Source organism: Aegilops tauschii, chromosome 6 (genome assembly GCF_002575655.3).
Source record: "Aegilops tauschii subsp. strangulata cultivar AL8/78 chromosome 6, Aet v6.0, whole genome shotgun sequence".
Classification (NCBI taxonomy): Eukaryota; Viridiplantae; Streptophyta; class Magnoliopsida; order Poales; family Poaceae; genus Aegilops; species Aegilops tauschii.
In genome coordinates, this window is record NC_053040.3 from 73383837 (window position 1) to 73523179 (window position 139343).

Consider the following 139343-nt stretch of genomic DNA (forward strand, 5'->3'; position numbering starts at 1 on the left):
GACAGTGATAGTTTGCAGCATTCTGTATTGAAAATCCTGTGATAACTGCATACTCATTATAGAATCTGTGTGCATGATCATCAGTTTCAAATGTCATGTCCAGTCTTGGCATATGGTTGCTCTCATCTTCTTGGCTTAGTATAAATGCCTTTTCAATGCTTTCATTCTTTAGGAAAAATTCTATATCCTCCTGAGATAACTTGGGTTGTAATTTATCATTGCTATCATTTTCATCTCTGCTCTCTTTGTTGTTATTGTCTGACCCATCTTCACTTTCATCCTCTTGGTCAGAGTCTGCCAACACTATAGTAGCAACGACTTCACCATTATTTTCTTCTGTTTCTCTATTTTCTTGTCCCTCATTTTGAAAGTCTGATTCATCACTGCCGGTTGAGTCATCATTTTATGTCGTTTCTGCATAATCCAGACCTTGCAATGCTTGCTGGTGGTTTTGTGCATTTTCTTCTTCTTGAGTTGTCAACAACACCTTTTCTTGCTCACTTACTGAATCAAAAAATTTCCAACTTTGCTCTATTTAGCGCAATTCTGAATCAGCATAATCTGCAGACAACTTATCACAACTTATTGTGTTTTGTTGTAGGTAATCCTGCTTTTCATCAGTTTCATTTTGATCACTCTCACAAAAATAAGTATACTCATCTGTTTCACCTTCATGTTCATCTTTTAGTTCTTCATCTTGAGGTATTGAATATTGCTCCAACTGGCCATTTCTCTTGCGTGCTTCTTCATTGTCATTCATATTTTGCTGATAATGGTTGCTTGTTGGTTGTTGTGGCATGAGATGCTGATACTGGAAGTTTTTCATTTACTTATTGATATTGTAATGTTTTGCAAAAACAAATACTCCCTCTGTTCCTAAATATTTGTCTTTCTAGAGATTTCAACAAGTGACTACATACGAAGCAAAATGAGTGAATCTACACTCTAAAATATGTCTATATACATCCGTGTTTGGTAGTCCATTTGAAATATCTAAAAAGACAAATATTTAGGAACGGAGGGAGTAATAGACTGCATTTAAATTCTGAATTTGAGCCTCATTTGTAACTCATACATAAGAAATTATGCTTCCTTGTAAGAGCGAAGTGAAACTTGTTATATGGATTGTCATGTTGTCACTTTGAAGGTGACTCATGACAGTCATTTGTTGCATGAGTTCTGTGTAAACGTGTTTGGCTCCTTGTGCTGCTAGCTCATTAATCAGTTGGAAACTTTCTTTTTCAAATTGAACTTCATTCAATTCCCACAAAATACGCATTACAAAATCAGGATCATAACAAATGCGTAAATACTTTTTGCTGTTTTTATATACTATGATATATTGTTTATGTATGCATATCTTTCCTTACTTCTTTTTCATTTTCTATGTACTCTTGACCTTCTTGTTCCCCATAGTTGTGTGCAAACACTCCATACTGTTGGAAATATGCCCTAGAGGCAATAATAAATGGTTATTATTATATTTCTTTGTTCATGGTAATTGTCTATTATTCATGCTATAATTGTGTTATCCGGAAATCGTAATGCATGTGTGAATACATAGACCACAATGTGTCCCTAGTAAGCCTCTAGTTGACTAGCTCGTTGATCAACAGATAGTCATGGTTTCCTGACTATGGACATTGGATGTCATTGATAACGGGATCACATCATTAGGAGAATGATGTGATGGACAAGACCCAATCCTAAGCATAGCATAAAAGATCGTGTAGTTTCGTTTGCTAGAGCTTTTCCAATGTCAAGTATCTTTTCCTTAGACCATGAGATCGTGCAACTCCCGGATACCGTAGGAGTGCTTTGGGTGTGCCAAACGTCACAATGTAACTGGTTGACTATAAAGGTGCACTACGGGTATCTCCGAAAGTGTCTGTTGGGTTGGCACGGATCGAGACTGGGATTTGTCACTCCGTATGACGGAGAGGTATCTCTGGGCCCACTCGGTAATGCATCATCATAATGAGCTCAATGTGACTAAGGCGTTAGTCATGGGATCATGCATTGCGGTACGAGTAAAGAGACTTGCCGGTAACGAGATTGAACAAGGTATTGGGATACCGATGATCGAATCTCGGGCAAGTAATATACCGATTGACAAAGGGAATTGCATACGGGATTGATTGAATCCTCGACATCGTGGTTCATCCGATGAGATCATCATGGAACATGTGGGAGCCAACATGGGTATCCAGATCCCGCTGTTGGTTATTGACCGGAGAGGCGTCTCGGTCATGTCTGCATGTCTCCCGAACCCGTAGGGTCTACACACTTAAGGTTCGGTGACGCTAGGGTTGTAGAGATATGTGTATGCGGAAACCCGAAAGTTGTTCGGAGTCCCGGATGAGATCCCGGATGTCACGAGGAGTTCCGGAATGGTCCGGAGGTAAAGAATTATATATAGGAAGTCAAGTTTCGGCCACCGGGAAAGTTTCGGGGGTTACCGGTATTGTACCGGGACCACCGGAAGGGTCCCGGGGGTCCACCGGGTGGGACCACCAATCCCGGAGGGCCCCGTGGGCTGAAGTGGGAAGAGAACCAGCCCCTAGTGGGCTGGGCGCCCCCCATGGGCCTCCCCCCAGCGCCTAGGGTTGGAAACCCTAGGGTGGGGGGGCGCCCCACTTGCCTTGGGGGGCAAGGCACCCCCCTTGGCCGCCGCCCCCCCCCCCCTCTAGATGGGTTGTGGCCGGCGCCCCCCCCCCCCCTCCCAGGGGGCCTATATAAAGGGGGGGAGGGAGGGCAGCAATATCTCAGCCTTGGGCGCCTCCCTCCTCCCCTGCTACACCTCTCTCTCTCGTAGAAGCTCGGCGAAGCCCTGCCGACATCCCGCTACATCCACCATCACGCCGTCGTGCTGCTGGATCTCCATCAACCTCTCCTTCCCCCTTGCTGGATCAAGAAGGAGGAGACGTTGCTGCACCGTACGTGTGTTGAACGCGGAGGTGCCGTCCGTTCGGCACTCGGTCATCGGTGATTTGAATCACGGCGAGTACGACTCCGTCATCCACGCTCATTGGAACGCTTCCGCTCGCGGTCTACAAGGGTATGTAGATGCACTCCTTTCCCCTCGTTGCTAGTATACTCCATAGATGCATCTTGGTGAGCGTAGGAAAATTTTAAATTATGCTACGATTCCCAACAGTGGCATCATGAGCCAGGCCTATGCGTAGTTACTATGCACGAGTAGAACACAAAGAAGTTGTGGGCGTTGATGTTGCCAATTCTTCTTGCCGCTACTAGTCATTTCTTGTTTCGGCGGCATTGTAGGATGAAGCGGCCCGGACCGACCTTACACGTACGCTTACGTGAGACAGGTTCCACCGACTGACATGCACTAGATGCATAAGGTGGCTAGCGGGTGTCTGTCTCTCCTACTTTAGTCGGAACGGATTCGATGAAAAGGGTCCTTATGAAGGGTAAATAGAAATTGGCAAATCACGTTGTGGTCATACGTAGGTAAGAAACGTTCTCGCTAGAAACCTACAAACCACGTAAATACTTGCAACAACAATTAGAGGACGTCTAACTTGTTTTTGCAGCATGTGTTATGTGATGTGATATGGCCAGAAGATGTGATGAATGATATATGTGATGTATGAGATTGATCATATTCTTGTAATAGGAATCACGACTTGCATGTCGATGAGTATGACAACCGGCAGGAGCCATAGGAGTTGTCTTTATTATTTTGTATGACCTGCGTGTCATTGAATAACGCCATGTAAATTACTTTACTTTGTTGCTAAACGCGTTAGCCATAGAAGTAGAAGTAATCGTTGGCGTGACGACTTCATGAAGACACAATGATGGAGATCATGATGATGGAGATCATGGTGTCATGCCGGTGACGAAGATGATCATGGTGCCCCAAAGATGGAGATCAAAGGAGCATAATGATATTGGCCATATCATGTCACTATTTGATTGCATGTGATGTTTATCATGTTTTGCATCTTATTTGCTTAGAACGACGGTAGTAAGTAAGATGATCCCTTATGATAATTTCAAGAAAGTGTTCACCCTAACTGTGCACCGTTGCGAAGGTTCGTTGTTTCGAAGCACCACGTGATGATCGGGTGTGATAGATTCTAACGTTCGAATACAACGGGTGTTGACGAGCCTAGCATGTACAGACATGGCCTCGGAACACACGCAATACACTTAGGTTGACTTGACGAGCCTAGCATGTACAGACATGGCCTCGGAACACGGAGGACCGAAAGGTCGAGCATGAGTCGTATAGAAGATACGATCAACATGGAGATGTTCACCGATCTTGACTAGTCCGTCTCACGTGATGATCGGACACGGCCTAGTTAACTCGGATCATGTTTCACTTAGATGACTAGAGGGATGTCTATCTGAGTGGGAGTTCATTGTGTAATTTGATTAGATGAACTTAATTATCATGAACTTAGTCTAAAATCTTTACACTATGTCTTGTAGATCTAATGGCCAACGTTGTCCTCAATTTCAACGCGTTCCTAGAGAAAACCAAGCTGAAAGATGATGGCAGCAACTATTCGGACTGGGTCCGGAACCTGAGGATCATCCTCATAGTAGCCAAGAAAGATTATGTCTTAGAAGCACCGCTAGGTGATGCACCAATCCCAGAGAACCAAGACGTTATGAACGCTTGGCAGCAGCGTGCTGATGATTACTCCCTCGTTCAGTGTGGCATGCTTTACAGCTTAGAACCGGGTCTCCAAAAGCGTTTTGAGAAACATGGAGCATATGAGATGTTCGAGGAGCTAAAATTGGTTTTCCAAGCTCATGCCCGGGCCGAGAGATATGAAGTCTCCGACAAGTTCTTCAGCTGTAAAATGGAGGAAAATGGTTCTGTAAGTGAGCACATACTCAGAATGTCTGGGTTGCACAACCGCTTAACTCAGCTGGGAGTTAATCTCCCGGATGACGCGGTCATTGACAGAATCCTCCAGTCGCTTCCACCAAGCTACAAGAGCTTTGTGATGAACTTCAATATGCAGGGGATGGAAAAGACCATTCCTGAGATATATTCAATGCTGAAATCAGCGGAGGTGGAAATCAGAAAAGAACATCAAGTGTTGATGGTGAATAAAACCACTAAGTTCAAGAAGGGCAAGGGTAAGAAGAACTTCAAGAAGGACGGCAAGGGAGTTGCTGCGCCCGGTAAGCCAGTTGCCGGGAAGAAGCCAAGGAATGGACCCAAGCCCGAGACTGAGTGCTTTTATTGCAAGGGAAGTGGTCACTGGAAGCGGAACTGCCCCAAATACTTAGCGGACAAGAAGGCCGGCAACACCAAAGGTATATGTGATATACATGTAATTGATGTGTACCTTACCAGTACTCGTAGTAGCTCCTGGGTATTTGATACCGGTGCGGTTGCTCATATTTGTAACTCAAAACAGGAACTACGGAATAAACGGAGACTGGCGAAGGACGAGGTGACGATGCGCGTCGGGAATGGTTCCAAGGTCGATGTGATCGCCGTCGGCACGCTACCTCTGCATCTACCTACGGGATTAGTTTTAAACCTCAATAATTGTTATTTAGTGCCAGCTTTGAGCATGAACATTGTATCTGGATCTCGTTTAATTCGAGATGGCTACTCATTTAAATCCGAGAATAATGGTTGTTCTATTTATTTGAGAGATATGTTTTATGGTCATGCCCCGCTGGTCAATGGTTTATTCTTGATGAATCTCGAACGTGATGTTACACATATTCATAGTGTGAATACCAAAAGATGTAAAGTTGATAACGATAGTCCCACATACTTGTGGCACTGCCGCCTTGGTCACATTGGTGTCAAGCGCATGAAGAAGCTCCATGCAGATGGACTTTTGGAGTCTCTTGATTACGAATCATTTGACACGTGCGAACCATGCCTCATGGGTAAGATGACCAAGACTCCGTTCTCCGGAACAATGGAGCGAGCAACCAACTTGTTGGAAATCATACATACCAATGTGTGCGGTCCAATGAGTGTTGAGGCTCGCGGAGGATATCGTTATGTTCTCACTCTCACTGATGATTTAAGTAGATATGGGTATGTCTACCTAATGAAACACAAGTCTGAAACCTTTGAAAAGTTCAAGGAATTTCAGAGTGAGGTTGAGAATCAACGTGACAGGAAAATAAAATTCTTACGATCAGATCGTGGTGGAGAATATTTAAGTCACGAGTTTGGTACACACTTAAGGAAATGTGGGATAGTTTCACAACTCACGCCGCCTGGAACACCTCAGAGAAATGGTGTGTCCGAACGTCGTAATCGCACTCTATTGGATATGGTGCGATCTATGATGTCTCTTACCGATTTACCGCTCTCATTTTGGGGCTATGCTTTAGAGACTGCTGCATTCACTTTAAATAGGGCTCCGTCGAAATCCGTTGAGACGACACCGTATGAATTATGGTTTGGGAAGAAACCTAAGCTGTCGTTTCTAAAAGTTTGGGGATGCGATGCTTATGTCAAGAAACTTCAACCTGAAAAGCTCGAACCCAAGTCGGAGAAATGCGTCTTCATAGGATACCCTAAGGAAACCATTGGGTATACCTTCTACCTCAGATCCGAAGGCAAGATCTTCGTTGCCAAGAACGGGTCCTTTCTGGAGAAGGAGTTTCTCTCGAAAGAATTGAGTGGGAGGAAAGTGAACTTGATGAGGTGATAGTCACCCCTTCCGAACCGGAAAGTAGCGCAGCGCAGGAAGATGTTCCTGTGGTGCCTACACCGACTGGGGAGGAAGTTAATGATGATGATCATGAAGCTTCGGATCAAGTTACTACTAAACTTCGTAGGTCCACAAGGACACGTTCCGCACCAGAGTGGTACGGCAACCCTGTCCTGGAAATCATGTTGTTAGACAACGGTGAACCTTCGAACTATGAAGAAGCGATGGCGGGCCCGGATTCCGACAAATGGCTAGAAGCCATGAAATCCGAGATAGGATCCATGTATGAAAACGAAGTATGGACTTTGACTGACTTGCCCGATGATCGGCGAGCCATAGAAAACAAATGGATCTTTAAGAAGAAGACAGACGCGGATGGTAATGTGACCATCTACAAAGCTCGACTTGTCGCTAAGGGTTATCGACAAGTTCAAGGGGTTGACTACGATGAGACTTTCTCACCCGTAGCGAAGCTGAAGTCCGTCCGAATCATGTTAGCAATTGCCGCATACTATGATTATGAGATATGGCAGATGGACGTCAAAACGGCATTCCTTAATGGCTTCCTTAAGGAAGAGTTGTATATGATGCAGCCGGAAGGTTTTGTCGATCCTAAGAATGCTAACAAAGTATGCAAGCTCCAGCGCTCAATCTATGGGCTGGTGCAAGCATCTCGGAGTTGGAACATTCGCTTTGATGAGATGATCAAAGCGTTTGGGTTTACACAGACTTATGGAGAAGCCTGTGTTTACAAGAAAGTGAGTGGGAGCTCTGTAGCATTTCTCATATTATATGTGGATGACATATTATTGATGGGAAATGATATAGAATTCTTGGAAAGTATAAAGGCCTATTTGAATAAGTGTTTTTTAATGAAGGACCTTGGAGAAGCTGCTTATATATTAGGCATCAAGATCTATAGAGATAGATCAAGACGCCTCATTGGTCTTTCACAGAGTACATACCTTGACAAGATATTGAAGAAGTTCAATATGGATCAGTCCAAGAAGGGGTTCTTGCCTGTATTGCAAGGTGTGCCGTTGAGTACGGCTCAATGCCCGACCACGGCAGAAGATATAGAAAAGATGAGTGTCATCCCCTATGCCTCGGCCATAGGGTCTATTATGTATGCCAAGCTGTGTACCAGACCTGATGTAAACCTTGCCGTAAGTTTGGTAGGAAGGTACCAAAGTAATCCCGGCATGGAACACTGGACAGCGGTCAAGAATATCCTGAAATACCTAAAGAGGACTAAGGGTATGTTTCTCGTTTATGGAGGTGACGAAGAGCTCGTCGTAAAGGGTTACGTCGACGCTAGCTTCGACACAGATCTGGATGACTCGAAGTCACAAACCGGATACGTGTATATTTTGAATGGAGGAGCAGTAAGCTGGTGCAGTTGCAAGCAAAGCGTCGTGGCGGGATCTACATGTGAAGCGGAGTACATGGCAGCCTCGGAGGCAGCACAGGAAGCAGTCTGGATGAAGGATTTCATTACCGACCTAGGGGCGATTCCCAATGCGTCGGGCCCGATGACTCTCTTCTGTGACAACACTGGAGCTATTGCCCTTGCAAAGGAGCCCAGGTTTCACAGGAAGACCAGGCATATCAAGCGTCGCTTCAACTCCATTCGTGAAAGTGTTCAAAATGGAGACATAGATATTTGTAAAGTACATACGGATCTGAATGTAGCAGATCCGTTGACTAAACCTCTCCCTAGGGCAAAACATGATCAACACCAGGACGCAATGGGTGTTCGATTCATCACAATGTAACTAGATTATTGACTCTAGTGCAAGTGGGAGACTGTTGGAAATATGCCCTAGAGGCAATAATAAATGGTTATTATTATATTTCTTTGTTCATGGTAATTGTCTATTATTCATGCTATAATTGTGTTATCCGGAAATCGTAATGCATGTGTGAATACATAGACCACAATGTGTCCCTAGTAAGCCTCTAGTTGACTAGCTCGTTGATCAACAGATAGTCATGGTTTCCTGACTATGGACATTGGATGTCATTGATAACGGGATCACATCATTAGGAGAATGATGTGATGGACAAGACCCAATCCTAAGCATAGCATAAAAGATCGTGTAGTTTCGTTTGCTAGAGCTTTTCCAATGTCAAGTATCTTTTCCTTAGACCATGAGATCGTGCAACTCCCGGATACCGTAGGAGTGCTTTGGGTGTGCCAAACGTCACAACGTAACTGGGTGACTATAAAGGTGCACTACGGGTATCTCCGAAAGTGTCTGTTGGGTTGGCACGGATCGAGACTGGGATTTGTCACTCCGTATGACGGAGAGGTATCTCTGGGCCCACTCGGTAATGCATCATCATAATGAGCTCAATGTGACTAAGGCGTTAGTCACGGGATCATGCATTGCGGTACGAGTAAAGAGACTTGCCGGTAACGAGATTGAACAAGGTATTGGGATACCGACGATCGAATCTCGGGCAAGTAATATACCGATTGACAAAGGGAATTGCATACGGGACTGATTGAATCCTCGACATCGTGGTTCATCCGATGAGATCATCGTGGAACATGTGGGAGCCAACATGGGTATCCAGATCCCGCTGTTGGTTATTGACCGGAGAGGCGTCTCGGTCATGTCTGCATGTCTCCCGAACCCGTAGGGTCTACACACTTAAGGTTCGGTGACGCTAGGGTTGTAGAGATATGTGTATGCGGAAACCCGAAAGTTGTTCGGAGTCCCGGATGAGATCCCGGACGTCACGAGGAGTTCCGGAATGGTCCGGAGGTAAAGAATTATATATAGGAAGTCAAGTTTCGGCCACCGGGAAAGTTTCGGAGGTTACCGGTATTGTACCGGGACCACCGGAAGGGTCCCGGGGGTCCACCGGGTGGGGCCACCTATCCCGAGGGCCCCGTGGGCTGAAGTGGGAAGGGAACCAGCCCCTAGTGGGCTGGGCGCCCCCCCATGGGCCTCCCCCTGCGCCTAGGGTTGGAAACCCTAGGGTGGGGGGGGGCGCACCACTTGCCTTGGGGGGCAAGGCACCCCCCTTTGCCGCCGCCCCCCCCCCCCCTCTAGATGGTTGTGGCCGGCGTCCCCCCCCCCTCCCAGGGGGCCTATATAAAGGGGGGAGGGAGGGCAGCAATATCTCAGCCTTGGGCGCCTCCCTCCTCCCCTGCTACACCTCTCTCTCTCATAGAAGCTCGGCGAAGCCCTGCCGACATCCCGCTACATCCACCATCACGCCGTCGTGCTGCTGGATCTCCATCAACCTCTCCTTCCCCCTTGCTGGATCAAGAAGGAGGAGACGTTGCTGCACCGTACGTGTGTTGAACGCGGAGGTGCCGTCCGTTCGGCACTCGGTCATCGGTGATTTGAATCACGGCGAGTACGACTCCGTCATCCACGTTCATTGGAACGCTTCCGCTCGCGGTCTACAAGGGTATGTAGATGCACTCCTTTCCCCTCGTTGCTAGTATACTCCATAGATGCATCTTGGTGAGCGTAGGAAAATTTTAAATTATTCTACGATTCCCAACACATACTGCTAATGCAAGTTTGAACAACAGTTATACATCTCGCTTGTTCTGATGTTATGAAAACTTTAGAAGAATATAACTTACTCACAGCTTTTATTAATTGCATTTTTCCCCATTGTGTGTGTTCATTTGCTTTATCTGAATTTTTCGGCACCTGCAAATAATGAGTCAATGTTTAAATGTTTTGATCTCTGTGATCACAGTATACTTGCTCTTGAATAATGAATCAATGAAAATATATCCTTAGCTTGTTGTCGACTTGTTTTTGTCCACGATCATAATATACTTGCCCTTGAACAACGACCGCAAGTTTAGTTGCCTGAACATGCAAATTTGTAGTTATAGTCATGAGTAATATGAAATTCTGCATTTAGGGAGGTTTTTTGTGCTATTTATAGCCTGTGTTTGTTGTTGATATCAATCTGTCTGTCCACGATGAATGTTATACAATATTATGTCTCTTATGAAATTATGAAATTGTGCCATTTAGCATGCTTTTCTGTTAATGTTGTATTGTAATCTCCATGGAAATTTTGAATTTATGGTGTTGTTATGTAGAGTAAAGAATGACTTGTTTTTCTCCATGATCGCAGTCTACTTGCTCTTGAACAATTTCTGCAAGTTTAGTTGCCCGAACATGCAATTTTTAGTTGCAATCATGAATTTATGAATTTCTGCATTTAGGGAGGTTTTATGTATTACTTGTAGCTTGACTTCTTTTGCACATATCAATCTATCAATTCAAAATGAATGTTATACAACATTCACTCATGGTGTTCTATAATGTTGAACGGTAATTTCCATGTAAATTCCGAATATATGGTGGTGTTCCGTATATCTTGTACTTTAATCTCCTTGGAAATTCTAGCAAATTTCTTAATATGTCTTTTTGAATTTCTGTTTTGCAGGTCCCCAAATGGCAAAGCAAAACTAATTTAGAGTGGGAGAAGATCATGGTTTACATTGGACTGACCACAGTGATCTTGTTTTGCAGGTTTCTTATTTCTCTTCTTAGATATGTTCATTGATTGATCCCTTTTTTGGGTTGGATTTGAATCATCATCCATGATTGTGCTTTGGTTGATTTTGGTGCAATCGAAGGAGGAGACATGATGGAAGAAATGGAACCAAGAAACCCTACGGGAACCTCTAGGACATCATGCGAATCTGACCTTGTGCTACATCCATGATGGCGGCTGTGGGGTTTCTGCTCGAACGAGGAAGAAAGAGGAGGAATAAGATGATATGTGCGCTCAAATTTTTTTAGGGGTTAAACCAAGCTGTATTGATCAAAATCCACATGTAGTGGAATACAAAAAGGATCATAAGGTTCAATCAACCAGGTGTATCGACCTCAATCTAGCCAATGTGAAAACTTGGCTAACCTATCGGCATCGCAATTAGTTGTGCCTTAGAAAGTAAAGGAAACATTAAAAGCTAATGATCTTTGTTTAACTTGGCTAATGATCGCATTGTGTCCTCCACGGTTAGCTTTTTTTTAGGAAACAACGTGCTTTATTAGAACGTAACATTTACAGGTATACAGATATTTTCAGGGGGATGTAAAAACCAAACTTGACGCCCAGCTACCAGCGACGTCGCCATCCTTGCTAATCGATGTTCTTCCCCATTCGCCTCCCGTTGTTCGTGTCCAACAATGGACTCTTGGAAAGCCAGCCTTCTAGCCTTAAACTCCTTGATCAGTATACTGTAACGTCCCATGGCTCCACCCTTGTTAATTTCTTCAACAACACTCTTGCTATCTGAAGCTAGCTAGACTCTTTTTATCATCAGGTCTTCGGCCAGAATCAATGCATCCCTGCATGCAAGGGCCTCAAGAGTGGTTGGGTTAGATATCTCATCAAAAGTAAAAGCTGAAGCCCCTTGGAAAATTCCATTCTCATCTCTGCAAACTGCACCGACGGCTCCTTTCTGTTCAGACTTTGCAACTGCCCCATCACAATTAATCATCTGAACCCCTGACGAGGAGCGATCCACTTCGGAGCAGGCGGCCTAATCACTTGATCCATTTTCTTCTTCTCCGTCAGATGTCCCTTGATCTCTTCAAGGTACCTAGAAATGAAAAGGTGTGTTGACAACGGACTTTGAAACTGCTCTTCATAGATTGCTTTTCTGCGTGCCCACCAAATCGTCCATAGGGTCACAAGCACTTCAATGAACTGGTCCTGCCGCATCGATTGACCGAGTGAGAAGAGCCACAACTTTGCATCCGTTGTGTCGTCCCCATATACCGGCAAGACCGAGTCATCATCCTTCAGAGCCCAAGTGCATTTGGCCATACGACAATTGAGGAGAGAATGCCTCCAAGAGTCGATCGCAGCGCTGCATATCGGACACACAGCCGAGAGAGCCATGTGCCGCCTGTGTCGTTCTTGACCTGTGGGTATGGAGGAGCAAGCTAAACGCCATTAAAAAATGCGCAACTTAGATGGAACCCTGATCTTCCGAAGCCGCTTCCATCCGTCAGCTTGAGCTTTCTCATTTGATTCTCCTGCTCTCCCTTCTAACCAACTTTCACGACGCCACTTTTGTCTCGCAAATCATGTTATACGTGGATCGAACACTAAATACTCCAGTTCTAGTATAGTGCCACGACCAGAAATCATTTTGGGAAACATGACTCATCGATATTTGCATAATCACTTCGACGTCCATAGGCGGGAATTGAGCTTCCAGAACTGATCTATTCCATGTCTTGGAAGTAAAGCACAAGAGCTCAGAAACATTGCGCGCGCCAATCTCATCCGTCCATCCTTTGAACGGGCGGAGGGAGCTGCCCTGCAACGCGTGTAGTGCTTTAGGCCTTTCTAGAACATTCCAAGCGATTTAAAAATTGTTACTCAAAGCATTTAAAAAATGCTAATATTTTTTAAAAACAAATAAACAAGCATTTGAAAATATTAGATGTGTATAAAAAATATTAAACATCTATTAAAAATGTTAATCTGGTATTAAAAAATGTTAAATGTGTATTGAGAAATGTTAATCTTGTACTTGAAAAAATTTAATCAAGCATTTGAAAAATATTAAGTGTGTATAAAAAATGTTGAAAATGTATTAAAAAACATTACCTTATATTAAAAAAAATATTAGATATATACCCAAAATGTACTATGTGTATGAAAAAAATATACGTCCTCAAAACAATATTAATGATGTACTTCAGAAAATTTAAACGTGTACATAAATTGTTTTACATATTTATAAAAAAAATGTTGAATGTATAATGAAAAAAGTTAACATGTGTTGAAGGAAAAAGAAACAGATGAAAAAGACAAAAAGACAAAGAAAATGGAAGAAACCCAACAACAACCCAAAAAATACAAAAACAAAGAAAATGAAAAGGCCAAAGAAACCAATTCAAAAAGATGGAAGCACAGAAAAGAAAAAGAGGAAAACAAAGAAAACCGACAAAACTCAAGAAAGAAAGAAAAAAAAAGAACAATGCAACCAAGAAAGAACGAAGAAAGAAACAAGAAGATGAAAACTGAGAAAAATAAAAGTAAAACAATAAAAACAGCAAAGAAAACAAAAGGCAAAAAAAACATGCGAAGAAACAAAGGAAAAAAGAAAGAAAACGAAAAAACCAGCCAAAAACCGGACTAAACCATTCAGCAACCAACCCACCGAGCCAGGCGAATGAACCATCGAACTCGATCGATTGAAACCTAGCGAAAACTAAACAAATGAAAATGCCCGGGCTGCAGCGCCGGCGCAAAAGCTTCAGCGAGATGTAAGGAGCACTCGCATTAAACGAGATATAGTCGTCGCACGGTCGAATTGTCCACAGTTTGCACAGGGACGACTGCATCCAGCGATAATGGGCCAACCCATTTTACTGATACGATGTGGGTTGCCATTCCGGCTTTGGGAACTTTCGGAAGGTGTGTGAACTAGTTTTTTTGCTGTTTTTTTTACCCTTTTCGTTTTAGTTTCCATTTTTTCATATTACTCTTCAGGTTTATTAAAAAAATTAAGGAATTTAAAATCTTTGTTTGAAACTTTCAAAATGTATTGGGTTTATTTAAAAAATGAGGTTTTAATGTTTTCCAAAAAATATAAATATAATAATTTTCATGTTTTAAAATACTGTTCACGGATTCAAAAAATGTCCATAAATTTCAAAAAAAATCTTTTTTTTGGAATTTTGTTCACAAATTCAAAAAATGATTGTGTTGTCTTTCGAGAATTAGAAAAATGTTCGAAATAGAAAAGGAAGAACAAAAAAATCGATCACTACAGTAGCTAGATCGCGAACTGAGTGTGGCTCAGTGCTTAGGTTCCTTGTGGTGGAAACAGCCGACCAGCTTAGGTCCTATGCTTGATACTGGTGAACGTTATCCTAAGATTTATTTTGATGTTCGTTCAATGAAAGGAGACATTTGAATCGACTACGAGTCACCTGTAATGACTTCGTTGATCTCAAGATGTTGTGTCGGCCCTTAAAGGAGCTGATAGGGGGAGTGTGTGCGTGCGTTCATAGGTATTATTGTACGTGCTTCGCACTGTAACCCAAGCCTGCTACAGTAACGGACTGCTATAGTGCCAACAGCCGTGTTACATTGAAAACTTTGCTACAGTCCCGCGTGCTGTGGACATTTTTCCCAAATAGATGAACTTTTTTAAATTTTGATGAACTTTTATCAAATTTGATGAACTTCTTTTCAAATTCGTGAACATTCTCTTCATATTGATGAACTTTTTTCAAATTCAATGAACCTTTTTCAAATCCGATGAACTTTTTTTCAAATCCGATGAACCTTTTCCAATCTGATGAACTTTTTTCAAATCCGATGAACTTTTTTCAAATCTGATGATCTTTTTTTCAAATCCGATGAACTTTTTTCAAATTCAATGAACCTTTTTGAAATCCGATGAACTTTTTTGAAAATTGATGCTTTTTTCTTTAAATTTGTGAACTTCTTCAAAATCGGTGAACTAATTTTCAAACTCGATGAACCTTTTTCAATATTGATGAACTTTTTTCACTTTTGCATAAACTTTTTTCAGAATCGATGAACTTTCTTTTAGTTTGTGAACTTTTCTTAAAAAGTGATGAAGTTTTTTAAAGTTTGTGAGCCTTTTTCTTCTAAAATGATGAACTTTTGCTGCGAAGTCGATGAACTTTTTAATTTTCACGTTTAAACAAATCTGAGTTATTAGTAACTAGCGCGGTCACACTTGTTCTTAGAGTGAACGTTGCAACAAATCACAACTCTTCGGTAGTTCTAGTGGTTAGCCCAGCTTGAATAAAGATGAGGCGCTCCGAGTTCGAATCCTGGCGACAAAGCTTTTGCGACTTTTCTGGTCTTTTGTTCGCTGCGCTTTTCTTTTGCGGGCCGGCCCAACAAAGAGGTGTAGTGGGCGCCAGCTACCTGTTCGGGCGCTTAAGGCGCCGAACAGGAGCTCCCAGGTCCCAAACCGGGGGAGAAAAACTATATGGGCTGCTTGGAGAAGGAGGAAACTATGAAGTGGTCTTCAAAGAAATCTTCTCTCTGTAATTTTGACTACGAAAATAGAGGCTCAAACTATGAAGTCCATAATCTAGTTAGGTTTGCATCTTGATAAGGGTAGACACACTTGACTTGGTCTACCTCATGATGCAGTTTATATTCCTATGATCATCAATCAATTTAAAATTCTAAAGAGTTGTGCTAAAAAATGGTTAAGCCGCTAAGTTCAACTCTAGCAGATCCCTTGTATTGCGGTACTGTAAAATTAGTTTATGGCCCTATAAACTGTTTTTGCGATATTAAACTGGCGCCGCTAGAATAGATACCTAAAAATTTACTATAAACAAAAAAAGGTCCCCTCTCTTCTCTTCCCCGCGTCCGCCGCTAGCTAGTCGTGGTCGAAAAATAGCGCCGGCGTCTGCGTCGGGGCCGGTGAGGACGATCAGCGTCGGCGCAGGACCGGCCCAGGGGAACGCCGTGTTTCAGAGGGCGGCGATGTCGGGCTGCGCCGCCGCTGCCTGGGCCTGGCGCGCCTCCTCTTCGGCCTCGCGCTCGAGCAACTGCAGGCACTCGCCCTCCCGGCGAGTAGTGCGCGAGTGGGTCAGCGCTCCGCCGATCTGGCTCGGGGCGACGAAGAATCAGGAGGTGGCCTACCTCGACCACTGGCGCCGCGTTCGGCTGGCCGAGGAGCGCCGGGAGGGCGAGTGCCTGCAGTTGCTCGAGCGCGAGGCCGAAGAGGAGGCGCGCCAGGCCCAGGCAGCGGCGGCGCAGCCCGACATCGCCGCCCTCTGAAACACGGCGTTCCCCTGGGCCGGTCCTGCGCCGACGCTGATCGTCCTCACCGGCCCCGACGCAGACGCCGGCGCTATTTTTCGACCACGACTAGCTAGCGGCGGACGCGGGGAAGAGAAGAGAGGGGACCTTTTTTTGTTTATAGTAAATTTTTAGGTATCTATTCTAGCGGCGCCAGTTTAATATCGCAAAAACAGTTTATAGGGCCATAAACTAATTTTACAGTACCGCAATACAAGGGATCTGCTAGAGTTGAACTTAGCGGCTTAACCATTTTTTAGCACAACTCTTTAGAATTTTAAATTGATTGATGATCATAGGAATATAAACTGCATCATGAGGTAGACCAAGTCAAGTGTGTCTACCCTTATCAAGATGCAAACCTAACTAGATTATGGACTTCATAGTTTGAGCCTCTATTTTCGTAGTCAAAATTACAGAGAGAAGATTTCTTTGAAGACCACTTCATAGTTTCCTCCTTCTCCAAGCAGCCCATATAGTTTTTCTCCCCCGGTTTGGGACCTGGGAGCCGGCTCCTCCGGCTCGGTTTTGGGCGGGGACGGCGGGGTCACCGGCGGCACGACGCACTCGCCCGCCGCGGAGAGGGCCATGGCCTCCGCCATGGCAGCCTGGAAAGCCGCCTCCTCCGCCTCCCTCCACCGCTCCTCCTTCTCGCTCTCCTTAATGGCCGCCTGGTAGGCGGCCTCGGCCTCCTGGTTCTCGTCGCGGTCGACGCCGCGGACGCCGCGTCGCCTCGCCTCCTCGTGCTCGAAGGCGAACCATCGAGCCCAGTTGGGCGAGTCGATGACGTAGTGCGGTTCGGCGCGCTGCTCTGACGTCAGCAACGCCCGCCGGCGCCGCACCTCCTCCGCATGGGCCCTCGCCGTCCGCGGCGCCGCCGGCATTGGGATCCTTTTCAGATCCAAATGTCAGTCATGCGACAGCGTCGCGTCGGGGTACGGCAGAGGCACGCGGTGCTGCCAGTGGCACTTGGCCTGGTGCACCGGCACATTGATGCGCTGCCTCTGCCAGGGAGCGCGCGGCGGCGCGGGGAGGGCGGGGAGGGAGGGGGAATGGCGGGCGGGGGCCTTGCCCTTGCCGCTGCTGCCGATGCCGGAGAAGAAGCCCATGCTGGCGGTGGTTAGGGTTGTTGCCGGCGTGGGGACAGGGGTGGCCAGATGGGGACGGAGGCGAGTGGCAGTGGATGAGGACGGCCCCGCCGCACGCTCGGCTTAAAAAAGGACGACCGCCGTCGCTGACGCGTGAGCCCAAGGTGGGCGGTCGTCACAAATAATGTTGACCGTCGTAGTTGGACGGCCGCCAGGTTGGGACGCGGCGGACGGCGAGGAGTGACAAATTTGTGCCACTGTTTACTTTTTTTTAATTTCCTCTTCAATTTTTTTACCTCCTTTAATTTGTTTGCCACTCCTTTTATACTCCCCTAAATTGTGGTGGATCATAGCAACATACTCTGCTTCGGTTACACTTCTATGCAGAAACGGACAACGATCCACTCCATCACTCCTGCTCTCTGTCCGTAACTGACAACAACTTTCAGATGTATGTAAAGATGAAATCCAAAGCGAGCAGCTAGATCCCATTAAGCTCTATGTCCGCGGAGAAAAGCATACACAAATCGAATGACTCCACTTCCTTTCGCTCTCTTGATCGCAGCTACGCCGCTGCATGCAGCTGGGCACCCCTATTTCTCGCATTAAGCACCAGCCACTTTTCTATTTCGTTTTTTCATATTTTTTTCTTTTTTTACTTTTGTTTATACTTCAAAATATTATAAATATGTATAGTACGAAAACACTCTTCAAAAAATATTTGAGAAAATACTGAACAAGTATTTGAAAAATGTTGAACAAGTATTTAAAAAAATGTGATCATGTATATAAAAATGTTGAACAAGTATTTGAAAACTGTTGAATGAGTATTTGAAAAATTGTTGAATAAGTATTTCAAAAAATGTTAAACACGTATTTGAAAAATGTTGAACGAGTATTTAGAAAATGTTGATCAAGCATTTAAAAAATATTGAATAAGCATTCCGACAATGACGTGTATACACAAAATGTTGATCACTTATAAAAAAAGTTTTTGACATATACAAAAATGTAGAGTGAAAACGAAAACAACATAAGAAAAAGAAAAAATGGAGAAACAAAATGCAAAAAAGAATGAAAAGACGGAGAAGAAAAATGAAATGAAAGAAAAAAAAACGAAAACGAAAAAAAAAACCACTCAAATGGCCACAAGCAGGCCGCGCACCCTAGTATTTACGACGAAAAGGACTTGGCGAAAAGTACTTGCATTTCGTTATACCTTTTTTATTTTAATGCGCGAACGAATGGGCCGGCCCAAATACATAGAACCTTCAGCGACACTTCTCTACCGCCACGCTGAAAGCGAGAAATAGTCACTGCGCATGCAGCAGCTAGCCAATAGCAAACCAGGTTTGTCGGCCCAGCACGTACATGACAGTCCCTTGTGTGCAAGAGACGCTTATCTGGAAACGGCGCTTGCTATTGCTAGTTAAACAGATTTCTCTTTTGGTGTGGGTTGGTTAAAGACCTCTTCCAGTATGCATTCCAATGGAAACGGCATAGCTAAAAAGAAGAACACTTCCTTGTGTCCAGGGAATGCTTATCTAGAAATAGCACTAGCAGTTGCACTTGCTATTGCTAGATAGACAGAATTGTCTTTTGGTGTGCGTCAGAGTATCTCTAACCGACCCTTATAATTTAGGCCTCTATAGCCTTTTATCCTTTAACTTCTTGCATTTGCTCATCTAAAAAATTGTGGTTCCTAACCGAACTTGTAAAATTTAATTCCTTAAAAAAGAATTAACACAAATTCATTTATTTTTGGGTCATCGAGTTAAACTTCACTGCTCAATTACTCCATCAAACGACATGTTGGTCACATACTTTATCAGTTTTTTTTTCAATCAAAAGAAAAAAAAATACACACTTTAATAGAATTATAGAAACACCAGTTCCTTGACTGCTCTTACTAGTCTTATCGGTTTATAAGGGATCGGTGAAAGATGCTGTTAGATAATAGACCACTCTCGTGCTCCCGCATGCATCGGCATAGTTTAAAAGAAGAGCACTTGCTTGTGTCCAAGAATGCTTATCTAGAAATTACACTGGCACGGCGGAATGCCATTCCACGATGAAACTTTGAAACCACTCAAAAATTCAACAATATTTGCCAAAGAACAGATTTTTTTGAATTTTTTTCTATTATTTCAATTTATTACTGCTTATGGCAGAGGCATCTGTTCTCGCGAGCAGCTACAGCGCCCAGACCCCAGATAGAACCCAGCAGGGATTATCCGAGAGAACATGACTGACCTAGATAATCAAGGCACGCCAACGTACCAGGCAAACTCCCGTGATTGCATTTGCATGCCGTCGACAAATGATAATCGTGCTGGCTGCCGGTTGACATTTGTCAATGCCATCGGATGGAGACATGGAGGCACCCCAGCTCAGATTGAAGTTCGGCGTCCTCAGCCTATAAATGCCCAATTTTTCGGAGGCAACCCTCACTGCAACCCAGCTGACCATCGATCCATCTCTCCAGAGTTCAGAGACTCCACTGCAACGTGCAACCCAGCTCGATCCCCATTGATCCACCTCTCCACAGACTCCACGACGCGCGAATGGCACTGCCATCCGAGGAGGTGGTGGCCATACTCGCGCCGATCATCGTGTACTGGGTCGCCGCCGGTGTGTACACGGTGCTCGGCCGTGTACTGGCTGACCACAGGCTCCACTCGAGGGAGGAGGAGGAGGTCAGGAACCTCGTCCCCAAGCGTGTCGTGGTCCGCACCGTCCTCCTCCAGCACGTTCTCCAGGCGGCGATAGCCTTCGCAGTCTTCAACGTAAGCGCAGCGGTACCACATTCATCGATGCTAGCTACTCAGGTGTCCGTGCAACTCAACTCAAGGAAGTTAAACTGAACGCAGGTGAAGCGAGAAGATCGCCGGGTCGCCGACGCCGGCACCGGCGCCGCACCCGCCATGGCCGTCATCTGCTGCCAGTTCGTGGCTGCCATGGTGGTCCTCGACACGTGGCAGTACGGGTGGCACCGCCTGATGCACAGCAGCGGCCTGCTGTACCGCCACGTCCACTCGTGGCACCACAGGCTGGTGGCGCCGTACGCCTACGCCGCCCAGTACAACCACCCGCTGGAGGGCCTCGTACTGGACACGGCCGGCGGCGCGCTGGCGCTGGCCGTGACGGGGATGGCGCCCCTGACGGCTGCCGCCTTCTTCTCGTTCGCGACTCTCAAGGCCGTCGACGACCACTCCGGCGTGCTTGTCCCGGGCAACCCGCTGCATCTCCTGTTCCGCAACAACACGGCCTACCACGACGTCCACCACCAGGTCCGTGGTGGCCGCTGCAACTACGCGCAGCTGTTCTTTGTGGCGTGGGACAAGCTGATGGGCACGTACGTCCCTTACGAGGTCGTCAGAGCTCGGCACGGCGGACTGGAGGCCGTGCCGTTGAAGAAGAAGAAGAAGGCCTGACGGACGGTGCCAGGACATGATCTTCGTCAGGTCGCTGGAGCGTGAGTCAACCACAACACTAGGCAGGCACCTTTTCAGTTGCAAGGATCATGTCATTATGTCAAGTCCGTCAACGTCCGTGTGATAGTAGTAGTAAGTGCTCGTGAATCGTGACCCGGACCGGTTTGTAACAACGATTACTTTTGTCTGTCTCTCAGGAGTACTCCAGTTGTGATGTGGTGCCTGGCGTCGATCCCGACCGTGTGTAGTACTAAATTATGGCAGCCAATTAGTGTTTATTATTGTCTAAAAATATTTGCAAATGATAAATCCCGAACGACCGGATTTGCCATGACAAATCGAACGTTTTTTATGACAACTTTAGTTGACATGAGGATGACAAATTTAGTTGACAAGCACGGCAATTCCCTGGCAAAAAATAAACAGGACGAAATTGTCATGCTTACCAACTAAACTTGTCATCCCTCACATATATAAATTGCCACAAAAATCGTTCGATTTGCCGTGGGAAAATCCCGAGCATTCGTGGCTTATCGGCGTCCAAATTTCTCTAGTGTTAATTATGCATATGTTTTGGCTGCCGTATTTTTTGACGGAGTTCTCATTGTTATTTGGCTATTTTTTGTGGTCAAATGACAATCGAGGAGCTCTAGCAAAAAAATAGCTACCTTTTGTCAACCAACATTTGCTTTTTTCACGAGCCTTGCACACCAGATCATCCTGAGTGCCAAAAAATTCAGAGTTTTTTGGATTTTTTTTGTTATTTGTTTCGAATTTACTGTTCATCTAGAGCATATTTACAATTTTTTCCCAAAAGCTCCTCGAGTGTCCAAACATCACAAAATTTTACATGGATCTGTGTATTTTGGATGCCAAAAAAATCATTTTTTGTGTTATTATTTTCAAATTTATTTTTCATCAAACACAATTTACGTGGGGGTCAAACCCGGTCAACGTGTTTAGAATCTGGTTTTGGGCCAAACTTACCCGGTTTTAACACTTGAAGGACCAAATGTCTACCACAAAATCTTGAAGGGCCAAGTCTATACTTTTGGAGAACTTGAAGATCAAAAACATACTTTTCTCTATTTATTACTACTCCCTCCGTACCGGTGCATAAGCCATCTTACATTATGCACCACGACCAATGAGGAGGGAAAAATGAGAGAACTTAATGTTTATTTGCTAATTAATATCATTGTATGCGATGAACTGACCACTGCATGTCATGCTAGGTAGTCTCAAGTCATTAAAAACATACACGCCCCACGTTTCTTGTTGGTTGATTCCTTCATTCATGTCAAGAAACAAGAAACGAGGTGAGAGTTAATGCACCGCGCCTAAATGTTTTGGGATTATTTGGTTTTCATAAGATGACTTATGCACCAGTACAGAGGGAGTACTGATTTTCAAATAGTAAGCCTGAAGATTCTAGTTATCTCTCGGGACCACTTATATAATACATTTTTCAGAAATCCAGGCCATAGATAATACCTTTTCCACCGTCGCGTCCAAAAGATGGCGCACAAGTTATTGGAAAATTGATATGAGCCTCCAAGCCTGTCTAACCAAAATTTCTCAGTTAAACAGTCCAAGATCTCGAAAACCAATTCCTCGATGACCTTTTAGTTTAGCAATCTTGACTCAAGACATCCAATGAACTTCATGAGGTCTTTCTCATCTCCCAACAAAGAAATATTATTTGTGTCAAATCAGCACGAAACCCCGTGCGAAATTTTAAAAACCCACAATATAAATACAAAATAGCGAACCTATTTGATGATAATTCCATTACCTCCACACTAGAAAAAATTTCTCAATACAATCAACGTGGTGTTTAAGAAACTTATCTTCAATGCTTTAGAAATTCCCCTGCTTTCATGAGCCCCTTCGAAACTGGGAGCCCCAATTACTTATCCTCAAACCATTCCACAGAACATTTGTATGCATACAAAATTAAGCTTTGTTTGGGCTTAGGAATCGGCTGATACCCATCTCACATTTCTTCGAAGTGTGGTTAACTTCAAGTCTTGATCTAAACTGGCACGAAAGAAAATGTATTATTATGTGCTTACAAGAGATGAGATACCCCAGGCTTTGTGTACATATCCTGAACTCCGGCAAGACAAGAGACAATTTGTTACAAAAAGGAACAAATGAGGCGAGAGAAGGTCACCTTGGCGTATCCCTTGCTTAGGTCCAAAAGACTTGCACAACTGCTCACTAATCACACATTATATTTTACGGGCATAACATATTGGATGATCTAGTTTATCTAAATGGCTAAAAATTCGGAGGCATTAAGCATCATTCCAAAAGCACCAATCCACATGGTCATAGACCTTTTTTATCTCCATTAAGCGTCCCTTTTTCATCTCCCTACCAAAAGAATGATTTGCGTCAAACCATGACAAAGACCCAGACAAAATTTAGATAACCCATAATATAAGTATGAAGAGCGTAGGTGAACTATTGGATGATAATTTTGAAGTAAATATGCCCTAGAGGCAATAATAAAGTTATTATTTATTTCCTTATATCATGATAAATGTTTATTATTCATGCTAAAATTGTATTAACTGGAAACATAATACTTGTGTGAGTACATAGACAAACAGAGTGTCACTAGTATGCCTCTACTTGACTAGCTCGTTGATCAAAGATGGTTATGTTTCCTAGCCATTGACATGAGTTGTCATTTGATTAACGGGATCACATCATTAGGAGAATGATGTGATTGACTTGACCCATTGCGTTAGCTTAGCACACGATCGTTTTGTTGGGAATAGTAGCATAATTTTAAATTTTTCCTACGCTCACCAAGATCCATCTATGGAGTATACTAGCAACGGGGGGAAAGGAGTGCATCTACATACCCTTGTAGATCGCGAGCGGAAGCGTTCCAATGAACGTGGATGACGGAGTCGTACTCGCCGTGATTCAAATCACCGATGACCGAGTGCCGAACGGACGGCACCTCCGCGTTCAACACACGTACGGTGCAGCGACGTCTCCTCCTTCTTGATCCAGCAAGGGGAAGGAGAGGTTGATGGAGATCCAGCAGCACGACGGCGTGGTGGTGGATGTAGCGGGTCTCGGCAGGGCTTCGCCGAGCTTCTGCGAGAGAGAGAGGTGTAGCAGGGGAGGAGGGAGGCGCCCAAGGCTGTAATTTTGCTGCCCTCCCTCCCCCCCCCCCTTTATATAGGCCCCCTGGGAGGGGGGGCGCCGGCCAAGATCCCATCAAGGGAGGGGGCGGCGGCCAAGGGGGGAGACTTGCCCCCCAAGGCAAGTGGGGCGCCCCCCACCCTAGGGTTTCCAACCCTAGGCGCAGGGGGGAGGCCCATGGGGGCGCCCCAGCCCACTAGGGGCTGGTTCCCTTCCCACTTCAGCCCATGGGGCCCTCCGGGATAGGTGGCCCCACCCGGTGGACCCCCGGGACCCTTCCGGTGGTCCCGGTACAATACCGATAACCCCCGAAACTTTCCCGGTGGCCGAAACTTGACTTCCTATATATAATTCTTCACCTCCGGACCATTCCGGAACTCCTCGTGACGTCCGGGATCTCATCCGGGACTCCGAACAACTTTCGGGTTTCCGCATACTCATATCTCTACAACCCTAGCGTCACCGAACCTTAAGTGTGTAGACCCTACGGGTTCGGAGACATGCAGACATGACCGAGACGCCTCTCCGGTCAATAACCAACAGCGGGATCTGGATACCCACGTTGGCTCCCACATGTTCCACGATGATCTCATCGGATGAACCACGATGTCGAGGATTCAATCAATCCCGTATACAATTCCCTTTGTCAATCGGTATGTTACCCCCCCCCCCCCCCCCCGAGATTCGATCGTCGGTATCCCAATACCTTGTTCAATCTCGTTACCGGCAAGTCTCTTTACTCGTACCGCAATGCATGATCCCGTGACTAACGCCTTAGTCACATAGAGCTCAATATGATGATGCATTACCGAGTGGGCCCAGAGATACCTCTCCGTCATACGGAGTGACAAATCCCAGTCTCGATCCGTGCCAACCCAACAGATACTTTCGGAGATACCCGTAGTGCACCTTTATAGTCACCCAGTTACGTTGTGACGTTTGGCACACCCAAAGAACTCCTACGGTATCCGGGAGTTGCACGATCTCATGGTCTAAGGAAAAGATACTTGACATTGGAAAAGCTTCTAGCAAACGAAACTACACGATCTTTTATGCTATGCTTAGGATTGGGTCTTGTCCATCACATCATTCTCCTAATGATGTGATCCCGTTATTAATGACATCCAATGTCCATAGTCAGGAAACCATGACTATCCGTTGATCAACGAGCTAGTCAACTAGAGGCTTACTAGGGACACGTTGTGGTCTATGTATTCACACATGTATTACGATTTCCGGACAATACAATTATAGGATGAACAATAGACAATTACCATGAACAAAGAAATATAATAATAACCATTTATTATTGCCTCTAGGGCATATTTCCAACAGTCTCCCACTTGCACTAGAGTCAATAATCTAGTTACATTGTGATGAATCGAACACCCATTGCGTCCTGGTGTTGATCATGTTTTGCCCTAGGGAGAGGTTTAGTCAACGGATCTGCTACATTCAGGTCCGTATGTACTTTACAAATATCTATGTCTCCATTTTGAACAGTTTCACGAATGGAGTTGAAGCGACGGTTGATATGCCTGGTCTTCCTGTGAAACCTGGGCTCCTTCGCAAGTGCAATAGCTCCAGTGTTGTCACAGAAGAGAGTCATCGGGCCCGATGCATTGGGAATCACCCCTAGGTCGGTAATGAACTCCTACATCCAGACTGCTTCCTGTGCTGCCTCCGAGGCTGCCATGTACTCCGCTTCACATGTAGATCCCACCACGACGCTTTGCTTGCAACTGCACCAGCTTACTGCTCCTCCATTAAAAATATACACGTATCCGGTTTGTGACTTCGAGTCATCCAGATCTGTGTCGAAGCTAGCGTCGACGTAACCCTTTACGACGAGCTCTTCGTCACCTCCATAAACGAGAAACATATCCTTAGTCCTCTTCAGGTACTTCAGGATATTCTTGACCGCTGTCCAGTGTTCCATGTCGGGATTACTTTGGTACCTTCCTACCAAACTCACGGCAAGGTTTACATCAGGTCTGGTACACAGCATGGCATACATAATAGACCCTATGGCCGAGGCATAGGGGATGACACTCATCTTTTCTCTATCTTCTGCCGTGGTCGGGCATTGAGCCGTGCTCAATTGCACACCTTGCAATACAGGCAAGAACCCCTTCTTGGACTGATCCATATTGAACTTCTTCAATATCTTGTCAAGGTATGTACTCTGTGAAAGACCAATGAGGCGTCTTGATCTATCTCTATAGATCTTGATGCCTAATATATAAGCAGCTTCTCCAAGGTCCTTCATTGAAAAACACTTATTCAAATAGGCCTTTATACTTTCCAAGAATTCTATATCATTTCCCATCAATAGTATGTCATCCACATATAATATGAGAAATGCTACAGAGCTCCCACTCACTTTCTTGTACACACAGCCTTCTCCATAAGTCTGTGTAAACCCAAACGCTTTGATCATCTCATCAAAGCGAATGTTCCAACTCCGAGATGCTTGCACCAGCCCATAGATTGAGCGCTGGAGCTTGCATACTTTGTTAGCATTCTTAGGATCGACAAAACCTTCCGGCTGCATCATATACAACTCTTCCTTGAGGAAGCCGTTAAGGAATGCCGTTTTGACGTCCATCTGCCATATCTCATAATCATAGTATGCGGCAATTGCTAACATGATTCGGATGGACTTCAGCTTCGCTACGGGTGAGAAAGTCTCATCGTAGTCAACCCCTTGAACTTGTCGATAACCCTTAGCGACAAGTCGAGCCTTATAGATGGTCACATTACCATCCGCGTCTGTCTTCTTCTTAAAGATCCATTTGTTTTCTATGGCTCGCCGATCATCGGGCAAGTCAGTCAAAGTCCATACTTCGTTTTCATACATGGATCCTATCTCGGATTTCATGGCTTCTAGCCATTTGTCGGAATCCGGGCCCGCCATCGCTTCTTCATAGTTCGAAGGTTCACCGTTGTCTAACAACATGATTTCCAGGACAGGGTTGCCGTACCACTCTGGTGCGGAACGTGTCCTTGTGGACCTACGAAGTTCAGTAGTAACTTGATCCGAAGCTTCATGATCATCATCATTAACTTCCTCCCCAGTCGGTGTAGGCACCACAGGAACATTTTCCCGCGCTGCGCTACTTTCCAGTTCGGAAGGGGTGACTATCACCTCATCAAGTTCCACTTTCCTCCCACTCAATTCTTTCGAGAGAAACTCCTTCTCCAGAAAGGACCCGTTCTTGGCAACGAAGATCTTGCCTTCGGATCTGAGGTAGAAGGTATACCCAATAGTTTCCTTAGGGTATCCTATGAAGACGCATTTCTCTGACTTGGGTTCGAGCTTTTCAGGTTGAAGTTTCTTGACACAAGCATCGCATCCCCAAACTTTTAGAAACGACAGCTTAGGTTTCTTCCCAAACCATAATTCATACGGTGTCGTCTCAATGGATTTCGACGGAGCCCTATTTAAAGTGAATGCGGCAGTTTTTAAAGCATAGCCCCAAAATGAGAGCGGTAAATTGGTAAGAGACATCATAGATCGCACCATATCCAATAGAGTGCGATTACGACGTTCGGACACACCGTTTCTCTGAGGTGTTCCAGGCGGCGTGAGTTGTGAAACTATCCCACATTTCCTTAAGTGTGTACCAAACTCGTGACTTAAATATTCTCCACCACGATCTGATCGTAAGAATTTTATTTTCCTGTCACGTTGATTCTCAACCTCACTCTGAAATTCCTTGAACTTTTCAAAGGTTTCAGACTTGTGTTTCATTAGGTAGACATACCCATATCTACTTAAGTCATCAGTGAGAGTGAGAACATAACGATATCCTCCGCGAGCCTCAACACTCATTGGACCGCACACATCGGTATGTATGATTTCCAATAAGTTGGTTGCTCGCTCCATTGTTCCGGAGAACGGAGTCTTGGTCATCTTACCCATGAGGCATGGTTCGCACGTGTCAAATGATTCGTAATCAAGAGACTCCAAAAGTCCATCTGCATGGAGCTTCTTCATGCGCTTGACACCAATGTGACCAAGGCGGCAGTGCCACAAGTATGTGGGACTATCGTTATCAACTTTACATCTTTTGGTATTCACACTATGAATATGTGTAACATCACGTTCGAGATTCATCAAGAATAAACCATTGACCAGCGGGGCATGACCATAAAACATATCTCTCATATAAATAGAACAACCATTATTCTCGGATTTAAATGAGTAGCCATCTCGAATTAAACGAGATCCAGATACAATGTTCATGCTCAAAGCTGGCACTAAATAACAATTATTGAGGTTCAAAACTAATCCCGTAGGTAGATGCAGAGGTAGCGTGCCGACAGCGATCACATCGACCTTGGAACCATTCCCGGCGCGCATCGTCACCTCGTCCTTCGCCAGTCTCCGTTTATTCTGTAGTTCCTGTTTTGAGTTACAAATATGAGCAACCGCACCGGTATCAAATACCCAGGAGCTACTACGAGTACTGGTAAGGTACACATCAATTACATGTATATCACATATACCTTTGGTCTTGCTGGCCTTCTTGTCCGCTAAGTATTTGGGGCAGTTCCGCTTCCAGTGACCACTTCCCTTGCAATAAAAGCACTCAGTCTCAGGCTTGGGTCCATTCTTCGACTTCTTCCCAGTAACTGGCTTACCGGGCGCGGCAACTCCCTTGCCGTCCTTCTTGAAGTTCTTCTTACCCTTGCCCTTCTTGAACTTAGTGGTTTTATTCACCATCAACACTTGATGTTCTTTTCTGATCTCCACCTCCGCTGATTTCAGCATTGAATATACCTCAAGAATGGTCTTTTCCATCCCCTGCATATTGAAGTTCATCACAAAGCTCTTGTAGCTTGGTGGAAGCGACTGAAGGATTCTGTCAATGACCGCATCATCCGGGAGATTAACTCCCAGCTGAGACAAGCGGTTGTGCAACCCAGACATTCTGAGTATGTGCTCACTAACAGAACTATTCTCCTCCATTTTACAGCTGAAGAACTTGTCGGAGACTTCATATCTCTCGACCCGGGCATGAGCTTGGAAAACCATTTTCGGCTCCTCGAACATCTCATATGCTCCATGTTTCTCAAAACGCTTTTGGAGACCCGGTTCTAAGCTGTAAAGCATGCCGCACTGAACGAGGGAGTAATCATCAGCACGCTGCTGCCAAGCGTTCATAACGTCTTGGTTCTCTGGGATTGGTGCTTCACCTAGCGGTGCTTCTAGGACATAATCTTTCTTGGCTGCTATGAGGATGATCCTCAGGTTCCGGACCCAGTCCGTATAGTTGCTGCCATCATCTTTCAGCTTGGTTTTCTCTAGGAACGCGTTGAAATTGAGGACAACGTGGGCCATTTGATCTACAAGACATAGTGTAAAGATTTTAGACTAAGTTCATGATAATTAAGTTCATCTAATCAAATTACTCAATGAACTCCCACTCAGATAGACATCCCTCTAGTCATCTAAGTGAAACATGATCCGAGGTAACTAGGCCGTGTCCGATCATCACGTGAGACGGACTAGTCAAGATCGGTGAACATCTCCATGTTGATCGTATCTTCTATACGACTCATGCTCGACCTTTCGGTCCTCCGTGTTCCGAGGCCATGTCTGTACATGCTAGGCTCGTCAAGTCAACCTAAGTGTATTGCGTGTGTTCCGAGGCCATGTCTGTACATGCTAGGCTCGTCAACACCCGTTGTATTCGAACGTTAGAATCTATCACACCCGATCATCACGTGGTGCTTCGAAACAACGAACCTTCGCAACGGTGCACAGTTAGGGGGAACACTTTTCTTGAAATTATCATAAGGGATCATCTTACTTACTACCGTCGTTCTAAGCAAATAAGATGCAAAACATGATAAACATCACATGCAATCAAATAGTGACATGATATGGCCAATATCATTATGCTCCTTTGATCTCCATCTTCGGGACACCATGATCATCTTCGTCACCGGCATGACACCATGATCTCCATCATTGTGTCTTCATGAAGTCGTCACGCCAACGATTACTTCTACTTCTATGGCTAACGCGTTTAGCAACAAAGTAAAGTAATTTACATGGCGTTATTCAATGACACGCAGGTCATCCAAAATAATAAAGACAACTCCTATGGCTCCTGCCGGTTGTCATACTCATCGACATGCAAGTCGTGATTCCTATTACAAGAATATGATCAATCTCATACATCACATATATCATTCATCACATCTTCTGGCCATATCACATCACATAGCACTTGCTGCAAAAACAAGTTAGACGTCCTCTAATTGTTGTTGCAAGTTTTTACATGGCTTGTATAGGTTTCTAGCAAGAACGTTTCTTACCTACGTAAAACCACAACGTGATTTGCCAATTTCTATTTACCCTTCATAAGGACCCTTTTCATCGAATCCGTTCCGACTAAAGTAGGAGAGACAGACACCCGCTAGCCACCTTATGCAACTAGTGCATGTCAGTCGGTGGAACCTGTCTCACGTAAGCGTACGTGTAAGGTCGGTCCGGGCCGCTTCATCCTACAATACCGCCGAAACAAGATACGACTAGTAGCGGCAAGAAGAATTGGCAACATCAACGCCCACAACTGCTTTGTGTTCTACTCGTGCATAGTAACTACGCATAGGCCTGGCTCATGATGCCACTGTTGGGAATCGTAGCATAATTTTAAAATTTTCCTACGCTCACCAAGATCCATCTATGGAGTATACTAGCAACGAGGGGAAAGGAGTGCATCTACATACACTTGTAGATCGCGAGCGGAAGCGTTCCAATGAACGTGGATGACGGAGTCGTACTCGCCGTGATTCAAATCACCGATGACCGAGTGCCGAACGGACGGCACCTCCGCGTTCAACACACGTACGGTGCAGCGACATCTCCTCCTTCTTGATCCAGCAAGGGGAAGGAGAGGTTGATGGAGATCCAGCAGCACGACGGCGTGGTGGTGGATGTAGCGGGTCTCGGCAGGGCTTCGCCGAGCTTCTGCGAGAGAGAGAGGTGTAGCAGGGGAGGAGGGAGACGCCCAAGGCTGTAATTTTGCTGCCCTCCCTCCCCCCTTTATATAGGCCCCCTGGGAGGGGGGGCGCCGGCCAAGATCCCATCAAGGGAGGGGGCGGCGGCCAAGGGGGGAGACTTGCCCCCCAAGGCAAGTGGGGCGCCCCCCACCCTAGGGTTTCCAACCCTAGGCGCAGGGGGGAGGCCCATGGGGGGCGCCCCAGCCCACTAGGGGCTGGTTCCCTTCCCACTTCAGCCCATGGGGCCCTCCGGGATAGGTGGACCCCCGGGACCCTTCCGGTGGTCCCGGTACAATACCGATAACCCCCGAAACTTTCCCGGTGGCCGAAACTTGACTTCCTATATATAATTCTTCACCTCCGGACCATTCCGGAACTCCTCGTGATGTCCGGGATCTCATCCGGGACTCCGAACAACTTTCGGGTTTCCGCATACTCATATCTCTACAACCCTAGCGTCACCGAACCTTAAGTGTGTAGACCCTACGGGTTCGGGAGACATGCAGACATGACCAAGACGCCTCTCCGGTCAATAACAAACAGCGGGATCTGGATACCCATGTTGGCTCCCACATGTTCCACGATGATCTCATCGGATGAACCACAATGTCGAGGATTCAATCAATCCCGTTTACAATTCCCTTTGTCAATTGGTATGTTACTTGCCCGAGATTCGATCGTCGGTATCCCAATACCTTGTTCAATCTCGTTGCCGGCAAGTCTCTTTACTCGTACCGCAGTGCATGATCCCGTGACTAACGCCTTAGTCACATTGAGCTCATTATGATGATGCATTACCGAGTGGGCCCAGAGATACCTCTCCGTCACACGGAGTGACAAATCCCAGTCTCGATCCGTGCCAACCCAACAGATACTTTCGGAGATACCCGTAATGCACCTTTATAGTCACCCAGTTACGTTGTGACGTTTGGCACACCCAAAGTACTCCTACGGTATCCGGGAGTTGCACGATCTCATGGTCTAAGGAAAAGATACTTGACATTGGAAAAGCTCTAGCAAACGAAACTACACGATCTTTTATGCTATGCTTAGGATTGGGTCTTGTCCATCACATCATTCTCCTAATGATGTGATCCCGTTATCAACGACATCCAATGTCCATAATCAGGAAACCATGACTATCTATTGATCAACGAGCTAGTCAACTAGAGGCATACTAGGGACACGTTGTGGTCTATGTATTCACACATGTATTACGATTTCCGGATAACACAATTATAGCATGAACAATAGACAATTATCATGAACAAAGAAATATAATAATAACCATTTATTATTGCCTCTAGGGCATATTTCCAACACGTTTAGTATTCTGCTATTGCTTTCTTCATGACTTATACATGTTCCTATGACTATGAGATTATGCAACTCCCGTTTACCGGAGGAACACTTTGTGTGCTACCAAACGTCACAACATAACTGGGTGATTATAAAGGTGCTCTACAGGTGTCTCCGAAGGTACTTGTTGGGTTGGCGTATTTCGAGATTAGGATTTGTCACTCCGATTGTCAGAGAGGTATCTTTGGGCCCACTCGGTAATGCACATCACTTAAGCCTTGCAAGCATTGCAACTAATGAGTTAGTTGCGGGATGATGTATTACAGAACGAGTAAAGAGACTTGCCGGTAACGAGATTGAACTAGGTATTGAGATACCGACGATCGAATCTCGGGCAAGTAACATACCGATGACAAAGGGAACAGCGTATGTTGTTATGCGGTCTGACCGATAAAGATCTTCGTAGAATATGTAGGAGCCAATATGAGCATCCAGGTTCCGCTATTGGTTATTGACCGGAAACGTGTCTCGGTCATGTCTACATAGTTCTCGAACCCGTAGGGTCCGCACGCTTAAAGTTTCGATGACAGTTATATTATGAGTTTATATGTTTTGATGTACCGAAGGTTGTTCGGAGTCCCGAATGTGATCACGGACATGACGAGGAGTCTCGAAATGGTCGAGACATGAAGATTGATATATTGGACGACTATATTCGGACACCGGAATGGTTCCGGGGTTATTGGATATATACCGGAGTACCGGGAGGTTACCGAAACCCCCCCCCCCCGGGGGGGATTAATGGGCCTACATGGGCCTTAGTGGAGAAGAGGAGGGGCGGCCAGGGCAGGCCGCGTGCCCCCTCCCCCTCTAGTCCGAATTGGACAAGGAGGGGGGGCGGCGCCCCCCTTTCCTTCTTCTCCTCCTCCTCTTTCCCCCTTCTCCTAATCCAACAAGGAAGGGAGGGAGTCCTACTCCCGGTGGGAGTAGGACTCCTCCTGGCGCGCCCCTCTCCTGGCCGGCCGCCTCTCCCCCCCCCCCCTTGCTCCTTTATATACGGGGGCAGGGGGCACCCCAAAGACACAACAATTGATCATTGATCTTTTAGCCGTGTGCGGTGCCCCCCTCCACCATAGTCCACCTCGATAATACTGTAGCAGTGCTTAGGCGAAGCCCTGCGTCGGTAGAACATCATCATCGTCACCACGCCGTCGTGCTGACGAAACTCTCCCTCAACACTCGGCTGGATCGGAGTTCGAGGGACGTCATCGGGCTGAACGTGTGCTGAACTCGGAGGTGCCGTGCGTTCGGTACTTGATTGGTCAGATCGTGAAGACGTACGACTACATCAACCGCGTTGTGCTAACAAATTTCTTACTTCCAGTGGATAAATATTTCTCGGTTCACTCAGGAAGGTGTTTAAGAACCTTATCTTTTATGCTTTAGAATTTCCCCGCTTGCAAACGCCCCTCTTGAATTGGGAGCCGCCAGTTACTTATCCTCAAAGCATTCAGCTAGAATTTGGAGGGAAACATCACTTGGTATTCCATAAAACATTTGTTTCCAAACAGAATCGAGCATTCATTTGAGCTTCAGAGTTGGCAAGTATCCATATCATCTTTCTTCGGAATGTCCTTAACTTGTAAGGCTTGATCAAAATTGGCACAAAAGAAAAAGAGAATGCCATATGTGAATAAGAGATGAGATACCCCGGGACTTTGCCTACATATCCTGAACTCCTGCAATACAAGAGACAAATCATGAACTGCAAAAAGGAATACATAAGGCGAGAGAAGGCCACCTTGGTGTTTCCCTCGAGTAGGCTCAAAAGACCCCCGCAACTTCCCATTCAAGCACATCGAATATATCACGGGCATGACACATCACATGATCTAGTTTATCCAAATGGCAAAAATCCACTAGGCATTAAGTATCCCTTCCAAAGCACCAATCCACATGGTCATAGAGGTTGGGCAAATCGCACAAAGGTTGGCCATGTCTAGTTCATAGGAGAGCATGGAAACATTAAAAAAGCAAGGATGGTGTTGTAGATAATCATTATACCAGAAATGAAAGAACTTTGAGTAGGAAAGATAAACCATCCAAAAGAAACCGCACGGTCACCAAGCACTTTGAGATAATCTTGTGTATGTCGTTGCATAGATTGATTGGTCTTAAATATTTAATCTCGTCTTATTTTTCTTCTTTGGGATAAGAAAAATTGAAGTGTCGATGACCAGCACACAAGAAGTTCCAATTACTCTAAAGAAAATCTCACCAGGGGGATGCTAAACCGCGCAAATAATACTCATGAACCACTTGCGTATTTTTACAAGTGTTCATATGTTTGTTAAAGAAAGGCAAATTTTAACATGGCCCATCTTACCTCCCCTCTCACAGGGGAAGTAAGAAGGTAAGAGTTACTTAGACCCAGTACTTAATAAAATTAATGGCCCAGATCTATTATATACTCTTACCACTTATGTGAAAAGAGAAGGTAAGAGGGACCATGTTAAACCTTAAAAAACAGGCTTTCATAGTGAGAGATGATAAGACTACCTATGTTCACAATTTTCTTTTCACATTTTCAAAACTTCACAGTGCCTCGGCTCACTATTAGTTTCAATTTTAAAATTCACGACGCACCGTAATGAGAGCAATTTTAATATGGTCCCTCCACCTCCTCTTTTCACATGAGAGATAAGAAGGTAAGAGTTACTCAAACCCACTACATACTGAAATCAATGGCTCAGGGCTATTATATACTCTTAAATCTTATGTGAAAAGGAGATAAGAGGGACCACGAGAAAGTTGCTCCCGTAATGAACTCTATATGATTTGTAACTCATATTATTTTTATGGGACCTCATCAAGAGGGTAGGGTGGTCCTACGATTTCATAAAGAAGAATGGAGTTGGACTGATTTATACAGAAAACTAACTCGAAAACCACACAACTTGATTGATTAAGGAACAACCAGCAAAAACATAAAAGAAAAACAACAAAAGCCACCGCCGCTCAGTCAGTACCACCACCATCAACATGCTCTCAACCCGGAGAGAATTGAGCAGGTTGTTCAACGACTCCTCCAAGAAGAGAAAACGATGTCCGTGGACGCTGTCGTCGCCAGCATAAGCCTCCATCTACCAGTAAAGTTTTCGCCAGAAACCGCTCATTGCTTGTTCTTCCACTTGGAAGCTCAATCCCCTCGCCTTTTCTTTCACGTCTACACTTGTGCTTTCAGCAAGTTCGTACCAGTCGTCAGTCAAGGAGGGAGCTCCAACCTTTGCCCCCCGTTGCAACCTAAACGCTGATTCTATCCCGGCCAAGCAAGCAAGGGGAACCCCGGCAGGAAGAAGGAAAGAAAGACAGCTTATTTCTGTCAAATCAAGATTGTGTGGGTGTGAAGTAATGGCGAGCCTTCAACCAATAAAAAATACCTGAAAGAAGATGTGTGGGCCTTCAATCATTGGTGCAATGAGTATCGTAGATAGAGTGATGGAAGAAATTCGATCTCATATAGCTAGCTTTCCTTTCAAAGTGAAACGATTTTCCTTTTACGTTGAGATATTTGAATTGGATTTTCCTTGACCACTACTATCGTAAAGTCATCCTAACAACTCAAGAACCGACAACCACGGTCTAGTAAAGAGGAGAAACCCTTCGACAACTACTCCAGAGGAGAAGGGGCCACCGCACCATCATCGCCAGTATACATGATGGTGCGGACGAGGAAGCTCTGGTGCCCTGCTGAGCAGAACAGCAGCTCTCAGCCGCCGCCTAGTCCCCCCTCCTTCGCTGCCGGTGGTCAGTGCGGCAAAACCCGTGCGTGTGATGGCGGCGATGGAGGGCCTCTCCTCCTTACCCCGGATCTGCGAACGGCGCGAGCATCCAGATCCGTGGGGTGCGGCCCTCCCCACGGCGGCTAGCTTGTGGCAGTGCACGGGCGCCCAAATCCATGGGGTGTGGGTCTTCCAGCAGCGTGGCGGCTCCCAGTGGCGGCGGGCTCGGGCGATGGTGTGGGCCGTGCGACGGCGGATCTCGTCGCTCCGGTCATTGCGGAATCTGTACCTGGGGCGGCGGCCCCGGTAGGCATGGCGACCAAGGCCCTGCCCTCCACCTCGACCCCATGCCCGGGTGAAGACCAAAAATCTCCTTAGATTGGGCGGTGACGGCACTGCGTCTGTCGTGCCCTTCTTGTAGGCGCCGCCTGAGGCGTTCGGGTGCTCGGTTAGAGGAACTACGAGCGAAGGGGATGGGACCAGTGGCAGTAGGTGGTGTTCGGGAAGGAGGAGGAGCGTGGCATCTGGCACGTCGACAACGGCGAGCCTCAGCGGCAGGAGCAGCGGGGTCTCGGCGGTGGGCGCGTGATGATGGATGTGCACATGATTGTGGCGTTGTCTGATGTCGACGTCAGCTAGGCCTGGCAAGGTCGATGCGTCAGTATAACTCTGAAGATGGATAGGTGGAAGACGTATGCGGCGGCCTCTGAGAGTGCACCCGATCAGTGTGTGCCCCAGACCTGGCAATGTGGCTTGGTTGGGGCCTCCGGTTTTAGATGTTAGGCTATGGTGCGAGGTCTGTTAGGTATTCGCCTCGGACTATCGGCACTCCTTCATCAAGTGGATAGGAGTAGCAACGGATGTTGCCAAGATGGTGACTTCAGACGTATTGGTGTACTACATTGTAAGGACTTTGTGAATAATTAATAAAGTGGTTGCATGCATCATCTAGATGCAGAGGCTGAGGGTCTTCCTCCTTTTCTAAAAAAAAGAAGAGATAACTTTGGCCAAACACAAAATACGATTGGAAATTTTGCACTCTCCAAAATTGCTCAAAACATTGATATGAGATCTTTGCTGTTTAGAACCATCAATGGTACGTAAACATATACTCTCCAAAATAAGCTGTGTATTTTGCGCAAGGGAGTCTAAACTTGATGATAGTACTGTTGTTGAAGGCAGAGAGAATCATATATGAAGCTTGACTGTACATTTTGCGAAAGTCTACGTAAATTCATGGTTATTCACATTGTTCAAGATTTAAGTCCACTGAATTATGTCATTGGACAGTGTTCAGTACTGATTACTATTCGTGAACTAATGACTAAACATTTTGCAACATCAAGCACATCTTATCAATACGCGGAAACAAAAATGATGTTGTTAAACATTGGACATTTTTCAGTCTACCGGCAGGAACTAGCATCATCATTCAGCACATGAAACACTGGACAATTTTATCTTTGCACAAATGATTACTATAAGCGATGCTACTTCAGTTGTCAATTTATTATTGAACTTAATTTGCAAGATTCATTTGCCAACTACTATATACTCTATAAATTTCTAGAGATATACTCCCTTCGTTCCTAAATATAAGCCTTTTTAGAGATTTCAATGTGGACTATATACGGAGAAAAATGAGTGAATCTACACTCTAAAATACGTCTATATACATTTGTATGTAGCCTGTATTAAAATCCCTAAAAGCCTAAAAGGTCGTATATTTAGAAACAGGGGGAGTACTTACCTAATCATATAGTAGAGACCACTTTTAAGTTTTTTTGTTAGACAATATGCTTTAGGAAGCTCTATCATGATATTTGACGATATTAAAATAAACATGGACGCACAAACCCACACATGTGCTAAATTATATATATGAATTATGTTAAGATATCATCAAAATATGAATTATGTTAAGATAAATAACTTAAATTTGGCATAATTGTTTTGTTGATGTACGTCACAACCGTATGACAAAGAATACAGTAACTAATATTTAGCAATGTTGTTGTGTGATTAACTATGCCAACTAAGTGCAACACATCATACTTGTTTAGGTTATAGTCTAATGAAATAATATGTTTAGACAAATATAGAAGTTTAGTATGAAAATATAAGTATTTTTTATTTCGCCATAGGGCCAAACTACAAACTGTATATAACTTGCTTCCCACATGGGAATCATTTCTGTCAACGGTTTATTCAGATCCCACACCATAAGTTGGTTGTTAGCAGAGGCAGACTCGAGCAAATTTGGTGAATTGAGGCTGAACGATGGACCATGCACCTGCCAGACCAAACAATTGGACATCCGCTACGTGTCGGTTATTGATCAAAGTGCGCAGCCTGTGACCATAACTACAAATAAGATTAGAATTTACTGATGCATACCGAGCCAACGCGTGTCGCAAACCGGGCAACCGGTGTGTCCCTGTCAAGGCCGTCCAGTTCTGCTGCCGCGAGATTGCCAACCATCTTGTCAAACAATGTTCGGCTCGCCGGTGACTCCTGCGATGGGGCACTCTCCCATGAGAGTCAGGGCTTGCATCTGTATTCATCCGGGTGAAGAATATCCATATCCCTGCCAAATAGGGAAAATTGGAGAAAGTATAAAAAAGAACCAAAACAGAAGAGATAGCTTTGGCCAAACTCAAAATACGATTGGAAATTTTGCACTCTCGAAAAGTGCTCAAAACCTTGATATGAGATCTTTGCTGTTCAGAACCGGCAATGCTAGGTAAACATATACCAGCAATGCTAGGTAAACATATACCCTCCATCCCATAATGTAAGGCGTTTCTTGACACTGTCGGGACGGAGGGAGTAGTTGCTTATTTGGCACAAGGGAGTCTAAACTTGACGATATATTGTTGTGGAAGGCAGAGAGAATCATATATGAAGCTGGACTGTACATTTTGCAAAAGTCTATGTATATTCATGGTTATTCACATTGTTCAAGATTTAAGTCGACTGAATTATGTCACCGGACAGTGTTCAGTACTGATTACTATTTGTGAACTAATGACTAAACATTTTGCAGCATCAAGCACATCTTATCAATACGCGGAAACAAAAATGATGTTGTTAAACATTGGATATTTTTCAGTCTACCGGCAGGAACTAGCATCATCATTCAGCACAAGAAAACATTGGACATTTTTATCTTTGCACAAGTGATTACTAAAAGCGATGCTACTTCACTATCAACTACCACGTAAAGAGCAAGCACATATTGTCAATTTATATTGAACTTAATTTGCAAGATTCAGTTACCAACTACTATATACTCTATAAATTTCTAGAGATATACTCCCTCCGTTCCTTAATATAAGCCTTTTTAGAGATTCCAATGTGGACTATATACGGAGCAAAATGAGTGAATCTACACTCTAAAATATGTCTATATACATCCGTATGTAACCCGTATTGAAATCTCTAAAAGCCTAAAAGGTCATATATTTAGAAACAGAGGGAGTACTTACCAATAATACACTAGAAACCACTTTTAAGTTTGTTGTTAGACAATATGCTTTAGGAAGCTCTATCATGAAATCTGATGATATTAAAATAAACATGAACGCACCACCTACACATGTGCTATATATAATTGATGCAAATCGTCAACATATGAATTTTGTTAAGATAAATAACTAAATTTAGCATAATTGTTTTGTTGATGTACGTCACAACCGTATGACAAAGAATACAATAATTAATATTTAGCAATATTGTTGTGTGATTAACTATGCCAACTAACTGCAAAACATCATACTCGTTTAGGTTATAGTCTAATGAAATAATATGTTTAGACGGATATAAAAGTTTAGCATAAAAATACAGGTATTTTTGTTTCGCCACAGGGCCCAAAATATGTTTGGACAGGCCCTGAACTCACCTGATATGTTTCTATGGGTCCCGTACGAGGAGTTCGCCGCTTTACAGGCCATCGGTTATCAGCCCTGAGAGAGAGCCCGCCTGCAGAGAATTGGACCAACTCACCCGACTGAAAGCCTCCATAGAATTGAACGACACCACAGGTTCTACGAGGATGTATAATTTTCTATGCCAACCCTGGGGTGGACCGCAGAATGTGTATCGAAGGGTCCCTGATGGTGCCGAGCACTGAGCCAGCAGTCAGGAGCGAGTCGTCGGTGGAGAAGGCGATCACGCTCGGGATGCCCTCCGCCGACTTCACCTCCTCGACGCAATCCTTCGCGCCCTCCTTGTGGTCTGGTTGGCCCGACAGCAATCCAAGAGAAAATAGCAACCAACCGAATCGAAGAGGGGAACACCACCAATGATCACGACGAGCAAAACATAGGCGTGCAACAGTGAGACGAAGAAGTGGAAAATCTCGCATCAGGGAATCGGGATTTGGAGGGGAGGGAGGGGCACCTTTGCTCCGCTTGGGGGAAGCACCTTGTTCGCCTTTTCTCCATTGCTCTGCTTGTGCTTGGCGGAGAAGGAGATGTTTTTGTTGAAACAAAGAAGACCGAGAAGTTGCGACAGAGTTAAGGCAGTGGGAAGGGTGCGGCGCACGTCGACGATATATATCTGGCAAAAGGAAGGAGGGTCCGGTTGACATGGCGGATCCGGCCACCCCTTCGTGCTCCAGGATTTCAGAAACCGTCCGATACTATCTGCGTAGGTGGACTCCGCTTGTGACTGACCGAGTCAAACCCGACGCATGTCCGATACTATCTGCGTAGGTGGACTCCGCTTGTGAATGATCGAGTCAAACCTGACGCATGACGAAAGGGGTTGGAGGTTACGCAGACACAACTCTGTGCGTGTGTGTTTTTACGGGAAAATGCTGCTTTATTTTTTCAACTGCCAACTAGACTAGTCATCCTCCTCCTCGGATATGTTGATAAAGTTTGTGCCGGAGCCGCATGCCTCTTGGTCATTTGCAGTCGGGCGCACCTCCGACTCCTCTTCGGAGTCAATCTCGGTGAAGATCTCGTCAATCTCCGTGTTCAGCTGGCGGAGGAAGGAGCGTTTGGCCTCCACCTCTGCCTCCGACTGGATGGAGTCAAGGATGTCCTGCTACTTTATCGCCTCCTCCGCCTGGGCCACCTCGGAACTTGAAGAGCGCATTGGTCATGTCGAAGCTTGTAGGTGCCGGATCTGCCTCCTCTGGCTTCTTATTCTCCATGGTTGCGTCCTCCTCCTCCTCCATGGTCGCTCCCTGCTCCTCCGGCTGCAGCGAATCTGCAGGAAGCTCGGCTGTGATCCGAGCTTCAGGCCTGGCCCCGATCTCCTCCAGCAGCTACAGCCTCCACTCTGGAGTGAGCATGGCGTAAGTAGTGATCCAACGCCTCGACATGGCTAGTGGCGGACGAATTGGAATATGGCATCGGTGGAGGAGGGAGGGGAAAGAAATTGGCGCGTGCTAGGGTTGGGATGCCGCCATCCAGGTTAAATAGCCAGACTTGGTTCCTCGGGCAGCATATGCCGGAGCGGTGCCACACGGCAGCACGAATACAAAAAGGCGGTCGTCGGACCGCTGCCCTTGAAGTCAGTCCTACATGGCGAGCGCGTCTGGGCATCCTTATATCTACCTCAGATATAGACCGGGTATAAGGAGTGTCGGTCACTTCAGACTTTTGGGTCGAATTTACCAGGTCCGGTTAGGTGGCAATTTTACGCCCGGACAGCCAGTGGGGACGTTTGGGGTGAATTTAACGGCTTCTGTTGTAGATGCGCTTAGAACCCACTTGATTCGATACTGATCAAAATTTTCCCAAGAGCGTCTCGATCTCCTCAACGAGAGGCCCATGCATGGATCAATCCAGATAGGTGTCTGAAAGCGCCTAAACTACTCCTTAAATTCGACCCCTCAAACACCCGCGGACACGGTGAAGCCTCAAATTTGTTAATCTGCATCCAGATACCTCATACTAGAAACCTTAAATTCATAAAAGCATGCAAAAGATGAAATACACGTTCTACGCAGATCAATAACCTATCTACGTGCCCGGCTCGAGGTACATGGGCGGCAGCCACAACTCCAACTCCTCCGCTCCTTTATTAACCTACTAAACTCAAAAGCCTCTAAGAAAACTTTTAAAGCGCCCTAACGGTTTTAAAAGGCATCCTTTTTAGAGAATTTAATCTGCTCTAAAACAGAGTATACACCTGTGCCTGTGAGCCCAGTTGAGCTTTTCTTGACTGAACGATGAAACCTTCACCTGGGCTAGGAGTACAAGGGGCATTAGAGAACGGAGGGCACCTAGATTGATCTGAAAGACTAGTTTGAAGCTGCTAATTAGTCTCTTCTCACAAAACTGTTCATGACAATTCAATGTGAAATATCTTCAGAGTCCAGGTCCAGGCAATCAATGTGTTTGTTTAGCAACCAATACATTGCATCACCGGCCAAGATCTTCTATACACTACAAAAAGGTACTACTGCCAGGAAAAGAACAGTGCACTGAGACAAACCACATAGACACAAATCATCCACATACATACTAATCACCGGCCAGGTCCAACGGAAGTAATCTGTGTCAGATTCGAAGTATTCTCAGCACCCTTCAAAGGAAGTAAGACAGGGATAACTGTATTTTTACTTGTGATCTCATCATCCACATACACTAATCAGTTTTAGTTGAAAAAAAAAAGTAAAATTTGTGGAAAAAACAAGAAAGAACTACCATGGTCGCCAAGAAATAGATCTATAAAACAGAAAGAAAAAATAACATGAGGCGTTTCCAAGATATAAGCTGGCACAGAGAACGCCACTAAACAGGATTTACCACACATCAGAGAATAGCGTGTAGTGTCCGAGACTAATTACTGCAAGGAACACTAGTCATCCTCAGGAATCGGTAACGAACGCGCATCAAACCAAGAAACAAACAGTAAGAAACATACAGACTACTCCACAGATAAATCATCAATTTGGGGGAGCTCGGCTAGCCAAGGGTTTGTCTTCAAAAATACTACTGAAGAGGTAGCATCAGAAACTCTAGTCCACATAGATGTCATCACCGCTCGAACTCCCTAACCAGCAAACATAAAAAAAACAAGATGGAACCAAAGAACATATTGATTGATGGAATGAGATCTAGGAGCTCAGACAGCCAAGAGGTCATCTGCAGATGCCACTGAAGAGGTGGCATCAGAAACTCTAGTCCACAAATTTGTCATCACCACTACAACATCATGGACCATCAAAACGAAAAATAAGAAACAAACCAAATCGAGATTCATCAAGAATCAAAAGAGTTATGTGTAGGGGGGGGTGGCCGGATGAGCTATTGTTGTTTGGAAAAATTAATGACATCACATTGCTGTTTGGAAATTTGTAGGCGGCATTGGTGGGGATTTATATAAAAAAAATAGGAGGTGGGGATTTGTCTAGGGTTTTCCTCTCTTCTTTGCAGGTGCAGATGGGGCAGGCGGACAAGTAGACGCACGGAATTTCCTATTTGCCACCTTTAGCGGCACGCATCCGTAGGGTGGATCCTATATGACGCTCGCAGGCAGCAAATAGGAGCTATATCTCGCTTATAGTGAGATTTTTTTTTAGCAAAGGTAGCTAGGCCTTATTGAACATCAAGAATGTTTACAGGTATTATGAGCGTATCATGAGTATTGCCTAACCAAATATGCCTTCCCTGAGACCCAAAAAGATGAAGGAGAGTTCTGTTAAAAGCTATGCAATGATTAGCAGAATTTCTGCTGCAACATCTACACCGGCGCCAATGCTCTGAATCTAAAAGTTCTGTTTAATGCTTGCTTTCATCCACCAAATGAATGTAGGAGTAAGCAACAAAATCAGAAGCAAAACCAAAACCTCGAGAAAGAAAAACAAGCCTAGGGGAAGATATGAACATTTTGTTACATTAATAAATGTGCCAGAAGACAGATAACACGATACAGTTTGGTAATGCGTCATGCTGTTTAATACTGGCCAGTGTTTCCGATTAATCTATGCTTCCCTCTACAGGATGACCAAACTGTTAACAACAGGCCATTCTTCCAGTTGTGAAGCAACAAACACATAACATTTTCCATTGAAGCATTGTTTTTGGGCAGGAATAAGATATAACTAAGTATTTCCTCAGTTCAGGTCTCCAAATTGCTTCCACACCACGCCATGAGATAGCGCATCAGAAGAACGAAAGTATATACTTTGATCATCATCGGACAGTTTTAAAATCAGAAAACATGAGATAAACAACAAAAACCATTGTTTGGGGCGCGAAGGAGATAAAATGAAGTATTTCCTCAGTTCAGGTCTGAAAATTGCTTCCGCACCGTACCATGAGATAGCACATCAGAAGAACGAAAGTATTTGGTTTCATCATCATCAGACAGTTTTCAACATCAGAAAACACAAGATGAACAACAAAAAAACCATTTATTTGGGGCAGGAAGAATTTAAATTTAAGTATTCCCTCAGTTGAGGTCTCCAAATTGCTTCTGCACTGCGTCATGAGATAGCGCATCAGAAGAACGGAAGTATTTAGTTTGATCATCACCAGACAGTTTTCAACATCAGATAAACAACAAAAACCATTGTTTTGGGGCGGGAAGATGATAGAATGAAGTGTTTCCTCAGTTCATATCTCCAAATTGCTTCCACACTGTGCCATGATAATAATAAGAAGTAACTTTCTGAGGGCACCCTCAGAACATTTGCATAATTGTATCACAGTATTTTTCTTAGAATATTTGTCCAGCCATCAGTCTGTTTCAGAATTACGGAATGACAGCATGGACGCATAGCAACAAATCAGTCCCGAAAGATGGTATAATTAACAGGTTTTTCATCATGGACAAGACTGAAGAATGAAGACAAAAATTTAAAATTCTAGAGGAAATCTGGTAGGTGGACACCAGAATTGCCGATTTTTACAGCATGGCACACAAAGCGCACCAATCAGTCCCAAAAGATGGTTTGTTTTGTTTGTTATTTTCACCATTGTCCAGCCAAATTCTCAAACAGACTAAACAACAGTATCAAGGACAAAAAGAAAGACGGAAGAGATATCAAAGGATTATGGAAGTATCTACAAAAATTATGACAATCAAAAAAAGTTTAGTTTGTCCTCAGAATTGCAGAATGACAGCATGGACGCATAGCGACCAATCAGTCCCGAAAGATGGTATGATTAACAGGTTTTTCGTCACAGGACAAACATAAACACAAACACAAAACAGCCAGGTCTACAAAGGTCAGAATTGCAGATTTGACAGCATGGCACACAGAGCGCACCAATCAGTCTCGAAAAGGTAACTATAATCAATATCAAGGAAAAACATAGTGAAAAAGCTTCAAGACCAAAAAGAGAAGACGCACAATAACCAAAGAGGATGAGAAAAGAGACTAACCAGTGAGCTCATATATGCCCTCAGACATCCGAGGAAGGATCTGATAGCATTAGCTCTCAAGCCTGGCTGGGCGAAAGCTCTTAGGCCGTAACTGCAAATGTTTTGAGAAAAAAGCCTTAATTTAATCATCCCTACTAAAGCAAGTATTGCATCAGACATCCAATTTCCAGCACTGCATCAGACATCCAAGGCGACAACTGCAAATGTTTTGAGAAACAAACCTTGCTTTTAACATCATTTGCAATGCAGGGCAATATTGAACATACTATGTTTAGATTGCTGAAGGTCATTGAGAAACATAATATTGACCAGGAGAAATAAAAAGGCTCAGACATCCAAGGAAGGAATCAGGAGCATCAGCTCTCAAGCCTGGCAAGGCGAAAGCTCTTAGGCGGCAACTGCGAATGTTTTGAGAAACAAGCCTTAAATTTATCATCATTGCCTTAAATTTCCTAGTAGCAAAACTTTTACAAATATATCAGACAGTCATGACGTACCAAGTACCTATCAATGCATGAAAACTAATTCTTGGCCCAATTATAGATACCATGGTCAATGCTTGTAGCTACCAGAGAAGGACCATTAGGCCCAAGTTAGATTAATTTAGAAACAACTAATAAATAACAAGCTTAGTCAGAGAGAATAACTACTGGCATGGAATAGCACACACTGTAGGTAGGCACTAAGGACACTTGTAGCTAAGAGAACACTGCTTTCATCTGTTAAAACCTCAGAAAAACGCATAAATTTTTGGAACCAACTACACTGCAAAGCCTCTAAGAAAACTTTTAAAGGGCACTAATGATTTTAAAAGGGGAAAAACTTATCATAACCCGGCGGATCACAGCGGCAGCGTCCGCCACCTCCAATGCATGACACGTGTTCAGTGAGGGCTCGTATACCATCCTTCATCGAACGCGCTTTTGCAACAGAGGCTATGTTTCTAAAACATATGTGGTGTTGCAGTAGTTTACGACGGGTCTATGTTCTAAAACAAAACCTCGGTCGTGAAAATTTTCTGCAACCAGACCTCAGTTGCAAAAAAAATTGTAACAAGATCTCAGTTGCAAAAAAAATTGCAACAAAACATCTGCTGCAAAAAAATTCTGGAACAAGAGCTATGTTTCAGAAATAATTCTGCAACAAGGCCTGTGTTGCGATTGTGAAAGCGCGCTCGGCTCAGCTTGATGCGGCAAATCGGACGGCTCGCGACCAAAAAGATCAGCCGGCGGATGCGTAGCACGCCCCTTTTAAAAGGCATCCTTTTAAGGAAGTTGGCTCTGAAACAGAGTGCACACCTGTGCCTGTGAGCCCAGTTGGGCTTTTCTTGGCTGAAGGCTGAAATCTTCACTTGGGCTAGGAGTACCAAAGGCATTGGAGAGAAGGCATCTAGACTGATCCGAAAGACTAGGTCGAAGCTGCTCATCAGTCCCTCTCACAAAACTGTTCGTGACAACTCAATGTGTTTGTTCAGCAAACAATGCATTGCATCACCGGCCAAAATCTTCTACACAGGTACTACTAGAAAAAGAACAGGGCACAGAGATGAACCACATACATACTAATCATCCACATATGTCCATACTATCGATTACTGACAGGGTCATCAAGAATTAGATCCAAAAAGCAGAAAAAATAACAGAGGACTGCTTGTGAATATATGCAGGGCAACTACTCTCGTACGCATCATGTCGCTGTAGCAGAAGCTGTCATCTACTCCCTCCGTCCCAAATGTAAGGGAAAAATATCTTAAATTTTAATAGGGAGGGAGTAACTAACAAAGCTCGTCGTCATTTGACCTCGTATCCTCGCACTGATGCAAGGACCAAGCTGCCTGCAACTGACGACGTGAAACTGTAGCATTGCAGCATGCGACGCCACCGAGGGCTGCGGCGATGGGAATTGGCCAGATACCTTACAAGCCGCTAAGGTAGGTGTGGTGAGTGCAAGAATAATTGTAATTTATAACTTCTTTTATGTGACAGATTTTGCATGACTAGTGGGAATTGGAACCAGCTTCTTAAGAATGTAAGATTAATTTGTACCTTTTGTCCTTCTTTTGTACAGTTCTCTTTATCAATACCAGATATTCCGATATCAGTTTTTGAGTGTTTTTTCTCAAAATAAAAAAATAACAAGTCTTAATGTGGTAAAAGTACAGGAATTAGTTCAGGCACTTTGTAGTTAACCTTCTACAACATTGCTTCTGTTAGACTGAAAACTGTAAAATAACTACTGCCTTAAACTGATACCATCTGTCCAAATCGTATCTCACTAATTTGGCTTTTCTTTGCCTTCTTATTTCCTCCACACATAATGTTGTTTTATTGTCAAAGCGAAGCTGTTAAGAACCCAAGCAAGTTGCACTGAAATCAAAACCATTCTCGTATTTCTTCAACCGAACCTGAAGCACAAACAGTGATATTGTCCCACAACATGTCTGGCATGGGGAAGGTCAATCCAAGGCAAGCTCCAACCATTGCATGGGGCAGCAAGAGTTAGCATCGTTTAGGGGCAGCACGCCTACCACTTGACTCTTGTTCAGAGTTGGTGCGCATATAAAGACTTCTCATGCGGATCTAACCATTCAAAAGTAAAAAAGATGATTTCAGGGCCTCAGAGATCATGGTGGTTGTGATCATCAAATAGGAGTTGCCCCATCAAGAGTAGCAAATATTTTGATAACATCACTGGTTCCAAGGAGAACACGAACAAACACAACTAAAACAAATAAGAAAAGATTGTACGCCGAGTCAGAAGTAGCTGGATAAAGATGTCATGTTTATTACAAATCAATGGGAATCTGAATGATTTTCTTCTTCATTCTCGCAATCCAAGCCAAATCAAAACAAAGACAATACAGTTTCGAATATCAAAACAAACATACTGCACAAGATGGTGGAAGTAATCGTGTCAGATTGAAAGTATTCTCAGCACCCTTCCGAGAAAGTAAGACAGGGATAACTGTATTTTACTTGTGATCTCATCATCCACATACATACTAATCAGTTACAAAAATTTGAAAAAAAAATGCTCGTACAGTCTATCACGGTCGGCAAGAAACGAAAATAACAAAGAGGACTACATGTGAATGTATGTGGCGTTTCCAGGATAAGCTGGCAGGGAGGACGCCACCAATCAGGATATACCACATAAGAGAATCGCTTGTAGCGTCCAAGACTAACTACCGCGAGGAACACAAATCATCCTCAGGAATTGGTAATGAGCACGCATCAATCAAAAGAAAGAACTACAAGAACAGATGGATTCTGGGAGCTCAGACAGTTTAAACATCAAATAGGTACTTCTGACTCAGAAGGGTGCCATGACATCAGAAGAACGAAAGTATTTAGTTTGATCATCAGACAGTTTAAACATCAGATAGGTACAAGTAAATAAAAAACAAATAGCCAAAAATAAACACAATCAGACAATATCAGGTCAGTTTATTATCTCCCTCTAGGAGATAATATATTTCTCATCAACACATGAATCAGGTCAGTTTATTTTACTGACACAGATGATCACCAGGATGCATGAACAACATTCAGTGATCCAAAAACAGACTAGGAATGAAAATTCAAACTGCAGTATACTCAGTTCTTCCATACTCTAGATTTTCATTACGTAAGTACCATGGTGATTGATTGTTGAGCTCTAAGAAAATGTGTTCAGGCAAATGCAACTCCATCAAGCAAAAGATATTTCATTACTATTCAATAAAAAGTTGCCTTCCACATTTGGGACATGCTTATAGAGGTCATGAAATCATACAAGAACATTATTCAATGACAACATCAGCATTTCCATTGCCAAGGAGGTGTGAGTTCCTCTCCTGGTGGAGCTAAAGGTCCCTCTGTCCCTCACACTATTTAATGCTTGCTTTCATCCACCTAATGAATGTGCGAATAAGCACCAAAATCCAAAGCAAAACTAAACCCTCATAAATAAAAACATACACATGGGGAAAATATGGACATTTTCTTATGTTAATAACACAATACAATTTTATTAAGAGTCATGCTGTTTAATGCCAACCAGTGTTTCCCGCCACCTGACCAAACACCACGACATTTTTCATTACAGAAGTAATATTTTTCATTCCCATCTACAAGAGGAAAAAAAGAGGTGAACATCGAAAAAGGTTGTTTTGGGAGGAAGATATAACGAAGTATTTCCTCAGTTCAGGTCTCCAAATTGCTTCCACACCGCACCATAAAATAGCGCATCAGAAGAACGAAAGTATTTAGATTGATCATCATTGGGACAGTTTTCAACATCAAAAAAATAAGATAAACAACAGAATAAATTGTTTCAGCGCAGGAACAAGATAAAATGAAGTACTCAGTTAAGGTCTCCAAATTCCTTCCACACAGTGCCATGAGATAGAGCATCGGAAGAACAAAAGTATTTAGTTTGATCATCACAGTTTAAACATCAAATAGGTACAAGTAAATAAAAAACAAATACCCAAAAATAAACACAAATGGACAATATCAGGCATATCGTTGCTCCCTCTAGGTGATAATATATATCTCATGAACACATGAATCAGGTCAGTTCTTCCATAGAGATTTTCATTAGTTAAGTACCATGGTGATTGATTGTTCAGCTCTAAGAAAATGTGTTCAGGCAAATGCAACTCCATCAAGCAAAAGAATAGGCAATCAAGAGTGAAGAAGAGGAACAAGGAATAACAGAACATCGAACCAGTAGCCCTCAGGGATTATGCATATGATTTTCATCAAGGAAGAAAACTCAGGTCTCAAAGATGTGCCATCACTGGACTCACAGGACTAAACTGAATAGAAAAGGGCAAAGTAAAATCATAAAACATATAATGATAAGCAGGAGCAATTTTGGAGAATGTTATTCGCTGCGCCTCACAATTGCAAGTAGGGGAAGCGACTCAAGATCCCCATAAAGTCTAGCCCCTTCGGAAAAATCGAGCCACAGAGAAATATAACAGGAGGATCAACTAATCAAGGGGCTGAGTCACATTATTCAGAACAAAAAGTAAGTTCTCTTCAACATAATTTGTCCTCAGAATTGCAGAATGACAGCATGGACGCATAGCGACCAATCAGTCCCGAAAGATGGTATGATTCAACAGGTTTTTCATCACCGGACAACCATAAATAACACAAAACACAAGGTCTACACAGGTCAAACCTATATTATTTTAGGGTTGGACGACAGACTTGCATATATGACAGCATGGCACACAACAGCGAACCAATCATTCTCAACATGGTGACTAATAATAATGACGGAAGTCCTGATGTGGCAAGTAACATTTATATTTATTGATAAACAAAAATGCTAAAACTCTGACAGACTTTTTGACATGACAAATCAACCATTTTGCATGTCTAGAGTTGGCAAGCACTTTTAAGTCAAAATCGGACGTTCAATGTATTCAGGTCCTTTCCTAGATAAATAACAGACATAAGTTCAGGCACTTCGTTATTCCAGGCATCTTATCTTATTTGGCCTGAAACTGATACTATTTGTTCAAATCTTATCTTGCAGATACAGCTTTTCTTTGCCTTTTTATTTTCTACACACATCATGTTGTATTGTTGTCAAAGCAATGCTGAAGAAAAACTACAGCGTTCTGAAGCAGAAACAGTGACATAGTTTACAACCGTTGCACGGGACAACTGAGTCGGCATCGTTTAGGTGCGGGGCAGCACGGGACAACTGAGAGCCTGTTCGGCAGTCATCCAGCTCCTCAAAATACAGGAGCCGACAGAGCGCCACTTTGACGGCTCCAGAAAAATAGGCTACGGTGCCGCTCCACTCCGGCCGCTCCAGGAGCTGAGCCGTGGAGCGGAGAGTTACCGAACAGGGCCTGAGTTGGCATCGTTTCGGGGAAGCACACCTACCATTTTAATCCTGTTGTTCAGAATTGGAGCATCTGAAGAATTTTCATATGGAAGCTGTACAGAGAATCGTCAAAAGATAAGAAAGATGATTTCCTGGACCTCAGAGATCTTGGTGGTTGTGATCATCAAATGGGGTCGTTACCCCATCAAGAGTAGCAAATATTTTGATAACATCACTGGCTCCATGGAGAACACAAACAAACACCGCCAAAACAAATCAGAAATAAACGACTGAAGCCACCAGATGGCAGATTGTACGACGAGTCAGAAGTAGCTGGTTAAAGATCTCATGTTTATTACAAATCAATGGGAATCCGAATGATTTTCTTCTTCATCCTTGCCATCCAAGCCAAATCAAAACAAACAATGTATACAGAATTACAGATTACAGTTTCTATAACAAATCATACTGCACGAGATGCTGGAAGTACTCGTGTCAGATTGAAAGTATTCTCAGCACCCTTCCGAGGAAGTAAGACAGGGATAACTGTATTTTTACTTGTGATCTCATCATCCACATCCATACTAATCAGTTAAGAAAAATCAATAAAAATTAAAAACTTGTACGATCTTATCACAGTCGGTCATCTAGATCCATAAAGACAGATAAAAGAAGAGAACAAAGCAAGAGAGGGCGGCGTGTGAATGTATGTGGCGTTTCCAGGATAAGCTGGCACAGAGGACGCCACCAATCAGGATATACCACACATCAGAAAATCGCATGTAGCGTCCAAGACTAATCGCCATGAGGAACACAAATCATCCTCAGGAATTGGTAATGAACGCGCATCAATTAAAACAAAGATGTACAAGAACAGATGGATTCGATGTGATGAGATCTGGTAGCTCAGACAGCCAAGGGGTTGTCTGCAGATGCCGCTGAAGAGGCGGCATCAGAAACTCTAGTCCACAAATTTGTCATCACCGCTACAACCTCTCATCGACCAGTCATCGAAAAGAAGAAAAAGAAACAAACCAAATAGAAAACCAGAGCAATGCATGAGGGAGGAGGGCAGAGCCGCAAGGGGAGGAGTCTGGATGTGGCGTTGGTAGGGATTTATATTTTGGTCTGCAATATGGGGTCAAGGGTTTTCTTCCTCGGCTGCAAATGAGGTGAGCTGACGCACCAGCCTGCTGGGCTGCCGACAAGGGGCTAACACGTCTCTCTCGGCTCAAGAGACTCCTTGTTAATGTTAACCCTGGATACTTCTGCAAGATCACGGATCTTAGTAGTCAAATCTTAAAATCAGTTTATTACCCAGATGTTGATTTCCTTGAGGCCTTGGAGTGGATTTGGGGGGAATTTGACATAGATGGGATTTAATCACAGGCAATACCTGTCAATCCCTCTCATTTGTGATGGAACCGAACAAGGCCAACCTGAAGCAGAATTGGGCTTTTCATCGAGCCAATTATGGCATGCTATTGTTGAGGGGAGAGATACCCTCAAGTTGGGCTCGGTAAAGCGAATTGGTACAGAAGAACATACTAAAGTGTGGGAAGATAATTGGCTCCCTGAGATTTTAATCTCTGGCCAATTGTTGCAAGATCTGTCAACCCACCGGAGTTGGTTTGTGAATTGATCCAGAGCGGCACGGGAAGATGGAACATTGAATGAACATTTTCTGGAGATGGTCAAAGATATTATTATGAGGATTCCTATTAGCTCAACAAGACAAGATGATTTTTGGGCATGGCACTATGACAAGTATGGGAGTTTCACAGTTCGCTCTGCCGACAGGACCCAACCTTCTGAACAAAAATAAGATTAAACAGAGAAGAGGTATTTTACGTTCCATAAGATTCTTTCATGAACCAAAAAAAATCTCAGTGAAAACAAAGAGGAAACAACATAATAATACTCGAAGTATAGTCCATTGGTGCTCAGATTCTATGGGTGTATAGATGTCGTTCACAGGGATTTTCCATCAGTACGAGGAATGTTTTATAATCACTGCACCAAAAAAGGCTCAATTGACTCAAGAATAAAAGAAAGAACAGAGATTAAACTGAAATTTGGGGCCAAGCATAACCCTGGACGGATTTGTCTAACCGCCACCTGAAACATCTCAGGAGTGTTGTAAACTCAGATGCAAGAACAGCAGCAGAACATAGAAACAGTGCACCCCGCATACCAAGATGAAAACATCAAATGAAAGACAACAAAGTATGGGGATATTAATAAGGCTCAGACATCCAAGGAAGGAATTAGCAGCATTAGCTCTCAAGCCTGGCTAGGCGAAAGCTCTTAGGCGGCATCTGCGAATGTTTTGAGAAACAAGCCTTAAATTTATCATCAACGCCATAACATATCCCAAAACTACCCAAATCATATTGACATCAGCCACAAAAATATTTTAACCACAATAACCAGCTCTGGAAAGTGTATACCTACCAAAATAGAGATTGTTCCTATCAACACACAGAAAACAGAGCAAACAATACGAGAGAATCCCTCAGAGACCCATTTAAAATCATGCACACAGATGAACCAAACCAGGTGCAAATGGAGATTCCAACCCTGACCAAACCACAAATAACCAGCTCTGGAAAGTGTATACCTACCAAAATAGAGACTGTTCCTATCAACACACAAAAAACAGAGCAAACAATACAAGAGAATCCCTCAGAGACCCATTTAAAATCATGCACACAGCTGAACCAAACCAGGTGCAAATGGAGATTCCAACCCTGACCAAACCACAAAGGTTATAGCCAAAGGAGGACACATGAAGTGGTGAGAAACAGCTGTTGTTTACAGTGTCATACGGCACTTCCTGGTCTGAGAATCTTCACAGGGATAATTTAAGTTGAACGAAATTAAAAATATAATAATTAATATAGAAAATATTACGCTACTGGTTTTATGCCTCAGAAAGCCGCAAAAATATCGTCATTCAGAATCAGACGGTAATTCCAACATAAAGCTAATCATCATGGGCTTCAATTACATTACAAATCACTAGTGTAAAAGAAAACACTGCTCACCAGCCAATACCACAAAAGATGATGCCCAAGAAAACATGGTGTATCATCAGAATATAAAAGCCTTCTCATCCACTGGTAAATAGGCACTGTGTCAGAAGGTGTCCTAAGATTGATCAAGGTATCATCACATGATACTGACGAAACAAAGAATTAACTAAAAAATTAAAACTGATCTCTAATGGTTTCAGTTGCAAAGATGACATCACAGGCAGATCATGCCACCCCTTGGATCAAGTGTTGGAATATGCATCAATACCTCCTCACAACCCAAACAGGGAGGCGGCTCCTCTACCGTGCCTTCTTCGGCGGATGCATTGATCTGGGCCAGAAATTTACCACAAACTAATCAACCCAGCCCAACTGTTAGATGTACACACACCTGAACTGATTAACTATGCTCACCTTCTAAAAAAAAGTTTAACTATGACTCATATCTCGAAAAAAAAAACTATGCTAAAAAAAATTTGTTTTGCCTCAAAAAAAAACTATGCTCAAAATTTACTAAAAAAATAAGCTAATTTTTTTTGTTTTTTTAGTGGAACTAATTAAATAATTAACTTAAAAACAATTAACGACCCCTCCATTTCTAAATATAAGACCTATAAAAGATTTCAATAAGACTACTCTAAAATGTATATAAACACATTTTAGAGTGAAGATTCACTCATTTGGCTCCATACGTAGTCTATATTGAAATCATTAAAAAGTCTTATATTTAGGAATGAAGGGAGTATAATTAATACATGACCAACGCTGTAAAATGAACATGATCTGGGCATGCACTGGGCCCTCAGGGAGGATCGTCACGCTGGATCCCTCAGTCCAGCGCCCACTTTGCAAACGCCGTCGTCAAGGACCGACGTTCTAAATCCCTCTGGCCTCCTTCATCTTCACCAACACCTTCATCGAGCAGGGAATTCCTCCAACATGTGGTTCTACGACCGACAAAGAAGCAAAAAATGCACTAATCTTTGTTACCTTAATAACCGTGTTAGTTTAATTTTGTTCTATTATTGGACCATCGCAGACTTGAGTGCACGGTCAAGATGCATTTTTTGTCCATGAACAGAAAATGGTCCATGAACAGAAAATAATCGAACTAACACGGTTATTAAAATAATAAAAATTAGTGCATTTTTTGCTTCGTGGCGGTCAGAAGGAATCTAACGTGGTGATCCTCACAAACGGCACAATGCACGCTTGAATCATTTTTGTTTTTTGTTTTGCAGTGTTGGTCAAAATTATAGTTAGTTATTTAATCAGTTTCCCTAAATATTTATTTCCACATTTCATATTACTTGTCTTAGATTTGTAGATTCAGACGGAGTAGTTTTTTAAAATGCAAAAAAATACTCAGTAGACAAGAAAGTGAATGCCTAGCGGTCATTCTGAGCTTCAGAATTATTGTTTTACTTACAAAACTAAACAGTTAATCAATTCAGGCATTTGTACAAATAACGGCTGGGCTGGGCTGGGCTGGGCTGATTAGTTTTTGGCTAGTTTCTGGCCCATGCAATGCGCCCACGAGCATCCGAAGAAGCCACAGCAGCCATGCTGTGCTCAAAGGAACGGTAGAGGAGCCGTTTCCCCCAAACAAACCATCTAAATTGAAAGGCATTTCTCAAAAAAAAATCTAAATTGAAAGGCAAAAATAACAGCCAAAGCTTTCAGAAGAGGGAGCTTGTTATCCTCATCGCAACTACTCCCCAAAGGAAACACGCATCAGAAAAAACAGCAGATTAAAAATAAAGGTTTATGATGGCTCGGTTTAGCGGGATAATCGGCATACAAATCTACTCCTGAGAGCTGTGATTTGGTCTGTGTGATATAGCAGAGCATGGCACACAACATTGCTTCTGTATTGGCAGACAAAAATGTAAAGAAATACTCCAGGCATCTTATATTATTTGGCCTGAAACTGATACCGTCCGTCCAAATCTTTACTCCACACATCATGTTGTTTCTCCAAGCATGGAGTACAAATAATCAAGTATTTAAGATCTAGATTTTCTTTGCCCTTTTGTTTCTCAATGCTGTTGTTTTGTTGTCAAAGCAAAGCTGTAAAAAAACTACAGCAATCTCGTATTTCTTCAACCGAATATGAAGCAGAAACAGTGACATAGTTTACAACTGTTGCACGTGACAACTGAGGGCAGGGGAGCACCGGACAACTGAGTTGCATCGTTTAGGGGAAGGACCCGTACAATTTTAATCTTGTTCAGAACTGGAGCATCTGAAGACCTTTCATGTGGGAGCTGTACAGAGAATCATGAAAAAATTAAGAAAGGTGACTTCCAGGGCCTCAGAGATCTTGGTGGTTGTGATCATCAAATGGGGTCGTTGCCCCATCAAGAGTAGCAAATATTTTGATTAACATCACTGGCTCCAAGGAAAACACGAACAAACACCACTAAAACAAATAAGAAATAAACGACTGAAGCCAAAAGATGGCAGATTGTATGACGAGTCAGAAGTAGCTGGTTAAAGATCTCATGTTTATTACAAATCAATGGGAATCCGAATGATTTTCTTCTTCATCCTCGCCATACAGGCCGAATCAAATCAAAAGAAAAACAATACACTTTCGAACATCAAACCAAACAGGATCTCACAATGCATACAGAACACAGTTTCTATAACCAATCATACTGCACATGATGCTGCAAGTAACCGTGTCAGATTGAAAGTATTCTCAGCACCCTTCCGAGGAAGTAAGACAGGGATAACTGTATTTTTACTTGTGATCTCATCATCCACATACACTAATTAAAAGCTTGTACGATCTATCACAGTAGGCCATCTGGATCAAGACAGACAGATAAAAGAAGAGAACAGAGCAAGAGAGGGCGGCGTGTGAATGTATGTGGCGTTTCCAGGGTAAGCTGGCACAGAGGACGCCACCAATCAGGATATACCACACATCAGAGAATCGCATGTAGCGTCCGAGACTAATCGCCATGAGGAACACAAATCATCCTCAGGAATTGGTAATGAACGCGCATCAATCAAAGCAAAGAAGTACAAGAACGGATGGATTCGATGGGATGAGATCTGGGAGCTCAGACAGCCAAGGGGTTGTCTGCAGATGCCGCTGAAGAGGCGGCATCAGAAACTCTAGTCCACAAATTTGTCATCACCGCTACGACGGACCTCTCATCGACCAGTCATCAAAAAGAAGAACAAGAACCGAAACGAAACGAGCCGAATTGAAAACCAGAGCGATGCGTAGGGGAGGAGGGCGGAGCCGCAAGGGGAGGAGCTACCGGGGTCTGGAGTCTGGATGCGGCGTTGGTGGCGATTTATATTGAGGTCTGGAGTATGGGGTCTAGGGTTTTCTTCCTCGGCTGCAAATGAGGCGGGCCGACGCATTGGGCTGCTGGGCTGCCACACAAGGCTACTAACGCGAGTTTTGGTGGGCCGATCTATTCATCTTCAATTTAATTATGGTAACCCTCATAAACAAATTAATTATGGTAGTACAATGAACATTAGAAATAATAAAAAATTCATCTAAATCATCCGTAGACCACATAGACTCGTGAGCCATTCAAAATCGACTCGTATTTTAGCTCAACTGGAGATCGACTCGAAAATAAATGAGTTGGGTACGAGCATTTTATGTAGCTCGATCGAGAAACGAGCCGGTCTTGAGCCAGCATTGTCTCGCTCGATTTTAACTCGATAGCTTGATATCATATAAGTATATTAACTAATCTTCATGTCTATTACGAAGAATTAGGATCATCCATTGTCATATTTTTTTTTCATTTTACCTACTAGCAAACTTGGAAATTAAGCATGGAGAACATTTAGCCTCAGATGAAACGTGGCCAACCGTGTGTTCAATATCTTGTTATTTTAGGCAAAGTTGAAGGTAGAGGCACATTCGTTGTCTATTATCCATGATCTCTTGTTATTAGATACTAGTTTTCAGTTGAGAAATAATGAGTTGAGTTTTATAGTGATTTTTTCTGTTGTGACATATCTTGCTTTAAAATTTGCCTTGAAATAAATTAAAAAATCATCTTATTTAGCTCAAAAACTAGCTAGAAATCGACTCATGATCATTACAAGCTGAGCACGGGTCACTCACTACAGCTCGACCTTGAGCTTCATGCATTTTGAGCTCGCTCGAATTTTAGTATGAGTTGAGTTGAGCCTAGGCCAACTCGCTCGAAGTCGACTCATTTGCAGCCCCTAGCGACAATTACAAGCATTGAAGTGAGTCGAAGACACGCCACCGTCATCGTCCCTCCCTCGCCGAAGCCGGGTAAAAATTGTTGTAGTAGACAGTTGGGAAGTTGTCGTGCTAAGGCCTCATAGGACCAACGCACAAGTACAACACCCGCCACCAATGAAGAGACACGTTGATTAAAAGGATCCAGCGTGAAGACACATGAACGTAGACGAACGAACACCGGATCCAAGTAGATCCACCAAAGATAACCAGCGACCAAATCCCACAAGTATGGGTGCGGTCCAGATCTGGTCCTTAGGGGATAAGGGATCCCTCTCCGGGTAGGCGAGGATGGGTGTGGTTTGGTGGGTTCTCCCTCTTCACATGCACAGTGGTCGTTGGTAGTGGTCAGGACACCGCTTCTCTGTCGGGCAGATCGACATTGAAGGCCACAAGCATGGCGTTGTGTGAGCTTGCTCGGCAAGGATCGTCGGTAGTCACGGGGTTGTGTCTCCCCTAGTCCATCGAGACTGGCTGGGGATGCAGGCATGGATGCCTCCTACCGTGGAGGCGTTGAGCCAGATTCTGGTGTTGGGCTAGGAGTGAAAGGAATTGTCTTTTACTCTTCCTTCCGTGGTTGATGCATCGTTATGTGGAAAGTGGTGGAGTCTCGGACATGGATGCCGGGGCAGTGGCTCTGGATGGCGATCTGCATGGCTAGCTCTTCGGCGGGCACCATGGCGGTGCTGGTGGCTTTTCCTCTTGGTCGTGTGGACGACGAAAGGTGTAGCGGTGAGTGGCTCGGGCGCTCTCTGTCCTTGGCAGTGGCATCGTCCCGATCCGGACTTGGGGAACTGATCGCATCACACTTGTTCTGGAGACCTCATGGTGGCACGGTGGAGTTGCCGAGCGAAAGCTCTGCGCTTCGTAGCCACCGACGACAACGCTCACGGGCGTCGCTCTCTTCATGAAGACGTCTTCGTGGTGCTCCTCTTCATGTAAGGGTTCCGGGTTAAGCCCCTTGTCTGTTCTTGACTCGGCAACGATGACGCTTTGCGTTGTTTTCTCTTTCGAAGGCGTTGTCGCAAAGCTTAGGTGGTATAGTGCGTAGCGTGACATTGTACTCAGTTCTTTCTCTTTCGGTATCGTAGTCGCATGCATTCTGCGTGAATCTGTTATACTGGAATCGGCATTGTAGGAGGGCTACCCCATCATTTTGTATCGATGGGCCGTGTACTTTATTCGGTTATTGCTTTACATATAAAGCGGGACAAAATCCTGTTTCAAGAGAAGCACGTGAGGACATCGTGGAGAGTGGTTAGATTTCCATCCCAGTCGACGCCCGCCTTTGATCCTACTGCATAAACGTCATCGCTCATCTTTCACATTAGTGTGTCTAAATACTTTTTGTTATTACCATGTGGCAAGGCATTTTGTTGCTGTTAGCTACTCCCTGTTCCAATGCAGATTACATACGAAGCAAAACAAATGAATTTACATTTTAAAATATATTTATATACTTTCGTATGTAGTTTGTATTGAAATCTCTAAAAAGACTTATATTTAGAAACAGAAGGAGTAAATGCCTACTTGACGCTCCATGATACTCCCGTGGGAGAGGTTCATAACCTCCATCCCATTTCATTGATGCAAACCGCTAAAAAATATGACAAACTGACCTAAAAGTACTCTTCGAGACACTAGAATGAGTTGGCTGTTGGGCGGGAATTTGTCAGTATTCACAAAAATGGACAAAATAAAAGCACTGATGTCACAAAATACAAGCATATCGCAGCCCCAAAAAAAATACACGCAAGCCAGAAAATATCACTACCAAACCACCTGACCGGGATGGCAAAGTGCTAAGCGAGCTTTCCATTAGGAAGGAGAAAAATTGGGATGGCAGATCTAGAATTGGAGAAGCATAAAGTGATAAATCTGAAATTGTGTCTCACAACTTTTACTGCCGGCAGAGTGGCCGACAGCCTACTAATGAATCAAATCGTTAAATCCACTGCACAAATTTGCGGTATTCATGTTTCCATTTGCACAGCCGGCTGCAGAACCTCCTCTGTTCGTCGTCCTCGTCCCAGGCCTCCGCCGTCTCCATCTCCCCGCACCGCGGGTCGGCGCAGGGCGCGGCAGGCTCGGCCGTCCTCCAGCGGCGCATCGTCAGCCTTCTCATGACCGAAGCGGCCTCTCTGCGTACGGAGGCAATCTTGATGTTGCTCTTTGTTCTTGCTGCAGAGCATCCCTCCAGATATCCCATTGCCTCCTCGATACCTTCGGGATTGTAGGCGTCGCGCAGCATAATCATGCCGATGGTGTAGGCCGCGACGGCATGGCCGTGCTTCATGGCGCGGTGGAGGTGCCGGAGCCCGCTCTCCTTTCCCCTCCGGTTGCAGATTTCCTCCTGCCAAAGGAAGAAAATGTCAGAATCGTAGCAGTTGGGTTGGTTAGCGCGTGAACAACTGAACATGATGCAGTTCTGTAAGATGGTATCCGTGCTTCAGACGTTACCAGGCCGAGGATGTAGGACGCTTCGGGGTTGCCGGTGGCCGCGCACTCCCCGAGCACCGAGAGGAACCTCTCCTTGTCCCACCAGTGCAGACGCCACTCCTTGTCCACCGCCATGCACCGGCCCACCTCCCTGGCCGCCGTCACGTCGCGGAACACCTTGCATCTGAAGAGATACATGCGCATGAATCATGATATAGCCCCTTGCATCATTTCACAATCGCAGGCGAACATCAGAAAGGAAAGGAACAATTAATTGGTCACTTACGATCGCCTGAGGCTGACGATGTCGTCCAGGGGCGTCGTCGACTCCCCGGCGATTCTGGCAGTCACCTCCACGAGGATGTCAGAAGGGAGGCCGGCGATGCCCATGCCTGACGGATCAGCCCCTCCTCCTCCTCCTTGCCCCGTGAGCCCCTCCTCCGTCTCCTCACCCCAATCCTCCTCCTCGTCCCCTTTTGCCTTGTTAAGGTAGATGATGACCAGACCAGAAGCACGTGTAAGTACAGCCAATTATAGCAACTTGCAATGGCGGTTGGCGGAAAGGAAGTTGTTTGTGGTCACAGAGAAGCGGTGGGGGGCATAAACCAATCTATCACGCAAGGACCAAGAGGAGATACTACTAGTTTATTATAGTTGGATGGATGTCTAGCTAAGCTTCCGCGTGGGGTCTCAGATGTCAAAGCAAACCAGCTCTCGTTTCCATTGGTTGGTTCACTGCACGGCTGCAAATTTGCTGACGTGCTAGAGAACAGTGATGCAGTCTAGTGGCCGAAGAATGAGAAAGTGAACAAGGCCACCTATTTTATTCTACATATATGAAAAGGTTGTGCGCTAAAAATATGTAACCTTGAAATGTCTTAAGAAGAATATTGTATTGGTGAGAAAAGGGTCCGGTTTATACACTAAAAATATGTTTGTGCTAAAAAGGCAAGCACAAATGTTTCTTTTTGTTTCCACAAGCAGAGGTTAGGAACTGAAATTTTGTCACGATGTAGCTGTGCTTTTATACACTAGCATCTAAGACGTTTATCTAGCATCTCATGTACTTGTAAAAATATCTAAGTTTGAGAAAGAAAGAAAATGCATAAAAACAAAATTGGTAGTCAAATTGGGTGAGAGGTACTCACCAGTATGCAATCTGGAACAGCATCAGGGCATGTCGCTGTGCACAACATTCGTGACAGCAACTATTCCAAATCACCAGTGAATCTTCTCTCTACACGGCAACAAGCAAAAAAAAAGAGGATTGTTCAGAACAATTTATTTAGGCTGTACGAATCAAACTGTTCTTTATATAGTACTGCAAGCATACTAGTTCACATCTCAGAACAGTGTGGAACATTGGTTCCTGATCAGTAGCACTCGGGCATAAAGCGGGTAACTTGGGAAACTTAGATATATGACATTGCAGCTTTGGCAATTCAGAGAAATGCCATCACTATTTTACTCTTTGGAAAAATGACACTACAACGTTGCAATACTCCTGGAGATGCCATTATGCAAAATTTCAGACCAAAATGCCCATGCCTTCTTCCTTGCTCTTCTTCCTCCACTGACCTCATATTCCTCAACCATGGCAGCACAGTCTCTTCCTCCCTCTGTCACCTCTCTTCCTTGCCTCTCTTTGCCACATGGATTCGACCTCCATGCCACAGCCTGACCATGGGATCCCCATCACAATTTCTTCCCAGAGATCAGAACTACCATCCAAGGCCATCCAAACTCATTCTGCGATCCACATCTCATCCACATCTGGTTGCTCTGTGGCTACCATCTCCTCTAAATCCGACAGTGAGCCGGCAGCGAGAGGTTGAGGGGAATATTGAGATGGAGCTTGCTGCTGGATCAGTAAAACGGCCATGGACCCCATCTCCTCTAGATAAGGCAGCAGGAATTTGCGGCGGTCTTCAAAATGGAGCTTCCTGATGGATTCCCCATCCATGGCAGTCATAGGAGGGCAGAGGATGCTGCGAAGAGTTGCAGACAGCCTGAGGAATCGAAGCTTAGGAGGGGACCCATCCATGGAGGCAAGATGGTAGGTGCAAGGGGTAGAGGAAGATGGACAACATGAGTACAGCACCAGCGGCAGGCCAGCCACGCTTGCTGAGGGGGCGGGAGTGGAGGACGTCGCTGGCCAGCACGGTTGCAGGTCACTGTTGGGAAATGAGTGAGGTGAGGGAGGGAGGGAGGAGAAGAGAAGGAAGAAGACATTGGCATCTCAGTCTGAAAACCTACATGATGGCATTTAGAGTATTGTAAAGTTGTAATGGCATATATCTAATTTTCCCAAAACTTGGATCAATACACATTACAGCCTAACATCCATATCCATTCATCCAAATTTGGAGTATTACACAAAGCCCCCCCACAAGGGATGATACAAAGAGAGGAGGGAGATATCGGCACTCACCAGAGGCGGTACACCCAGCAACAGCAAGCCTCCGTTGCGGCCGTCCGACAGCTGAGCACCACGGAGAAGCGAGAGAGAGAGAGGCCGCGGTGCCGCAGCAGAGACAGACCTAGCTGAGGCAGAGGTGATGGCAGGCAAGGTGTGTGCGGGGCGATGCAAATGGGTCTCTCTATATAAATCGTGGCTATTTATTTTCTTCTAGATTAAAATTTTCAGTTATACCGATGGTCAGAAAGTGCGTGAGCATGGTAGAACGGTCAAACAGAATTGAGTGGTGAGAAATCAACACAACCTATTAAAGCTTTCTAAACATGTGAGTTTGTAGTCACAAGCAACTTCTCAGGCTTTCCATACATGTCATTATTTAGGGCTCTAGGGTGATGAGAGACTTACTCAGCCACTGTTCTCCAGTACATAAATGTCATCATCCTGCTGCCTTTTATGCTCGTATATATTGCCTCTTTGGCCCCATCCTGTTCTCACTCTATTGGTAATTTTCATAATTGTGCGAGCACTGTCATCTCTGCATATCAAAAATGAAGTCAGAGTCATTGCAGCTCAACAGAGAAAGTGACCTTTAATATCTTGTTAAGAGTTAGTTTGTGTTTCTTGTAAGACGAAACCATGCATCCAAATAAACTCTTTAAACAATATGCCTTGGTACATATGCCTTGGTTATTGTACTAAATTTAAACAATATTTCATAGTCCTCTACAGAATCCTTGCATCCAAATAAACAAAAGAAGATTGAAAGTAAACACATAACGAGAAACTTGATCGTGATAATACCTGTGCAGAAGGGAATGCCAATCATTTTCAGCATACTTGTCATGCTCATGCTTCCGGCTTCCAGTGGTAACCACACCAGAAACAGCAGCGTGACCAACATTACCATCTGCCATTTCCATCATCTTTTCCGACAGTACATCAGCATCCTGCTTCTTTCCCGTTTCACTTAGTGCATCTATGACAGGCATGAACGTGGCTGGATCAAATGAATGTCCTTTAGCTATAAACAACTTGAGAAGACTATGCGCTTGGTCTGCCTCACGAGCATCGCAGAGCCCCATGATGATCTGCTTATATGGGAAACTTTGGATGGAGATTCTCATTTCAAGTGCTGTTTCAAGAATGTTCTTGGCTTCTATCCACCTAGCATAAGTGGAGAGTTCGGTGCACATTAAGCAATAGAGCACTTCCTTCTGACCACATGTACTCAAAGCAACATCAAATACTCTCTGAGCTGCAGAGAAATCTGCAATCTTACAAAAAGCCTTGATCAACAAGCCAAAAGAAGTTACATTAGGAACTATTTCATTCTGTAACATTTCATCTAACAAAGGCATTGCTTTGTTCACCATTCCTTGTTCACAAAAGGATTTTATCAAGCTATTGTAGGTCATGACGTTAGAAGAGATCCCCTTCTCCTTCATTTCACTCATCAATTCAAGGATTTCATCTGACATGTGTTTTTCTTGAAATCCCCAAATCAACAAGTTGTATGACCTTGTGCTTGGGTTGAAACCTTTCTTTTCCATGTCTCTAAGAACCTTAATGGCTGAAGATGTCTTGCCATGCTTGCAATAACCGTGAATAAAGGTATCATATATCACTGAATCAGGAGAAATATCTTTTGCTATCATCTCAAGTAATCGTTTCTTTGCTTCATCGAACCTTCCTTCTTTGCACAATGCATTCATCAAAGTTGTGTAAGTGATCCGGTCAGGTAGACATTTTTTGCTGAGGGAAGAATCACTCACTAAACTTGAAAACGAACTACCCAATCTGCCAAGAGCCAAACTTCCTTCATTCCACATTTCATCGACAATGTCCATAGCCATATCTAATTTACTGCTTCTGCATAGTCCATCAATAATGATATTGCAGCTTGTTGTATCCAAGCTATATCCTTTCTCACCCATCCTCTCCAACAACCTTTCTACCTCTGTAGTCCTACCAGCTTTCCACAAACTCTCCAGCAAAACATTGTAGGTGAACAAATTTGGGGCACACCCCTTCTGCGCCATCTCATCAAGGATCCTGTTGGCAGCGACAATGTTTCCCTTCGAGCAATAAGCACGGAGCAAACTAGTATAAGTCACAACATCTGGTGTCATCACACCACTCCTCACAAAATCCTCCACTCTCCTAACATCAAACGACTTGCCCTCCTTACACAATCCATCGACAATGATGTTGTATGTATAGCTATTAGGCTGGACACCCTCATGAGCCATCTCGCTCAGCAACTCTTGTGCCTCTCCGATCTTACCATTCCTCACCAATCCTGACAACCAGCGGTTGTAACTCTCGACTTTCCTCAGGAACCCACCACATCTCATAATGTCCACCAGCACCCTTGCCTCATCCACCATCCCGGCATCACAGAACCCGCTGAGCATCACGTCAAACGTCACCTGGTCAGGCCTCGGCAGACCCGGCTCCAGGGCCTCCTGCATATCATTGAATATCCTGTATGCCTCCAGCACCCGGCCAGCCTTGCAGAGCGCGGAGATCCTGCCATTGAACGTGACCACATTGGGCGCGAGCCCCTGCACCCGCATCCGTTCCACCAGCCTCTCGGCCTGGTCCACCTGGCCCTCCCGGCAGAACCCCGCCACCACCGTGTTGCAGACCACCAGGTTCATCCTCGGCATTTCGTCGAGCACCCCGAGCGCGTCGGCGCTCCTGCCCGCGCGGCAGTACCCTCGCGCCAGGATCCCGAAGCTGAAGTCGTTCCTGGCGGGCATCGCGTCGAACACCCTGCGTGCGAGGTCCATGCGGCCAGCCGCGCAGAGCGCCTGCAGCAGGATGTTGCGGGTGAAGACGTCGGGGGCGGCGCCGGAGAGGAGGAGATCCTTGTATAGCGACTCAACGAGGTCGAGGCGGGACTCCCCGAGCGCGGCGAGGAGTAGGCGGTTGTAGACGGGGGTGGGCGGCGGGCGGAGCGCTGGGCCGGGGAGCGCGCGGAGGGAGCGGAAGGCGGAGAGGGAGAAGTCGAGCGGGACGCGCGGGGAGGCGGATGCGGCGGAGAGGAGCGCGAGGAGGTGCGGGGACGGGTCCGGGAGGGAGAGGATGTGGCCGAGGAGGCGCTGGAGGAGCGGGTGGCCGGAGGGATCGGCGGCGAGGAGGCGGGAGAGGAACGAGGTGGAGTGCGGCGGCGGAGGGGAGGCCGGGGAGGAGAGGTCGAGGAAGAGGCGGAGCGCGGCGGCGGGGTTGGCGGCGTTGCGGCGGAGGAGCGCGAGGAGGGGGGTGGCGGCGGAGGGGGAGGTGGACATGGGAGGGTCGCGGCCGCGGCGAGGGCGGCGGCGGAAAGGGTTTAAACGTGCCCCCGCTGGCTGGCTGGCTGATCGGTGGGGTACACTGTTAGGTCAACGGTCCAGTTCTCTCTCACTGCTCTGTGGGGCCAAATCGTCCTACTGTCACTGCTCTGTGGGGCCAAATCATCCTAGATCGTGAGTTCACTAGAAAACCATGCTATGCATATTCTACAATTGCCATATGCTCACATTCTTAGCTCATGCTTACAACAAATTAATTCTGCCAAATTACAAAGGAAATTATCTCCCAGATATTTAGTGGCCACTATTTTTTTTAAAGAATGGCAACGAATCTAACGGTTTTTTGTTGGCGAAATACCCAAGGCGGAGAAATGCGGAAATGTCAAGAACGTCGATCTACCAGAGTTTTTTAACAATCACCACACTAAGGGCAACTCCAACGGCCCAACTCAAATGGAAGCACAGTGTGTCTAGTTTTTTTTTTCGTTTGGGTCGACCAAGCAGACACTAAAGTCTGATCGTGTCCGTCGGTCCATAGGTGTGTGTTGCTGCAATCGAGTGCCCCTGAAGGTTTTGGAGATTGTTGGACAGAAATAGTGAGGGACTAATGTGTTTGTTAGTGCAGACACAGAGAGACCGTTCCTGGAGTTCGGAGAAGATTGTTAGAATTTCCGGAGAAGTTTGCTATAAACTTCTAAGAGTGTTATCTGCGCAACAAAGAAGATTGCTAGCTTCGAGGAGTTTGCTACCAGGAAGATGTGTGTCGGAGACGGACTCTAAAAATGTTGTTGAAGTGAAGTAATTCCTATGGAGTGCGTGTCTGGGAGATTTTGACTGCAGTGAAGAAGAAATGAAGACACAGTTTTTCTTTTCGTAGATTCATTTTCTTCACGTGAGACATAGGACCACCACCGTACTATTAAGAGAGGTTCAAGTATTTTAAGACTTTCGTCTAGTGTGATGCTTAACCGGAACTTATCCCAAGTGAGTGGACAGAAATATCTTCGTGCACAGAGTTATTTACTTGCCATCCATAGACGAAGTTCTTCTGGGCTGCAAGAGAAATGCTCTAGTAGACGAGTCAACTTTCTTTGTTTTCTCAAGTAAAGTTGACGTGTGAGTTTAAAATCCGATCTTTGGAAACGTCTTGATTGGCCATTGACTGGGCCAAAAGCCTTTATTGGTCATTTCCCTCCCGAAATTGTTTTGGCTATAAATAGACGCCCCACACCAATCTGCTCCTCTTGAGATTCTGAGAAGATTGACTGAGCACCCCTCTCTAGAGATTTGAGTAAATCCTTCTGAGAGAAAACCCAAGAGCTAGATAACCTAGATAGTGGTTGAGCACATAGATCTAAGTTGAGAGTTCTTGTGCCTATTACTCTTGAGAGCTGCAAAGTCTCTAGACGGTTAGGTGTCTGTTTGAGTGACCAAGAGTATTTGTGGTCTCGGAAAACAAAGTCTGTTGAAGGTTTGAAGATTCCCGATAAGAATCTACCACGAGAGAAATCAACTGAAATTTGAGGAACTTCACGTTGAGGAGAACAAGACGGAGAGAAGTTTGCTCCTGTGTTCAATCACAAGTCCCTCAAACCAGATATAACTTTTTTGCAAAAGAGTGAACTGATTTAACCAAATACTTTGTCGCCATTAAGCACCAGTTGTATCTCATGTGTTGTTCTTCAGTACAATTCTATCGGCTTACATTTCATACAAATCTATATGTACTGCGACCATGTTGTGTTGTATATTTGCATTTGCTACACTTATGGTTGTATGCTCTTTGCTTTTACATCTGGTGCTACTTAGTTATCCACTGCAGTCTTGCCATGATGAATATCTCATAATAGTGTGCATGTTTTCTATCTTTGTCTGGCAGTAACTTGTCATAGAGATATACTTTGTATGCTATGTTGTGTTTTCGTTCAGCTGTACTCCCTCCATAAAGAAATACAAGAACGTTTAGATCACTACTTTTTCGTAGTCATGCATCTGCATAGTTTGTATTTTTCGCTGTGCTATGCTGAGAGATTTCAAGTTTCAAAAGAAACTTTAGTTCTCCCATTCATCCACTCTCGTTGATATTCTCCGATCCTACAGTGCGCCCACGTGCCGGGCTGCATTTTAGATTTTGACAATTTTTTCAATTGAAAATATATACATTTTTTTACTATAAAAATATATACATTACCGCCAATAGTCCGTTCGCTGCATAAATAAAATAAAAACATAACTGAAAAAAAAAACTGATCGGCCGTCACAGTCCTTGTCCTTGCTCTGCTCTACTGGACGCCGCCATTGTCGTCGTCGACGACGAAGTTGATGAACACTGGAGCCGCCATGGATAAGGCCACGGTACCGGTCCAACCGCTAGCTGCAGCTGCTTCGGCTCCACCCACTCCGGCGTGCAGGGCACCGTGGACGTCCACGACCATGTGTGACCCCACTAGTGGTGCAAGTGGCCACGGCTCCGGCGTGGCGACATCGCCTATGGCCGATGCGGCCAGCGCTAGTGGCAGGCCAGGCCACTGGGCGAGCTTGTCGAGGTGGGAGTCCTCGATGACCTTCTTGAAGGCCTCGTCGTTCTTCTTGGCCCCCTCCTCCTCCACCACCGCCGACTGTGGTGCTGGAGCACACGTGCAACGCACTGGGGCCTCCGTGCACGACCTGTGGCCGGCATGGGAAACCTATTCGGGTTCAAATGCCTGTCGTACGACGGGTTCCTGTCCAGCCATGGCACGGGGATGGCGTTTTCCCGGTAGTGTCGGCACCGGTGGGCAAGCACGTAGACACATTCGGACGCGGCGACACCCCGAGGAGGGCCTCGTGGTCATGCGCTCCGGGCATGTACTTCCACGGCGTGGTGGGCGACGACAATGGCCAGAGTTGACTGTCGGGCGTCTATGGGGCAGATGGAGGGAGAAGAGTGGGCGTTGTGCCCCCCCGCCCACCCACACACACACCGGGGCACTCGTGCAAAAGGACTCCACATGGTAGTTGGGTGGCTAGCAAGTGGGACCGGGGCAGACACCGAATGGACGTGTGGCACGTCCATCTGTTGTCTATGTGGACACAAACCCCACCCAAATTTAAGCGGATTTGCATCCATACAGACAACACGAAAATGGGTTAGTGCCCCATGCGTTGGGCTGTCATTTCTGTCCAACCCAAACGGACAAAATGCGCCATGGGTTAGAGTTGCACTAACGTACATGCGCTCAAGATAGCCATTCGATGATTCGATCCAAATAATCGACAACAGATAAACAAAGAGAAAATTGTCATTCTATTCCGAAGCATGGTCTGAGATATATCTGACTTCTGATATAATGGCACCTCCAGCTGATGACTACACACCAGCAGCTACTTCAGACTTCACCAGAAGAAATGCTCAGCTCTCCCTTTGCTAGAGAAAAAATCAGTTAAGCAGGAGCACTTGTTTCTGACTGCACAGCGACCACCAGAGTTACCAAACAACATTATGAAAACCCCAGAAGCAAAAAAGAGACTGAAAAGAAATCAGGCAAACAAGCTTGTTATTTCACGCGCCCGTGAAAAAAAATTGTAAGTTGGCAACAGACAGACACTCACTCTCACTCAGACACCACAGGTGCTTGTTTCATCACGTTACAAAGGAGCAGCACAAACCACAACTTTACTCCACGCACACACACCCAGGAGACAATGACTGTCTAGGCTATATGTGTAAGAAACAGAACCTAACCAATCAGTAAAAAAATGAAGGGAGACAAATGTGTAAGGAACAAGATCCACATGTGTGAGAAGATCAGAAGCACGAGACGTTCTCGGTCTTCATGACCAGGTTGCACGTCGAGTAGATGGATGCTGCGGCAGCTTGCACTGCCCACTCGCTCTCGGAGATCTCCGGGTTCTTCAGTTTCCTGCGCACACACATTGGAAGTTGTTCAGCAAAGCATTCGATTCGCAAAAAAACAAAAAGTTTATGGTCCATATGCGGTGATGAACTAACCATAATTCAGCCATTGGGCCAAGCAGTGGAGCCTCACAGGTCACTTGTTTTAGGCCTTTATCACAATTCTGCAACATTCCTTGCACTTCCTTCAACCGAATTTCCTGCAACAAGTAATTGGCATGATCAGGAATGGAGCAGCTTGATGAGCATGCAGGCTTTTGGTCAAAAATTAATAATGCAGCATGCCAACTGTTGTGTGACCGATATTACCAAAACTAAATAGAGCTTGAATAAAAAAACCTCAAGATCATAATTTAATTTTGATGCTGATCAAAATAAATGAGAAAGAACCTAGACTCTGATGTGTTAGACAGCAACAAACAAGAATAATAGAATAAACAGTGATTCAACGCTGCAACTTTCGTCAAAATACTCTTGTGTGCAAACTCACCAAGTGCCTCCCCTCCTCCTGCAGCGTTCTTTCCATCTGAAGGAATAGAGACCTCCACCGTGCAACATGTTCTTCTGAAGCTGTTTTTCCAGTGGGCCCAGCTTCAGAAGAATGTGCAATGGATGGTTCGTTCTCTTGACTAGATGAGAATTCGGTTGATATCAGGTGCGGCAATTCAGTTTGAAGAGCATTCCTCACTCTCTTCCTACTGCGCTTCAAAGCTTCAAGGATGAAGAAAGAAGGCATAATTAAGTGGATGCACAGGTTACAACTTCAAATTGTATAAAGTTTTTAACTACAGAAAATATACCAGCAAGCCGCCCTCTTATGTCCTGCTGCAGAAGCTCCAACCATTGAGATGCAACACTGGCAGCTGGTCATGAAAAGGCAAGAAAACTGTCAAATGTGGATATTTCTATAAATAGTTAGTGCAGTGTAGCGCTCGCAGAATGTATGATTAGTGATCTAAGCAATCGAGCATACCCTTTACTGATAGCACAGTCATGTAATCATGTTGAGATTCATGATCTAATGTACTACATGTCCTGTCCGAAGCCATAGTGACTGTTGATGAGAGTTGCAATTTCAGATTGTCGCCATCCTCTGCAAGGAATCTTGATGCGGTAGGCAGACCATGTTGAAACATTGCATTATTACCTTCCATCATGAAGTGGCACTTCATCAAACTATCCCCATACTTCTGGTCCTGAATTCTCTCTATAACTTCTTTACCTCTTTCACCTGTTTGGCCAGCAAGACCAGGCTGGCTTGCGTTCTCAAGCTCCTCAGAGCGTACCATTGCCTTTATTATGGAGTATACTTGCTTGCTATTTCTTACATGATTTATGATTCCTGGATTCAGCCCAGATAATAGGCCACTAGGAGCAGCAACCTTTGTGAACTTAGTCTGTTCATTCTGGGTAGAAGTGCTTCTCTTGAGCTCATCATCCCTTTTCCGCTTGGGCGGTCGACCACGTGGCTTAGGTACCACTGCAGTTCCATGGGTTGAAGAAAGGAACCCATTCTGCTTCATTTCTCTCCACTTTCTATGTGACTCACTTTCTCCTGCAGCACCAGTTGTACTACCGCATTCTGATGGATCACTAACTTTCGACTGACCCAGCTTCTTGTAAGGAAAGAACGGATTTAGCTCTGCTGCATCAGAAGAACCCACTCTATTAAGATCCAACCCAAGGGGTGCATCGCGCATCCTATTTTCACCGCGTTTTGCATCAGGCTTAGGTTGAAGGTCTGTCCGGATGTTCTCTTTGCCACGTGCCAAAGGATTGGCATCATGCAAACTTCCCGCCAGCACTGCATCCGGAGCACGGCCCAAGGTCAGGCAAGCAGGTTCTAACTGCAGAAGTGCACCAGTCCGAGGCAATGAAGGGACCCCATATGCACATTTTGTGGCGCCTTCAGCAGAAAATTGTGGTATATCCTTCTTATTACATGGATGTACAGATCCCTGTGCTTTATCTGAAGATTCCAAAATCCCCACCCTCGGATCTGCATGGTAGAAGCAACAAACATGAGCAAATCAATTGTGAACATAAATGCTCTCTAAATTTACATGATAGAAGCAATGTGCATATGTTGTCACCAAAAGGTGCTAAGCTCATTCTGCCCCATTGTTCCTCAACAGAAGCAATGTAAAGAATATGATGAGCCACAACCCTACAACGACAAGTGCTAGATGTTCCATTGTAGCCACATACATAGATCCTCTGCCAAACATTAGTGCACCATCTCAAATCTCTGTTCTATCAATAATTAATTGAAGGACTTCCTATTAAGGTTTCAAGAATGACAGCAACCCGAGAATTCACAATTCTTTTTTAGCAAGTCAGATTAAATTGCTAACAGGAATGCGCTACGGGTGCCATCGCCAGCAAGTTCCACGCATCTAAGCTAAGAAGGGTTGCTATTCACAAGCGCAAAAATTAGCTGCCAATTGTTTTGTTCCTGAACAGAGTAGAACAAAAGAAGTGTGTCTAGCCATTAGATCTGTTGCGAGACACTTTACTACATACACTGTGCCATCTCGAATTTCAGTCCTACTGGTGACTTCAAGACTGCTGGCTAAGGATTCGAGAACGAGGACAACGCAGAGACAGAACCGAAGCTATGTGTGCAGCTCGCGCCGCGTTAGAGTAGACTAGAAGCACGGGAGGAGCACAGATCGAGGCCACCGAGGAGGCGAGGACCCACCTCCCAATTGGGCCGCCGGAGCCGCACCGCACGCCTCCGCAGCGCCGCCGCCCCCGCTCCCGGCCGCCCTCCTGGACAATTCCTGCAAAGAGCGCGCATCACGAGGTCAGCACCACAGTCCAAACACGAGAAGCAGAAGCCGAGAGGGACACGGCCCAAACCCACCTCGGCCGTCGGCGGCGGCGGCGCGCCCGATCCGGCGGGATCCGTCGGGGCCGAGCGCGGGCCCGCAGGGTCCATGGGAGGGCCGGGGAGCGCGGAGCGGGGGAGGAGGGATCTGGGCCCTAGGGTTTCGGGGGCGGGGGAGCGGCGGACGGGAGCGGGCGGTGGGGGGGAGGGGGGAGGGGGAGACGCGAAGCTCTGCGTGATTTTTGAAATGGATGGGAGACGTGCTTCGTCGCGTGTGGGTGGGGGTGGGTAGGGAGGGGCGAGGGTTTTATGGGTGCGGGTTTTTTTGAATTCGGGCGGAGGTGGGCGCGGTTCCGATGGCGCATGTGGCGTGGTGTGTGGGGAAGGGAACCGGCGAATGAATGAATATCCGGGCTAGCCTCGCTTTTGATTTTGAATTTTGAATCGCAGGCAGGAGGGGGGAGCGCGGCGTGCCCTGTCCGGCGGCCCGTGCCCACCGATGGGGTTTGAATTTCTCTCTCTCCGGGGGTGGGCAGCTCTCGTGGGATTTGAATTTCGGGAACTGGAGACTGGATACGGGTTCTTGGTGGTGTATATGGGTCGGGGCGGCTCGCCGCCGTGGTGATGGGCTGAGGTGCAGATAGCACTGTCTTGATTGCGTGTTTAATGCTTTCATTGCACTCCGCTAATTGCATTCTCAAAAGAAAAGAAAACTCCACCGATTGCCTTTTAAATTTAAACCCTCTCGCCTTAAAATCGTGATGAATTGCTTTTTTTTAGGGGTCGTGGTGAATTGCTAAACTTACTTCTCGCTCTCTTTGTTTTTCTTAGCACACAAACGCTTATGCATACGTACATGCATTTACCCTTGTGAACGCACGCGCGCACGCACGCCCTGCCTCTATGAGCACCTCCGAGACCGGGCCGGCACATTATCTTGAGATTGACGAAGTCGCCGCACATGCCTTCGTTGTCGACAGGAACGTCTCCTCCAAGTGAACGCATACCACCGTCCTCCTGACCAGCCAACCATACGTTGGTTGGATCTCGCTCCCTTTGTTGACCATCTTGTTAGGACTCCACACCGGTATTCTGTAAAAAAAATGTTGTTGACACGTCGGTTTTAAATCTAACAAGATCGTGCCAATGTACGCGATCTAAATCATGGAACTCGTGAAAGGAGTTCTAAATTCAGTGGAGTTATGTTGGGGAGAGTTATAATTATAATAGATGAAAAGGGTGTGCATTGCACATGGATGTTTCGCTAGTGTTTGAGATACGAGGTTTGGTGTCGCGATGATTTCTACTCTTTCGTCGATCTACACCATGACTCTTCTTCTCCCATGTTCGTGTCGTGCATAGCTGAGATAGTAGTGGAGGTCACTTCCTTGTTGTAGATAGTACATTTAGGATTAGCTCGTAGGGTATGCTTTAGGACCGTCTGGCGTCATGTCGTATTGTAGCTTCTCATTGACGGTCGTGAGCCGCGTTTGATGTCTGCTTCCCTCGATTGTCTTCCATGGTGGAAGGTAGTTGTCAAGAGGTAGACCACGCAGGAGCGCCCCTAACAAACTTGTTTGGCGGCTATATCTTGTGAGGATGGGAGCATATTCTCGTTATCTTATTTGTTGCGGGAGTGGCATGAGAGGAGCCGAGATCTTGAGCTCATCCTCCTCGGATTTGACGCCTTATCAAATATGGGTCTCCGGCTGTGGATTTGAAGAACGCACGACTGTTCCATTTGCAGCTCATCCTCAATGGCGTTTTATGATGGACCTACAATACCCGTCGACACCTTCCGGCTATGGCGGTTGATTGTAGGCATCGACCACTCCGCCGCTGACTCTTCTAGCCAAAAGGCGGCCTTTTGGAGATTTGGGATCAGCACATGTTGTTTCTAGTTATTCCCCCTTGCCACAATGCCAAAAGGAGGTAGTCAGGCTATGCCTAGGCATCCACGTGTTCCAACTCTTACAAGACTTGTGATGGTGCTACGACGATCTCTCCATCCAAAGTGATTCCGCTTGATCGAAGTTCACGACACAAAGAAGAAGGATCCATGCTGTAATTTTCACAGTGGAGAAAAGTGAAATTATAATTGAAATTATATAAGATATTGGATTGGGAATTGAAAATAAAGTGATGGTTTACCGCTTTTGATGTAAAAGTGATGGAAGGACTCATATGCCGGAGGGAGAAAGACGAAGTGGTCAAGAAATTGACCTAAATATTGCTATAGTACAACGAGGTGCTATACAAACGGTTTTTAACCCCTTTCCGCGACATCATTTGGAACCGTCGCATAGTGAGTGTGGGCGATAGGGGGGTACTTCCCACACGGCCCAGAAATCGTCGGGGATATGCCCTCCTGGCACACACGCTCGGCAAAAATGAGGTCCGATGCGACCGGCGAGCGACCAAATACGATTATACGTACAGTAGTGTTAAAAAAATATAACTATACAAGCGAAATCATTTCCGGTCGTAAGTACATCTCACACAGTCAGTCCTCGCTAAATTTTTCCATTCGTATATACATCCACACAATCGCTCCAAGGAAAATGTTTCTGTTCGCAGGTACATCAGACACAATTTTCCTCGTTAAATCGTTTATGATAGCGTTTCCATTGCACATGGTATTAATAATTTTATCGTTTGCGTTATTGAATGCATCACACACGGTGCGTAGAAAAAACTGTGTGACAAAGACTGTCCATCACACACAGTTTTTATGTGGTAAATGTTTGCGCCAGGTGGCCTAACGCAAACAGTTTTCAAGAGAATGTCGTGTGTGATTGTTCATTAATCTAACACGGTTTATTCCTATAAATTGTGTGCGTTATTGAATGCATCACACACGGTGTTTTCTCAATGGTCGTTTGCAATAGAAAAACCCAATTAGCAGGCTAATTATCCTATTATTAATAATCTATTTATTAATCTAATTGACATTTCATATTAAGCACACAATATATTTTATTTTCATAATTGAAATACATCAGAGTACAACATCATATAGCTTCAGCACTCAGCCACCCCATTACACAACTGCATCAGCACCAAGTTTCACCTGCAACATCTATAACCTTTCGAAATTAGCATCATAGACCGTACATAGACAAATGTATCTCATCTGAAGAACCGCTGAAGCAGAAGGCGAATATTGAGCCTTTATTGATGTTGAAGGTCTTTGCAACTTTAGGCGAGTGCCTGTGGATGATTGACCGTCATCCTTCGTCCTTTTCAGGAACACTTCAATATTGAACCGTGGGTGTTGTATGAATACCTTCCTCGCCTCCTGACCATACAGGTGGTTTGAGAGGTAATCATTAGTGAACTGCTTTGGAAAGACCTGAAATACGGATGTGCATAAATATCTTCTCTATATTGGAAATGGGGTAAAGAAATAAAAGAGGCAAGGTATAATAGTTAGTACCATCCTGTAGTGAATTGATGTCTTCTTCATTGTGCAGACAAAGATCTTGTTGTTTTTTGTCGCTAATTTCTTTATCCTAACAATCTTTCTGAGTTTCTTCACTTGACTGATATTCATGGACAACTCATTTCCCCATATGCAAAAATGGTCGGATAGTGGGTCAAAACCTCTGACAGCAGGACCTACATGTGCAAGACCAAATTGTTAAAAACATAAATATTAGAATGGTGCCTGCAATTGCACAATAATGTGCTATTAGACAAAGGACCATGCATGTGCAAACCTCGATTGTAAACCTCAGCGATTCCCATTGTTTCCCTGCAACACATATAAGATAGTTAGTCATTAGATTAAGTGAGGATTCGCATGCTATCAGTAAAATATGTTGATGAAAAATAAGCACATTGCAGATTCATCAGGTTAGTTCAAGCCACATGGAAAACCTATTTATCCAAACCAAGCATGATTAAACTAGGAAATATAACACTTGTATATGTTTCTCATGTATTAAGTGCAGCCAAATTCGGTTTATTCCTCACATGCACAACAATACAAAATTCTACCCACGACAATTGGACATAGCATTGCAGAATTGAACCAAGCAGTTAACTAAACACCACAACAAATGAACCAAACATTAACTGAGCACCACATTGCATAATATAACATACTCCTAATAGAAGATCAGACAGTAAACCAAACCAAGCATGCTTAACAACTTGGAAATATAGCAATTATATTTGTTTCTCATGTATTTAGTACAACCAAATTCAATTTATTCTTCACATGGTATACAATAATAGAATACATCCACAACAATTGAACATCGCATTGCAGAATTGAACCAAACAGTTAACTAAACACCATAACAAATGAACCAAACGTTAACTGAGCACCACATTGCACAATATAACATACTCCTAATAGAAGATCAGACAGTTAACCAAACCAAGCATGCTTAACAACTTGGAAATATAGCAATTGTATTTGTTTCTCATGTATTTAGTACAACCAAATTCAATTTATTTCTCAACCAACTTGGAAATATAGCAATCGTTTGGACTTTTTATACATTAACTGGGTTTTCTAGGCATTTTATGTGCATAATTCAAATTCGAACTACATGCACATGCTCCAGTGCATATAAATTGGTTGAAAAATCAAATATGTGTCCTTCGCTACATGCTTAGGTCTCATGCAAGAAATGGGAATGAATTTCAAACACCCTGCCACCGTCACTCGGCGGGAAACATTGAGATACCTGGTTTTTAAATTCTAGTAAATCCAAAACTCCACTACAAGAAATATGTCAACTTGTGACCTTTACCCTGGAAGAATTGGTCATAAATCTACGACAATTTGAGAGCAATTGGTCAAAAGCTGTTCGGGGGCAACAAACCCTAAACTATAACGACCATTTTGGTCAGAAAGGTCGTAGTTTCCTTACACGAAATGGTCATGAAGCAGACAACACTGGTCCGCTGCCTTATTTCTAGCTAATCACGACCAATATAGATGGTCATAACCTTGTAAATTATGGTGGATTGCTATGACTAGGCGCCACCTCATCAGTTTTGCCTATGTGTTATGTCCATGTGTCAATTTTTGTCCTAGGTTGTGAAGCAACCTATATTTCTGTTATTCCCAAAATTCCCCAAAAAATTGGGCATTTTTACTATCCAAATCACTGCCTCATGACAATATTCAACTCCATTTGCCTGGTAAATCTTCCTCGGCAAATTTCCAAAGTTTTTGTTCAGCTCGAACTGCTGTGAAAGAAGTACTAGCTAGGCATATCCTAATGAGCTGAATTTTTGTCACATCTTCTATATTCCCAAATCATAGCTCTCCACCAAATTTCAGATCAATCCATTCATTCATTTGAGTCTAGCTTCAACATTCATATTTCTGTCTAGTGTGGTACGCTGCAAAGCAAGTGACACCTAGGCTCCTCCATTTGAGCTGCAATTTTTTCAAGATAGTGTCCTTAGTAGATGATCATCCTCGGCCAAAACTCAGGCCCATTGGCCATGTGCATTTTCCCCACCACTAATCAAACACTTGGGTGCTAATTCATGTTTGAGCTTAGTACAGTCTCCTCATGAGATTATTCTATTGCCTTCTTCTTCCTGACACCTATTGGGGGAGTGCCCAACCCACTAGACATGCCTAGGCTGCTTGGAACGCGTGGCAACACCGCGGTCATGCGGTGACCATGCGGCGGGCATGCGAGTTTACGCGCTCTAGAGTTGCGGCCCTCGGCCACCATCCAAACCTCAACGTATCGCCACCAAACCATGTATTTCTGATTAAATAGATACTTATGTAATTAGAAATGATTTTTGGAAAAAATAAAGAGCAAACTATGAGGCAGCTGTAGTTCAAATTTTACCCGCTTCCTACTAAATTGGCGGAAATTCGTCTTTTTCACGAGAGGTGGATCCAATCTTTTGACACCCAACCATTTTGTCAATTGTGCATTAAATATGGCCTATTATTTTATAAAAATGATTTGGTCCAATATTGCAACAAATATATGGTAGGTCCTTCACAAAAAAACTCATTTTGGCACTCGGAAAATGGAAAATGAATTTTCCGTCCAAAGAAAATGAAAACTTCCTTAGGCAACATTGTTTGCCATTCCAATATGCACCCTTGTGCACAATATGAGATCATTTGAACAAACTATGCCATGAATGTGGCCATAAGATTGATCATCTGGCTTGAAAGCCATTGATCTTCACACATGATAGCTCGTTTCTGAGAACACATTTTTAAAATAATTATCGTATCACAAGTTTATGATTTTTCATGGTAACTTGGCCACATATAATGACACAATGCGAAGGTTTTCCAATTTTTTGATTTTTTTGAAATTTTTATGCCCATTTCAAAATGCGGCCAAAACGACGGGCATTACCGTTCCTAGCTAGTGGTTGAATCTTGGGAAACTTTTGGTGTTTCTCTGATTAAATAGATACTTTTGTACCTAGAAAAGATTTTTGGAAAAAATAAAGAGCAAACTATGAGGCAGCTGCAGTTCAAATTTTACCCGCTTCCTCCTGAATCAGCGGAAATTTATCTTTTTCACGAGAGGTGGATCCAATCTTTTGACACCCAACCATTTTGTCAATTGTGCATTAAATATGGTCTATTATTTTATAAAAATGATTTGGTCCAATATTGCCACAAATATATGGTAGGTCCTTAAAAGAAACTCATTTTGGGCACTCAGAAAATGGAAAATGATTTTTTCGTCCAGAGAAAATGAAAACTTCCTTAGGCAACATTGTTTGCCATTCCAATATGCACCCTTGTGCACAATATGAGATCATTTGAACAAACTATGCCATGAATGTGGCCATAAGATTGATCATCTGGCTTGAAAGCCATTCATCTCCACAAATGATAACTCGTTTCTGAGAACACTTTTTTAAAATAAATATCGTATCACAAGTTTATGATTTTTCCTGGTAACTTGGCCACATATAATGACACAATGCGAAGGTTTTCCAATTTTTTGATTTTTTTGAATTTTTAATGCCCGTTTCAAAATGCGGTCAAAACGGCGGGCATGACCGTTCCTAGCTAGTGGTTGAATCATGGAAAACTTTTGGTGTTTATCTGATTAAATAGATACTTTTGTACCTAAAAATTATTTTTGGGAAAAATAAATAACAAACTATGAGGCAGCCGCAGTTCAAATTTGACCCGCTTCCAACTGAATCGGCAAAAGTTTGTCTTTTTCACGAGAGGTCGATAAAAGCTTTTGACACCCAACCATTTGGTCAATTGTGCATTAAATATGGCCTAGTATTTTAGAAAATTGATTTGGTCAAATTTTGCAATAATTATTTGGTAGGTCCTTCAAAAAAAAACTCATTTTGGGCACTCGGGAAATGGAAAATGATTTTTTCGTCCAAAGAAAATGAAAACTTCCTTAGGCAACATTGTTTGCCATTCCAATATGCACCCTTGTGCACAATATGAGATCATTTGAACAAACTATGCCATGAATGTGGCCATAAGATTGATCATCTGGCTTGAAAGCCATTGATCTCCACACATGATAGCTCGTTTCTGAGAACATTTTTTTAAAATAATTATTGTATCACAAGTTTATGATTTTTCCTGGTAACTTGGCCACATATAATGACACAATGCGAAGGTTTTCCAATTTTTTGTTTTTTTGGAAATTTTTATGCCCGTTTCAAAATGCGGTCAAAACGGCGGGCATGACCGTTCCTAGCTAGTGGTTGAATCTTGAAATTTTTTTGGTGTTTCTCTGATTAAATAGATAATTTTGTACCTAAAAATGATTTTTGGGAAAAATAAATAACAAACTATGAGGCAGCCGCAGTTCAAATTTGACCCGCTTCCAACTGAATCGGCAGAAGTTTGTCTTTTTCACAAGAGGTCGATAAAAGATTTTGACACCCAACCATTTGGTCAATTGTGCATTAAATATGGCCTAGTATTTTAGGAAAATGATTTGGTACAATTTTGCAACAAATATATGATAGGTCCTTCACAAAAAAACTCATTTTGAGCACTCGAAAAATGAAAAATGAAATTTCCATGCAAAGAAAATGAAAACTTACTTAAGCAAAATTGTTTGCCATTTCAAGATGCACCCTTGTGCAATTATTTGGTAGCTTCTTCTTCACAAAAAAAATCATTTTGGACACTCAAAAAATGAAAACATTTTATTTTTATTTAACCACGACCAATTTTGGATGGTCATAACGTCCAATTTTAGATGGTCATAACGTCATATACGCGTATTGCGTTCTGATTGGGCCATAGCCATCGGGACCGGCTAGAGGCCAGTCGACTGATAATACAGATTTGGATCAGTCGACTGGCCACAAAATTGCTTGAGTCGATAACCGTACGTCTTCAGCGGCAGTGAGACGCCAGGTTGGAAGAGCTGACCGTCCCGGAGCAGTGCAGAGCTGGGCGACGATCCATCATGTGCATGCACTCTGCCTCTCCCACGGAGCTCCGTTGATTCCTGCAGAACATGCACTGCAGCAGCATTAGGTACATATCGTTCTGGACTAAGGAATACGATGCACTGTGGCATGAAAGCTGTTAATTATTGTCGGTCATGCATGGCTCCAGTCTGTGCAGTTCTAGGTTCGTTCCTTCAACTGTTTCGCCTCACATACATACTATGCTTGGGCAGCAGGACATTGGATGTACAAAGAATAGAGTACTATCAAAGCACCTATGTGTCAGTTAACTGAAAAAATAGATTGAACAATACTTTGAAAATTAGTTGTTTTCTAAGTCATCAACAGTTCATGGTAGCACGTGTATTCTCGACACGTAGCAAGTTGGGCGGCTAGCTACCTGCAAGCAAGACCACACATGCTAGCAACACTCATGCGAGCAGCTCCCATCTCGTTAGTCAAAATTATCTAAATGGCCGGGAGTACGAATCATCTTTACAGTGAGACGTGCCTTACTTCCAGCCACAAACTCCCCTTATCATATATAACAAGAAAATATGAAGTTTTCTAAGGAAAGATTAAAACAAATGATGACCAAATTTGCATGCAATTTACACAGAAATTGCGCATTTTCATAATATGCAAAATAAGCATATACTAGTGGAAGTTTTGCAAAGAAAGTTGAAGGTTTCTAAGAACAAATAAATTAGTAGTATTGGTATTACCCTTAAAAAGAAAAAAAATTAAAATAATGAAGCTTTATAAGGAAATGAATTAGAGACATTGGTATTACCCTTTAAGAAGATATACAAAAAAAATTGCACACAATTTGCATAGAAATTGCACATTTTTATAATATGCAAGAACATGCATATAATAGTGGAATTTTCGCAAAAAAGAATTTTTCAAACAAGAAATAAATTAGTGGCATTGATATCACCCTTAAAGAAGCAAGAAAACAAAATAAACTAAAATAACTCTAAATCATTAATTTTTCTAAGCAAGAATGTATTAGTGACATTGATATTAGCCTTTAAGAAGAAAGAAAATGGAACAAAAACTTTTAAAAACTTGGACACGTCTTTACATTAAATTTCAATTTTTAGAATATGTAAAGAATAATCATATGATAGATTCACACACATCATATATAGTTTGCGTGTATACATATACACTCACCCAACACCGCACAAATACCCGTACAAAAAACCAAAAAAAAGGAAAAACAAAGCAAAAAAGAATACAAACATAAGAAAAAGAGGCAATGGGTAAAGGGCTTCAGGAATTGCATACTATTTACACAGAAATTATGCATTTTTATAATATGCAAGAATAAGCATATAAATAGTGACATCTTCGCAAAAATGGAAGTTTACTAAGAAGGAATGAAGTAGTGACACTGGTTTACCCCTTAAAAAGAAAGAAAATGAAACTAATTGAAATTGAATCAAAATAATAATGAAATTTTCTATAAAAGAATGAATTAGTGACACTGGTGTAAAGAATGAATTAGTAAAGAATAATCATATAATAAATTTACACACATACTGTATAGTTTATGGGTATACATATACACTCACCCAACACCGCACAAATGCCTATACAGAAAAATAACCAAAAAAGAAAAAGGAAAAACAAAGCAAAAATGAATACGAACATAAGAAAAAGAGGCGATGGGTAAAGGGCTTCAAGAATTGCACACTATTTACACAGAAGTTATGCATTTTATAGTATGCAAGAATAAGCATATAAATAGTGAAATTTTCACAAAAATGGAAGTTTACTAAGAAGGAATGAAGTAGTGACACTGGTTTACCCCTTAAAAAGAAAGAAAATGAAACTAATTGTAATTGAATCAAAATAATAATGAAATTTTCTATAAAAGAATGAATTAGTGACACTGGTGTAAAGAATGAATTAGTAAAGAATAATCATATAATAAATTTACACACATACTGTATAGTTTGTGGGTATACGTATACACTCACCCAACACCGCACAAATGCCTATACAGAAAAATAACCAAAAAAGAAAAAGGAAAAACAAAGCAAAAATGAATACAAACATAAGAAAAAGAGGCGATGGGTAAAGGGCTTCAAGAATTGCACACTATTTACACAGAAGTTATGCATTTTATAGTATGCAAGAATAAGCACATAAATGGTGAATTTTTCACAAAAAAGAAATTTACTAAGAAAGAATGAATTATTGACACCTGTTTAACCCTTAAAAAGAAAGAAAATGAAACTAAAATTAAAATTAAATCAAAATAATAAAGAAATTTCTATAAAAGAATGAATTAGTGGCATTAGTATTACCCTTTAAGAAGATAGAAAATAAAAAACTGAAACAAAATAATAAATCTAAAAAAATGAATTAGTTGCATTGGTATTAGGCTTTATGAACAAAGAAAATGAAAGAATTGTACACAACTTTGCACTAAAATTGCACTTTTTGTAATATGCAAGGAATACACATATAATAGTGCAATTTTCAGAATCTAGTATAATTTAGACACATATGCCTTTTGTACATGTGTGCATACTTACACACAAAATAATAATAATAATAAAATGACATTTTCTAAGAAAAATAAATTAATTTTCTTGGTATTACCAATAAAGAAGAAAATAAAATTAGAAAAACTTAAAACAAAAACTTCCACACAATTAGCACAAAAAATAATACATACAAATAAACATATAATAGTGACATTTCCGCACTCTAGTTTAATTTGTACACATATTTGTATAGTACTCGCGCGTACGTATTTGCACACACTCAACATCCAAAAATACACATAAAGAAAAAAAGACTAAAATAATGAAGCAGACATAAAACACAAAGAAAAAAAACATGCACACACACAGAGACTAAAATTGACATGCATTTCGTCCATCCATGTGCATGAAGAGTCGTGAGCTGGAGACATGCATGCATCCACTTAGCAAGAAAAGACAATAAATCGACTGAACAAAGAAACGGGTCAGTCAAATCCATATTGAGCTTCCACACGGATCACAAAACACCTTGAATCAAGGGCTACAAATTTGACTGACACAAAAATGAAAAATCAGTCGCCTGACATATAGCTAAAGTGATAGCCATCTCACGCGGATCGTGCATCAAACACCGTTGGATGCTTCTGGATCCAACGGTAGCCCTTGCCCCCTCACTTCTCACCCACACCACAGCCCAAACACTAGCTCACATCACACCCCTTCCCTCATCGCACCCCTCCTCCCCCCATCTCCTCGCCGCCACCGCCACCTCCCGATCCAATCTCTCCCCGCCGCCTCCCGATCCAACCTCCCACCCACTGCCGACCTCGCCGTCCTCCTCACCCACTGCCGCCGACCTCGTCCCTCCCTCCCCTCACCATCTCTCCCTCGTCTCTCCCTCTCCCCCGCACCACTCCTCGCCTACTACCTCAGCCGGATGGGCCAGACGCTGCGCCTCGTCCGCCCGCCCGTGCTCTGGGTCGTCGTCGAGGCCGGCAAGCCCACCCCGGAGGCCGCCCACACGCTGCGCCGCACCACCGTCATGCACTGCTACGTTGGCTGCTGCGACAGCCTCAACGCCTCCCCCACAGTCGACTTCCGCCCACACCAGCTCAACGACGGCTTCGAGGTCATCGAGAACCACCTCCTCGATGGCGTTGTCTACTTCATCGACGAGGAGGGCGTCTACTCCCTGCCGCTCTTCGACCGCCTCCGCCAGATCAGGTATCTCCCCATCCACTCCGCCGTCCCACTTCATCTCCGCCGTGATCCGGTGCCGCCGACCACCCCTGCGTCTCTGTCGCCCCGCCATCTAAGCAACGGCGCCCGCTCGTCCTCTGCTTCGGGCGACGGGACATGTGCCGCCCCTCGTTGACCTCCAGCGAGTGCCAAGTACCACGACCGCACACACCTGGGCCGCCTCCCCTTCGCCTGCTGTACGAGGCCCAGCAGCCCTCTGTTGGATTCGGTTTTCAAACTGAACATTTTGGTGTGGTGCCCTGTATCAAGATTTCGATCTGAAACTTCTGAAACTAAAGGATCGAACAGGAGCCTGTAGTTGACAGACTAGTATTCCCTTGTCAAATGCTTACTCCATTTTACTAGATTCAGTTATACCCTGCAATTTTTTTTACAAAGGTTATACCCTGCAGTTTAGCTCTGTGTTATGAGGTATTGACCATCTGTGTGTTGATATTGATGTATCTGATAGTTCACTTGCAGCAAATCTTGCATCAATTAGGGATTCTTCAACTGAACTTCTCTTTCATTGTACCACCAAATACTGAAGTTTTGCCATTCATTCCCTCTTCTTTCAGTAGTTACATGGCTTGAGGTCTCTGTATTCTTTTGAATAGGATGTATTGTTCTATGCAGAAGATCTGATTTGCACAAACATAGTTATCTGCATGTGCTGCCTGACTTGGTATTTGTTATATCTTGTTGGTTGAATGTATGGTTGTGCCAGTACAGTGGTAGTAAATTCAGGTTGGTGTGTTGCTGTGAGGTTAAACCCTTCGGAAACATTCTTTGAGAATTTTGTAATGCCTCCTTTGGGGTGTTGATACACTATTGCGCAAGTTCTATTGTATGTGAGTTCCCTTTGTTGCTGCAAAGCGTTGATACAATATGTCATTTGCAGGGAGCTCGCTCTGCATCCGAGTCTCAGTCATCCTGCACAGCAAGGAGCTGGACCAAGGGAGCAAGCAGCGCTGCTGGTTCCTTGAGACATGTGCATGTGTGGAGTAATTTTGCTTAGAGTATTTAACAAGATTGAACTGTACATGTGTGGAGTAATTTTGCTTGGAGTATTTAACAAGATTCAATAAGATTTAACTTACTTTTCCAGTTAATTAAATGGACATCTTGGATTAGTTAGAAAATCATGAATTATTTGCAGAAATCCATAGAAGTATTGTACTCCAGTGTGCATTACTTACATAAACTTGCTTGCAAGCTTATTTTCTGACTTGTATATTCTGAAACTGAAAAAGCTTAGTTAACTTTTGTTAAGTTTCAGTAATATTCAGTGGAGTATTTACTGTAAATTTTGCACATCACAGTAATTTAACTTGCTGTTAACTGCTGTAGCATTAGGAGTAGTTTTACTACAATACTGCTTGAACAGGGTGAATGGAGGGTGAGGAAGTTTTACTGCAGAGTAGGATTGCACAGGGAGTAGTTAGCAGTAGTAGATGTTGATGATCATAGTCCGGAGTAGTTTTGCCTTTGGTGATCATCCAAAAATGTGATGTACTATTGTACTTTGAGTGAAAATGGAATGGTGCAATCCTGCACAACATACTTTGAGTGAATGCTGAGTACTGTATGCACTTGTGTAGTAGATGTTGAGTACTGTATGCACTTGTGTAGTAGATATTTTATTAACTAGATATATACGTGTTGACTGTTCGTCTGTTCTTCTAGTTTTCTGATGTGCATGTTTATTTGGATCCACTGAACCTTTGCACGGCTAATCTCTCAAGTTTGTATATACATAGACAGGTTTTCTGAAAGTGTGACTCCGTAGTATTGAGAAGTAATTAAGTTTTCCTTTAGTTTTCCGATGTGAAAGTTTCTTGGAAGTAGAGTTTTTCTTAACTAATCAAGAACTCGACTCTTTTCCCCCGAGATCGTCGTCGCCCAGTCCGGGGTTGGCGCGCGCGACCACGCCTTCTTCCGCACCACCATCGGCCACATCCTCTGCTACACCCCGGAGACGGTCTGCATCGACCTCAACTGTTTCGATCGAATCGAAGCCAAGGCTTTCTCGTCCACCTTAAGGTATGCGAATTTCAGACCCCGCTCCTGCCTTTTGCTTTTGATGATCTGTTCTAGACAATGATGTACCATAGTCAGTTGTCGCGAAATCCCTCTCGATTATGCCTGGATTGTCGGGTAGTTCTACCGAGTCGAGATGCGATTGATCTTGATTCTGTTAGTCTAGTCTATCTAGGTGCGTAGTTGATTCTGCTCTGAGAGTCAATTTGTTGCTTGCAATACTACTGTCGATTTAACTAGATTTTATTAGCTTTTAGTCAAACTTGATCATGAGTTTGTTAGCATGTAGTCAAACTTGAATATGAATCTGTATAGCTCTTTATTGTTCTCAACAAAAAATCTAGACTGTATAGCTCTTTATTGTTTTCTTCACTTATTTGTACAACCAAGGATGCTTACTTAACTGTATAGCTCTTTATTGTTCTTTTCCAGGTATTCTATTTGTGCTCCATCCCAAAATCTATTGTGCACTGCCAAGTCCATGAGGTGAAGCGCTCACTGCTCGACCATTTCTTTACTGAACTGGGAGCAAGAGAGGCAAGATATTTGAAACAAGCTGAAGTCCTTTTGATTCTTGATTTCTAGCATATACATGCAACCTGATTGGTGATGTTACTGTAGATATGATGTAGGTTCAGTGCTTACTATTTTTTGATGTGATGCATGTTACATTCGTTTCTGTCTATGCCTTCTTTAGTGTTTTGCCAGCTAACTAGTCTATTGGGCGTTTTGAAATATGAAGATGCATGTAAGCACTGTTGCTGGCAATCTGGCACATCATATCGGTCTTATCCCAGTTTTAGATAAAACTAGCATACACTACAGTTTATCCCAGTTCATATCAATTTGGCACATCATATCAATCTGTCACTATCATACACTACAATTTTAGATAAAAGGGGGGCATATCATTTGCTCTATATAACAGTGCTGATTTTGCGCTGATATGAACTTACACCAATATTACGTTGTAGTGTTTTCTGCATGTTGTCGTATCAGTAGTTCGATGCTGCCTTCACATTTGAGTATATTACTTGTTTTTGTTTTTATCCTTGATTATTATTAATTGCTGTATTATAGACTTAAAATTGTGGTGGTTCCTCTTTTACAGATTATTTTCGTAAGTGTGAAGCCGTGAAGTCATGAAGAGTAGCATATTGTAGCATATATGTGTTGTAAAGATTGTAATAGATTTATTTAGTGGTATATTTGATGAATTTTATGTGTCTATTTGAAATATTGATTATGTATGTGATTTGAAAACTTGTGAAATGGAAACCTGACCAGTGGGGTCACTTATGAAAATAATCTGTCAAATTTTTACATTTCTGACACGTGGGACCAATTTGGGAGATGATCATGACAAGTGGGACCCATCTAACTAGTGGGATCAGCTTGAATATATAATGGTTGAAAATAGAAAATCAATAGACTATAAAAGGCCACGGCCCAACATTAAAAAAGGCAACAATGTTGGGTTAGGCCCATGTAGCTAGAGAAAATTAACAGAAAAAATATATTAAATGGACTGAATTAATGGGGTTGGCCCATGTAAAACACCGAAATGGACCGGGCTGAATCTTATCAACAACCTTTTCAATTGGTCGCAATTTTGCCATGTCAGATTGCCACGTCGGATCCAGCGTGGCCTGGGCAGACAGCTAGCGACCAAAATAGAAGGTCATAGAATTCATGACCTTTTGTTTTGGTCGTGGCCTTCCACGACCTTCTCACAAAGAAGGTCGTCAATTTCAGTTTACGACTATCAGCTTTTGACCATCAGTTTTTGTTCAAAAAAGGTCGCAAATGAAAAACAATGACCTTTCCTTTCAGTGACCAATAGTGATGGTCGCAAGTTGACATATTTCTTGTAGTGCTCGTCTGAAATTCATGAAACTTGGCATGCTATCATGGAGCGGCATCAACATGCCGTGGTAAATTTTTTGTCCCATTTGGGGCAGGTTTGGGTATAAGCTTCTCACAAACCAGAGCTTCTCACAACAAGCGTGATGGTTTCGGTAGGGAACGTGCCACCTTTGGGGACGGAACAATATCCGTTGCCTCTTATCGCTTTCAAATTTTTTCTAGTGTCAACATAGAACAACAGGAGTGTTGTGTTTAATTTTGGAATTTTTCGGGGTTCGTTTGGACATTTTTACATTAACTGGGTTTTCTAGGCATTTTATGTGCATAATTCAAATTTGAACTACATGCACATGCTCCAGTGCATATAAATTGGTTGAAAAATCAAATCTGTGTCCTTCGGTGCATGCTTAGGTCCCATGCAAGAAATGGAAATGAATTTCAAACACCCTGCCACCGTCACTTGGCCGGAAACGTTGAGATACTTTGTTTTTAAATTCTACTAAATCCAAAACTCATACGAAATTCATGAAACTTGGCATGCTATCATGGAGCGGCATCAATATGCCGTGGTAAATTTTTTGTCCCATTTGGGGCAGGTTTGGGTATAAGCTTCTCACAACAAGCGTGATCGTTTTAGTTAGAACACCCGTATGCAAACCGACAGCTTTCGCAGGAAGCCAAGAGAAAATGTGCTGAGCAGGATTTCTGCAGCTCTTGACCGCAAACGTTTTAGGTAGAACACCCGTATGCAAGGTGAGAGCTATGGTCTTCCCCCTTAAGTCGAGGGAAAATTTGCATCGCAGGATTTGTGCATCCTTCAACGCAAATGGTTGTTTTGGATGACCCGTGTGCAACCACGTACAAACAATTTGATAAGATTTGCATCTGTCATATTGAGTATGTTGCCATTTGTCAAACTGGAAAGATTGACATTTGTTGATCTAGTAACATTGCCATTTGACAATCCTTGTAACACTCTGATGTGTCAAAATATGCAGCTAAAAATTACTAGCACTATCTAATTTTTGCAACTAAAATTCAGTAATTAAGCATAGATTTCATTCATAGATTAAGCAGTCGTTCTTAATTTATACAAACAGTTCAACTCGTCAGCTGAATCGACAAAACTTTTCCCCAATTGTTGCCAACCACATATTGAAATAGCTAGTTCAATTATATATACTAGCTAATTTTAAGTACGCTGTACAGTTTCACCACATATATAGTCAGATGAACAGAACAAAATAGCCCCTAAATACTACTACTACGGAGGGGCTTTGTGCTACTTTCGGCAGCCTCTCCTCTGCCGAGCGTGCTCAGTAAGAGGTAGAGGAGGAGGAGGAGCCTACCGACGAGCTGGACAACTGCAATACGGTGCCTGCCGCTGCTGCACGTTCAGCGACGCTTGCCAGCTCGAATGCCCACTGCCGCTCCAGACGACCCGTCTCGAAGCGGCCGGACTGCTCGTAGATCTCCTGATTCCTCGCCTCTGCTCCTCCTCCTCCCGCAGGAACTCGATGTAGCGTGCAAGGTCGCTAATGCACGTGCAGGCCTCCACCTCCGCCTCCCTCCTTCGGGCGGCGGTGGCGGAGCGGGTGATGATCTCGGCGGTCGACGGTGGGCTGGCGGCCATGGCGGTCGACGATGGGGTGGCGGCCACGACGGCCACCTCCCGCCTTTGGGCCGCGGTGGCGGAGCGGGTGATGGCCGGCAGTGGGGTGGTGGCCACAACAGCCACCTCCCGCCTTCGGGCCACGGCGGCGGAGCGGGCGACGACCTTGGCGCCCTACATGATTTTCTATCAACCCTGCACCGCCATCAAGTCGCAAGCATTGGCTGACTTCCTCGTCGACTGGGCCGAGACCCAGTACTTACCGCCGGCTCCCGACTCTACCCATTGGCGGATGCACTTTGACGGGTCCAAGATGCGCACCGGCTTGGGAGCCGGCATCGTCCTCACCTCTCCCAAAGGCGACAAGCTCAAGTACACGCTGCAGATCCACTTCGCCGCCTCCAACAACGTGGCCGAGTACGAGGCGCTCGTACATGGGCTCCGGCTAGCCAAAGAACTCGGCATACGCCGGATCCTGTGCTACGGCGACTCAGACTTGGTGGTCCAGCAATCATCTGGCGACTGGGACGCGAAGGACGCGAACATGGCGAGCTACCGTTTCCTCGTCCAGCAGATGAGCGGATACTTCGAAGGGTGCGAGTTCCTTCACGTGCCAAGGGCCGACAACGACCAAGCAGATGCCCTAGCACGGATCGGCTCCACCCGACAAGCCATACCGACTGGCGTCTCCCTCCAGCGCCTCCTCAAGCCGTCCATCAAGCCGTCTCCAGAGTCGGATTCCATCTTCGTACCGCCTGCGCCAGAAACAGCCGGATCCGGCTCAAGAAATCCCGCAGGCGGCACGGGGACTTCGACGACTGCCCCGGGGACTGACGTAGTCGCACCCGGCCCAGGGACTTCAGAACCCGGCCCGGGGACTGCAACAGTCGGCCCGGGGATTGCAACGACACAAGAAGCGGTGGTCGACTCCAATGCAACACCCAACCCACCCACCCGAGTCATGGTGGCCACATTAACAGCAGAAGAAGTCACAGCTCCCTCATGGGCCCAGCCCATCCTCAAGTTCCTAGTCAGCAGAGAGCTACCGGCTGATGAGATCGCAACAAGACTAGTGCAACGACGAGCCGCAGCATACACAATAATCAACAGGGAGCTCGTGAAGCGCAGCGTCACTGGAGTCTTCCAGCGTTGCGTCGAGCCAGAAAAAGGAGTGGCAATCCTCAAAGACATCCACCAAGGCGAATGCGGCCATCACACCGCCTCAAGATCCCTCGTGGCCAAGGCTTTCCGCCATGGGTTCTTCTGGCCGACTGCCTTGGAGGATGCTAAAGAAATAGTCAAGAGCTGCAGAGGATGTCAAGTCTTCAGTTCCAAACAACACCTGCCGGCTTCTGCCCTCAAGACCATTCCCCTCACCTGGCCTTTTGTCGTCTGGGGACTGGACATGGTGGGCCCTTTCAAGACAGCCCGCGGTGGCTTGACACATCTACTCGTTGCGGTGGACAAGTTCACAAAGTGGATTGAAGCCAAGCCAATTAAGAAGCTGAACGGGCCGACTGCCGTGACATTCATCACCGACATCACTACTCGGTACGGCGTGCCGCACAACATCATCACCGACAACGACACGAACTTCGCCAAAGGCGCACTGGCACGTTTCTGCGCGATGCAGGGCATCCGACTGGACTTAGCGTCCGTTTCCCACCCGCAGTCAAACGGCCAGGTCGAGCGAGCAAATGGACTTATCCTCTCCGGCATCAAGCCCCGACTGGTTGTACCACTGGAGCGATCGGCCGGCTGCTGGCTCGAAGAGCTGCCGGCTGTCCTCTGGAGTCTGCGCACTACACCCAACAAGTCAACCGGCTTCACTCCATTCTTCCTTGTGTACGGTGCCGAGGCTGTCATCCCAACAGACATCGAGTTCGACTCGCCTCGGATCACCATGTACACGGAGGAGGAAGCCAAAGAAGCAAGAGAAGACGGCGTCGACCTACTGGAAGAAGGCCGGCTGTTAGCCCTCAGCCGGTCCACCATCTACCAACAAGGCCTGCGCCGCTACTACAACCGCAAGGTCAAGCCAAGATCCTTCCAAGAGGGCGACTTTGTGCTCCGGCTGATCCAGCGAACAGCCGGCCAGCACAAGCTCTCGGCCCCTTGGGTAGGCCCTTTCGTCGTCAGCAAGGCACTCGGCAACGACTCCTACTACTTGATCGACGCGCAAAAACCAAGAGCACGCAAGAGAGACGACTCCGGCAAGGAGTCGGCGCGACCATGGAACGCAAACCTCCTAAGACGATTTTACAGCTGAAAAGCAGTATGTATCACGCTACCCCTTTTGTATTAAGTACAAACCAACAGGCCCCCCGACCAGTACTCGGGGACTGCCTTTTTGTTTATCTATGAATAACGAGTATCATATCCATGAATGTATTATTACATTTTGAATTCTTGTCCGGCACCGGGTCCGACTAGTCGGCCCGGGGACTGGCCGCCTTGAGCTATATTCAAAGTTCTTCCCGAAGTCAGCAAAGTAGTGCGCCGGCTCCCAAGTCCTCTCTTGTTGAAAGTCGCAGCTCAAAGAACTGACTGTCCGACTAGCAAGAGAGAAGACAGAAAGGACGCCCACACGAAAAACGGCTAAGGAACAACTAACCTATATAGCAAAGAGACGGCCTCCAAACATGCCTGCCGGCTTCCTAAAAAACTTAGCTTAAGTCCGGCAAAGCTAAAAGTACTTCCTCCTCCCCAATCGGCCAGGCACTCCCCGGCTACAGATTACAGAGCAACTGTTTGACTAGGGAGGCGGCAACCAAGGGAGGGCGGCAAAGGAAAAAGCAGAAGGACAAAAAGCGAAAGTACAAGGAAAGACCGATTGCATAACTTATATACATAAAGCCGCCCACAGGCTGGCAACAGACTTGAGTTTGAATACACCCAGTGGGTGGAATTGTGCAGACTTAACCAAACATTGTTCAAAAGTAACAAGACAGGAAAACAAAAGAAAGAAGACTAAGGCGCGACAGGAAGGCCGAGCTGGTCGGTGAAGGCGGCCTCGCCGGTTGAAGGAGTGGCCGCCTAGCTGGTCCCGGCTTGACCACCTCCCGCGGCAGGAGACGCACTCGCACGCGACGTAGTGCTGGAGGCGCGGTCAGGCTGGCCGGCTACTCCGCCAGCCGGCTCGGCGTCTTCACCCTCCTCCTCCTCCTCTTCGCCCTCGTCGCTGGAGTCGATCTCCTCCGCCGAGTCCTCGCCGTACGCCGGGTCCAGCCCGGACCAATCTTCCGGCTGGGCGACTCCATTGTCGTCCACCTCGGGGGCGAAGACGTTGGTGTCGGTGTAGTCGGCGATCGCTGAAGCCCGCCGAATGATGGCCGGCCGCGCCGGCTCCAGCTCCGTGTCGGCTTGCTGCCGCCAGGTAGCCAGCTGGTCCAGGTTCAGGCCGGGATACCAGGCCTTGACGAACTCCAGCGCCCGCCTGGCGCCGGAGCGAGCTGCGGACGCCTTCCAAGCCTCGAAGCGGCCGACTGCCACCTCCAGCCAGTCGGCGGTCTGACTGGGGGTGCGAGGGACCACTTGGCCGGGCCAGAGGGCGGCCAAGACCTGCGATCCCGCGCGCTGAAGCCGGCGGAGCAGCCTGTGAGCCGGCTGGATGCGAGCCTGGATCGCCAGGAGCTGTTCTTCCAGTGAGCGGCCGGCGGTTGGCGAGATCTCGAAGCCGGCTTGCCTCTTCGCCTGGCGACGGGCTTCGATGGCCTGGTTGGCGGCAGTTGAGTAGCCAGGGAAGTACTCTGCGTGAAGGAGAAAAGAAAAGAAAAACACCGAAATCAGAAAAATAAGCCAAAGTGGCAGATGGCAAGAAAGGACGAAGGGGTAGACGACTTACCGTCAACTAGATCCTCAATCTGGCCATAGCCGGAGACCAGAGTCTGCCTGGCCTCTGCCCAGCCGGCCGCCTCCATCTCGAACTCGGCCTGGAGGGTAGCTTCGCGATCCTGCGCAGCCTTCAGCGCCGCCTTGTGGCCTTCCTCCTGGTCGGCCAGCTTCTTGACCAGGCGGTCGCGCTCCTGCACCAAGGCGGCGAGCTCCGCGTCCTTGGCACGAAGAGCAGTCTGGGACTCCCCCAGCTGTGCCCTCAGACCGGCGTTGGCCGCTGCAGAGATAGAAGAAGAAGAAGAACAATGAGAAATCATCAAGGAAGATCCGAGCCGACTGCTCAGCAGTCGGCCCGAATCTCGGGGACTACACCCAGTGGGTGCGCTGACGCGCCCCCACATGAGATAAAGATCAAGTCACATACCTCGGCTCTCAGTAAGATCGGCGGTCTTCTGGGTTAGCTCCCGAGCCTGGGAGTTGAAGGCGGCCGCTCGGAGGTTGTGGTAGTCCTGCAAGACGGACAGAAGACCGAAGTGAGAACAAAAGCAGCAAAGACAAAATCTCCAAGAAGTTCCAAGCCGCCTGCTCAGCAGCCGACTCGGAACTCGGGGACTACACCCAGTGGGTGCGCTGACGCGCCCCCCACGAGAGAAATCAAGATCAAGAAGATAAATCAAGATCAAGAAAGAACAAGATAGGAATGCTAACCCGGATGGCTGCCCGCGTTGCGAGGAATTCGTCGGTGAACTGCCTCAGCGCCGCGGCTTGGCTTTGGAGCCGGGTCCGGACGTCTTGTGCAGCGACGTTCACCACGGCTGTTCCTCCGCCCGGCGTCCACCCCGAGGTAGCGCTGGCCGCCTCCGCGTCTCGGGCCGACGAGCTGGAGCCCACGGCCGGCTGTGGCTCCGACGCGGCCTTCCCTGCACACCGACTTGGCGGAACCCGGACCGCCACCTCAGCTCCCGCGGCCGGCTCGCCCTCCGCCGACTGTGCGGGCGCAGGCTCAGGCTGGCCGCCTTGGGCCGCCCTAGTCGGAGGAGTCGGCCCCGGCGCCTCCCCCAAGATGATGACGTCGTCGCCGCTTCCTCCCAGCCCCGGCTGGGAACCACTGGCTCCCCCTGGCGAGGGATCCACGTCCCCTGGCGCCATGGTGCGCAGGGGGGGTGACCATCAAAGCGTCCCCTGCCGCCGCCTCGGCCTCGGCCTCTGCCTGGGCCTTGGCTGCGGCCTCGGCGAGCGCCTTCGCCGCCTCCTCCTCCCGAGCTGCCTGGGCGGCGGCTGCCCTCCGTGCCTCCGCCTCCCGCGCTTCCTGCTCCTCCCGCACCTCCCGCGCGTTCCTTTCCGTCGCCTCCAGGAGGGCGGCGCGGGGATCTACGCGGCGGGTGGTGCTCCCAGAGCCCCCTGGCGACTCGACGACGGAGCCGGCAGCCGCCCGCTCAAGTGACAGCGGAGCTCTGACCGTTGAAAAAGAAGACGAAGGTTCAAGAACCACCCAAGAAAAGAAAGAAGGAGAGTACATAGAAAGAGAGAACTTACACCGACACAGTCTGCGGCTGCTTCACCACTTTGCGGAAGCGAGCCGCCTTCGCGGCCGCCTCTTCCCGCCTGGTGGCTGCCGCCCCACCCCTGGGCTTCTTCGTCCGGCTGCCGAACATGCCCTGGGCGGCGCGATGTTTCTGGCCTCTACCCCGAGCAGGCTGCGCGCCGGAGGAGCCCGCGCCGCGTCCGGATGCCGGCTGGCGGTGCGGGACGGCTTCGGCTTCGTCCTCGTCCGGCCAGTCGCCGAAGATAGCGGTGAACCCGGAGCCGCCTGCTTCGCCGCCGGCTTGGCCACCGGCCGGCTCGACGGCATCCTCCATATGGACCGCCCCCAGGTCGGGGTCTTCCTGGTCGTGTTCGGTCCGGTCGGGGACGAAGCGGCGCTCCACGTCTGTCCCGCCGGCCGGCCGAAGCAGAGGACTCTGTCAAAAGAGCAAGCCGACTGAGTTAGAGTCGGCCCAGAGGAACTCGGCGACAAAGCTGAGAGAGAGAGAGAAAAAGAGACGAGGGGAGCATACCGTAGGCTGAGGATTGGCACGGCTATATGGCTCCTTGCCGAATTGCCAGTCTTCGGAAAGTTGGCAGTTGGCGAGGTAATTCACCATGTCGGCGGCGTCGGGCTGCGGCATCTCCTTGGTGCACATTCGGCTCGGATCGAGCTGGCCGCTCATCTGACAGATCAGATGAGGCCGGCTCCGGAGCGGAAGGACCCGACGCGTGATGAACGCGGCCAGGAGGTCGGGCCCCGTCAGGCCCTTCGACTGGACCATCACCCGCAGGCGGGCGATGGCGGCGTTTCCTCCCTGCGACAGCGTCACCGCCCGGAAGGACCACTGGGGCAGCCTCCCCGTCGGTGGGCCGGCTACGTAAGTCGGCAGGTTGATGTAGTCGCCCCGTGGAGCGATGTTCCGCATGTAGAAGTACGACTTCTGCCACTTCTTCACCGATTGGATCAGCGTGATGACGGGGAAGGGGTTGTCGGCGCCCGATCTCCGCGACGCGATGAAGGCGCCAGTATGAGCCGTCACGCCTTTACTGTGCGTGCCCAGCTTCGACTGGAAGAACTCCCCCCAGAGCTCAAGGGTGGGGAGGACGCCGAGATAGCCCTCGCACAGGGTGACGAAGGCCGACAGCAGCACCACCGCGTTGGGGGTGAGGTGGTGCGGCTGGAGCTGATAGAATTCCAGCCAGGAGCGGAAGAAGGCGCTCACTGGCAGGCCGAAGCCGCGCAGGAAGTGCGAGCGGAAGACCACCCGCTCGCCCTCCCGCGGCGCCGGCCTGATATCCTTCTCCGGCGCGAGGCGGACCTCCACTTTGTCCGCGCTGGGCAGACGCCGGGTGTCGCAGAGGAAGTCGATGTGGTCGTTATGGACGATGGAGCCGTCCCAATCCCCGCCAAGCTGCTCTACGTGGGGAGGCATACCGGAAGCTACCACGGCGGCGGAGGAGCGTGCGGAGGAAGAGCGCGGCGGCGAGGCGCTGTCGCGAGAACGAGCAAGGCAAGAAGACGGTGGAAGTAGGAGGAGCGTGCGAGGGCCTGCCGCCCTCCACCTCCCCCTACTTATAGCCTCACGCGGCCGAAGAGGCCGGACGTGGGGGGGGGGGAGACGTGGGATTAACTGCGCCCACTCCCCCCATGTCTCGCGTTTATTACGCATAAGTGCGAGCCGAAACTATCGCACGGAACGTGCGGGCGGTTTCGGGATACAAAGGATCCGCGCCCGGGCCGGGGCGCGGACGTGGCGGGCCCCCTCCCTGCGGCGACGTCCCGTCACGCGTGTGGGCTGGCAGGCTTTCCGGCCACGTGGCACGCCAACGGCCCGAGGCCGGCCCGCGGCCCGGTGCACGTGCCTACGGGTTCCCGCCCCCCGACTCCAGAAGAATTCGACTAAGGCGGCGCGCCTGACCAAGGCCGGCTCCCAACTGCCGGCTTGTCACGATAGGAAGCTGATCGAGCTTCTTGAACCCCACTCCACCTCGAAGCCCAACCAGCTTCGGGGACTACTGTCGGAGTAAATGGCCACGGGTAGCCTAACCGACTATCCCTGGCTCTTCGGAAAATTTATCAGGCCTTTGGGCCTTCAAGAACTCCGAGCATTTGGGCCGCCTTCCCCGGCTGGCTACCACTAAAGCCGACTCCCGGAAGGCGACCCAGCCTCACCGACTCCAAGAAGCCGGCCAAGAAGGACGCCGACTCCTAGGAGCCGGCCAAGACCACAACCACTCCTACATAACGGCGACGTGACGGGGTGTGGCCACAGTGCGGCCCACGACCCCCGAAGCCCGAGGCGGGCATGGCTACAGGAGGCCGTATGGGAGGGACGTCTCCCGTGCGGCTCGGCACTGTAGCCACGCTAGCCTCGACGTCATCCACGACCCACTCCTGTACGGCCTGAGGACTGCGGGCCCCTTCAGCCAGAGAGAGGCGCGAAGGGGGCCCGGCTTTTCCTAGTCGGCCAAGAGTATAGCCGGCCTCCAGAAGCCGGCTACTCCCTTCCTCGAAGCAGGAGCCCCATTAAGGAGACAAGACGAGGTGAGGCTACAGTGATAGCCCCCGAGGCGGATCACTGTAGCCACACTTACCTCGACAAAGCCCTCATCATCAGAGGCGCGGCTACAGTAAGCAGCCGCCGACAAGACCCTAGGCGGTGGGGCCGGCCTGTCGACCAAGTAGCCGGCAGCCGGCGGGACCCACCAGCCGGCGGGACCCAGCAGTCGGCGGAGAAGCCGGTGAGCGTAGACACTGACGGCTGGGACCAGTTCCCAGCCGGATTACCATTGTACCCCCGGGAGGTAGGCCTATATAAACCCCTCGGAGCACCCATGCAAAGGGTTGGCTTCTAGGTTAACACCCACGCATAGCTCACACACCATAGATAGAGAGAAGCAATAGCTAGCCTTGTTCTTCTTCTCCCTTGATCTCAACAGCTCTAGGAGCGATTGTAGCTACCCTTTATCGATCTAGTGATCATGCGGAGACCCCGCAGAGCAGGACTAGGGGTGTTACCTCCTCGGAGAGCCCCGAACCTGGGTAAGATTCGCCGGCGTGCATGTCTTCGCCTCATCCCGTTTCCGGGCACCGGCGACGTTTTATTGGCTCCCACAATGATAAGCCATCCCTTGGCATATGTCGCACCAACCACCCGACACTTCGCACACATTTCTGATTACAGACCTGTTTGCCGCGTATCACACACATCTTCTTATATGGCTGTTCTCTTGTCTCAACACAAACAGTTCATCCGAGTGAACCGCATGCCGTATATCGCACACACCTTGATCTGGCTGACCGTTTCTTTTGTGTTGCCTAATCACAAACAGTTCATCCGAGTGAACCATATGCTGTATATCGCACACACCTTCATCTGGCTGTCCGTTTCTTTTGTTCCTCCTCATCGCAAATAGTTCATTAAACTGAACCGTATGCCCTTCATCGCACACGCAACTAAAATCTGAACCGTGTTTGATGCATCCTCCATCGCAAACGTTTTGCACCCTTTTTGATGGTTTTTTACACCACCGTTTGCGATTATTGCATCGCACACAGTTTCGTCGAAGGGTCTGTGATCGTAGTGTCACGTTAGCAGCATCCTGCAGTAGTGTATGGTTACACCCCAAATGTCAAGAGAGCCGAACTACTTGTCCCAAAGCGATGGCTTTTGCATTTGTCCGTAAGCCTAAAAATGAATCACATGTGTCAGTCGAATTGTTGGAATTTGGATTGGTTAAGGGCTTGTTCATGGGGACTTAGATAGATTGGAAGAACTAGGATTTCATTATCATATGGAGTTATAGATACTTTTATTGAGATTGGTACATCATATTATGGTCAGCATGTTGGCAACATGCATGATGTTATTCGTTCATTTGCTTGATTTGTGGCCAGAGAATAAGCAGCAAGTGCACAAAGCTAATGTAATTCATGATAAGTAGAGTATGTCGACCCCACAAGGAGCAATTGCGCAAGCAACTACTAATACCGCAGCTACATTGTCACTAAGCCGGCTATGTTCACACCTAGAGCATTATTCGAAAATAGTCTATTTTCTCAGTCTAGCAAAAACGATAATAAGGGAGATTTTAACTAAACAACTAAGTGAAGGTAAAAACATAAATAGCGAATAAAATAAAGAGGCGGTGCTTGAGTAATAAGGGAGTTCTCGAGGTGTTCAGAATCATCACTACCGATACGGTCTACACAACATATGTTGGGACACACATAAAAAACAAAATAAAAACCCGTCATGCGCACTAGCTCAGGACCACTATGAAGATGCATACACTACTGCAGGTTGGTCCAAACGCGACAGTCCAATTAGAGACCCTTCGACGAAACTGTGTGCGATGCATTAATCACAAACGACGATGTAATAAAACCGTCAAAAAAGATGCAAAATGTTTGCGATGGCGGTGACATCAAACACGGTTCAATTTAGAGTTGCGTGTGTGATGCGTGGCAAACGGTTAATGTCGGAGTAAATAACCACGGGTAGCCTAGCCGGCTCCCCTTGGCTCTTCAAAAATTGTTAGGCAGAACAAGCCCTCAAGCGTCCAAGACACATGCCCGCCTTCCTATGGCCGGCTGGCCCACCGGCCGGCTTCCGGAAGGCGGCAAGGCTATGCTGGCCCTCGCGAAAAGGGCCAACTCCTAGTAGCCGGCTATGAGAAGGCCGGCTCCTGGCAGGCGGCCAGGGCCGCCAGGCGTCCCCCCCTCAAAGTCTGCACCCCCATAACGGCGATGAGACAGGGCGTGGCTACAGTAGAGCCTGCCACCCCCGAAACCTGGAGCACGCATGGCCACAGTGCGCCGTCTGGCGCAACACTGTTGCCATATTGACCATGACGCCACCCACGACAGGCTGTCAGTACGGCCCGTAGGTGGCGGGCCCCGCCAGCCAGAGAGACACCCGAAGGCGGCCAAGCCTCCCCCAGTCGGCCTGGGACGTAGCTGGCCCCCGTCAGCCGGTTACCTCCCTCCCTCAAAGTATGTGCACCATTAAGGAGAGAAGACGAGGTAAGGCTATAGTGAGAGCCCTCCAGGCGGCGGCACTGTAGCCATGCTTACCCCGGCAAAGCCCTCGTCATCAGGGGCGAGGCTACAGTGACCAGCCGCCGACAAGACCCCCAGGCGGTGGGGCCGGCCTGTCGGCCAAGAGGCCGGCAGCCGGCGGGACCCACCAGTCGGCGGGCCCCAGCGGCCGGCGGAGAGACCGGCGGATACAGACACTGACGGCCTGGACCCGCATCCAGCCGGATTACCATTGTACCCCTGGGGAGTAGGCCTATATAAAACCCCTAGGGCACCCATGCAAAGGGTTGATCTCTTAGAGTTTTAGACACCACACAGAGAAGAGGAGAGCTAGCCTTGCCCTTCTTCTTCCTCTAGCCAAACAGCTCAAGGAGCCACTTGTAGCCACTTGTGTTGATCTAGTGATCATGCGGAGACCCCGCAGAGCAGGACTAGGGGTGTTATCTCCACGGAGAGCCCTGAACCTGGGTAAGATTCGCCGGCGTGCATGTCTTCGCCTTATCCCGTTTCCAGGCACCGGCGATGTCTTACTGGCTCCCACAATGATAAGCCACCCGTTGGCATATGTCGTACCTACCACCCGACATTTGGCGCCCACCATGGGGCCAGGTGCACCGTCGTCCGGAGACCTATTCTGGACGGGAACCCTTTTCCTTCCCAGCGAGCGTAGCCAGCCCGGCATGCCCGATGGCGCTTGCCCCGACGTGCTGCAAGGCGTTGACGACGCCTGCGCGGCGAGCTGCCTCGCCGATCTTCTTGGTGAGGCTCGCATCTCTGACGAGCCTGCGTCTGACGCGGGCACAGACTGCCCCGAGAGCCAACTCGTCAGCCTCCTCGACCAGCTTCACGTCTCCAGCGAGCCTGCTGTGGATTTGGAGTCGGTCGGCTCCACCGACCAGATGCTTGTCGACTCCGACACGACATCGCTTGACGCCTTCCTCACCAATGTGGTGATCATCGACGACCCTCTTCCTCGAGCCGATAGTGGCGGCAGCGCTGTCACTGAGGTGCTGGTCATCAGCCACGGCGCCGCCTCAGGCGAGAACGCCCACGATGCCCTACAAGCGGCGCTATACGACCTGTCCGCCCCCATCCCGGCCGATGCCGATGCCGAGACACTGGAGGCACGCCGCCTCGCCCTCGGCACGGAGGGCCAGAAGATAGCATCCATGAGATGCCTCACTGAGGCTCACCAGCGCGAAGTCGACCGCGCCGCCTCCTGGCGGGCCGAGCCGAGCCGGCATCGTCAAGAAGCGCGGCACGACCATCGCCAGCATGCTGGGAGCAGACCGCCCAGTCTACGCCACGCCACTTGAGAACCTGCGTGCCGCTCAGGCGGCCGTAGACGAGCTGAACGGGATGGAGGCCGACGAGCTCCCCTAGATGACTAGACGCATCCAGCAGCTGATCGACGCGGCCGCAGAGCGGCATGAAGCCAGCGCCCATGCTGAAAGTCCTCCCCCATGCCGAGAGCACGGCGCGACATCCCGGACGCCGACTGCAGGCGGCGCCTGCGCGAGAAAAGACAAGGAGCCGGCTGCTAGCCGCAGTCGGACTCGGCTCACCATCGAGCGCGACGCAGAAGGCCGCCCCCGAGCTGTGGAACAACGAGGCAATCCGCCTCCTCCCCCGCCTCGTGGGGAGAGATATCCCACGCCGCCGCCTGTTACGCATCCGACTCTCGGCGGCCGACTAGGCCACTGTGAAGGAGTCGGCGAGAATGATGCCCGCCACCGGATCGACCGCCTAGCGCGATCCCTGGCGCTAGAAGAAGAAGATGATGTCGGCCCGCCTTTCTTTGGCCCCCGCATCCGCGACGAGCCCTTCCCCAAAGGGTTCTCACTCCCAAGAGACACGCCAAAATACAACGGCTCCGTGAAGCCGAAAGACTGGTTGATCGATTACTCCACCGCAGTCCGCATAGCAAACGGCAACAGGCGCGTTGCCGTGAAGTACGTCCCGCTCATGCTTCAAGGCACGACACACACCTGGTTGAACAGCCTCAAGCCCTATAGCGTCAACAGCTGGCTAGACTTCACGGAAGTCTTCATCCGCAATTTCATCAGCACATACAAGCGGCCTCCCAAGCCCCGCCAGCTCTCCTTGTGCGTCCAAGGGCCCAGCGAATCAACTCGCGACTACCTCACGCGTTGGGCCGAGCTCTGCAACTCCTGCGAAGGGGTGCACGAGGTTCAAGCCATAGAGTACTTCACCGCCGGGTGCCGAGAGGGCACCCTCCTCAAGCACCGGCTCCTCTGCGATGAGCCGACTACCCTCGACGAGCTACTGATCATAGCAGACAAGTACGCCAACTCTTCAATGAAGACTGAGCTTCGAGTGGATGCCTCTGGAAAGGTGCTCGCCCCGGCTCCCAAGACGCCGGCTGGTGACTCCAATCGACGCCCGTACCCAAGCGACAACAAGCGCAAGGCCCCTATGCCGCCTTCCACCAGTCGGCAAGTAGCCACAGTCGAAGACGAACAACCTGAAGGGCAGCCCATGCCCAAGAAGCAGAAGGGCGGCAGGCCGGCTTTCTCCTACGAGCAAACCCTTGATGCCCCCTGCAAGTTCCACAGCGGCGCGAAGCCGTCCAACCACACGACTCGGAAGTGTCATTGGCTCACGCGAATCTCCAAAGGCGAAGGGCTGGTGCCGCCTCCACCTGCTGGCCAGCCACCTCCAGCCCCTCAGCAGCCAGCTGCTCGACCATCAGTCGGAGTCATTCAAGACGAGTTCCCGGACGAGCATGCCGCCTACGTCGTCTTTACAAGCCAAGCCGAAGACAGGCGCAGTCGGCGCCGACAACACCAAGAAGTCAACGCGGTCGCCTCTAACAACCCATAGTTTATGCATTGGTCTGAGAAGCCTATCAGCTGGAGCCGGGCCGATCACCCAGAGGTGATGCCGTCTCCCGGCTCTTATGCATTGGTGTTGGACACCACCCTCGCGACAGAAAGGCGAGCTGCCCGTTTCTCCCGTGTACTGATTGACGGTGGGAGCATCATCAACATACTGTACCGTGACACCATGGAGAAGCTGAACATCAAGACGAAGCAACTCATGCCAAGCCGGACTGTGTTCCATGGCATCGTACCCGGCCTGTCCTGCTCACCAATCGGCAAGATCAAGATAGATGTTCTCTTCGGAGACAAGGATCACTTCCGCCGAGAAGCAGTCTGGTTTGAAGTGGTGGATCTAGAGAGCCCTTACCACGCGTTGCTTGGCCGACCTGCCCTGGCCAAGTTCATGGCCGTGCCCCACTACGCCTATCTCAAGATGAAGATGCCAAGTTCAAAGGGGATCATCACCATAGCCGGAGACTACAAGAAATCCTCTGAGTGTGCTGCAGCCAGCAGCCGGCTGGCCGAGTCCCTCGTGATTGCCGAAGAAAAAAAGATGCTGGACCGAGTCATGGGCATGGCCGGCAAGCAGCCCGCCCTGTCCCCTGACCCCAAGGAATATGATGCTTAAGGCTCCTTCCAGCCGGCCAAGGAAACAAAGAAGATACCTCTGGACCCAGAGAACCCAGAGAGGTTTGCCGTCATTGGAGCAAACCTGGACAGCAAATAGGAAGGCGAGCTTGTCGATTTCCTCCGTGAGAATCAGGACATCTTTGCATGGTCCCCAAAGGACATGCCGGGCATTCTGAAGGATTTCGCCGAGCACAAGCTACACGTCCGAGCAGACGCAAAACCAGTCAAACAACCTCTCCGCCGACTGTCGGAGGAAAAGAGAAGGATTGTAGGAGAAGAGATAGCCCGGCTTCTGGCAGCCGGTTTCATTTTGGAGGTGTTTTTTCCAGAATGGCTTGCCAACCCGATCCTTGTATTGAAGAAAAACAATAAATGGCGCATGTGTATAGATTATACCAGCCTCAACAAAGCCTGCCCCAAAGATCCGTTTGCCTTGCCTCGAATCGATCAAGTGATAGACTCCACAGCCGGATGCGAGCTGTTGAGTTTCTTGGATGCTTACTCAGGCTACCATCAGATCAAGTTGGATCCAGCCGACCGCCTGAAGACCGCCTTCATCACACCATTCAGAGCTTTCTGCTACCTGACTATGACATTTGGCTTGAGAAATGCCGGTGCCACTTTTCAGCGTTGCATGCAGAAATGCCTCCTCAAGCAACTCGGCAGAAATGCCCACGTCTATGTAGACGATATTGTGGTGAAGACGGAGAAGCACGGCACCCTGCTGGAAGACCTCAGAGAAACATTTGACAACTTGCGCCGGTTTCAGATCAAGCTCAACCCTGAGAAATGCGTGTTCGGAGTACCAGCCGGCCAGCTTCTAGGCTTCTTGGTCTCCGAACGCGGCATCGAGTGCAACCCAGTGAAGATCAAGGCCATAGAGAGAATGGAGATTCCTACCAAGCTGCGAGACGTCCAAAATTTTACCGGGTGCCTGGCCTCCCTGAACCGCTTCATCAGCCGGCTAGGAGAGAAGGCTCTCCCCCTGTACTGACTCATGAAAAAGTCCACCCACTTCGAGTGGAATGACCAAGCAGACCAAGCTTTTCACGAGTTGAAGAAGATGCTGACCACGCCACCTGTCTTGGCGGCGCCAACTGAGAAAGAGCCCATGCTCCTTTACATTGCCGCGACTAGCTGAGTGGTCAGCACATTTATTGTGGTCCAACGCCCAGAAGAAGGCCGGGCTCAGTTAGTCCAGAGGCCGGTGTATTATTTGAGCGAAGTACTGTCCACCTCGAAGCAAAACTACCCGCACTACCAAAAGATGTGCTATGGAGTATACTTTGCCGCCAAGAAGCTGAAGCCCTACTTTCAAGAGCATCCCATCACGGTCGTATGTACTGCCCCGCTTGCCGAGATCATAGGCAGCCGGGATGCATCTGGCTGGGTGGCCAAGTGGGCCATTGCGCTGGCTCCTTACACGATCTTCTACCAGCCTCGCACCGCCATCAAGTCCCAAGCATTGGCCGACTTCCTTGTCGACTGGGCCGAGACCCAGTACCTACCGCCGGCTCCCGACTCCACTCATTGGCGGATGCACATCGATGGATCCAAGATGCGCACCAGCTTGGGAGCCGGCATCGTTCTCACCTCTCCCAAGGGCGACAAACTCAGATACACATTGCAAATTCATTTTGCCGCCTCCAACAATGTGGCCGAGTACGAGGCGCTCATACATGGGCTCCGGCTAGCCAAAGAGCTCGGCATCCGCCGGATCCTGTGCTATGGCGACTCGGATTTGGTAGTCCAACAATCATCTGGCGACTGGGACGCCAAGGACGCAAACATGGCGAGCTACCGATTCCTCGTTCAGCAAATTAGCGGATACTTTGAAGGATGCGAGTTCCTCCACGTGCCACGGGCCGACAACGAGCAAGCAGATGCCCTGGCACGAATCGGCTCCACCCGACAAGCTATACCAACCAGCGTCTCTCTCCAACGCCTCCTCAAACCGTCTGTCAAGCCGTCTCCAGAATCAGACTCCATCTTCGTACCGCCTGACCCTGATGCAGTCGGATCCGACTTGGGGAACCCAACAGGTGGCTCGAGGACTTCGACAGGCAGCTCGGGGACTGCCGTAGTCGCACCCGGCTCGGGGACTTCAGAACCCAGCCCGGGGACTGCAGCAGTCGGCTCGGGGACTGCAACAACACAACAGGCGGTGGCCGACTCCAACTCTTCACCACCCAACCCACCCACCCTGGTCGCAGTAGCCGTATTGGCAATAGAAGAAGTCACAGCTCCATCATGGGCCCAACCCATCCTCAACTTCCTGGTAAACAGAGAGCTGTCGACTGACGAGATCTCAGCAAGACAAGTTCAACACCAAGCCGGAGCATACACAATAGTAAACAGAGAACTCGTTAGGCGCAGCGTCACTGGAGTCTTCTAGCGCTGTGTCGAGCCAGAGAAGGGCATAGCAATCCTCAAGGACATCCACCAAGGCGAATGCGGCCACCACGCGGCCTCAAGATCACTTGTCGCCAAAGCTTTCCGCCATGGGTTCTTCTGGCCGACTGCTTTGGAAGACGCCAAGGAATTAGTCAAATACTGCAAAGGGTGCCAAGTTTCAGCTCCAAGCAACACATGTCGGCTTCTGCACTCAAGACCATCCCCCTCACCTGGCCCTTTGCCGTCTGGGGACTGGACATGGTGGGCCCATTCAAGATGGCGCGCGGCGGCATGACACATCTGCTTGTCGCCATGGACAAATTCACCAAGTGGATTGAAGCGAAGCCAATCAAGAAGCTGAACGGGCCGACTGCCGTGACATTCATCGCAGATATCACCACCCGGTATGGCGTACCACACAGCATCATCACCGACAATGGCATGAATTTTGCCAAAGGAGCACTGGCACGTTTCTGTGCGACACAGGGCATCCGGCTGGACTTAGCGTCCGTTGCCCACCCGCAGTCAAACGGCCAAGTCGAGCGAGCAAACGGCCTCATCCTCTCCGGCATCAAGCCCCGACTGGTCGTACCACTGGAGCGTTCGGCCGGCTGCTGGCTCGACGAGCTGCCGGCCGTCCTCTGGAGTCTGCGTACTACCCCGAACAAGTCAACCGGCTTCACCCCTTTCTTCCTTGTATATGGTGCCGAGGCTGTCATCCCAACTGACATTGAGTTCGACTCACCTCGGGTCACCATGTACACAGAGGCGGAGGCCAAGGAAGCACGAGAAGACGGCGTTGACCTACTGGAAGAGGGCCGACTGTTAGCACCCAGCCGGTCCGCCATCTACCAGCAGGGTTTGCGCCGTTACCACAACCAGAAGGTCAAGCCAAGATCCTTCCAAGAAGGTGATCTTGTGCTCCGGCTGATCCAGCGAACAGCCGGCCAACACAAGCTGTCGGCCCCTTGGGAAGGCCCCTTCGTCATCAGCAAGGCCCTAGGCAACGACTCCTACTACCTGATCGACGCACAGAAGCTGAAGGCACGCAAGAGAGATGATTCCGGCAAGGAGTCGGAACGACCATGGAACGCCAATCTCCTTCGAAGATTTTACAGTTAAATGCAGTATGTACCATGCTACCTTTTGTATTAAGTACAAGACAACGGGCCCCCCGAGGAGCACTCGGGGACTACCCTCTTTTATCTATGTATGACGAGTGTCATACCTATGAATGTATTACTACATTTGTTTTCCTGTCCGGCACCAGGTTCGATCAGTCGGCCCGGGGACTTGCCGCCTTGAGTTATATTAAAGTTCTACCTGCAGTCAGACAAGTAGTGTGCCGGTACCCAAGCCCTCTCTTGTTGAAAGTTGCAGCTCGAAGAATCGACTGTCCGACTGGCAAGAGTCAAAGGCAGGAAAGGATGCCCACACGAAAAACGGCTAAGGACTAACGAACTTATATAACACAAGCCGGCCTCCCACCCCGCCAACCGGCTGTCAGAACAGCCGGCTGGCCGGCTTCCCATTCACCTTGCTACAATCTAAGAAAGCTAGAGTACTTGCCCTCCCAAACGGCCAAGCCCTTCCCCAGCCACAGACTGCAGAGCAGCTGTCCGGCTGGGAAGGCGGCAACCAAGGGAGGGCGGCAAAGGAAACAGCCAAAAGGATGAAAAGCAAATACAATCGGAAGCCAAGCACATGCATGATTATATTTACACAAAAGGCCTTCAAAAGGCCGGCATTCAACATAGTTTGAATACACCCCCAGTGGGTGGAAGTGCGCAAACTTAACAAATATTGTTTAAAGAGTAATAAACAGGAAAGCAAAGGTGGCGGATCAGGCCAAAGGTGCAACAGGCGAGCCAGGCAGGTCAGTGGAGACGGCAGTGCTGGCTAGAGGAGTGGCCGGCTGGCGAGTCTCGGCTTGATCATCACCGGCTGCAGGCGGCGCGCTCGCACGCGCCTCGTTGCTGGAGGCACGATCAAGCTGAGGCTGGCCGGTTGCTCCACCGTCTGGCATGGCGTCTTCACCATCCTCTCCCTCCTCCTCTTCGCCCTCATCACTGGAGTCGATCTCCTCCGCCGAGTCTTCACCATCCGCTGGGTTCAGCCCAAACCACTCCTCCGGCTGAGCAACGCCGTCATCATTCACCTCAGGGGCAAAGGCACTGGTGTCGGTGTAGTCGGCGATCGCCGAGGCGCGCTGGATGATAGCCGGCCGCACCGCCTCCAGCTCCTCGTTGGCCTCCTGCCGCCAGGTGGTCAGCTGGGCCAAATCTAGCCCAGGATACCAAGCTCGGACGAACTCCAGCGCCCGCCTGGCGCCTGACCGAGCTGCAGAAGCCTTCTAGGCCTCGAAGCGGCCAACCGCTACCTCCAGCCAGTCGGCAGTCTGACTGGGGGTACGGGGAACCACCTCGCCGGGCCAGAGGGCGGCCAGCACTTGCGCCCCAACGCGCTGAAGACGGTGGAGCATGCGGTGATCCGGCTGGAGGCGGGCTTGGATCACCAGAAGCTGCTCCTCAAGCGACCGGCGAGCATCCGACGCGATCTCAGCTCCAGCCCGCCTTTGCGCGTCGCGGTGGGCCTCGATGACTTGGCTGGCAGCAACGGAGTAACCAGGGAAGTACTCTGCACAAGTAAGAAAGGAAGAGAAAAAACACAAAGTCAGAAAATGGACCAAATGGCAGGCGGCAAGCAAAGGGACGAAGAAGAAGGCGGCCTACCGTCAACCAAATCTTCGATCTGGCCGTAGCCGTCGCTCAGCGCTTGCCTTGCCTCAGCCCAGCTCACCGCCTCGGTCTCGTATTCGGCTTGGAGGGCGGCCTCGCTGTCCTGCGCCGCCTTCAGGGCCGCCTTATGGCTCTCCTCCTGGTCGGCCAGCTTCTTGACCAAGCGATCACGCTCCTGAGCCAAGGCGTTGTACTCGGCTTCCTTGGCGCGAAGGGCGGTCTGGGCCCCACCCAACTACTCCCTCAGGTCGGCATTGGCCTCTGCAGATGTGGTAAAGAAGAAAAAAGCAATAAGAAAGTAGTCGCCAGGAAAGATCCGGCCCGACTGCTCAGCAGTCGGCCTGAATCTCGGGGACTACACCCAGTGGGTGCGCTGACGCGCCCCCACGTGAGATAAAAGATGAAGCACTTACTCCGGCTCTCAGTCAGATCAATGGTCTTCTGGTTCAGCTCCCGGGCCTGGGAGTTGAAGGTAGCCGCGCGGAGGTTGTGATAGTCCTGCAAATAGGACAGAGGAGCGAATAAGAACAAGATAGCAATCGAAGTCTACTAAGAAGTTCCAAGCCGCCTGCTCAGCAGCCGACTCGGAACTCGGGGACTACACCCAGTGGGTGCGCTGACGCGCCCCCATGGAAGAAATCAAGAACAATAAACAAAAAAGCGGGAAGACTCACCCGAATGGCCGTCCGCGTCGCGAGGAACTCTTGAGTATACTGCTTCAGCACGGTGGCCTGGGATTGAAGCCGGTTCCGGACTTATTGCGCCGCCACGTTCAGCACGGCCGTCCACCACCCGGCGTCCACCCCGGCGAGCTGGCGCTGGCCGTCTCCAGATCCTGGGCCGACAAGCTAGAGCCCGCGGCCTTCTGCGGGTCCGGCGCCGAAGTCGCCTTCCCTGCGCGCTGGCGCGATGACGACCGGACCACAAGGTCTGCCCTCGTAGCCGGCTCGCCTCCAGCCGGTTGCACGGGCGGCGCGCTAGGCCGGCTGCCTTGGTCCTCCCCAGTCGGCGATGGCGGTGCCGCCTCCCTCTCCATGATGACGACGTCGCCCTCCTCCCTCTCCATCACCAGCTGGTCGCCACCGGCTTCCTCCGGCGGGGGCTCCGGGATCTCGGGCGCCACAGCGCGAAGGGGGACGACAAGCTGCGGAGGCCGGTTACGTAGGGCCTCCGCCGCCCTCTCTGCGGCTGCAGCCTCCGCTGCCCTCTCTGCGGCTGCAGCCTCCGCCTGAGCCTTGGCCGCTGCGTCGGCTTGTGCCTCCGCCGACTCCTCCGTCGTCTCCTGCGCCGCCTTGGCAGCGGCCGCCCTCAGCTCCTCCGCCTCCCGCTCCTCCCGCGCCTCCCGCGCATTTCGCTCTGTCGCCGCTTGAAGCTCGGCTCGGGGGTCCACGCGGCGGGCGCTTGCAGATTCTCCCGCCACTCCAACCACGGAGGCGGCAGCGGTCCGCTCAAGAGAAAGCGGAGCCCTGTTTTTTAAGTCAAGACAAGGACTCAGAAGAATATCAACAAAAAAGAAGAAGGAATACGTGAGAGAATTAACACTTACGCCGAAACCATCTGCGGCTGCTTCACCACCTTGCGGAAGCGGGCGGCCTTGGCGGCCGCCTCGTCCCGCTTAGTCGCCGCCGCCGTACTCTTGGGCTTCTTCGGCCGACTGCCGAAAAGGATCGGCGCGGCCCGGCGTTTCTGCGCGCCGCCTCGAGCAGCCGGCGCAGCGGATGAACCCGCGCCCTGATGATCGGACGCCGGCTGACGGCGCGGGACGACTTCAGCCTCGTCGTCATCCGGCCAGTCCTCAAAGCTGGCTCCGAACCCGGAGCCGCCTGGCTCACCGCCTCCCCCCATGGCGTCGTCGTCCAGAGCGGCCGCCCCCAAGTCGAGGTCGTCCAAGTCGTCCGTTGCCCGGTCGGGGAGGTACTGGCGTTCCACCCCCGCGGCTCTGGCTGCCGGTCGAAGGAGGGGGCTCTGTCAAAAACAAGCCGGCTGGTTAGAGTCGGCCACGAAGAACTCGACAACCGAGAAAATGAAGAGGAAAAGAGAAGAAAACTTACCGAAGGCGGGGGATTGGCGCGGGAGTACGACTCCTTGCCAAACTGCCACTCGTCGGTGAGCTTGCAGTTAGCAAGGTAGTTGACCATATGAGCTACCTCCGCGTGAGGCATCTCCTTGGTGCATAGCCGACTCGGATCGAGGTGGCCGCTCATTTGACAAATCATATGAGGGCGGCCTTGGAGCGGGAGCACCCGGCACGCCATGAAGGCGGCCAGCAGGTCGGGCCCGGTCAGTCCCTCCGACTGGACCAGTACCCGGAGTCGGGCGGCGACGGCGGCTCCAGCAGGCGACTGTGTTTTGGCCCGATAGGACCATTGGGGCCGCCTCCCAGCCGGCGGGCCGGCTACATAAGCCGGCAAGTTGACGTAGTCGCCTTGCGAAGCGACGTTCTTCACATAGAAATAGGACTGCTGCCAGAGCTTCATCGACTAGATCAGTGTGATGGGAGGAAAGGGATTGTCGGCCGCTGGCCTCCGCATCGCGATGAAGGCGCCGCTCTGAGCCGGCACACCCCTCATGGCGGTGCCGAGCTTGGACTGGAAGAACTCCCCCCAGAGCTCGAGGGTGGGAAGGACGCCGAGGAAGCCCTCGCACAAAGTGACAAAGGCAGACAGCAGCACCACCGTGTTTGGGGTAAGGTGGTGCGGCTGGAGCTGGTAAAACTCGAGGAAGGAGCGGAAGAAGCCGCTCGCAGGCAGGCCGAGGCCGCGCAGGCAGTGCGAGCGGAAGATCACCCACTCGTCCTCCTCTGGCGCTGGCGAGATCTCCTTCTCCGGCGCAAGACGGACCCGCACATAATCCCGGCCGGGCAACTGCCGCGTCTTGCGGAGGAAGTTGATGTGATCGTCGTGGACGTTGGAGCCGTCCCAGTCTCCGCCATGCGACATGAGGGCGAGAGGCCGATGGAGAAAGCACGGCGGCGGCAAAAGCGTAGCCCCGCGGCGGAGAAGCTGCGGGGTAGTGCGATGACTGGAGGAGCGGCGCGGCGGCGAGTAGCTATAGCGACGGAGAGGAGGAAGAAGAAGAAAGTGGCGGAGCGAGGGCGAGCGTGCGAGCATCTGCCGCTCCTCCTACTCCCCCTATTTATAGCCTCGTACAGCGAAGCCGAGGAGGCAAGGCACGGGGGGGGGGGTGGGATTAACTGCGCCCACTCCCCCACGTCTCGCGATTATTGCGCCCTAACGGCGTGCGAAAACTGCCGTTGGAAGACGAATGGCCCGTTCGGGCCACAGAAGATCCACCCATGGGCCGCGACGCGGAAGTGGCGGGCCCCGGCCTGCGGCGACGTCCCATCGCGCGCGTGGGCTGGCAGGCCCTTCCAGCCAAAGGATGCCACATGGCGCGCAGGCGGCGAGCGGCCAGCCCGAGCCTGGCATGTGCGCCAGCTGGTTCCCTCCTTCAAGCTTCAAAGCCTCACCTAGACGTCTCACCTGATCAAAGCCGGCTCCTAGCTGCTGGCTCTTCAAGATAGGAAGCTGGTCGAGCTTCTCGTCCTCCTTTCAGCCGCGAAGCCCAACCAGCTTCGGGGACTACTGTCGGAGTAAATAACCACGGGTAGCCTAGCCGGCTCCCCTTGGCTCTTCAAAAATTGTTAGGCAGAACAAGCCCTCAAGCGTCCAAGACACATGCCCGCCTTCCTATGCCCGGCTGGCCCACCGGCCGGCTTCCGGAAGGCGGCAAGGCTATGCTGGCCCTCGTGAAAAGGGCCGACTCCCAGTAGCCGGCTATGAGAAGGCCGGCTCCTGGCAGGCGGCCAGGCGTCCCCCCTCAAAGTCTGCACCCCCATAACGGCGATGAGACAGGGCGTGGCTACAGTAGAGCCTGCCACCCCCGAATCCTGGAGCACGCATGGCCACAGTGCGCCGTCCGGCGCAGCACTGTTGCCATATTGACCATGACGCCACCCACGACAGGCTGTCAGTACGGCCCGTAGGTGGCGGGCCCCGCCAGCCAGAGAGACACCGGAAGGCGGCCAAGCCTCCCCCAGTCGGCCTGGGACGTAGCCGGCCCCCGTCAGCCGGCTACCTCCCTTCCTCGAAGTATGTGCACCATTAAGGAGACAAGACGAGGTAAGGCTACAGTGAGAGCCATCCAGGTGGCGCACTGTAGCCATGCTTACCCCGGCAAAGCCCTCGTCATCAGGGGTGAGGCTACAGTGACCAGCCGCCGACAAGACCCCCAGGCGGTGGGGCCGGCCTGTCGGCCAAGAGGCCGGCAGCCGGTGGGACCCACCAGTCGGCGGGCCCCAGCGGCCGGCGGAGAAGCCAGCGGATACAGACACCGACGGCCTGGACCTGCATCCAGCCGGATTACCATTGTACCCCTGGGGGGTAGGCCTATATAAACCCCCCAGGGCACCCATGCAAATGGTTGATCTCTTAGAGTTTTAGACACCACATAGAGAGAAGAGGAGAGCTAGCCTTGCCCTTCTTCTTCCTCTAGTCAAACAGCTCAAGGAGCCACTTGTAGCCACTTGTGTTGATCTAGTGATCATGCGGAGACCCCGCAGAGCAGGACTAGGGGTGTTATCTCCACGGAGAGCCCCGAACCTGGGTAAGATTCGCTGGCGTGCATGTCTTCGCCTTATCCCGTTTCCAGGCACTGACGATGTCTTACTGGCTCCCACAATGATAAGCAACCCGTTGGCATATGTCGCACCTACCACCTGATAGTTAATCCAGAAGAACTATTTGCGATGAGGAAGAACAACAGAAACGAGCAGCCAGATGAGGGTGTGCGCGTTATATGGCATACAGTTCACTAGGATGAACTGTGTGTGATTAGGCAACACAATAAAAACAGTCAGCCAGATCAAGGTGTGTGCGATGGAGGGCATACAGTTCACTCGGATGAACTGTTTGCGATGAGCCAACACAACAGAAACAGTTCAAATGAACAAGATGTGTGCGATACGCGGCAAACAAATCCGTAATCAGAAATGCGTGCGAAGACCAAAAATAACACAGACGATTGCTGCTAATAAGCCGTGTGATTTGCTCTGTCTACAGAATACTATATATATAACTGAAATAAACATCCAATTACATTAGTGACTATACAGATCATTCGCACACACCTCAATAAACAATTGCATGCATTCTAAACTAGGAGAAACGATCGTCTAGTCATCTACTTCTTGTGACACTCCCGCCACTGCTCTGTGGCTCGATCCCTCGCCTGGGGCAGGAAGAAGACACTTCCTCATGTCAACGATCCGCCTGTACATCTCGTAGCTTGTGTACGCGTACTTGATGGGTTCTTCATCCAGTCCATCATGCCAGACACTGTGCCAGGTGTTCTTGTCCTTCTTGCTCTCACCCTTCATCTTCATGTAGTAGGGGTCGATAATGGCCGAGGCAAGGTTAACTAGGGAGTTATGTTTGTTGTTGCCGCTGCCCCAGACCTTGTAGTGGTCTTGGATGTTAAGATACTAGCATTTCAAGCCCGAAACCTTGAGCGCTTTTAGATCGTTGGTGGTGTCCACCGTAGCAAAACTATAGTCAGAGCTGTTGATAAACCTGGAGAAACACTCGCAAGGCCTTGTGGCTAGGTGGTAGTGGTAGATGAGGACGTCATGTCGCACACACAACTAGGCGACGACAACCTTCTGATCGTGCCCGGCACGACCGATGGTGTACTCGAGGTTGAAGCCGACCACTTAGTACTTGTCCTCAGCAAGCAACTACTCCATAGTTTGGATGGATCTCTCCACCGAGACAGGCTCGTTCATGTACATCACCGAGAGGGCCTTCCCCCTCACGTGGGTGTCCACTATGCGATGCGTGGTGAACTGCCCCCGTTGTCGTCGTCGGCCGCTGGGAGCGCCATTGGAACCGCTGGATGTCCTCTCTGTATGTGTCGTCGTGGGTGTGCTTATTGTGTCATGTGGCGCGAGAGATGAAGGTAAATGTCCGCATGAATAAATGGGGCCGGGCAGCCTGGTTTCTCGGCGCATCCGCATGGCAGTTTTTGCAGCGGGTTGATACATCTCCAACGTATCTATAATTTTTATTGTTCCATGCTATATTATATTCTGTTTTGGACATTAATGGGCTTTATTACACACTTTTATATTATTTTTGGGACTAACCTATTAACTGGAGGCCCAGCCCAGAATTGCTGTTTTTTGCCTATTTCAGAGTTTTGCAGAAAAGAATATCAAACGGAGTCCAAACGGAATGAAACCTTCGGGAATGTGATTTTCCGAACGAACGTGATCCAGAGGACTTGGACCCTACGTCAAGACATCAACCAGGAAGGCACGAGGTAGGGGGGCGCGCCTACCCCCCTAGGCGCGCCCTCCACCCTCGTGGGCCCCACGTTGCTCCACCGACGTACTTCTTCCTCCTATATATACCTACGTACCCCCAAACTACCAGATACGGAGCCAAAAACCTAATTCCACCGCCGCAACCTTCTGTACCCGTGAGATCCCATCTTGGGGCCTTTTTCGGAGCTCCGTCGGAGGGGGCATCGATCACGGAGGGCTTCTACATCAACACCATAGCCTCTCCGATGATGTGTGAGTAGTTTACCTCAGACCTTCGGGTCCATAGTTATTAGCTAGATGACTTCTTATCTCTTTTTGGATCTCAATACAATGTTCTCCCCCGCTCTTGTGGAGATCTATTCGATGTAATCTTCTTTTGCGGTGTGTTTGTTGAGACCGATGAATTGTGAGTTTATGATCAAGTTTATCTATGAACAATATTTGAATCTTCTCTGAATTCTTTTATGTATGATTGGTTATCTTTGCAAGTCTCTTCGAATTATCAGTTTGGTTTGGCCTACTAGATTGATCTTTCTTGCAATGGGAGAAGTGCTTAGCTTTGGGTTCAATCTTGCGTGTCCTTTCCCAGCGACAGTAGGGGCAGCAAGGCACGTATTGTATTGTTGCCATCAAGGATAACAAGATGGGGTTTATATCATATTGCATGAGTTTATCCCTCTACATCATGTCATCTTACTTAAAGCGTTACTCCGTTCTTATGAACTTAATACTCTAGATGCATGCTGGATAGTGGTCGATGTGTGGAGTAATAGTAGTAGATGCAGGCAGGAGTCGGTCTACTTGTCGCGGACGTGATGCCTATATACATGATCATAACTAGATTCTCATAACTATGCTCAATTCTGTCAATTGCTCAACAGTAATTTGTTCACCCACCGTAATACTTATGCTCTCGAGAGAAGCCACTAGTGAAACCTATGCCCCCCGGGTCTATTTTCCATCATATTAATCTCCCGTCAACAAGTTATTTCTAGCGCCGTTTATTTTGCTTTCTTTACTTTGCATCTTTATCATAAAAATACCAAAAATATTATCTTATCATATCTATCAGATCTCACTTTCGTAAGTGATCGTGAAGGGATTGACAACCCCTTTATTGCGTCGGTTGCGAGGATTTTATTTGTTTGTGTAGGTGCGAGGGACTCGTGCATGGCCTCCTACTGGATTGATACCTTGGTTCTCAAAAACTAAGGGAAATACTTACGCTACTTTACTGCATCACCCTTTCCTCTTCAAGGGAAAACCAACGCAGTGCTCAAAGATAATACTAAATTGTGTGACTTTACCAATACCAACAACAATGATTTTCGTAGCACTCCGATTACTCCTCTTACCGATACTGAATCTTGTGAAATTAATGCCGCTTTGTTGAATCTTGTCATGAAAGATCAATTCGCCGGCCTTCCTAGTGAAGATGCCGCTACCCATCTAAACAGCTTCGTTGATTTGTGTGATATGCAAAAGAAGAAAGATGTGGACAATGATATTGTTAAATTGAAGCTATTTCCTTTTTCTCTTAGAGATCGTGCTAAAGCTTGGTTTTCGTCTTTGCCTAAAAATAGTATTGATTCTTGGAATAAGTGCAAAGATGCTTTTATCTCTAAGTATTTTCCTCCCACTAAGATCATCTCTCTTAGAAACGATATTATGAATTTTAAGCAACTTGATCATGAACATGTTGCACAAGCTTGGGAGAGGATGAAATTAATGATACATAATTGCCCTACTCATGGTTTGAATTTGTGGATGATTATACAAATTTTTTATGCCGGATTGAATTTTGCTTCTAGAAATCTTTTAGATTCGGCCGGGGGAGGAACTTTTATGGAAAATCACTTTAGGAGAAGCTACTAAACTCCTAGATAATATTATGGTTAATTATTCTCAATGGCACACCGAAAGATCCACTAATAAAAAAGTGCATGCGATAGAAGAAATTAATGTTTTGAGTGGAAAGATGGATGTGTTGGAAATATGCCCTAGAGGCAATAATAAATAGGTTATTATTATATTTCCTTGTTCATGATAATCGTTTATTATCCATGCTAGAATTGTATTGATAGGAAACTCAGATACATGTGTGGATACATAGACAACACCATGTCCCTAGTAAGCCTCTAGTTGACTAGCTCGTTGATCAATAGATGGTTACGGTTTCCTGACCATGGACATTGGATGTCGTTGATAACGGGATCACATCATTAGGAGAATGATGTGATGGACAAGACCCAATCCTAAGCCTAGCACAAGATCGTGTAGTTCATTTGCTCAGAGCTTTTCTAATGTCAAGTATCATTTCCTTAGACCATGAGATTGTGCAACTCCCGGATACCGTAGGAATGCTTTGGGTGTACCAAACGTCACAACGTAACTGGGTGGCTATAAAGGTGCACTACAGGTATCTCCGAAAGTGTCTGTTGGGTTGGCACGAATCGAGACTGGGATTTGTCACTCCGTGTAAACGGAGAGGTATCTCTGGGCCCACTCGGTAGGACATCATCATAATGTGCACAATGTGACCAAGGAGTTGATCACGGGATGATGTGAGTTATGGAACGAGTAAAGAGACTTGCCGGTAACGAGATTGAACAAGGTATCGGGATACCGACGATCGAATCTCGGGCAAGTAACATACCGATAGACAAAGGGAATTGAATACGGGATTGATTGAATCCCCGACATCGTGGTTCATCCGATGAGATCATTGAGGAGCATGTGGGAGCCAACATGGGTATCCAGATCCCGCTGTTGGTTATTGACCGGAGAGTCGTCTCGGTCATGTCTGCCTGTCTCCCGAACCCGTAGGGTCTACACACTTAAGGTTCGGTGACGCTAGGGTTATAGAGATATTAGTATGCGGTAACCCGAAAGTTGTTCAGAGTCCCAGATGAGATCCCGGACGTCACGAGGAGTTCCGGAATGGTCCAGAGGTAAAGATTTATATATGGGAAGTCTTATTTTGGTCGCCGGAAAAGTTTCGCACTTTATCGGTATTGTACCGGGAGTGCCGAAAGGGGTCCGGGGGTCCACCAAGGGGGTCCACCAGCCCTGGGGGGCCACATGGGCTGTAGGGGGTGCGCCTTGGCCTATATGGGCCAAGGGAACCAGCCCCAAGAGGCCCATGCGCCAAGAGATAAGGAAAAGGGAGAGTCCTAAAGGGGGAAGGCACCTCCGAGGTGCCTTGGGGAGGAAGGACTCCTCCCTGGCCGCACCCTTCCTTGGAGGAAGAGCCAAGGCTGCGCCCCCTCTCCCTTGGCCCTATATATAGTGGGGGGGAGGGAGGGCAACAACATCTAAGCCCTGGCGCCTCCCTCTCCCTCCCGTGACACCTCTACCTCCCCGCTTGCGCTTGGCGAAGCCCTGCCGGGATCCCGCTACTTCCACCACCACGCCGTCGTGCTGCTGGATCTCCATCAACCTCTCCTCCCCCCTTGCTGGATCAAGAAGGAGGAGACGTCGCTGCTCCGTACGTGTGTTGAACGCGGAGGTGCCGTCCGTTTGGCGCTAGGATCATCGGTGATTTGGATCACGACGAGTACGACTCCATCAACCCAGTTCTCTTGAACGCTTCCGCTCGCGGTCTACAAGGGTATGTAGATGCACTCCTTCCCTCTCGTTGCTAGTAAACTCCATAGATTGATCTTGGTGATGCGTAGAAAATTTTGAATTTCTGCTACGTTCCCCAACAGGATGAACTTATGAAATTATTTGCTAATAAAAGTGTTTCTTCTGATCCTAATGATATGCCTTTGTCTACTTTGATTGAGAATAATAATGAATCTATGGATGTGAATTTTGTTGGTAGGAATAATTTTGGTAACAACGCGTATAGAGGAAACTTTAAACCTAGGCCGTACCCTAGTAATTCCTCTAATAATTATGGTAATTCCTACAACAATTCTTATGGAATTTTTAATAAGATGCCTTCTGAATTTGAGACTAGTGTTAAGGAGTTTATGAATTCGCAAAAGAATTTCAATGCTTTGCTTGAAGAAAAATTGCTTAAAGTTGATGAATTAGCTAGGAACGTTGATAGAATTTCTCTTGATGTTGATTCTTTGAAACTTAGATCTATTCCACCTAAGCATGATATCAATGAGTCTCTCAAGGCCATGATAATTTCCATTGATGAGTGCAAATAAAGAACCGCTAAGATGCGTGCTAAGAAAGATTGTTTTGTGAAAGCATGTTCTTCTAGTTTCTATGAAAATAAAGATGAAGATCTAAAAGTTATTGATGTGTCCCCTACTAAATCTTTGTTTTGCAATATGAATCTTGATAATGATGGGACTTAATATGATCCACCTTTACCTAGAAGGCGTTCCAAAAATTCGGAGTTTTTAGATCTTGATGCAAAAATTGGTAAAAGTGGGATTGAAGAGATCAAAACTCTAGATATTAATGAACCCACTATTTTGGATTTCAAGGAATTTAATTATGATAATTGCTCTTTGATAGATTGTATTTCCTTGTTGCAATCCGTGCTAAATTCTCCACATGCTTATAGTCAAAATAAAGCCTTTACCAAACATATCGTTGATGCTTTGATGCAATCTTATGAAGAAAAACTTGAGTTGGAAGTTTCTATCCCTAAAAAACTTTATGATGAGTGGGATCCTACTATTAAAATTAAAATTAAAGATCATGAATGCTATGCTTTGTGTGATTTGGGTGCTAGTGTTTCCACGATCCCAAAAACTTTGTGCGATTTGCTAGGTTTCCGTGATTTTGATGATTGCTCTTTAAACTTGCACCTTGCGGATTCCACCATTAAGAAACCTATGGGAAGAATTAATGATGTTCTTATTGTTGCAAATAGGAATTATGTGCCCGTAGATTTTATTGTTCTTGATATAGATTGCAATCCTTCATGTCCTATTATTCTTGGTAGACCTTTCCTTAGAACGATTGGTGCAATTATTGATATGAAGGAAGGGAATATTAGATTCCAATTTCCGTTAAGGAAAGGCATGGAACACTTCCCTAGAAAGAAAGTAAATTACCTTATGAATCTATTATGAGAGCCACTTATGGATTGCCTACCAAAGATGGCAATACCTAGATCTATCCTTGCTATTATGCCTAGCTAGGGGCGTTAAACGATAGCGCTTGTTGGGAGGCAACCCAATTTTATTTTTAGTTTATTTTGCTTTTTGCTTATGTTTAGGAATAAATATTTGATATAGCCTCTGGTTAGATGTGTTTTTATGTTTTAGTTAGTGTTTGTGCCAAGTTTAACCTATAGGATCTTCTTGGATGATAGTTATTTGATCTTGCTGAAAATTCCAGAAACTTTCTGCTCACGAAAATAATTGTTAAAAATCACCAGAACGTGATAAAATATTGATTCCAATTGATGCTGATCAATAAACAAATTGTCTAGGTTGTTCTGTTTTGGCTGAATTTTTGGAGTTCCAGAAGTTTGCGTTAGTTACAGATTACTACAGACTGTTCTGTTTTTGACAGATTCTGTTTTTTCGTGTGTTGTTTGCTTATTTTGATGAATCTATGACTAGTAAAATAGTTTATAAACCATAGAGAAGTTGGAATACAGTAGGTTTAACACCAATATAAATAAATAATAATTTCATTACAGTACCTTGAAGTGGTGTTTTGTTTTCTTTCGCTAACGGAGCTCACGAGATTTTCTGCTGAGTTTTGTGTTGTGAAGTTTTCAAGTTTTGGGTGAAAGATTTGATGGATTATGGAACAAGGAGTGGCAAGAGCCTAAGCTTGGGGATGCCCATGGCACCCCAAGATAATCTAAGGACACCAAAAAGCCAAAGATTGGGGATGCCCCGGAAGACATCCCCTCTTTCGTCTACTTCCATCGGTAACTTTACTTGGAGCTATATTTTTATTCACCACATGATATGTGTTTTGCTTGGAGCGTCTTGTATTATTTGAGTCTTTGTTTGTTAGTTTGCCACAATCATCCTTGCTGTACACACCTTTTGAGAGAGACACACATGATTCGGAAATTGTTAGAATACTCTATGTGCTTCACTTATGTCTTTTGAGTTATATAGTTTTTGCTCTAGTGCTTCACTTATATCATTTAGAGCACGGTGGTGGATTTGTTTTATAGAAACTATTGTTCTCTCAAGCTTCACTTAGATTATTTTGAGAGTCCTACAAAACAGCATGGTAATTTGCTTTAATTATGATAGGCATTCAAGATTAGATTTTTCTTCTTCTTATGAGTGTGTTGAATACTATGAGAAGTTTGATACTTGATAATTGTTTTGAGATATGGAGATGGTGATATTAGAGTAATGCTAGTTGAGTAGTTTTGAATTTGAGAAATACTTGTGTTAAAGTTTGTGATTCCCGTAGCATGCACGTATGGTGAACCGTTATGTGATGAAGTCGGAGCATGATTTATTTATTGATTGTCTTCCTTATGAGTGGCGGTCGGGGACGAGCGACGGTCTTTTCCTACCAATCTATCCCCCTAGGAGCATGCGCGTAATACTTTGCTTTGATAACTTGTAGATTTTTGCAATAAGTATATGAGTTCTTTATGACTAATGTTGAGTCCATGGATTATACTCAGTTTTCTTTCTTCCACCATTGCCAGCCTCTCTAATACTGCCCACTTTTCGCCGGTATCATACACCCACCATTCACCTTCCTCAAAACAGCCACCATACTTACCTATCATGGAATTTCCATAGCCATTCCGAGATATATTTCCATGCAACTTACCACCATTTCGTTTACTATGACACGCTCCATTATTGTCATATTGCTTCGCATGATCATGTAGTTGACATCGTATTTGTGGCAAAGCCACCGTTCATAATTCTTTCATACATGTCACTCTTGATTCATTGCATATCCCGGTACACCGCCGGAGGCATTCACATAGAGTCATATTTTGTTCTAAGTATTGAGTTGTAATTGTTGAGTTGTAAGTAAATAAAAGTGTGATGATCATCATTTTTTTAGAGCATTGTCCCAAGTGAGGAAAGGATGATGGAGACTATGATTCCCCCACAAGTCGGGATGAGACTTCGGACTAAAAAAAAGGGCCATAAAAAAAGAAGAGAAAAGGCCCAAATAAAAAAAATGATGAGAGAAAATGAGAGAAGGGACAATGTTACTATCCTTTTACCACACTTGTGCTTCAAAGTAGCACCATGATCTTCATGATAGAGAGTCTCCTATGTATCACTTTCATATACTAGTGGGAAATTTTCATTATAGAACTTGGCTTGTATATTCCAATGATGGGCTTCCTCAAAATGCCCTAGATCTTCGTGAGCAAGCGAGTTGGATGCACACCCACTTAGTTCCTTTTGTTGAGCTTTCATATACTTATAGCTCTAGTGCATCCGTTGCATGGCAATCCCTACTCACTCACATTGATATCTATTAATGGGCATCTCCATAGCCCGTTGATACGCCTAGTTGATGTGAGACTATCTTCTCCCTTTTTGTCTTCTCCACAACCACCATTCTATTCCACATATAGTGCTATGTCCATGGCTCACACTCATGTATTGCGTGAAGATTGAAAAAGTTTGAGAACATCAAAAGTATGAAACAATTGCTTGGCTTGTCATCGGGGTTGTGCATGATTTAAATACTTTGTGTGGTGAAGATAGAGCATAGCCAGACTATATGGTTTTGTAGGGATAACTTTCTTTGGCCATGTTATTTTGAGAAGACATAATTGCTTAGTTAGTATGCTTGAAGTATTATTATTTTTATGTCAATATTAAACTTTTGTCTTGAATCTTTCGGATCTGAATATTCATACCACAATTAAGAGAATTACATTGAAATTATGCCAAGTAGCATTCCACATCAAAAATTCTGTTTTTATCATTTACCTACTCGAGGATGAGCAGGAATTAAGCTTGGGGATGCTTGATACGTCTCCAACGTATCTATAATTTTTGATTGTTCATGCTATATTATATTCTGTTTTGGACATTAATGGGCTTTATTATACACTTTTATATTATATTTGGGACTAACCTATTAACCGGAGGCCCAGCCCAGAATTGCTGTTTTTTTTGCCTATTTCAGAGTTTCGCAGAAAAAGAATATCAAATGGAGTCCAAACGGAATGAAACCTTCGGGAACGTGATTTTCGAAACGAACATGATCCAGAGGACTTGGACCCTACGTCAAGACATCAACCAGGAAGGCACGAGGTAGGGGGGCGCGCCTACCCCCCTAGGCGCGCCCTCCACCCTCGTGGGCCCCATGTTGCTCCACTGACGTACTTCTTCCTCCTATATATACCTACGTACCCCAAACTACCAGATACGGAGCCAAAAACCTAATTCCACCACGGCAACCTTCTGTACCCGTGAGATCCCATCTTGGGGCCTTTTCTGGAGCTCCGCCGGAGGGGGCATCGATCACGGAGGGCTTCTACATCAACACCATAGCCTCTCCGATGATGTGTGAGTAGTTTACCTCAGACCTTCGGGTCCATAGTTATTAGCTAGATGGCTTCTTCTCTCTTTTTGGATCTCAATACAATGTCCCCCCTCTCTTGTGGAGATCTATTCGATGTAATATTCTTTTGCGGTGTGTTTGTTGAGACCGATGAATTGTGGGTTCATGATCAAGTTTATCTATGAACAATATTTGAATCTTCCCTGAATTCTTTTATGTATGATTGGTTAGCTTTGCAAGTCTCTTTGAATTATCAGTTTGGTTTGGCCTACTAGATTGATCTTTCTTGCAATGGGAGAAGTGCTTAGCTTTGGGTTCAATCTTGCGGTGTCCTTTCCCAGTGACATTAGGGGAAGCAAGGCACGTATTGTATTGTTGCCATCGAGGATAACAAGATGGGGTTTATATCATATTGCATGAGTTTATCCCTCTACATCATGTCATCTTACTTAAAGCGTTACTCTGTTCTTATGAACTTAATACTCTAGATGCATGCTGGATAGCGGTTGATGTGTGGAGTAATAGTAGTAGATGCAGGCAGGAGTCGGTCTACTTGTCGCAGACGTGATGCCTATATACATGATCATAACTAGATATTCTCATAACTATGCTCAATTCTGTCAATTCTTCAACAGTAATTTGTTCACCCACCGTAATACTTATGCTCTCAAGAGAAGCCACTAGTGAAACCTATGTTCCCCGGGTCTATTTTCCATCATATTAATCTCCCGTCAACAAGTTATTTCTAGCACCGTTTATTTTGCTTTCTTTACTTTGCATCTTTATCATAAAAATACCAAAAATATTATCTTATCATATCTATCAGATCTCACTTTCGTAAGTGACCATGAAGAGATTGACAACCCCTTTATTGCGTTGGTTGCGAGGATTTTATTTGTTTGTGTAGGTGCGAGGGACTCATGCATGGCCTCCTACTGGATTGATACCTTGGTTCTCAAAAACTAAGGGAAATACTTACGCTACTTTACTGCATCACCCTTTCCTCTTCAAGGGAAAACCAACGCAGTGCTCAAGAGGTAGCATGGGTAACTGCATCGTGGCGCCGCACCCGGCGCAACCGCATGCACACAAACATACGTGATCGTGCGCCGTCTCCAAACACTAGCATCGCGCGTGGAGGGACAAGGGCAGAGCGCCTGGAGGGACGCGAGAGCAGAGCGCGCGCGGCGGGCTGCTTCAACCGCGAGCAACCACACACATAGAGCAGTTGAACACGCAGGGAATGGTCGTCTACAAGCCGGTCGACAGTTGTGTTATTACGTAGAGAGCATACGTGTGCTACTACCTCCGTCTTGGTATATTAGTCCCCTTTATATTCGGTGCCATATTTTGACCTTAAATTTAACCAACAAAATGTTAATGCATGTTATAAAAATTATATAATTGGAAACTATGTTCAAATACGAATCCAACGATATAATATCTGGCGACATGCATTCGTATATTATTAGTTAAATCTCTAGTCAAAATTTGGCACAAAAATACATAGACGACTTATAAACCAGGATGGAGGTAGTAGGTAATTTAATCGCAAACGCTTTTTTATTAACCGTATGTGTACGTGTCCTTTCGTCCTCCTCTCGCACGTCTTGTCACCCCGCTGTCGTAGACGGCTTAGAGCGCAAGCTTGCGCGCAGGGGCGTTATTTTGGCCAAACGGCGGTGAGCCCGTTCCCACGCAACCGCGCAGGTTCCCGCGCAAGCTTCCCACCCGACTCGGTGAAATCCCCCAAAACCCCAATGCCTACCGGCTTGCTATATAAACCCTCATGGCTGGTGAGTCCCGCGTGGAATTTTCCCCTCCCTCCCTGTAGCTTATCTCGTCTGCTTCTCCCACAATCGCCAATGGCACCGGTCCGTCGTTGTTGCTCAGCCACTCTGCCATCATCAGAGGACAGCTCCAGCTGGGAGGCTACACCGCGACGGCGGTGCAGTCCCCGGCGTAGTGTAGTGCGCGCGTCATTCCTGTTGGGTGTGCGCAGAACACCACCACACGCTCCGCTCTGTTGCCGGTCGCCACACCATCATCGAAAGCCAGGGCCATCGCCCGCTCCGCCGTCGCGGCCCGAAGGCCGGAGGTGACCGTCGTGGCCGCCACCCCACTGCCGGCCATCGTGGCCATCACCCGCTCCACCACCGCGGCCCGAAGGCGGTAGGTGGTGGTCGTAGCCGCCACCCATCGTCGGTCGCCGTGGCCGCCAGCCCAACGTCGACCGCCGGGATCATCACCCGCTCCACCACCACCGCCCGAAGGCGGGAGGCTGAGGTGGAGGCCTGCACGTGCATCAGCGACCTTGCGCGCTACATCGAGTTCCTACGGGAGAAGGAGGAGTGCCTCGTCGAGCACGCAAAGAGCCTTACCGCCGTCATGGCCGCAGCACACACCGTCATAGAGGCAAGGAATCATGAGATCTATGTGGAGAACCACCGCTTCGAGAGGGGTCGTCTGGAGCGGCAGAGGGCGTTCGAGGTGAGCGTCGCTGAAGGTGCAACAGTGGCAGGCACCGTATTGCAGTTGTCCAGCTCGTCGGTAGGCTCCTCCTCCTCTACCTCTTATTGAGCGCGCTCGGCAGAGGAGAGGCTGCCGGAAGTAGTACAAAGCCCCTCTGTAGTAGTAGTATTTAGGGGCTATTTTGTTCAGTTCATCTGACTATAGATGTGGTGGCACTATACAACATACTTAAAATTAGCTAGTATATATAGTTGAACTAGCTATTTCAGTACGTGGTTGGCAACAATTGGGAAAAAATTTGGTCGGTTCAGCTGTCGAGTTGAACTGTTTGTATAAAAGAACGACTGCTTAATCTATGAATGAAATCTATGCTTAATTACTAAATTTTAGTTGCAAAAATTAGATAGTGCTAATGATTTTTAGCTGCATATTTTGACAAATTGCAGTGTTACAAGGTTGACAAATGGCAATGTTACTAGATCAACAAATGTCAATCTTTCCAGTTTGACAAATGGCAATATACCCAATATGACTGATGCAAATCTTACCAAATTGTCTGTACCTAGTGCTACTTCTTGAGCTTGCGTTGGTTTTTCCCTTGAAGAGGAAAGGGTGATGCAACGCAGTAGAAATAAGTATTTCCCTTAGTTAAGAACCAAGGTATCAATCCAGTAGCAGAAACGCGCAAGTCCCTAATAGATGCACCTACACAAACAATCAAACACTTGCACCCAACGCGATAAGGGGTTGTCAATCCCTTCACGGTCACTTGCAAAGGTGAGATATGATAGAGATAGATAAAACTAAATAAAAGATAAAATATGTTTGGGTTTTTTGGTTTATAGATATGAATATAAAATATTGCAAAATAGTAGATCGGAAAAAATATGATAGAAAATAGACCCGGGGGGCATGGGTTTCACTAGAGGCTTCTCTCTTAAAGGCAAATAATACGGTGGGTGAACAAATTACTGTCGAGCAATTGATAGAAAAGCACAAAGTTATGACGATTTCCAAGGCAATGATTATGCATGTAGGCATCACGTCCGTGACAAGTAGACCGACTCCTACCTGCATCTACTACTATTACTCCACACATCGACCGCTATCCAGCATGCATCTAGAGTATTAAGTTCATAAAGAACGGAGTAACGCCTTAAGTAAGATGACATGATGTAGAGGGATAAACCCAAGCAGTATGATGAAAACTCCATCTTTTTATCCTCGATCGAAAGAATGCAATACATATCTCTCTACCCCTACTTTGTCACTGGGTGAAATCACGCAAGATTGAACCCAAAACTAAGCGCCTCTCCCATTGCAGAAAAACCAATCTAGTTGGCCAAACCAAACCGATAATTCAAAGAGAAATACAAAGATATCAAATCATGCATATAAGAATTCAGAGAAGATTCAAATAATATTCATAGATAAGCTGATCATAAATCCACAATTCATCGATCTCGATAAACACATCGCAAAACAAGATTACATCGAATAGATCTCCAAGAACATCGAGGAGAACATGGTATTGAGAATCAAAGAGAGAGAAGAAGCCATCTAGCTACTAGCTATGACCCGTAGGTCTGAGATAAACTACTCACGCTTCATCGGAAGGGCAATAGGGTTGATGTAGATGGCTTCGTGATTGAATCCCCCTCCGGCAGGATGCCGGAAAAGGCCCCAAGATGGGATCTCACGGGAACGGAAGGTTGCAGCGGCGGAAAAGTATTTTTGTGGATCCCTCTAAGGGTTTTGGAATATATGTGAATACATGGCCTTCCATTGGTGGAAGGGCCATCGGTGGGGGCACAGCTAAGGCGCCGCCCCACCCTCCTCTTCCTCGAGCGCCACGGCGACCTCGGCCCCGCCCCCTCCCTTCTCCTCTCACGGCGGGCTCCACCACCTTAGGATCCAGAGGAGGAGGGATGCGCTGTCAAGTAGAAGCCCTCATCGCCGCTGCCGGGCCGCCGCCGCATCCTCACCCTCTCACCATGGCTAAGAAGGAAGGGTTGCGTAGGAGAAGAAGAAGAAGCGTGTGCGGAGAAGCACTGCCCCTGCCCCTTCTATAGGAGGATGAGGCAGGGGGCTGGCTCCTCATGTAGGAAATGGCTGATACGTCCATTTTGCATCATGCTTTTATATCGATATTTATTGCATTATGGGCTGTTATTACACATTATGTCACAATACTTATGCCTATTCTCTCTTATTTTGCAAGGTTTACATAAGGAGGGAGAATGCCGGCAGCTGGAATTCTGGGCTGGAAAAGGAGCAAATATTAGAGACCTATTCTACACAACTCCAAAAGTCCTGAAACTCCACAAAAGTTATTTTTGGAAATAATAAAAAATACTGAGCGGAAGAAATACCAGAGGGGGCCCACACCCTGTCCACGAGGGTGGGGGGCGCGCCCTACCCCCCGGGCGCGCCCCCTGCCTCGTGGCCCCCTGTTGGCCCTCCGGTGCCCATCTTCTGCTATATGAAGTCTTTCGTCCGAAGAAAAATCATAAGCAAGCTTTCGGGACAAGACTCCGCCGCCACGAGGCGGAACCTTGGCGGAACCAATCTAGGGCTCCGGCAGAGCTGTTCTGCCGGGGACACTTCCCTCCGGGAGGGGGAAATCATCGCCATCGTCATCACCAGCGCTCCTCTCATCAGGAGAGGGCAATCTCCATCAGCACCATCTCCTCTCAAACCCTAGTTCATCTCTTGTATCCAATTCTTGTCTCTAAGTCTGGGATTGGTACCTGTAGGTTGCTAGTAGTGTTGATTACTCCTTGTAGTTGATGCTAGTTGGTTTATTTGGTGGAAGATCATATGTTCAGATCCTATATGCATATTAATACTCCTTTGATTATGAACATGAATATGCTTTGTGAGTAGCTACGTTTGTTCCTGAGGACATGGGAGAAGTCTTGCTATTAGTAGTCATGTGAATTTGGTATTCGTTCGATATTTTGATGAGATGTATGTTGTCTATCCTCTAGTGGTGTTATGTGAATGTCGACTACATGACACTTCACCGTTATTTGGGCCTAGAGGAAGGCATTGGGAATTAATAAGTAGATGATGGGTTGCTAGAGTGACAGAAGCTTAAACCCTAGTTTATGCGTTGCTTCGTAAGGGGCTGATTTGGATCCACATGTTTCATGCTATGGTTAGGTTTACCTTAATACTGCTTTTGTAGTTGCGGATGCGTGCAATAGGGGTTAATCATAAGTGGGATGCTTGTCCAATTAAGGACAGCACCCAAGCACCGGTCCACCCACATATCAAATTATCAAAGTACCGAACGCGAATCATATGAACGTGATGAAAACTAGCTTGACGATAATTCCCATGTGTCATCGAGAGCGATTTTCTCTATATAAGAGTTCGTCCAGGCTTGTCCTTTGCTACAAAAAGGATTGGGCCACCTTGCTGCACTTTATTTACTTTTGTTACTTGTTGCTCGTTACCAATTATCCTATCACAAAACTATCTGTTACCTATAATTTCAGTGCTTGCAGAGAATACCTTGCTGAAAAGCGCTTATCATTTCCTTCTGCTCCTCGTTGGGTTCGACACTCTTACTTATCGAAAGGACTACGATAGATCCCCTATACTTGTGGGTCATCAAGACTCTTTTCTGGCACCGTTGCCGGGGAGTGAAGCACCTTTGGTAGGTGGAATTTGGTAAGGAAAAATTTATATAGTGTGCTGAAATTTACTGTCACTTGTTACTATGGAAAGTAATCCTCTGAGGGGCTTGTTCGGGGTATCTTTACCCCGACCAGTAGAGCAAAGAGTTGCTCCTCAACCTACTGAACCCACTGAAAATGAAAATGTCTACTTTGAAATTCCTTCGGGTATGTTAGAAAAACTGCTAGCTAATCCCTTTGCAGGAGATGGAACAAATGCGTCCTGATGAGCACCTAATATATGTGGATGAAGTTTGTGGATTATTTAGGCTTGCAGGTGTGCCCGATGATGTTATTAAGAAGAAGGTCTTCCCTTTATCTTTGAAGGGAGATGCATTGACATGGTATAGGCTATGTGATGATATGGGATCATGGAACTACAAACGATTGAAATTGGAATTTCATCAGAAGTTTTATCCTATGCATCTTGTTCATCGTGATCGCAATTATATATATAATTTTTGGCCTCGCGAAGGAGAAAGCATCGCTCAAGCTTGGGGGAGGCTTAAATCAATGTTATATTCATGCCCCAATCATGAGCTCCCAAGAGAAATAATTATTCAAAGTTTTTATGCTCGACTTTCTGATAACAATCGCACCATGCTCGAAAATTCTTGTGCTGGCTCTTTTATGATGAAGACTATTGAATTCAAATGGGATTTATTGGAAAGAATTAAACGCAACTCTGAAGATTGGGATCTCGACAAAGGTAAGGAGTCAGGTATGACACCTAAGTTTGATTGTGTTAAATCTTTTATGGATACCGATGTTTTCCGTAAATTTAGCACTAAATATGGACTTGACTCTGGGATAGTAGCTTCTTTCTGTGAATCTTTTGCTGCTCATGTTGATCTCCCTAAGGAGAAGTGGTTTAAATATCGTCCTCCCATAGAAGTAAAAGTAGCTGCACCTATTAAAGTTGAAGAAAAGATTACCACTTATAATGATCCTATTGTTCCTACCGCTTATGTTGAGAAACCACCTTTCCCTGTTAGGATAAAAGATCATGCTAAAGCTTCAACTGTGGTTCGTAAAAGCAATATTAGAACCTATACACCTCCTGAGCAAGTTAAAGTTGAACCTGATATTGCTATTGTTAAAGATCTCTTGTCTGATAATATTGATGGGCATGTTATTCATTTCCGTGATGAAACTGCTAGAATTGCCAAACCTTGTGCTAAAGATAAACATAGACCTGTGGTAGGCATGCCTGTTATTTCTGTTAAAATAGGAGATCATTATTATCATGGCTTATGTGATATGGGTGCCAGTGCTAGTGCTATACCTCATGACTTATACAAAGAAATTATGCATGATATTGCACCTGCTGAGTTAGAAGATATTGATGTCACAATTAAACTTGCCAATAGAGATACTATTTCACCCATGGGAATTGTTAGAGATGTTGAAGTCTTGTGTGGGAAAACTAAATATCCTGCTGATTTTCTTGTTCTCGGTTCCCCACAAGATAGCTTTTGCCCCATTATATTTGGTAGACCCTTCTTGAACACTGTTAATGCTAAGATAGACTGCAAAAAGGATGTCGTTACTATTGGTTTGGGTGATATGTCTCATGAGTTTAATTTCTCTAAATTTCATAGACAACACGGTGAAGAGGAATTGCCTAGTAAAGATGAAATTATTGGTCTTGCTTCTATTGCCGTACCTCCTAATGATCCTTTGGAACAATATTTGCTAGACCATGAAAATGATATGTTTATGAATGAAAGAAGGGAAATAGATGAAGTATTCTTTAAACAGGAACCCATCCTGAAACACAATTTGCCTGTTGAAATCCTAGGGGATCCTCCTCCACCCAAGGGTGATCCCGTGTTTGAGCTTAAACCGTTACTTGATACTCTTAAATATGCTTATCTTGATGAGAAAAAGATATATCCTGTTATTATTAGTGCTAACCTTTCAGAGCATGAAGAAGAGAGATTATTGAAAACTCTGAAGAAGCACCGCACTGCTATTGGATATACTCTTGATGATCTTATGGGCATTAGTCCCACTCTATGTCAACATAAAATAAATTTGGAGAAAGATGCCAAACCAGTTCATGATCATCAACGACGGCTGAATCCTAAGATGAGAGAAGTGGTAAGAAAGGAAATACTAAAGCTCCTTGAGGTAGGTATAATTTATCCTGTTGCTGATAGTCAGTGGGTAAGTCCTGTCCATTGTGTCCCTAAGAAGGGAGGTATTACTGTCGTTCCTAATGATAAAGATGAATTGATTCCACAAAGAATTATTACAGGTTATAGGATGGTAATTGATTTCCGCAAATTAAATAAGGCTACTAAAAAGACCATTACCCTTTACCTTTTATTGATCAAATGCTAGAATGATTATCCAAACATACACATTTTTTCTTTCTAGATGGTTATTCTGGTTTCTCTCAAATACCTGTGTCAGCCGATGATCAATCAAAGACCACTTTTACTTGCCCTTTCAGTACTTTTGCTTATAGACGTATGCCTTTTGGTTTATGTAATGCACCTGCTACCTTTCAAAGATGCATGATGGCTATATTCTCTGACTTTTGTGAAAAGATTTGTGAGGTTTTCATGGATGATTTCTCCGTCTATGGATCCTCTTTTGATGATTGCTTGAGCAACCTTGATCGAGTTTTGCAGAGATGTGAAGAAACTAATCTTGTCTTGAATTGGGAGAAGTGCCAATTTATGGTTAATGAAGGTATTGTCTTGGGGCATAAAGTTTCTGAAAGAGGTATTGAGGTTGATAAAGCCAAGGTTGATGCTATTGAAAAGATGCCATGTCCCAAGGACATTAGAGGTATAAGAAGTTTCCTTGGTCATGCCTGTTTTTATAGGAGGTTCATTAAGGACTTCTCAAAAATTTCTCGGCCTCTGAATAATTTATTACAAAAGGATATACCATTTGTCTTTGATGATGATTGTGTAGAAGCATTTGAAATACTTAAGAAAGCATTGATCTCTGCACCTATCGTTCAGCCACCTGATTGGAATTTACCTTTTGAAATCATGTGTGATGCTAGTGATTATGCTGTAGGTGCTGTTCTAGGGCAAAGAGTTGATAAGAAATTAAATGTTATTCAATATGCTAGTAAAACTCTAGACAATGCTCAGAGAAATTATGCTACTACTGAAAAAGAATTCTTAGCAGTTGTATTTGCTTGTGATAAGTTCAGACCTTATATTGTTGATTCTAAAGTAACTATTCACACTGATCATGCTGCTATTAAATATCTTATGGAAAAGAAAGATGCTAAACCTAGACTTATTAGATGGGTTCTCTTGCTACAAGAATTTGATTTGCATATTATTGATAGAAAGGGAGCTGAGAACCCCGTTGCAGATAACTTGTCTAGGTTAGAAAATGTTCTTGATGACCCACTACCTATTGATGATAGCTTTCCTGATGAGCAATTAAATGTCATAAATGCTTCTCGTACTGCTCCATGGTATGCTGATTATGCTAATTACATCGTTGCTAAATTTATACCACCTAGTTTCACATACCAGCAAAAGAAAAAGTTTTTCTATGATTTGAGACATTACTTTTGGGATGACCCACATCTTTATAAAGAAGGAGTAGATGGTGTTATTAGACGTTGTGTACCTGAGCATGAACAGGAACAGATCCTACGCAAGTGTCATTCCGAGGCTTACGGAGGACACCACGCTGGAGATAGAACTGCACATAAGGTATTGCAATCAGGTTTTTATTGGCCTACTCTCTTCAAGGATGCCCGTAAGTTTGTTCTATCTTGTGATGAATGTCAAAGAATTGGTAATATTAGTAGACGTCAAGAAATGCGTATGAATTATTCACTTGTTATTGAACCATTTGATGTTTGGGGCTTTGATTATATGGGACCTTTTCCTGCGTCTAATGGATACACACATATTTTAGTTGCTGTTGATTACGTTACTAAGTGGGTAGAAGCTATTCCAACTAGTAGTGCTGATCATAACACTTCTATTAAAATGCTTAAAGAAGTTATTTTTCCGAGGTTTGGAGTCCCTAGATATTTAATGACTGATGGTGGTTCACATTTTATTCATGGTGCTTTCCGTAAAATGCTTGCTAAATATGATGTTAATCATAGAATTGCATCTCCTTATCACCCACAGTCTAGTGGTCAAGTAGAATTGAGCAATAGAGAGCTCAAATTAATTTTGTAAAAGACTGTTAATAGATCTAGCAAGAATTGGTCCAAGAAACTTGATGATGCATTATGGGCCTATAGAACTGCATATAAAAAATACTATGGGTATGTCTCCTTATAAAATGGTTTATGGAAAAGCATGTCACTTACCTCTCGAACTAGAACATAAGGCTTATTGGGCTATTAAAGAGCTCAATTATGATTTCAAACTTGCCGGTGAGAAGAGGTTATTTGACATTAGCTCACTTGATGAATGGAGAACCCAGGCTTATGTGAATGCCACATTGTTTAAAGAAAAGGTTAAAAGATGGCATGACAAAAGAATACAAAAGCGTGAGTTTAATGTAGGTGATTATGTATTGCTATACAACTCTTGTTTAAGATTTTTTGCAGGAAAACTTCTCTCTAAATGGGAAGGCCCTTACGTTATCGAGGAGGTCTATCGTTCCGGTGCCATAAAAATCAACAACTTCGAAGGCACAAATCCGAAGGTGGTGAACTGTCAAAGAATAAAACATTACATCTCAGGTAATCCTATAAATGTCGAAACCAATGTTATTGAAACCGTAACCCCGGAGGAATACATAAGGGACACTTTCCGGAATGTTTCAGACTCCGAAAAGGAATAGGTATGTGGTACGGTAAGTAAACCGACTCCAAAACAGTTCTAATGGCAATTTTTCTTTGTTTTGGAACATTTAGAAAAATAGAAAAATAAGAAGCAGCCCGGGAAGGACACGAGGCCTCCACGAGGGTGGAGGGCGCGCCCTACCCTACTGGGTGCGCCCCTGCCTCGTGGGCACCTCGTGCGCTCTTCGGACTCCGTTTTCTTGCACGTTACGTATTTTGGTCGGTAAAAAATTATTATATAATCTCCCGAAGGTTTTGACCTCAGTATCACGCAAATATCCTCTGTTTTCGTTTCGAGTTGTTTTCTGTCAGGGTTGTCAAGGCCAGGCATCATGTCGTCCCCTTCCTCCAACAATGGTGACAACGATGCTTGGCTAATGAAGATAGAGCTGAAGAGGGAAGAACCCATGGAAATCAACAAGGATGAAGGGATCAAGAAGGCCTCGGAGGACCAAGTTCCGGCAGCAGAAGACATCCTTCAACTTGATCACAATCTTCTTACCCCAACTGAGATCGAAGCTTTCAAGATGATTGAGTTAGCTCGCATACAAAACAAGTATCTCACACGTGAAAATATTTTGTTGAAGGAGCATATCATCGCACTCAAGGGCATTATCCGCAAGTTGGAGGACCTCTTACGCTCGATGTGCGACTATCCATCATCACCTCCACCTTCTTCACTAACAAAGGAGATATAATCACATGGGTATGGGCACTCCCCTTGGCAACTGCCAAGCTTGGGGGAGATGCCCCGGTATCGTATCACCACCACATCTTCTATCCTTACCGTTTTTTTAGTTCGGTACTATTAGTAATATCTTGTTTTAGTAGAATAAAGTTTTTAGTATGATCTAGTCTTGAGTTTTGCTTTATGATCCCTCTATGTAATCGAATCCGTGAGCTATATATAATAAAGATTAGTGTTGAGACAAGGGCTTGATTATCTTGCTATGATCTTGAGCGAATAAAAGAAAAGAGAAAAGAATAAAAAGAAACAAAGAGATCATATTGATCTTATGGAGAGTAATGACTTCACATAGAAAGAGTATGATGATTAAAAGTTGTTGAGAGTTGACAAACATAGTTTTGGTCATCATTGCAATTAATAGGAAGTAATAAAGAAAGAGAGGTTTCACATATAAATATACTATCTTGGACATCTTTTATGATTGTGAGCACTCATTAAAATATGACATGCTAAAGAGTTGATGTTGGACAAGGAAGACAACGTAATGGGTTATGTTTTCTTATATCTGAGATAAAGTATATTGTCATGGATCATCCAACATATTGAGCTTGCCTTTCCCCCTCATGCTAGCCAAATTCTTTGCACCAAGTAGAGGTACTACTTGTGCTTCCAAAAACCCTTAAACCCAGTTTTGCCATGAGAGTCCACCATATCTACCTATGGATTGAGTAAGATCCTTCAAGTAAGTTGTCATCGGTGCAAGCAATAAAAATTGCTCTCTAAATATGTATGATTGATTGGTGTGGAGGAAATAAGCTTTATACGATCTTGTGATGTGGAAGAAATAAAAGCGACGGACTGCATAATAAAGGTTCATATCACAAGTGGCAATATAAAGTGATGTTCTTTCGCATTAAGATTTTGTGCATCCAACCCTGAAAGCGCATGGCAATCTCTGCTTCCCTCTGCGAAGGGCCTATCTTTTATTATTACCTTCTACCTTATGCAAGAGTCATGGTGATCTTCACCTTTCCTTTTTACATTTTATCCTTTGGCAAGCATAGGATGTTGGAAAGATCCAGACATATATATCTAATTGGATGTAAGTTAGCATGAATTATTATTGTTGACATTACCCTTGAGGTAAAAGGTTGGGAGGCGAAACTATAAGCCCCTATCTTTCTCTGTGTCCGATTAAAATTCCGTAACCACAAGTATTGCGTGAGTGTTAGCAATTGTGAAAGACTAAATGATAGTTGAGTATGTGGACTTGCTAGAAAACTCTGACATAGACTCTTTCTAATGTTATGATAAATTGCAATTGCCTCAATGACTGAGATTATAGTTTGTTAGTTCTCAATAAAGTTTCTGATTCATACTTTGCATTGTGAATAGATTATTACTTGAGCATAAGAAATCATATGACATTATCCATATATGTTGCTGTTATGAGAACAATCATGATGCCCTCATGTCCGTATTTTATTTTATCGACACCTCTACCTCTAAACATGTGGACATATTTATCGTTATCGGCTTCCGCTTGAGGACAAGCGAGGTCTAAGCTTGGGGGAGTTGATACGTCCATTTTGCATCATGCTTTTATATCGATATTTATTGCATTATGGGCTGTTATTACACATTATGTCACAATACTTATGCCTATTCTCTCTTATTTTGCAAGGTTTACATAAGGAGGGAGAATGCCGGCAGCTGGAATTCCGGGCTGGAAAAGGAGCAAATATTAGAGACCTATTCTGCACAACTCCAAAAGTCCTGAAACTCCACGAAAGTTATTTTTGGAAATAATAAAAAATACTGAGCGGAAGAAATACCAGAGGGGGCCCACACCCTGGCCATGAGGGTGGGGGGCGCGCCCTACCCCCTGGGCACGCCCCTGCCTCATGGGCCCCCTGTTGGCCCTCCGGTGCCCATCTTCTGCTATATGAAGTCTTTCGTCCGAAGAAAAATCATAAGCAAGCTTTCGGGACGAGACTCCGCCGCCACGAGGCGGAACCTTGGCGGAACCAATCTAGGGCTTCGGCAGAGCTGTTCTGCCGGGGACACTTCCCTCTGGGAGGGGGTAATCATCGCCATCGTCATCACCAACGCTCCTCTCATCGGGAGAGGGCAATCTCCATCAACATCTTCACCAACACCATCTCCTCTCAAACCCTAGTTCATCTATTGTATCCAATTCTTGTCTCTAAGTCTGGGATTGGTACCTGTAGGTTGCTAGTAGTGTTGATTACTCCTTGTAGTTGATGCTAGTTGGTTTATTTGGTGGAAGATCATATGTTCAGATCCTATATGCATATTAATACTCCTCTGATTATGAACATGAATATGCTTTGTGAGTAGTTACGTTTGTTCCTGAGGACATGGGTGACGTCTTGCTATTAGTAGTCATGTGAATTTGGTATTCGTTCGATATTTTGATGAGATGTATGTTGTCTATCCTCTAGTGGTGTTATGTGAACGTCGACTACATGACACTTCACCATTATTTGGGCCTAGAGGAAGGCATTGGGAAGTAATAAGTAGATGATGGGTTGCTAGAGTGACAGAAGCTTAAACCCTAGTTTATGCGTTGCTTCGTAAGGGGCTGATTTGGATCCACATGTTTCATGCTATGGTTAGGTTTACTTTAATACTTCTTTTGTAGTTGCGGATGCTTGCAGTAGGGGTTAATCATAA

At 46.3% G+C, this 139343-nt stretch overlaps 5 protein-coding genes, 36 non-coding genes and 1 pseudogene across 44 annotated transcripts; 2 read left to right on the forward strand and 40 right to left on the reverse strand.

Annotated features, from left to right (window-relative positions):
• The first annotated feature begins 20133 nt into the window (after positions 1-20133).
• LOC109768799 (sphinganine C4-monooxygenase 1-like) lies at positions 20134-21365 on the forward strand. The gene is made up of 2 exons (XM_020327528.4): positions 20134-20355; positions 20440-21365. Exons 1-2 carry the CDS (start codon positions 20134-20136, stop codon positions 21001-21003), a joined length of 786 nt encoding a protein of 261 aa, XP_020183117.3. The 3' UTR covers positions 21004-21365.
• Positions 21366-42774: 21409 nt separating this feature from the next.
• Positions 42775-42867, reverse strand: LOC120967608 (small nucleolar RNA R38). Its single transcript, XR_005761338.1, has one exon. It is a non-coding gene; the product is annotated as a small nucleolar RNA R38 (small nucleolar RNA).
• Positions 42868-42968: 101 nt separating this feature from the next.
• LOC120967680 (small nucleolar RNA snoR80) lies at positions 42969-43104 on the reverse strand. Its single transcript, XR_005761406.1, has one exon. It is a non-coding gene; the product is annotated as a small nucleolar RNA snoR80 (small nucleolar RNA).
• A 73-nt stretch (positions 43105-43177) lies between these two features.
• LOC120967651 (small nucleolar RNA Z157/R69/R10) lies at positions 43178-43274 on the reverse strand. The gene has a single exon (XR_005761375.1). It is a non-coding gene; the product is annotated as a small nucleolar RNA Z157/R69/R10 (small nucleolar RNA).
• Positions 43275-43341: 67 nt separating this feature from the next.
• On the reverse strand, positions 43342-43436 carry LOC120967650 (small nucleolar RNA Z157/R69/R10). Its single transcript, XR_005761374.1, has one exon. It is a non-coding gene; the product is annotated as a small nucleolar RNA Z157/R69/R10 (small nucleolar RNA).
• A 691-nt stretch (positions 43437-44127) lies between these two features.
• LOC120967703 (small nucleolar RNA snoR137) lies at positions 44128-44274 on the reverse strand. Its single transcript, XR_005761428.1, has one exon. It is a non-coding gene; the product is annotated as a small nucleolar RNA snoR137 (small nucleolar RNA).
• A 60-nt stretch (positions 44275-44334) lies between these two features.
• Positions 44335-44430, reverse strand: LOC120967585 (small nucleolar RNA Z159/U59). The gene has a single exon (XR_005761317.1). It is a non-coding gene; the product is annotated as a small nucleolar RNA Z159/U59 (small nucleolar RNA).
• Positions 44431-44501: 71 nt separating this feature from the next.
• Positions 44502-44597, reverse strand: LOC120967588 (small nucleolar RNA Z159/U59). The gene has a single exon (XR_005761320.1). It is a non-coding gene; the product is annotated as a small nucleolar RNA Z159/U59 (small nucleolar RNA).
• Positions 44598-44672: 75 nt separating this feature from the next.
• On the reverse strand, positions 44673-44768 carry LOC120967589 (small nucleolar RNA Z159/U59). Its single transcript, XR_005761321.1, has one exon. It is a non-coding gene; the product is annotated as a small nucleolar RNA Z159/U59 (small nucleolar RNA).
• Positions 44769-44970: 202 nt separating this feature from the next.
• Positions 44971-45062, reverse strand: LOC120967542 (small nucleolar RNA SNORD96 family). The gene has a single exon (XR_005761287.1). It is a non-coding gene; the product is annotated as a small nucleolar RNA SNORD96 family (small nucleolar RNA).
• A 51-nt stretch (positions 45063-45113) lies between these two features.
• On the reverse strand, positions 45114-45210 carry LOC120967547 (small nucleolar RNA SNORD96 family; annotated as a pseudogene).
• Positions 45211-45327: 117 nt separating this feature from the next.
• Positions 45328-45419, reverse strand: LOC120967538 (small nucleolar RNA SNORD96 family). Its single transcript, XR_005761285.1, has one exon. It is a non-coding gene; the product is annotated as a small nucleolar RNA SNORD96 family (small nucleolar RNA).
• A 211-nt stretch (positions 45420-45630) lies between these two features.
• On the reverse strand, positions 45631-45749 carry LOC120967526 (small nucleolar RNA SNORD14). The gene has a single exon (XR_005761277.1). It is a non-coding gene; the product is annotated as a small nucleolar RNA SNORD14 (small nucleolar RNA).
• Positions 45750-45937: 188 nt separating this feature from the next.
• LOC120967511 (small nucleolar RNA SNORD14) lies at positions 45938-46058 on the reverse strand. Its single transcript, XR_005761263.1, has one exon. It is a non-coding gene; the product is annotated as a small nucleolar RNA SNORD14 (small nucleolar RNA).
• A 2168-nt stretch (positions 46059-48226) lies between these two features.
• LOC120967553 (small nucleolar RNA SNORD24) lies at positions 48227-48310 on the reverse strand. The gene has a single exon (XR_005761292.1). It is a non-coding gene; the product is annotated as a small nucleolar RNA SNORD24 (small nucleolar RNA).
• A 52-nt stretch (positions 48311-48362) lies between these two features.
• Positions 48363-48444, reverse strand: LOC120967607 (small nucleolar RNA R12). The gene has a single exon (XR_005761337.1). It is a non-coding gene; the product is annotated as a small nucleolar RNA R12 (small nucleolar RNA).
• Positions 48445-48520: 76 nt separating this feature from the next.
• Positions 48521-48612, reverse strand: LOC120967613 (small nucleolar RNA R38). The gene has a single exon (XR_005761342.1). It is a non-coding gene; the product is annotated as a small nucleolar RNA R38 (small nucleolar RNA).
• A 91-nt stretch (positions 48613-48703) lies between these two features.
• LOC120967677 (small nucleolar RNA snoR80) lies at positions 48704-48835 on the reverse strand. Its single transcript, XR_005761403.1, has one exon. It is a non-coding gene; the product is annotated as a small nucleolar RNA snoR80 (small nucleolar RNA).
• Positions 48836-49787: 952 nt separating this feature from the next.
• Positions 49788-49882, reverse strand: LOC120967586 (small nucleolar RNA Z159/U59). The gene has a single exon (XR_005761318.1). It is a non-coding gene; the product is annotated as a small nucleolar RNA Z159/U59 (small nucleolar RNA).
• A 70-nt stretch (positions 49883-49952) lies between these two features.
• LOC120967590 (small nucleolar RNA Z159/U59) lies at positions 49953-50048 on the reverse strand. Its single transcript, XR_005761322.1, has one exon. It is a non-coding gene; the product is annotated as a small nucleolar RNA Z159/U59 (small nucleolar RNA).
• Positions 50049-50329: 281 nt separating this feature from the next.
• Positions 50330-50401, reverse strand: LOC120967596 (small nucleolar RNA R66). The gene has a single exon (XR_005761326.1). It is a non-coding gene; the product is annotated as a small nucleolar RNA R66 (small nucleolar RNA).
• A 251-nt stretch (positions 50402-50652) lies between these two features.
• LOC120967537 (small nucleolar RNA SNORD96 family) lies at positions 50653-50745 on the reverse strand. Its single transcript, XR_005761284.1, has one exon. It is a non-coding gene; the product is annotated as a small nucleolar RNA SNORD96 family (small nucleolar RNA).
• An 853-nt stretch (positions 50746-51598) lies between these two features.
• Positions 51599-51684, reverse strand: LOC120967552 (small nucleolar RNA SNORD24). Its single transcript, XR_005761291.1, has one exon. It is a non-coding gene; the product is annotated as a small nucleolar RNA SNORD24 (small nucleolar RNA).
• Positions 51685-51761: 77 nt separating this feature from the next.
• LOC120967604 (small nucleolar RNA R12) lies at positions 51762-51843 on the reverse strand. The gene has a single exon (XR_005761334.1). It is a non-coding gene; the product is annotated as a small nucleolar RNA R12 (small nucleolar RNA).
• An 88-nt stretch (positions 51844-51931) lies between these two features.
• LOC120967612 (small nucleolar RNA R38) lies at positions 51932-52024 on the reverse strand. Its single transcript, XR_005761341.1, has one exon. It is a non-coding gene; the product is annotated as a small nucleolar RNA R38 (small nucleolar RNA).
• A 121-nt stretch (positions 52025-52145) lies between these two features.
• Positions 52146-52279, reverse strand: LOC120967676 (small nucleolar RNA snoR80). The gene has a single exon (XR_005761402.1). It is a non-coding gene; the product is annotated as a small nucleolar RNA snoR80 (small nucleolar RNA).
• Positions 52280-52341: 62 nt separating this feature from the next.
• Positions 52342-52436, reverse strand: LOC120967646 (small nucleolar RNA Z157/R69/R10). Its single transcript, XR_005761371.1, has one exon. It is a non-coding gene; the product is annotated as a small nucleolar RNA Z157/R69/R10 (small nucleolar RNA).
• A 944-nt stretch (positions 52437-53380) lies between these two features.
• LOC120967682 (small nucleolar RNA snoR8a) lies at positions 53381-53466 on the reverse strand. Its single transcript, XR_005761408.1, has one exon. It is a non-coding gene; the product is annotated as a small nucleolar RNA snoR8a (small nucleolar RNA).
• A 220-nt stretch (positions 53467-53686) lies between these two features.
• Positions 53687-53807, reverse strand: LOC120967518 (small nucleolar RNA SNORD14). The gene has a single exon (XR_005761269.1). It is a non-coding gene; the product is annotated as a small nucleolar RNA SNORD14 (small nucleolar RNA).
• A 316-nt stretch (positions 53808-54123) lies between these two features.
• Positions 54124-54304, reverse strand: LOC120967653 (small nucleolar RNA Z112). Its single transcript, XR_005761378.1, has one exon. It is a non-coding gene; the product is annotated as a small nucleolar RNA Z112 (small nucleolar RNA).
• Positions 54305-54365: 61 nt separating this feature from the next.
• On the reverse strand, positions 54366-54446 carry LOC120967673 (small nucleolar RNA snoR77Y). Its single transcript, XR_005761399.1, has one exon. It is a non-coding gene; the product is annotated as a small nucleolar RNA snoR77Y (small nucleolar RNA).
• Positions 54447-54529: 83 nt separating this feature from the next.
• LOC120967665 (small nucleolar RNA snoR31/Z110/Z27) lies at positions 54530-54626 on the reverse strand. The gene has a single exon (XR_005761391.1). It is a non-coding gene; the product is annotated as a small nucleolar RNA snoR31/Z110/Z27 (small nucleolar RNA).
• Positions 54627-54668: 42 nt separating this feature from the next.
• Positions 54669-54760, reverse strand: LOC120967684 (small nucleolar RNA snoR31). The gene has a single exon (XR_005761410.1). It is a non-coding gene; the product is annotated as a small nucleolar RNA snoR31 (small nucleolar RNA).
• Positions 54761-56788: 2028 nt separating this feature from the next.
• LOC120967550 (small nucleolar RNA SNORD24) lies at positions 56789-56875 on the reverse strand. The gene has a single exon (XR_005761289.1). It is a non-coding gene; the product is annotated as a small nucleolar RNA SNORD24 (small nucleolar RNA).
• A 77-nt stretch (positions 56876-56952) lies between these two features.
• LOC120967603 (small nucleolar RNA R12) lies at positions 56953-57034 on the reverse strand. The gene has a single exon (XR_005761333.1). It is a non-coding gene; the product is annotated as a small nucleolar RNA R12 (small nucleolar RNA).
• A 124-nt stretch (positions 57035-57158) lies between these two features.
• LOC120967611 (small nucleolar RNA R38) lies at positions 57159-57251 on the reverse strand. Its single transcript, XR_005761340.1, has one exon. It is a non-coding gene; the product is annotated as a small nucleolar RNA R38 (small nucleolar RNA).
• A 94-nt stretch (positions 57252-57345) lies between these two features.
• LOC120967679 (small nucleolar RNA snoR80) lies at positions 57346-57479 on the reverse strand. Its single transcript, XR_005761405.1, has one exon. It is a non-coding gene; the product is annotated as a small nucleolar RNA snoR80 (small nucleolar RNA).
• Positions 57480-57541: 62 nt separating this feature from the next.
• Positions 57542-57636, reverse strand: LOC120967649 (small nucleolar RNA Z157/R69/R10). Its single transcript, XR_005761373.1, has one exon. It is a non-coding gene; the product is annotated as a small nucleolar RNA Z157/R69/R10 (small nucleolar RNA).
• Positions 57637-60405: 2769 nt separating this feature from the next.
• On the reverse strand, positions 60406-61749 carry LOC109768797 (uncharacterized). The gene is made up of 3 exons (XM_020327526.4): positions 61453-61749; positions 61188-61350; positions 60406-61080 (listed from the first exon to the last, which is right to left on the reverse strand). The coding sequence occupies exons 1-3, from the start codon at positions 61554-61556 to the stop codon at positions 60673-60675; spliced, it is 675 nt and encodes a 224-aa protein (XP_020183115.1). The 5' UTR covers positions 61557-61749; the 3' UTR covers positions 60406-60672.
• On the reverse strand, positions 61530-66880 carry LOC109768796 (uncharacterized). The gene is made up of 4 exons (XM_020327525.4): positions 64387-66880; positions 63991-64120; positions 62315-62403; positions 61530-61646 (listed from the first exon to the last, which is right to left on the reverse strand). Exons 1-2 carry the CDS (start codon positions 66873-66875, stop codon positions 63991-63993), a joined length of 2619 nt encoding a protein of 872 aa, XP_020183114.2. The 5' UTR covers positions 66876-66880; the 3' UTR covers positions 61530-61646; positions 62315-62403.
• A 3517-nt stretch (positions 66881-70397) lies between these two features.
• On the reverse strand, positions 70398-73815 carry LOC109768795 (uncharacterized). The gene is made up of 7 exons (XM_020327524.4): positions 73640-73815; positions 73475-73556; positions 71747-72772; positions 71574-71636; positions 71264-71484; positions 70870-70973; positions 70398-70780 (listed from the first exon to the last, which is right to left on the reverse strand). The coding sequence occupies exons 1-7, from the start codon at positions 73712-73714 to the stop codon at positions 70666-70668; spliced, it is 1686 nt and encodes a 561-aa protein (XP_020183113.1). The 5' UTR covers positions 73715-73815; the 3' UTR covers positions 70398-70665.
• An 11400-nt stretch (positions 73816-85215) lies between these two features.
• LOC109768798 (probable glucuronosyltransferase Os04g0103100) lies at positions 85216-89097 on the forward strand. Of its 4 annotated transcripts, none has more exons than XM_045230314.2 (5): positions 85216-85719; positions 86636-86711; positions 87604-87777; positions 88207-88311; positions 88886-89097. In XM_045230314.2, the coding sequence occupies exons 1-5, from the start codon at positions 85433-85435 to the stop codon at positions 88910-88912; spliced, it is 669 nt and encodes a 222-aa protein (XP_045086249.2). In that variant the 5' UTR covers positions 85216-85432; the 3' UTR covers positions 88913-89097. The 4 variants fall into 4 exon arrangements, 3 of the variants coding, with proteins under 3 accessions (XP_045086249.2, XP_073357137.1, XP_073357138.1); XM_073501036.1 differs by having other exon boundaries at positions 88207-88260; XM_073501037.1 differs by lacking the exon at positions 88207-88311.
• The last annotated feature ends 50246 nt before the right edge of the window (positions 89098-139343 follow it).

What these genes read in the sequence shown, in the direction of transcription:
- LOC109768799 (XM_020327528.4), top strand. Translation starts at nt 20,134, where the DNA reads ATGGCACTGCCATCCGAGGAGGTGGTGGCCATACTCGCGCCGATCATC. An exon ending in TAGCCTTCGCAGTCTTCAAC is followed by an intron (nt 20,356 to 20,439) that starts GTAAGCGCAGCG and finishes AACTGAACGCAG; the next exon opens with GTGAAGCGAGAAGATCGCCG.
- LOC109768797 (XM_020327526.4), bottom strand. Translation starts at nt 61,556, where the DNA reads ATGGGCATCGCCGGCCTCCCTTCTGACATCCTCGTGGAGGTGACTGCC. An exon ending in ATCGTCAGCCTCAGGCGATC is followed by an intron (nt 61,351 to 61,452) that starts GTAAGTGACCAA and finishes GTATCTCTTCAG; the next exon opens with ATGCAAGGTGTTCCGCGACG. An exon ending in CGTCCTACATCCTCGGCCTG is followed by an intron (nt 61,081 to 61,187) that starts GTAACGTCTGAA and finishes TTCCTTTGGCAG; the next exon opens with GAGGAAATCTGCAACCGGAG.
- LOC109768796 (XM_020327525.4), bottom strand. Translation starts at nt 66,875, where the DNA reads ATGTCCACCTCCCCCTCCGCCGCCACCCCCCTCCTCGCGCTCCTCCGC. An exon ending in TGGCATTCCCTTCTGCACAG is followed by an intron (nt 64,121 to 64,386) that starts GTATTATCACGA and finishes TTTGATATGCAG; the next exon opens with AGATGACAGTGCTCGCACAA.
- LOC109768795 (XM_020327524.4), bottom strand. Translation starts at nt 73,714, where the DNA reads ATGGACCCTGCGGGCCCGCGCTCGGCCCCGACGGATCCCGCCGGATCG. An exon ending in CGCCGCCGCCGACGGCCGAG is followed by an intron (nt 73,557 to 73,639) that starts GTGGGTTTGGGC and finishes CGCTCTTTGCAG; the next exon opens with GAATTGTCCAGGAGGGCGGC. An exon ending in TCCGGCGGCCCAATTGGGAG is followed by an intron (nt 72,773 to 73,474) that starts GTGGGTCCTCGC and finishes TCTACCATGCAG; the next exon opens with ATCCGAGGGTGGGGATTTTG.
- LOC109768798 (XM_045230314.2), top strand. Translation starts at nt 85,433, where the DNA reads ATGGGCCAGACGCTGCGCCTCGTCCGCCCGCCCGTGCTCTGGGTCGTC. An exon ending in GACCGCCTCCGCCAGATCAG is followed by an intron (nt 85,720 to 86,635) that starts GTATCTCCCCAT and finishes TGTCATTTGCAG; the next exon opens with GGAGCTCGCTCTGCATCCGA. An exon ending in CTGAACTGGGAGCAAGAGAG is followed by an intron (nt 88,312 to 88,885) that starts GCAAGATATTTG and finishes CCTCTTTTACAG; the next exon opens with ATTATTTTCGTAAGTGTGAA.